Source organism: Ranitomeya imitator, chromosome 7, assembly GCF_032444005.1.
Source record: "Ranitomeya imitator isolate aRanImi1 chromosome 7, aRanImi1.pri, whole genome shotgun sequence".
Classification (NCBI taxonomy): domain Eukaryota; kingdom Metazoa; phylum Chordata; class Amphibia; order Anura; family Dendrobatidae; genus Ranitomeya; species Ranitomeya imitator.
Window position 1 is genome coordinate 208,321,927 of NC_091288.1, and position 144,179 is coordinate 208,466,105.

Genomic DNA, 144,179 nt, shown 5'->3' on the forward strand with positions numbered 1-144,179 from the left:
AGCGGTCCAGATCTTCTTCAATCAAACATGTAGAGAAATCCAGGCCCTCCGTACTGACGGTAATAGTAACAACAATTTAAATCCATCTGAACGCAGGGCACTTAGGGACCTGCAGGGCAGTGAAGAGTTCCTTGTCCGTGAAGCGGACAAGGGGGGCAATATTGTTCTGTGGCCTTATTCACTCTATTTACAGGAGGTTGGTCGTCAACTGGGAGACCCTACTTGCTATCTGCGTCTGCCAGCGGATCCTACGGATTTCTTTAAGGGGAAACTGGACCAGCTTATTGGGCAAGCAGTGGACTGTGGCATAATAAGCAAAAAGGAGGTGGATTTCCTTACAACAGAGTTCCCTGTCACGCCGACCTTCTACCTTCTTCCGAAGGTGCACAAATCGTTGGTTAATCCCCCAGGTAGGCCAATAGTCTCTGGCATTAATGGCCTCTTTGAAAAACCTTGTACTTATGTAGACTTTTTTCTCCAACCATTGGCCATGAAGCTTAAATCGTTTCTTAGGGACTCGACACATCTTATTCAACTCCTTCAAGATCTTTGTTTACCATCAGATACGATCTTGATTACTTTAGATGTCGAGTCCCTCTATACAAGCATTAATCACGATCTAGGCTTGAAAGCGGTATCCTCCTTCTTAGACCTGAGCACCACGGGGGACAGAGAGCACGATCAATTTTTACTTGATCTTTTATTCTTTGTCCTCGATAAAAATTATTTTGTTTTTGATAGATGCTTTTACAGACAGGTCAAAGGGACCGCCATGGGGGCTCGGTGTGCACCCTCGTACGCGAATTTGTTTTTAGGATGGTGGGAGGAGTCGGTTGTGTACAAACATCGGGCATTTAGGGAACGGTGCCTAAAGTGGCTACGGTTTATTGATGACATTGTGATGTTTTGGACAGGCACTGAAGAATCTTGTGAGCAGTTCATTGCTGATTTGAATGATAATTCTTTTAATATCAGGCTGACATCACATATTTCACGAACTTCGGTGGAGTTTCTAGATCTGAAAGTAAGTTTGGTAGGCCCACATGTTGTCACTACACTTTACCGTAAGCCAACAGCGACGAATAGTTTGTTACACTATTCAAGTTTCCACCCTAGGCATCTTAAGGACGGCATCCCAACCGGCCAGTTTTTGCGCCTGAAGAGGAACTGCAGTCTTACGTCTGACTTTCAAGATGAAGCAAGGATGCTCACGGATCGCTTTAGACATCGTGGTTATCCTAAGAAGGTAATCTCTTCCGCATATCAGAGGGCTCGGACTAGCGCACGAACAGATCTACTTCAGAGACAGGCACGTGAGTCCAACATACCACTAGGTATAGTGACTACTTTCAACAACCAGTGGCGTGATGTCTATAAGATTCTTGATCGCAGTTGGGTTACACTATTAAGTGAACCGAGGTTGATACCACATATCTCGGCGACCCCTAAATTGATTGCCCGACGGGCCAAAAATCTTAAGGACCTGCTCTGTCATAGCCATTATGTGCGCCCCACGGTTAGATTGAATAGGGGAGTAAGGATTTTTGGAACATTTCCATGTGGCGGATGTAACGTGTGCCAATATATGGTGGCACAGGATGGATGTACACTCACTGCCTCTCCTTTTCAGATTACACCGAAGAAAGCTTTCTTTAATTGCAAGACCCGCTGCCTTGTTTATGCTCTTATCTGCGACTGTCCGTTGATCTATGTGGGGCAGACCACGCAGGAATTGCGAAGAAGAACTCAGCAACATCTTTCTAATATTGCTATGGCATCAAGGGATCGTGCGAGGGGCAGGGGCATTTCATCTGTTGCCGCGCATTTTTTGGACTGTCACAATGGAAAGCCAAGGGGGCTTAGGGTCATGGGATTGGAGGGAGTTCTACAGAACATACGAGGTGGTGATGTGACAAGAAGATTGTTAAGAAGTGAGTCCAAATGGATTCATAACCTCAACACCCTTACTCCATATGGACTGAATGAGGAACTACTCTTCACGGGTTATTATAAACAACTGTAAAAATACGCTGTATATTCATATTATTTCCTTTAATTATTTCTAGATGCTTTTACATATATGTCTAGATACGGATGAACTAGTTTCTATCCGTGAAAACCATGGTTTTCTTAAAGTGTGTATTTAAACTCACTTCTAAGTGTTTCAGTATGGCTGTTCCTCTAACTGGTATTTTTGTCACACTGTTATTATGTTACTTCTTATAAGTGCTATTGAATATTGGCAGATCTCATTTCTGTTGTATATAGCTCCTGTGTGACCTAAGGCTGGTTCATTACACCACTGTCGCCTTTTTACCCCTCGTGTTTTCTTTTCTCCCTCTTTTTTCCCCCCCTCCCTCCTCCCCCTGCCCTTTTCTGGACACTATCGCCTGGCCCCTTGTCATAGAGGGGGTGGGGAGTTTTTGTGTAATATGGCTTTCACTGTATTCTTTTTATTGTGCTCCTAAATATCGGTGCGCTTTTTTATCCCTTCCTACACTTCCCCTTCCCCCTCCCGTGTTTCTTCCCTTTTCTTTGACTCCATTTGTTTGGTCCCATTTGCCTTGTTTTACATATTTCCGGGCGTCCTGTCTGGGGGTGCCCGCCCCTTGCTCTGTTCGCGCACCTGTGTGTGCGCGCTGAGCTCCGGGCGGCCATCTTTGGGACAGGAGGCCCGGACTTCATGCCTTCACTGCGCAGGCGCCGGCGCTTTGTCGGATCTGGGCGGCGCGTCCTCTCTGCATGGTGTCCGCCTGGATGGCATTGCGCGGGCGCCGCTTTTGGCGCTTGCGCACTTGCGTCTGGGCGGATGCTTCGGAGTGGAGGCCCTGGCTCGGCTCTCGCACTGCGCAGGTGCCGGCGTCATCTCCACTTCCGGTATTTTCCTGCACTCGCTGTACCTCTGATGCCCTGGTCTCCAGCTGCACCCATGGTGTACATCATTAATAAGGTATTTAAGACACGCACTTGTGACACTGATGTCACTGCCCCTGAAGAAGCCAGTTCTCTGGCGACACGCGTTGGGCTTCTGTGCCCGGTGCCACCCCCGTGTATTGTCATCCTTTATTAATCCTGACTCACCATGCAGGAACGCTACCTAGGAGGCCTGGTCTATGCATGTCAGGTAGTATAGGAGGGGTCTTCTGCTTGGCTATTCTTGGCTACAGAGTCCTTACATGTTGGGCTTCACCATATCCCTTTATCTCCTGTACTAGCATTTGTCCTGGTAGTCTGTGTGTGTGGGGTGACATTGTGGCTTGACCTTATTACAGGTCGTGTTTTCATGCTTGCTTTATGCTGCTATTTTTAGTGTGTTTTTAATTTTTTCTGTAGTGTACACAAGTGTTGTTTAATAAAATTTGTTATACTTTTCTATATACTTTGTGGTGATCCCTTTATCATACATGCTACCCCTTTTTTCTTCTGTTTATGGTTCTACTGTTTTGTAGCATGCTTTAGGTGATCCCCTACGGTGGTGCCGACCTCTTTTCTGTAGTGTTAGCAAGTTTCCACAATCAGTGATGGTTTGGGGAGCCATGTCATCTGCTGGTGTAGGTCCACTGTGTTTTATCAAGATCAAAGTCAGCGCAGCCGTCTACCAGGACATTGTAGAGCACTTCATGCTTCCCTCTGCCGACAAGCTTTGTGGAGATGGAAATGTCATTCTCCAGCAGGACTTGGCCCCTGTCCACACTGCCCAAAGTACCAATACCTGGTGTAAAAACAACAGTATCACTGTGCTTGATTGGCAGCAAACTCGCCTGACCTTAACCCCATAGAGAATCTATGGAGTATTGTCAAGAGGAAGATGAGACACCAGACCCAACAATGCAGACGAGCTGAAGGCTGCTATCAAAGCAACCTGGGCTTCCATAACCCCTCAGCAGTGCCACAGGCTGATCGCCTCCATGCCACGCCGCATTGATGCAGTAATTGATGCAAAAGGAACCGCGAAAAAGTATTGAGTGCATTTACTGAACACACATTTCAGCAGGACAACATTTCAGATTTTATAATAATTTTTCAAGCTGGTGTTATAAAGTATTCTAATTTACTGAGATAATGACTTTTGGGTTTTCATTGGCTGTAAGCCATAATCATCAACATTAACAAAAATAAACACATCAAATACATCACTCTGTATGTAATGACTCCATATATGAGTTTCACTTTTTGTATTAGAAGAACTGAAATAAATTCAGATTTTGATGATATTCTAATTTTGTGACAAGCACCTGTATGTGATGATATTAATGTGGAACCCAAGAAAAGATATTGCTTGGACACTGCATAGCGGTATTATTTACAGTACACCCTTGCTCAGTCCTTGGGTTCCCCCTAGTGGCGACTTTATTTAGTGTCACATTCCTGAAGTCATTGCCTAATGTGCTGCCAGCAGCTCAAAGGCTAAGTGCGAATTTATAGGGCGAGAATGCAAAAGAAGCTTTAACAGAAGTGATAATCGATATTTGTTTGTGCACAGTCATATAGGAGAAGTTACAAGTCCTAAATATGACAGGCGATGAGGAGAAAGGACTAATATACAATGGCCTCTGCTGGGGAGTTTACATAGATTAACCTCTCTAGAAAATTACGGATTTATAAGTGGTGATTCATATACTGGAGTCGCACAACAATGGATTAGAACAGCTTGTCTGATGATGCTCATTATGGTGCTGGCGGAGGAAAAAGAATCCACATTGATCCACAAAAATTAATATCTGTGGTACCAGATATGACCACTAGGTGGTGTAGATGCCTGGGATTAGGTCAGTCATTAGTACCCGATCGGGTGTTGGTTTCAATTCTATATATAATACTGCCATATAGTGCCCAAATGAAACTGCCTTATAATATGTCCATACACTGTAGTATGATAGTACCCAAAAACTTCTTCCATACCATGGCCAGCCAATTCCCAATTTTTTTTTAACCGTATAATGCCTAAATAATACCGCAGTATAACATCCAAAATACTGACAAATAGCGACTACAAAAAAACTACCATACTGTGAATTTACCGTAGATTAATACCACACAAGTCCCAAACATCAACACCTGACTTATACTGTCATATAGTGAATATTGCCATATGAAGCAGAGAAAAAAACTGCCAAACAGTGCCCACATGTAATTATCTTTAAATGTGGCGGGATTAATAATAAAGCCCCTAAGGGTTCACGGCTGAGAAGACTGACATGCTTCAGTCCCAAAGAGGTTATAGCTTTCCATCCCGTTAGTAAAAAAAAAAGTTTCCAAACACTTGGTCCAGGTGAAGCCTCCGCAGCTTCCGTGTAGTCGGCGATTTTCTGAAGTATATCATATATGTCTCTATTGCGCCCCCTAGTGATTATCATACAAAATTACACTTTTCTAGAAAAAAATGATCATCCTCCGTATTGGCCAGTGCATCGATGATCTCTACCACCTGTCCGCAGGATGCCGCTCAGTCCCATGTGCATTTATACGGTGGAGCTGATTAACTAAGAACCATTGTGCAGCATGTAAAGTAGCCGCGCCATGAGGACCATTCCTATTAGGTTCCCACTACAGATACAAATCATTTGCTCCACGCAATTCGTTTTTCTAACTACGTTTTCAGGTTCGAATCCCTAAATTTTAATTGGAATCTACCAACTTTAATGCCTAGGTAAAAAAAAACCCTCAGTTTAAAAATATGCTTAATAAAATTTTTAGACTTCTTAACATAAAAAAAAAGTCCAAAAATTATACCTTTGTGATGTATATGAAAGAAGCAATGGCTTTTTCACACGCGATCCAAAAATTATCCCTTATTGACTTTTAAAACCTGAAGAATTAACTGCTTCTTTTAGAATTTTTCCTTTTTTTATAGCAGGTTTAGGTTTGTTATATGTAACAAGAACCACAAGACGGATTTCATCACCAGGTATCACTGTAATCAGTATAATGGCACCGACCTGACACTGTGTGTAGGTTACTCCGCACAATCCTGCTGACGGGTTCCCTTTATATGCTTTTTCTTGGAACTCACAGCCGCCATTTAAATTCATTTTTACAATATGAAGTATTACAGGAAAAATTTATATAAACAAGAACCACAAGACGGATTTCATCACCAGGTATCACTGTAATCAGTATAACGGCACCGACCTGACACTGTGTGGTGTGTAGGTTACTCCGCACAATCCTGCTGACACTTTCCCTTTAAATGCTTTTTCTTGGAACTCACAGCCGCCATTTAAATTCATTTTTACAATATGAAGTATTACAGGAAAAATTAATATAAACAAGAACCACAAAACGGATTTCATCACCAGGTATCACTGTAATCAGTATAACGGCACCGACCTGACACTGTGTGGTGTGTAGGTTACTCCGCACAATCCTGCTGACAGTTTCCCTTTAAATGCTTTTTCTTGGAACTCACAGCCGCCATTTAAATTCATTTTTACAATATGAAGTATTACAGGAAAAATTAATATAAACAAGAACCACAAGACGGATTTCATCACCAGGTATCACTGTAATCAGTATAACGGCACCGACCTGACACTGTGTGCAGGTTACTCTGCACAATCCTGCTGACAGTTTCCCTTTAAATGCTTTTTCTTGGAACTCACAGCCGCCATTTAAATTCTTTTTTACAATATGAAGTATTAGAGGAAAAATTAATATAAACAAGCCAGAGAAATCATGCAATACAGCATTAAAGGGGTGGTCTAGGTTTGGGACGAAAGCCTGTAGTCATGTTGACTGTAGACTTCTGCCTCTTCACTGCGCACATTGCACGCCGTCAGGATTCTCCAGTACAGGGGGTGACTTGCTTGGTTACGGACACATTCCAACTAGACGTTTCTGGCCTTGCTCAATTCAAGTGAATCGAGTGAAGCCGCACACTTCTAGTTGGGTTGTGACCCTATGTGTGCAAATCGCACACTTGTGGTCAAGTGTCAGCCTGCTCTCTGACAGCCACTATTATGGGTTCAATGTGAAAAATGTGGTGAAAGATCCTCTTTAAAAGGAGTCTATCATCAGGTTTTTGCCACCTAATCTGAGATCAGCATGATGTTGAGGCAGAGACCCTGATTGCAGAGATGTGTCACTTACTGGGATTTGTGTAGTTTTGATAAAATCAGTTTTATCGGCAGTAGACCTGCTGCCAGGTAGTCCAACCCCTCCCTCACCACTGATTGGCAGCTTTCTGCCTATGCACAGTGTACACAGAAAGCTGCTAATTCGTGCTATTGGTGGGCATATACAAAGCTCAGCATTTAGAGAACTGCTAGATCGGCAACCGACAGGTTTTAATCAAGGCTGCAGCAAGCAACCCAGTAAGTGACACATTGCTGGAATTAGGGTCTCTGCTCCTACATCAGATGAGATAGCAAAAACCTGGTCTCAGATTCTCTTAAAAAAAAAGCAAACACTTGAAAGTCATTGTTCACTCGTTTGCTAGCAACAAGGCTTCAATGAAAGGAAATCTAACAAGACCTGAGAGAAGTGTGGTGTACCTGGACAGATATAACGCTATGTGGCAATGAACTCTAGGCACCTGCGGCCCCGGTGTAGCAGCGGCGCTATACAGGAGCTAATACCTGCGAGGTGGGCAGCATGATTGACACAATGGCCCCTGCCCCACTATTGTCTTCAGGATTCTTCACGCAAATCTGCTTGGATACAAGTGATATGGACAACAAAGGACAAAAGAGAAAAAAATTGGCTGCGGACATATGATCAGGTTCTACAGGCATGGAATGAGGAAAGTCGCGGCAGGACTGAATATACACTTAATGGCGTTTGTATAGGAGCAACTAATCCTGAGCACCTCCTACTGAGATGGATTTATCTTTTTAACAATACTTTTTATTGATTTTTAACCTCGATAATTATACAATAAAATCATATACACTCTCATAATAGTTTCATGTCTTCCATTATCAAAATGAAAGGACCACAAACAGAGTAACTGAAAAAGATAAAAACAAACATATAATTCCCCAACTACCCTCCTTGTACCCAGACATTCAGGATATACAATTTATATTTCCAGTGTTCACTTCTATCCGACCATTCTCTTGACCACAGTAACCCCTCGGATGTTGCACTTTCTTATTTAATCTCTATACAATGTTCTGTTTTCCTTTATCTATATCTTCCCCCTTTTCCCTCTACATTCGGATCAATCATTTTTAACTTCCCCGATGTTCCACCCAACTCTTCCAATCTGGTCAAAAGGCTTGATGATTTTATGAAGTTCCTCCTTCGGATAATAATTGAGTAAAAAGCCTCTCCAATTTAACATAAGCGATTTTACATATCTTTCCTTATCAGGTTCTGCTTCCATCCTTTCCATGAGGAATGTGGCCTTCACTCCTTCCCTTGGCCTATTGTCTCTTTCCAATTCAGAATAGATTCCAATAACCAATGTTTTAACAATCTCAAGCAGACTGTATGGAATATTGGGGCTAGTTTTTCCTTCTCTGTTTGTTGTACACTTTCTTCACTCCGTCAGTAATGGAAATGAAAGGTAACGGATCTAGAGGAACACTCTTAACACCCGAATTTTCCAATATACGTTTTACGTCTTTCCAGAATTCTTGTACTTTAGGGCAACTCCACGAGTCATGTAGTAAGTCTGAATCTTTAAGTTAGTATTTTGAACAATATGTCAGACGATTTTTCTCCTTCCCCCCATGACAGCACCACGGATGTACGAGTGCCGTCATGGGCTCTAAGAAATCCCACTACTGGTAAGTAACTACGTCTTTCTCCTTACCCCATGACGGCACCCGTACATGCGTGGTGCCGTCATGGGCTCCGATAAATCCGTTTACCGGTAAGTAACTACGTCTTTCATAGGTTTGGATATTGGTATTGTGAAGACACAGCATTGTATCTTAATTAACCAGACAACTATTTTTAGGAAGCCAAAAAGAATAGACTGTTACCTATATGTTGACTTTTGAATTTAGGTGTTTCTTTCTGGTTGGTCAAGAAAACATACTTTTGCTTGTTTAGTAATCCTGAAATGTAAAATATTGTGTCCCTATCCTTGATGACTAGTGATGTTTACTGATATGTTAATTATGCATTGGGTAGCCCAGATAGTTTGTTGAAAATCTATTCAAATAGAGTACATAATCAAACAATGCGACTTGGTCGTCACTATTCTTCCCCTTATCTGTGATGATGGATTGAAGGACACTTGTTAAACATAAAAAGAGGTGATATGCCTCTCTGACACAGAGAGAGACAGAGATTCAGCCAAGACATTCAAACATCCAGGGGACTCTACAGGACAAGACTTTAGAAGACATCATGACTCCATCAGGAGGGACACAGATTTATAATTCTACAAGGTGCTGGCTTAGGGTACTATGGCCCTGCCTGGAAGAATACAGATCTGAACAATTGACCATCACTGAACCATGTATACATTTGGAGAAAGCCAAGATTGGAACTTGATGGTTGCCTGGTTCCATGGAGATGTTTGGAGAAGCCAGGTTGTGACTCTCTGGTCAACTGGCTCAATAGACTGTCATCTTCCTACCCTTGTTGTTACCTTCTCTCTGTGTGTGCCACAGGTGGGGTAATCGTCCCTGGATGATGAAGGCAGGTTGTGACCCTCTAGTCAACTGGCCCTTGTACCTGAATGGACAGTCATCTTCCTACACTTGTCGTTACCTCCTCTCCACAGGTGGTGTAGTCGACCCTCTGAAGTAACAGCTACTATTATCCAGCCAAGTAAGCGGAAGGGTGAGAATCTGTAATGTTCACCATCTGGTGTATTTTGCTGGGACTGTTCTACTTGTCATCTGCCTGTTTTGTGGTTTAATAAAGTATTGCCATACTGTTTTACCCTGACCCTGTGTTGTCTAAATAGCGTTATGCCCACTTTAAAGGGAGTTCGGGAGCTTGGTGGGACAATCCCTGGACCACGCGGTTTCGGCTAGCAGACCAGGGCGCCTGCTGACCCCCCGTGTCTCCACAGGTATATTAAAGGGAAAGATTGCTCTATGCATGATCCTAAACTGTGTGTCCCTCCAAACCTCACTCAAAATGTTCTTCTGTACTACCTTCCACCCTCCTAAAAAAAATTTCCCCAATTTCCTCTCCCTCTATTATCCTATCCCATGACCTAAATACTTGCATTGTTTCTAATTTCCCCAGAATTTATTTTAAACCCCTGTATAAAGTAGATATATTGTGTGTGCCTGCTCAGTCTAATAATGAAGTATCCATTGAGTTTCTTTTCCTTTCAGATGCGTCATAATCATTCTTCCGATTTTTTCAAATTGTAGAAATTGTTGTTTACTTAATTTAAATTTTCATACAATTTCTTCTCTCGTCAACCATCTATTCTTTTCCTCCGGTAAATTATCTATTTTGAGTATCTCCTTCAGCTTCCATTCCTGGAATAACTTGTTCTCCCCTAATTGCCGTAGCGCTGGATCCCCCCCCCCCCCCATATACACAAACCCCTTCAAATTCTCCACAATAACTTTAGCCTTTTTCTGATTTCTTTCCATGTTGCTATCATGTCCTGGTATACTATCGGGTTTTTAATTTTGCTAGGCATCAGATTTTGTGGTGTGTGCAATACTGCAACTTGAGTCCACGGATCTGTAGTGGATACATGAGTTTTGAAGTACTCACCATTTTAAAAAGGTGTATCCTTCCCAATTGGCATGGATTATACCTGGGGGGTGGGGGGGTAAGCATAGCCAGTGTTGGCCCATTCGAGCAAGCTGAAGTTATCTTATAGACTTCTGGAGTAGAGACCATTACCCATGACGAATGGGCCTGGAATCCATGGGGATGCTGCCAGAAGCTGGTTATGCATCACTAAGTACTAAAGACTCTTGTCATGAAGGGGTCAATCATTTGGAGACTGCAGTTGTAACGTGGTGGGCAAGGTACTCATCTCTAAATCCCAGGCAGGCACATTACATGAAGGTGGAAGTCCTGGCTGGATGTATGGACTTTTGCTGTGGTGGCACTACACTCTTGAATGCTGCATGTTACCGATGACTTCGGTTGGCCAGGACCAGATATTGAACGGTTCAATGAGGGAGACCACCAGTCAAAAATAAACTTTTTACTGAACGATAGCTTGGTGAGGTTTATGAACAACAGGTAGCGGATGCACAGCTCGATGAACGTTTATTGCACAATACAAAACATTTTCACACAGTCTCAGTTCCATTTCCCTTAACTCGCTTGGTCTCTGTCTCCACTGTGTCACCTTCCTTCACCACAACCGAGCTCCGCACTACAGTCCAGTTAGTGAGAGCCGTATTCTTAACCCGCGGTCCCCCTCAAAGGAACTAGTTTGGCAAAATGGCCGGTACTTCGCTTGTATGGTACTGATGCCTTGGAACTACCGCCCGTGGCACTCTATTCGTCTCATGTTCTCTGTCCCGTCCCTTACGTTTCTGAGTTATAAGCTTGGAGCCGAACTGCTAAGCATTTTGTCCCAAGACCCATCTCTGGTGCATCACTTCTGTCTTTGTCACTTCTCCTTTGTCTACTCCGGATCTCGCTATCCCCTGCCTCGGTCTCCACTCATTTTGGGGACACCCAATTCATGTGGCTCTGCTGAGTACTCACACCAAAGTTCTGCTCTAGCTGCAAGCTAGGCCCTTTCTGACTCACTCTGATCTTGCTACCTACACAGCCCCTCCCTCCCTGGGCTAGTCCCGACTCTTAACTCTATCGATGCCTACTGACTACCTGTTGCTGGGCAGAACACAGCTTCGTCACACGACAATGCAAAACATTAAACAGGCAAACATCACAATGCATCGCTTCACATCACAACGACGACGTGTCTCCATGGGGGAAAGCGGGCATCATGTCCATCCTCTTATACAGTAGATAGTAAAATTGTTGTTGAAGTTGTGTTCAGCTATTTACAATAAATTTATTATTTTAATGCAAACTGCAGAAAGTTTGGAAATTTCGCTAATAAACCAAATTTTCAATGGGGATTGGAGGGCTCCACCTGCCGTGATACTACAAGTCAGAGCGTGCAATGAGGAGAACTTTACCTGTTCGCGGTACAATGGGAATATTCCTCGAGTCGGTGAAGCTTGTGTTACACATTTGTATGAAGACTTTACTAGAATCATCCTCTGTTGTCAGTTTCCATAGAAGTATTGGGTGGCTTGATACGCGTCATCCTGAAGAAAATAATTGCTTCCATCAAGAAACAGGCGTCAACGAGAGAGAACACCAACAAAGTACCGGTATATTTATTGGTTGCCTGCATTGGAAATTAGGATTAATGACTAACTGGCAACTTCCCTCCCTAACAGCGGGTATAGCAGGGATTTCCCAAACCTATATACATAAAAGAGGACAACCCAAAGATTTCAGCTTAGATCATTATTTAGTGCAATGAAATACCATTATAGTGCCCAAATATTGCCACTATCCAGCGCCAAGATCCAACCAATACTGCATCCATACAGTGCTAGGCTGCTGCCATATAATGGCCCCCAAAATCTACGGTATTTAATGCCAAAATAATGCCACAATTCATGCCATTATGCTTATAATATTGCATAAAATACATAAAATACTACCTTAATGTCCCATGATATTGCCATATCATGTCCAAATAATGTCACAATATACTGCATTGGTAAAGCAATATAGTGAACAAACAATGTCACTATACAGTGCCAGGTTCCTGCCTCATAGCGCCCAAATAATACCACTATAATGTCCCACGTAGATGCCATATAATGTTAAAATACTGCCATATAATGCCACCATAAACTCCCATTATACTGTTATAAAATCGAAATACCACCATACAGTGCCATATTACTCCCTTATAATGCCACAATAGTGCCATAAATGCCACAGTGCCATGTTACTGCCTTATCACTCTACCATCCGGTGCCATGATACTGCAATATAGCGGCCATATATAATGCCACCATACAGTGATCTCAATATTATATTTCATGGGCTGGTCCTCGTTTCTTTAGCAAAAGAAAATGTGGATTTTCCAGTCATGCGTTATATTTAGTTGTCAGGACCTGAAATACCTGACGAGAGGATCAGATGGTGTATTGATACGCCCGCTATTCACGGGCCATAAAGAGGCGCTCGCTGTTGTCCTGGACTTGTGGCATCGTCTCTATGGGGCCATATATCAAGGTTACGGAAGATGATGGCGGTTTTGGCTTCTGCTTTGGTCTTGTACATAGTTACCAACTGCCAGAAAATGTAGATCAATTTTTTTTTTAACATAAACCCCAATTACCAGTGTCAGACTGATTACTCCCATTACCAGTGTCAGACTGATTACTCCCATTACCAGTGTCAGACTGATTACTCCCATTACCAGTGTCAGACTGCTGATTATGCCCATTACCAGTGTCATGGTGCCCCCATTAACAGTGGCAACTGTAGTACCCAATTAAAAAGAGTCATCCATTCTACCCTAAGTCAGAGAGTGGCACCATACAAGTGTCAGCCAGAGTGCTCTAGTAAACCGCCAGAGTGCTACAGTAAAGCTGATGCCAACTATGTATAGTCAGTGTCAGCCAGAACACTCCTGTACTGAGAATAGAGATACCCCAATAAACCGTGTCAACCAGGGAGACTATCTAGCTCTTCTCGTTCATAGGCAGACCCCAGACAGTCCATGAGGGTGTGCCAGCATTGGGGTGAGGCTGTGTTCCCATATGTGGGGAGCAGGGACAGTAATGGTGGAGAGATTTTTTGACTGCACCTTTGTGTGGTTATTCTACCCCATAATCAAAGCCAAGGAGGTCTCATGTTTCATTAACACAAAAAAATTCATAGCCGGTGGTAAAAAAAAAAAAAAAATTGCAGAGAAGCCAGTAACGGAGGGTAACAAGGGGTGGGCAGAACGGGCAGCTGCCATGGGACTCACATGGCCATGTAGAGTCCCTGGATTAGTGCCACTCAGTGGGGTTGGTACTATTGCCCCGGAGTATTGAGGTGGACCATAAGTTCTGCAACTTTCCAATAGACTTTGTGTCTGATTCATCAATTTGCGTTTTATTTTAAAGTCATTTTTATTTTTTTTTGATCTTGCAATATTCCTTGACGTTTTTTGGCACCAATTTCTTTAAAAAAAAAACAGCTCACATGGTTTATCAATTTTGCTCAAAATAAAAAATTTTCTTTGTTTATATATTTTTTTTTTACATTTTTGCACCTATATAGAGAACGTTCTGCTAAAATGACACAAACTTTGCCCCAAAATGACAGGCGCATATATATATAATCCCACCAAGAAAAAAATGGACACAAAAATTTGGCGACTTTTTTAAAAAGTGACAAACGATGAATCGAACGCAGAAATCTGAAAAACAAAAGCCGTTAGCAGATAAAAGAACGTGGAAAAAAAAACAAATAAGTAATAAAAATATGGCTTAAAAAGGGAGCAAATTTAAAGAAAAATTTTGGTGCAAATCAAAAACAAGTGAAAAAAAAGTCAAATATAATAATGAATCTGTCCAAAGCGTTTTAATTCATTGTGCTATTCAATACCTCTGCTTGTTATCAGTGAATGGGAAGATTCTTCGGTTACATCCAGAGGTATAAACCTAATCCTAATACTTCTCACAGGAATGCCAAGAGTGTGCAAAGCAGTCATCAAAGCAAAAGGTGGCTACTTTGAAGAACCTAGAATATAAAACATAATTTCAGTTGTTTCACACTTTTTTGTTAAGTATATAATTCCACATGTGTTAATTCATAGTTTGATGCCTTCAGTGTGAATGTACAATTTTCATAGCCATGAAAATACAGAAAAATCTTTAAATGAGAAGGTGTGTCCAAACTTTTGCTCTGTACTGTATGGGTTTCAGTATCATCTTGACACTATGTGACGGCATTAGAGAAGAAGTGGAGATGGGTGTCTGCCAGATATCTCAGGTGCAACATGTGTTACTATATGATGGCATTACATGACTTAGATATCAGTGTTATCTTAGCACTATGTGGCGGCATTAGAGGAGTGGAGATGGGTGTCTGCCATGACTTAGATAGCAGTGTTATCTTAGCACTATATGGCGGCATTAGAGGAGTGGAGATGGGTGTCTGCCATGACTTAGATAGCAGTGTTATCTTGATACTATATGGCAGTATAATGTGTGTGTAAGTTGCAAGGCCGGTGGTGAGTATCTACTTTGCTTTTTGATCAGAAACCCTATTTCTATTAAGCCGGCAGGCTGTATTTTGCACCTTAGAAGATAAGCGGTAGCTGAGATTTCTTGCACCCACTTATCGCCATCCCATGACTGTCTTGGCTCAGTGGTTACGGGATAGTCAGGGAAGGTTGTTTCCTACGGTCATCTTCTATGACCATGAACTTCACATTGATTGATTAAATTTTACTTAGACGTTTGGGACCCTGACGTGCGACATTCCAGTCCGTGTGTCTCTGACAGCTAGGTGAGTGGCAGCACAATGACACAATGCATCTGCAGCCACTCCTCTCCCTGCCGCATACACTTATACAGGCATCTCTGGTGACGGCCATCCTCACTAACCGACCGGCAGCTGGAAGACCAGGTAAGATCGGCCGTCATTAGAACGATCATCCACGGCTGGATTCGCACAGAGGGGTTATTTTTTTTAAGCATCCAAAAACAACAAGATTTTCAGATGGAAAACTAAACCCTCCTTTTTTCTTTTCCTCCAGGGTTTCCCAAGATAGGTTTTATTTTTTGCAGCCTTTTAGTTTGTTTGACAGCGGATTCCTTCAGGATCTGCTTTGAATACGTGACATGCAAGTTTTGGTTTTCCAACCAGGTGTTTTTTGAAAACCTCTTAAGCCACGTTCACCTTTTCAGTATGTGTATTGTATATATGTCATATACTTGGGGCAACACCATCCATGGGGGGTTACAGATGGTTTTTTTTTTGAGACCCCGCACATCTGACTTGTGTTACCATTTCTCAGTAGATGACCACCATCTATAATGCTGAGATATAGATGGAGTGGTGGACACACAAGTTCGCTTCTTTCCAGTTCCCGAGAACCAGCAGACATGGCTTTGTGTCCACCAGGTGGAGGAGAACTAATTTGTTCCTCTCCAACAAAAAATGATTGAAAGTTATGGAAACCTAGAGGTCCCCATGACTTCTACTGATTTTAATAAAATTCCCACACATGTATAGCCACCTCTCCAAGAGATAAGACCTAGATTACCTCCTTCTCCACACTGGTCGGGGGTCCCAGCATCTTGAATTTTATGAGTTAACCTTGTCTTCTGTTTTGGATAAAGAAAGGTCACCAATTAGGAGGTCCAAACGTGTAGATGTTTCCTCCGTAGACATTAATAGCAGGAAAAAAAATCCCAAAAAGTTTTGCCTCGGTTAAAAAGTTCCAGACAGTTTGGCCTCCTGGGGTCAACCTAACCCTGGACGATGGCTACAAATGGACTTCTCCTGCGCCGGGTTACATTCTATAGTTTCCACCAGGAAATATCGCTGGCCACTTTGCTCATAATGTTGGAAACCTGAAACCTTGGCAGATCTTTCTTTGGCACCAATAGTCTGGTAGAAGGACACATTTTGGGATAATGTTGAACTTTGCCAAGTCGGTTCATTCCATCTCTGACCAACCCCATATTTTCCGACTCGAGTCACTACATTTCTTTTTTTTTTCCAGGAACATCTGGGTGCCAAGATGGAGAATTTGGTTAAGCTCATAATGGTTCTTCTGTGCTCAGGTAGGTCCCCAATGCTTCATCAGGGGCCTCATCATTACTTTTTAGATCACACAGAGGAACTTTTCGAAAATCACTTTATATGATCTCTACCATGGCATCTAGTGTAAAATACCTATGGGCTATTAGGGGACATAATCATTTGCATTCGAAAGTTGGCTAGTCCTACCAAAATCGTGTTTGAGGGTGAAGTCCCATGGCATGATGCTGCCACACCGTGCGACCCTACCCTGAATGCAGTGATCTGCCTCAACGGATCATGTCCCTGCAAATCATGAAGGCCATCAAAGGAGAAGCCCTTCATTGGCACTCAAATTTGCTTTCCCCTTTTGACTTTTTTTTTTTTAGTCTTTTTGTACCTTGGAAAAAAAACTTTAGAGACAATCATATGGGTATTATGAATAGTTTTTGAAAAAAAAAATTTTTTTTTTTTAGAAATGGAATGTTCCCACTATTTTTCTTTGTTAGTGACAGGTCATACTTCAGCATTTTTCTGAAGTGCACTCCTTTCCAGGAAAGGTCAGACAGCATTGCTGTTGCAAACTGAAAGTACGTTCACAAGGAATTACGCTGCAGGTTATAGAGAAGTGTAAATGTCTACAGTCCCTCTTCTGTTTGCAGGATTTCTGGTGACTTTGTCAGCCGCTGTCTCTACGGTGAGAATCCATCAGCCATATATTCTTTACATTCTTTTTTAAATTCCTCTAAAGTTTCAGTTTTCAACATTTCCACTACTATTTTGCCTTTCCTGGTCCAATCTCATACTTTCCCTTTTTTTTTTAAATTTTTGAATTGGTGGCGCTGTTGCATTGAAGTCTATGGCATTGTTTGGTGGTGATAAGGTGGTACTGCAAGTGGCGAAATGAAAAATTGTAAAAAAAAAGAAAATTGTGTGCAATGTTATCTAAGAGTAACAGATCTCTGTAATTAGATCACTCTACAAAATAGGACAGTATATGGTATTGTCATTACATCCTTACGTTCTTCTAAAGCCAATCTTTGTTTATTTCCATAGTGCCCATTTGGCCCGATAAATGGTAAGTTCACCTAAGCAGATCTACAAGTAAAAGTGGTCTATAGACATTCAATATTTCTCAGCCAACTTTGGATTAATATTTATAAGGGGTAGGAGATAAGTGTCTAGTAGAGATTAATGGCGCCGATAATTTTTCCCCAAAAAACCCAATATGAACGAAAACATAAATTCAACCGGTTGATGTTTTGCTCGAGGATTATAGGTGCGGAACTATAATATATATGACCAGCTTTACTGTAATGTTTAAACTATATACAGCAGGGATTTGTTGCAGAACTACAACTCCCAGCATGCTTGGAGTCATAGTTTTGCAACACCTGGAGGGTCACAGTTTGGAGAGCACTGATGTATGATAATTTGTTATTTTCGTTTTTTTCCAGAAACCAGACTATGTGCAGGTGTATCGGAGTAAGTACCATTTTCATTGCAAACATCCGTGCAGTCCTTAGGCCGTGGCGGGGCCCCTGCGTGAGAACAGGATATGGGCCCATTGGCAGTCTAATAGCTCATCGCATTGCACCCATTTTGTCTCTGTGACAGATGCGGCTAACTGCTTTGGACATAGTAGTGGCCCCATTACCTCTTGGGCCCCAGGTTGCACCAATGGTCTGTCCTCCTCTGGGCCAAAACCCACTTGGAACCCCAACACCCACTTACCCAGATGGCCACTGGCTGACCCTATCCAGGGGAGAAAAGGTGGTCATATGTGCTCTGTCCTGAGTGCCCCCACAACACTCAACCATCTCACTGGATCGCACCATGCACATATAGGTCCACCTTGCCTATATGGGGTCAGGAAAGGTCTGAGTCCCAAAGACAGGACTGCTCCCCCCCCAATATAGTTTTTGCACCTCACCCAAACTTAAGGTTTATTTTTTTATGTAATTATTGATCAGCTTTTGCCCAGTTAGGTATTTTTATATTACGTTCCATTACTCTATTTTGCTTCCTTCCATCTCCGACACCACGATGAAGGTGCTGGTTTATCTGCCCAGTCCATGCTGTTTTACTGGCTGTTTTGACTTGCTGATTTAGCAAGAGTTAGATATGTTATATTATCCACCATTACCTTATCTTTCTGCCTTCTAAGGCTGCTTTCACACATCAGTTTTTTTGCCATCAGTCATAATCCGCCGAATGTTGAAAAAAAACAGATCTGGCGGCAATATTCACCAGATCCATTTTTTTTGCATAATTCGCCAGATAGAGACTGATGGCAAAAGACTGACGTGTGAAAGCAGCCTAACTCCGACACCATGATGAAGGTGCTGGTTTATCTGCCCAGTTTGTGCTGCTTTAGTGGCTGTTTTGATTTGCTGCTTTAGCAAGAGTTAGATATCTGTGACATTATCCACCATTACCTTATTTTTCTGCCTTCTAACTCCGACACCATGATGAAGGTGCTGGTTTATCTGCCCAGTCCATGCTGTTTCAGTAGCTGTTTGGAAAAGCATCTCTCAAAATAATGTGTATTCCGACACTGTCTGTCTGAGAACAGATTCTTGTCAAAGCAGCTACTAAAACAGCATGAACTGGGCAGATAAACCAGCTCCTTCATCATGGTGTTGTAGCTAAAAGTAAGCAAAATAAGGTAATGGAGTATGATATAAAAATACCTAACTCTTGCAAAAATAATAAGTCAAAGCAGCTACTAAATCAGCATGGACTGGACAGATAAATCAGCACCTTCATCATGGTGTCGGCGTTAGAAGGCAGAAAAATAAGGTAATGGTGGATAATGCAACAGATATCTAACTCTTGCTAAAATAATAAGTCAAAGCAGCTACTAAATCAGCATGGGCTGGACAGATAAATCAGCAATTTCAGCATGAAACAAGTTAAGGTAATGGAACATATTACAAAGATTGTAAACTTTGAAAAACCTGATCAATAATTGAATTTAAGAGGAAAAGTTCAGTTACTTTAGCTTAGTTTAATATAGCATGGATACAATAAGTGCTGTCCCAGGTCCTGAAATTTACTAAATCCTGTTTATGGGAATATTTCAAAAAAAGTTTTGTAAAGGTTTTTTTTTTTTTTAATCAGAGCTGCTATGGGTAGGTGCTCACGAGTTTTGATGATTTTCTCCCGGTGACTGTCTTACCGGTCTTAAAGAAGAGGAGACCACTCGAATAAACTCTTAAAGTGGTAACAAACCGATGGAGAAGATCATGGTGGAGTCAATGACCTGGGACTACCACTCACTTTTAGACTGAACCCTTTGACACTGCTCGGAGATTTTTGACATGGCTTTCTACCTTTTTTGCTCAAATTCTTGTGCAGTGGCAAAAGGGAATTTGATCTTACTAAATGCAAAATCAAATGTAGGGGTTATCCCAAATTATCACCTATCTAATGAGTCTGATCATTCGGGTCCTGTGACTGGGACTGCCACCAAATATGGGACAGTGCTCTCACTGTGACAGTCCATTTAATGACTGATGTAGATGGCCAAGTACAGCATTTGGCTATCTTTGTCATTTCTATAGACCATACACAGTGGCACAATTCATGTCTGACTGTTACTTCATTCTAACAGTGGACAGAGAATCCCCCCTCCTTGTGATCATTTATGGTCCTAGTGGTGGACCCCTTAGAAGCTAGGCATCTCTTGACTAGGTCATAATTTTTGATTGTGAGGATGCTCATTGAGGTTGGCAACCTCAACCTATTGGGAGACCGCTCTCATGTCTGGGACCCAGACACAATCTGACCCCCGTGGGTGCTCGACACTCTCTTCTTCATCCTATGACAATTATGGAGACTGTCAAGGCTAGCAATTTTCTAATACTTCATACCCAACTGCTATCCTCCTTATCTCACCAGCAGAAGATCTCTAAGTGACCACCTGGGGCTCCCATCGTCCTGAGAGTTGGGGCGTCACAAAAACCACGTCCTTGATCTACTTTACGGCCAATTGGTTCTGGTTGTGATTTTAACAGTCAGATTATGAGAACTGTCAGAAAGGGGCGATAGTTTAGACCCCAAAGTGGTGGAATCCAAGGGGCATGTGGCCATTATGCCCCCCTGACCCTATAATCACAAATATCAGAAGATAATAGTCATAGACTTTCAGTGACATTTCCATTTTTTATTTTCAGTGTACCGGTAAATTTAACAAACATTTGCAATAATAAATTTGAGGAAGTCGCCTGTTCCAACGTGAGTATTGGAGCCGCCATCGCCGCAGAGAACGATCCCTATTCCCGTTGATCCAAGGTCTGACAGTAACCGTCTCTCCTCAGTCGTCCTTCTTGGCCGATGTTTCCACCGATCAGCTGGTGAACCTGACCTCCTGCTACATTGATACTGTGGTCCCCGGCTACTTCTCTTTGCTTTTCTCGAGAATCGATAAAAACAAAACCAGAACAGTTCTTACGAAGTTTAGCAGCCAGGTAAGTAGTCATGATGGTGGGGCCACTTTATGACATGTAGCCATAGGTCTCACCTAACGGCTGACCTCGCCTTTCCTTTCTAAGGTCGTTCTGAGAGCAGCCGACACGCTTGGCCATAAATGAAGGAAATAAACCTTTAACAATTTAAAAAGTAGGAATATCCCAACTTGATGACCCCATTCCATTACCAAAGACCATATACTAAAATAAGGAAGAATAATCAATTCAAATCCCCAAAAAATTCTTCCCATAGCACATTGGTTTATTCACCCTCACAATGGTATTTACAAGGCGTGTACAGTACATAAGACTGGAAATGGCCCGAGGCAAAAATAGACTAGTCATAATCCTCCATGACTGGGAGGAGACCCAACCTATTGTACCTGGGGAGACAGGCCATTATATTATTCTGTATACCGTAAAAGATGGGATTTCCCAGAAAACGACAGGCGTCACGTGATCAGATGATTCACTATGTTACGGGCTATGAATAAGAAAAAGTCTTGTTCTTCTGACCTCAATCTCTTCATGTTGTTTCCATTCCGACTAGTTTCCTAGTCTCAATTCGACCTCGAGGGAATGGCTCTTGAATGGAACCTGGCCCTTGATTACTAAGGACCTGAATGACACCGCCGCTCCGCATGGGTGGATCTTCAGTGACCTCCAACCTTTCCTGCTCAACGTGACCTCTGATATGGTCCAATGTCTGCAGGACAAAAACGTGAGCTGTCAAGTTTTCCAAGAACTGTAAGTCTCTATATACAATAGGAGATTTTGAGTTTTTTTTGTATATAAAAAATATCTTTTATTAAATGTAAAACATCAAACAAAACAGAGACATTATTATTTCAAAAATAAATAGAAGTTTTTTTTTAAATTTGTATGGAGAATTGTGTGATCCCAATAGATAAGAGCGCAATGTGATCGCTAAATGATAGTCTAGCAGCTTTCAAAGAGTTACCGCCAAATAGGCATATATATAAGCATGAGGCAAACAGCACTCTTATTTCATGCGTGTGCCAAGGGGTTAAAGACGTTTCTTTTCTCTTTCCTTTTAAGGATAGTATGTCAAAGATATATATCGCACATAGAGTACATTGAAATGCTGCACAAAAAATATATATTATAGTAAAAGGTTAATTACCCATTATCGTACGATTCAGTCCGGAGGGCGATCACTCTCCCCGACGCGCGTTTCGCGAGATTGATTCTCGCTTCCTCAAGGGGGCATTTTCTACTTTCTAAGAAATCCATCCGGTATAATACATGGTACAGCATTAGTGTTACTGGTGTTGTGCTCCCTTGGGTGCCATATTACCAGGTATCCTTCCCCCGGTAGGCATTGCAGTGACTCCCAGGACCATGTGGCATCACCTGGCTTGGCTATGAATCAAATATGGAGTTCTGTACAGGATCCATGAGGTCTAAGCCGAAGACCATGACCTGGCCTTAGACATCAGATATTAGTAGATCCAACCATAATTGGCAGGATCAGACCACAAATATCTAATATTTACCGTCCTTAAAGCCATTATGATACTCAACCTAAGAAAAGGATAGAAAATTAGTATTTTAGTTGTAAAACTTATTAGAGGAGTCCAAACATCCCCATCAACCCCGGGCAGTTCGTTTAATCTACCATATATTATAGGTCTATACCCATTATTAATTGCATAACGAAAAGTTATACATGTCTCCAATATATTTTGTGCATCCGTCCAGGGGTGGATTAAGGGTAGCCAGGGCCCCGGGCTGTTCAGACACTGTGGGCCCCCCCCGGTCATGTGACGGGGGTCATGTGACGGGGGTCATGTGACGGGGGTCATGTGACGGGGGTCATGTGACGGGGGTCATGTGACGGGGGTCATGATATACCCGAACCAGATTATTCCAGAAAAATGGCCGGGCCCTACTCTACTGTAACCTATTAAATATTTGTTAGAATCTGCAATACAATTTAGGTATATTTTGACCAATAATATCACATACAAGGAACAAATACCACCGCACCGTGACCAGACCACAAATTACAACCACAGTGATCGAATAATATCACATACAAGGATCAAATACCACCGCGCCATGACCAGACCACAAATTACAACCACAGTGATCGAATAATATCACATACAAGGGACAAATACCACAACACCATTTCCAGACCACATATTACCACCACATAGTGACTGAATACTACAATACTGATCAGTAAAAAACAACAACACAATACTATCACCATAAGTGCCAGTATTCACAGGAGATCTGTACTTAGTATGCAGTGTCTGTGTAGAGGTAATACAGAGATCACTGGTGGTATTATACACAGGAGCTCAATATAGTATACATTGTATAGTGTCAGTGTATAGGTAACACTGACTCACCAGTGACGTCTCTAGGTGAAGTCCTTCATCTTTCAGCCAGCACAGACCGCCATCATTTCTTCCAGCCAGGACTCGTTTCTGCAGGAAATAACAGTTATCTCGAGCTCCGCTTGCAGAACACATTACTTAATTTTCACAACTTCTACATTACACCACATGAAGAAAAAAAGGTGATATAGTGTCACTCTGCACAGTAACAGGACCGCCCCCCATTTAAAACAGTATACTCAAAAAATAAAATAAATACATCACTGCAGTAATAATATCCCTAAATTAGCCCCTATGGTAATAATATTCCACATCCTGGCCCCGTGTGTCTCATTCCTGGCTCCAGCCATATGTTCTCGCATCCTGCCCTCATGAGTATCCATTCTACCCCATATGATCTCCACATCCTGCCCCATATGTCTCCATCGTATCCATCCTGCCACATGATCCAATCCTGCCCCATGTCTTTAATTCTGCCCCGTGTCTCCAATCATGCCCCGTGTCTACATTCTGCCCATGCCTCCAGTCCTGCCCCCATTGTGTCCAGCAATCTGCCCCAGTATGTCCAGCATATTGCCCCAGTGTCCAGCAATCTGCCCCAGTGTCTCCAGCATATTGCCCCCAGTGTGTCCAGCATTGCCCCCAGACAGTGTGTCCAGCAATCTGCCCCAGTGCGTCCAGCATTGCCCCCAGACAGTGTGTCCAGAATATTACCACCAGTGTGTCCAGAAATCTGCCCCAGTAAGTCCAGCATTTCCCCCAGTGTCTCCAGCATTGCCCCAGTGTCCTCCAGCTCCAGCAATCTGCCCCAATGTCCTCCAGCATTGCCCCAGTGTCCTCCAGCATTGCCCCAGTGTCCTCCAGCAATCTGCCCCAGTGTCATCCAGCAATCTGCCCCAGTGTCATCCAGCAATCTGTCCCAGTGTCATCCAGCAATGTGCCCCAGTGTCATCCAGCATTGCCCCAGTGTCATCCAGCCATCTGCCCGTGTCCTCCAGCATTGCCCCAGTGTCCTCCAACAATCTGCCCCAGTGTCTTCCAGCCATCTGCCCCAGTGTCCTCCAGCCATCTGCCCCAGTGTCCTCCAGCCATCTGCCCCAGTGTCCTCCAGCCATCTGCCCCAGTGTCCTCCAGCATTGCCCCAGTGTCCTCCAGCATTGCCCCAGTGTCCTCCAGCATTGCCCCAGTGACTGTCCTCCAGCAATCTGCCCCAGTGTCTTCCAGCCATCTGCCCCAGTGTCCTCCAGCATTGCCCCAGTGTCCTCCAGCCATCTGCCCCAGTGTCCTCCAGCCATCTGCCCCAGTGTCCTCCAGCATTGCCCCAGTGTCCTCCAGCATTGCCCCAGTGTCCTCCAGCATTGCCCCAGTGTCCTCCAGCCATCTGCCCCAGTGTCCTCCAGCCATCTGCCCCAGTGTCCTCCAGCATTGCCCCAGTGTCCTCCAGCATTGCCCCAGTGTCCTCCTGCCATCTGCCCCAGTGTCCTCCAGCCATCTGCCCCAGTGTCCTCCAGCCATCTGCCCCAGTGTCCTCCAGCATTGCCCTCAGTGTGTCCAGTCCACCGTTGTAAAAAAACAAAAAACAAAAAACAAAAACAAAGTCTCCTCACCTGTCCTCGCTCCAGCGCCGCGGTGAGCTCCCTCCAACAGAGCACACTCGCCGGCGACTGACAATGACGTCAGACGCCGGCGACGTGTGCGCCTGCGGCCGACATCAGCCGCCAGCCTCCAATTGGCTGGCGGCAACTATTGACGTGCGGGCGCGTGCCCGCACGTCAATAGGAAACCGCCGCAGGCAGCGCCGGAAGGGGCCCGGTGAGCAGATGAGAAGGGGCCCCATGCGGGCCCCCTCTCTCTGCCCACCGGCTACGGCAGGGGGCCGGGGGCGGGCACATAAATGCCGGCGGCGGCCGCCGGCAGCGGCATTCGAATAACAGATGATCAGAGGGTCAACAGTGCGGTAGCCCAGGGCCCCCCCAGACCACTGGGCCCTGGGCTACCGCCCATATTGACCCTCTGATAATCCGCCCCTGCATCCGTCCCTCTTGGTTTTCAACATCTCTGCTTGCTGCCATTTCATTGTAACCCATATGGTTTAACCTACCACAATTTAAAGGGATTTATGAGGTTCTGGCATGGTTTATAAGAAGTAATGATATACCAGTTAGCAGTATATTTTCTGTATTACTTCTTCTTGGTTTGCAAGATCTCTGCTTGCTGTCAGTCAAAAAGAAGCTTCGCCGTTTACTTCCAAGGGGGACAAACATCGGGTGAGAACTGTTCAGTAAGTGTATGCCCCAGGGTGTGATCATCACAGGGAAGTAAACCGTGAAGCTTCTATTGAATGACAGCAAGCAGAGATCTTGAAAAAATTTATAGAGAATGGAAAATTCTATATTTTTTTTTTAATTATACAAAAAATAAAAACAAAATATCCCTTTAAATTTAAATAAAAGGCAACACTTCCCCTTTAACGCGTTACCCTATACCTTCCTTATCATATGACCTCTTCTCAATATCCAGAGTGAAGAATTTGGACGCTTTGTTCCCCAACATGACAGATGGGACTAAAGAAGAGCTTTTCCTAGCGTTTCATTCCTTCCTTAAGAACCACACGGCAGGTAAATAATACGCCGACTATTATAACCCGATTACGTTACGGTCACATACACAGAACCAGGCTGCACAGATTAGACTTTTCCGGTTTCAATCTTCCTCGTACGGAACAATAGAAATCTCCCGTACCTGTGTTTTTCACAGCCAAGGTGGTTCTAATTATGGTCAAAACGTGCAACATATTAAATTAAATTATTGCTTTTTTTATTTTATAAATTTTAGTGATTAAAAAATTCAAACATTTGTAAAAAAAAAAAAATAACTAAAAAAAAATCTAAAAATTTGGTTCCGTTGACGGAACTGAGCGAGGGGTTGTTATATTTTTTTTCTATGTTAAGTTTTTATTCATACAATTTTGAGGTTCGTACAAAGTATTGATTACATTTTTTGTTGCATTGAAAAATAGTATTTTTTTTTTTTCGATGTACAGCGTTTATCATAAATATAAATGCATTTATATTTGGACTTTTACCGACACAGAAAAATTGAAATTTTTTTTTTCTTTTTTAAAGCGAAAATGACATTTTTTTATATTTTTAAAAACTGTTTTATTTTACCTTTGAACCCGAGATCACTTGTTGTATAGGCTACAATACAATAGTATTGCAGTACATAGCAAAAATAAAAATTATGGTCCCCTGAGAAGTACAGGGGACTTAGTTCATAGCTGCTATGGCAACTTATCAGCTCCCTGCAATCCCACCACAGGGGCAGATAGATAGGCTGCCGAAGAGGTGACAGCAACATTTAAAGAGTTAAAAGCAGAGATTGGAGCTTTGCATTGCTCTGATCGCTGCTGTTGCTGACAGATGTCGGCTGTATAACACAGCTGGCATCTTCCGGATATGGTGCATGCTCAACTCCTGAGTCTGCTCCACACAGCCACCCTCCATCATGGGTCATACATGTAATCCCGATGTTGGGAAGAGGTTTGAAGAACACACATCTGTTTTGAATAGTTCCTCGGGGGCGGAACTTTACAGAATTCTCTATTTTGGTGTTCTTTACCATGACTTGTCCCAAAGGTGTTAAGCATAAAACAATGTAGCAATTTTACAATTTTACATGGAGTCTTCTTTAACTTATTAGGACACTACATCAAAAAGGAGGCCACTTTAGAACATTTGAAGAACTAGCCACTCATGAGCCCCCCACTATAAGTGGAAAGCCGCCCATGAGCAGTGACGAACGTTGAGTTTCCTTTTTGCTGGTGGTTTCAGAACCCAAACCAGTCTTCAATATTAGACACTAAATATTTTATAGGATGAGACATTTCCTTTAATTGTTATCCTCAATGTTTAGGCTATGGCGTTGTATCTGTGGATTTTTACAAAGGAATGAGTGACAAAAAGTTTAGAAAAACCTCCGGTCCCCCATGATCACTATTTTCTCAATTCCACCATTAAGACCCTTAAAGGGAACCTGTCACCTGAATATGGCGGGACCGGTTTTCGGTCATATGGGCGGAGTTTTCGGGTGTTTAATTCACCCTTTCCTTACCCCCTGGCTGCATGCTGGCCGCAATATTGGATTGAAGTTCATTCTCTGTCCTCCGTAGTACACGCCTGCGCAAGGCAATCTTGCCTTGCGCATGCACAGTATGCTTTGCCCAACTGCGGGCAAAGCCGAAAAGCATTAGTGCGCATGCGCCGGCGCACTAAGTCCCAGAAGTATTTCGCTGTGTTCCGGGACATAGTGCACCAGCGCACTAATGCTTTTCGCCTTTGCTCGCAGTTGGGCAAAGCATACTGCGCGTGCGCAAGGCAAGATTGCCTTGCGCAGGCGTGTACTACGGAGGACAGAGAATGAACTTCAATCCAATATTGCGGCCAGCATGCAGCCAGCGGGTAAGGAAAGGGTGAATCAAACACCCGAAAACTCCGCCCATATGACCGAAAACCGGTCCCGCCAAATTCAGGTGACAGGTTCCCTTTAAGATACATTTACATATAAAGCTCATCTTAAATCTGAATTACGCTATTATCAGCAGATGACTTTAATGTTAGCGGGACTTTAACATCTTCATTGATGTCTTACAATTTAATAAATTCTGGTCATTTTCTCTCCCCATTTAATGAATCTATAGATTCGGCCTGTTCCCAGACCGGCAACAGCAGCACGTGGTTACTGCAGAATTTCGGAAGATTTATGCGGTTTGCAAGTTTCAGTCACTTGTCGGAACTCAATGCAAATTTCAAACCTGTAAGTAACAAATATCTAACAATGTAAGAATAAAAGGGTATGTTGTCCTTCAGCATTCCCTAATATCAAATACCGGGCTGGATGAAGAGGTTCCTCAATGAATTCTCACATTTTTTTTTCCAGCTGGAAGCTCTGAATCTTCTCACTTTACCCCAAATCGCGAATTTCACCCTCGAATTAGATGCCGCCATTAACTCTTCGGCAATCAACATCATTTTGGGAACAATACGTAACTCCAACGATATGTCGGACTTCCTGGGTTACTTCAACAAAGGTGCTTCGTTGGTAAGGAACAAATAGCTCTAAAATTTAACTCAAGACACCCAAAATACACAAATTCCCAATACAAGCCTCGCCCCAATGTTCTGCATGGGTGGGACTTTTGTCTCCTGCCAAACTTGGTTGGCGGTTAGCTGAGAGGTGCAATTTAATGGGGATGATCCCAATAAAAATTATCCAAAAGGGCATCGAAACTTAAGCAAGAGATGCAGAAATACACCTATATTGCCGATATGTTCACTTGACAATAAGTCTTCTTACCTTTCCAGGCGAACATCACCGGCCTAAGCCCAATTCTGCTCAATAGGACTTTCGAAGTAATCAAGTCCAACACCTCATTTACCACGACCGATTGGAACCAGCTCATCAAGGATAAATTGACTGTTGTCCTACCAGAAATTACCCTCGAACAATTGACCCTAGTACCCCAGAATATCAGCTGTGATGCCTACCACGTCATGTAAGCATTTAAGAATGCTATATACTATATAAGTCGGAGTGTGTCCTCAATTTTATTGTATTTTTTTTTTTTTCAGAATTGAAAGTCTGGACTCCTCACTCACACATATGGCTCCAGGGAAACCAGAAAATGTTTATACGTCCTTCATCAAGCCTTACATGACTACGTCAGGTAATAATTAAAGTAAAATAGGCCTATAATCCGATTCATGTCAAATCCTGTCCCGCCCATGCTTAGTTTAGTTACCTCCCACGATGAGCTAAACACTCAGCTATGGTTGGCCGATTAAAAGGCTATAACCACTTGTACTTTCTTGATATTTCTTAGATTAAAATCTTCAAATTAATGTCTATTACCGTATTTTTTTTAAAGGTTCCGTTTGCGCTCAGAACTCCAGCAGCAGTTTTCTTCAACAGAACTTTGGGAAGTTTTCTCAGTTTGCCGACTACAGCGACTTTGTGGCATTTAATAAGAATTTCAGTGCGGTAAGTAACAAAAAAATGATGGTGTTATTACTACTCCTTTTTAAGTTCTTTATTGGTGGTAGGGCTTACTCTATAACACCATCACCTAGAGGTGTATACATCATATCACACGTGTTTGCTGTAGATGGATCTTTTATTGTTCGCCGTTTTCATACTTTCTTGTGTTAGGAAGTGCATAGTCATAGAGGCAAAAAAAAAAAATAAAAATAATCTGTCTGTAGTCACCACTAGGGGGAGCTTTAGTTAGAACATTCCAAGCACAATTATTATTTTTTGTACCATTTTATAGCTGGAAGTGCTGCACGTCCTTACTCTGCAGCAAGTGGCGAGCTTCAGCCTGGAGCTGAGTGCATCTAGTGACCCCACTACTGTAGACAACATTGTTGGGACGCTACACAACACTGCTGATTTATACGACTTCTTGAAATATATTAATAATGGCCTTTCCCTGGTAAGTGTCCAGGTTCTTAGACGTCATCCGAAGGTGCTTTCATATTCAGTTGGGAAAACATATGTATTTTACACGTATTTTGCAGAAAAACACAAGCTCACTGAATTCAGCTCTGTCCCAGGCTCTTCTAAATAAGACATTTGAAACAGTGAAAGCCAACATTTCCGCGTTCACCAAATCAGACTGGACTCAGCTCCTCCAGGGTAATCTCGGCGCCATGATTCCCGAGATCTCTTCCAACCAGCTTAGTCTTATACCCAAGAACATTTCCTGTGACTCCTACCAGACCATGTAAGTAGCGAGTATGTGGATGATTAAAGTTGTGTTGGAATCAATAACGACATATATTTCAATTCCAACTTAAGCCCCGCCCCATGTTTCTTAAGCAACGCCCCCGAGGAGTGCCCACTTTTGAATATATTTGCATAGGCTCCATCCATTTATTAGATCATCACATGGGACAATCTCTCAACAAATGAAACGGTTGGGGTGCGTACTAATAGGTTATTTCACCTAAATTAATACAAGAGGGGGGACGAAGGGGAGTGATATAAAGAGCAAAATTGGGTGATCTGAGACCTCAAATTTTGGTTATTAAAGTCTCAGACATGAGAAGCAAAAATGATGGCGACTTGATGGAAGATCGATCTCGAGTAAGACTAGATAGGTCCGCGAGGTTCTTTTGCACCATTCAAGCCATCGGGTTGGTGGTCTTCCGCTTCGCCATGTCCCTCCAATAGGGAGGGAAAAAAAAATTCTTGCCAATCTAAAACTACAGGAAAAAAGTCTCCCCTAAACAAAAAATTAAAAAATGTGTTCTTAACTCCAAAAAAAACTTTAGTCAAAAATTCCGAAATGTGAGCAAATTCCTAGTTTGGCAACACAAACAAAAAGTTGGGTTAAAAATATAAAATCTATATTGCCCGATTTACCTACCATCCTCTCCCAATTCTAACACCCCTTCCTGATTTTTTGATGTACGAACCTGTAGACACCGGACTTCCAATATCGTTAGGATCCACTAACATATACATTGGGAGGGCAGTCTAAATAGTTTCTGAGATCTAGATTATTCTTAAAGGAAGAAAATACATTTAATTTAATATTTACTAAAAAAAAAAAAAAACGTGTAAAATTAAATTGTATAAAGTCAATAAGTCAATTTTTCATGTCAAACAGACTCGGTATTTTGGACTTAAATTTCCCAAAAATGAATTCTGGAAACCAACAAGATATCTACAAATCTTTGATCAAACCTTATCTGTCCAACAAAGGTAAAAAAAATATATATATTTTACATTATAATATTTCTTGGATATGAAAGTGACATGACTTTTAATATATTTTTTTTATTTTACTTTTTTATGTGGACTTTTTTTTCCCCCTTCAAATTTCTGTTTCTTATATCCCAGGTTCCTCAAATATCAAGTGACCAAACTTTGAAAAAATGAATTAAAAACTGTAAAAAAATTAAAATAAACTTTTTTTTCTGCTTGTTTCTTATATCCCAGGTTCCTCAATTATCAAGTGACCAAATTTAACAAAAAATGAAATAAAAAAAACTGTAGAAAAATTAAAATAAACTTTTTTTTCTGCTTGTTTCTTATGTCCCAGGTTCGGATTGTTCTAAGAATTTAAGCAGCAGTGCAATATTAAAGCAAAATTTAGGAAAATTCTCCCAGTTTGCCAACTACAAAGACCTTGAGGCGCTGAATATCAGTGGAGTAAGTACAATACACCATAAGGATTTTAAGCACCTGTATATGGGTTTTCAGTATTATTTTGGACTCGATGAAAGTGAGAAGTTGCTCTTGAGGATACTTTTTTCCCCTATTCCCTCTTGCCCACTTGTTTTGTCGAATGAATTACTTTTTTTTCTCCAAAGGGTAACATAATTAGATGCTTTATGGTTAAAACTATCACTCCGAATATTGCTGCTTATTTAGTTGCTGTTGGTTGGTGTCAGCAGTGGGCAAACCTGGGCAGAAGTCAGGGACCATTGGGTTTAGGGTTCTGTGATGCCCTGGGGAAACATGCCCTGTACTTGTCAAAACAGGGGGTCAACGGGGAGTCTATCACCCAAGGACCTACATGTATCCGGAGTTGGCCCTGACCTGATCCTTGATAGGTTGGTAAGAGGAAAATCTTTGGTGGCCTGGGGAAACATGCTCGGTACTTGTCAAAACAGGGGGTCAACGGGGAGTCTATCACCCAAGGACCTACATGTATCCGGAGTTGGCCCTGACCTGATCCTTGATAGGTTGGTAAGAGGAAAATCTTTGGTGGCCTGGGGAAACATGCCCGGTACTTGTCAAAACAGGGGGTCAACGGGGAGTCTATCACCCAAGGACCTACATGAATCTGGAGTTGGCCCTGACCTGATCCTTGATAGGTTGGTAAGAGGAAAATCTTTGGTGCCCTGGGGAAACATGCCCGGTACTTGTCAAAACAGGGGGTCAATGGGGAGTCTATCACCCAAGGACCTACATGTATCTGGAGTTGGCCCTGACCTGATCCTTGATAGGTTGGTAAGAGGAAAATCTTTGGTGGCCTGGGGACACATGCTCGGTACTTGTCAAAACAAGGGGTCAACGGGGAGTCCATCACCCAAGGACCTACATGTATCTGGAGTTGGCCCTGACCTGATCCTTGATAGGTTGGTAAGAGGAAAATCTTTGGTGCCCTGGGGAAACATGCCCGATACTTGTCAAAACAGGGGGTCAACGGGGAGTCTATCACCCAAGGACCTACATGTATCTGGAGTTGGCCCTGACCTGATCCTTGATAGGTTGGTAAGAGGAAAATCTTTGGTGCCCTGGGGAAACATGCCCGATACTTGTCAAAACAGGGGGTCAACGGGGAGTCTATCACCCAAGGACCTACATGTATTCGTAGTTGGCCCTGACCTGATCCTTGATAGGTTGGTAAGAGGAAAATCTTTGGTGGCCTGGGGAAACATGCTCGGTACTTGTCAAAACAAGGGGTCAACGGGGAGTCCATCACCCAAGGACCTACATGTATCTGGAGTTGGCCCTGACCTGATCCTTGATAGGTTGGTAAGAGGAAAATCTTTGGTGCCCTGGGGAAACATGCCCGATACTTGTCAAAACAGGGGGTCAACGGGGAGTCTATCACCCAAGGACCTACATGTATCTGGAGTTGGCCCTTACCTGATCCTTAATAGGTTGGTAAGAGGAAAAATGTACAGACTTCACACCACCACAAAGATTACCAATTTTTAACAGGCAAATCACCATCATTTACCAAATTTTGCCAAAATATTAGATGAATATCAACCCACCAGGCCAGCAGTAAAGACTAATTTCTTATGCCGCCTTACAGGGTGAAATTCTGTCTTCTCTGACCATGCAACAAGTTGTAGACTTCAGCTTGGACACCACCATTAATTCAACGGTGGCCGCAGGAATCGTTGGAATGATACAAAATGTTTCCGATGTAAATACCTTTTTGGATTCCTTGAATACAGCTGGTTCCTTGGTAAGTAATGACCTCCCTCCACCCTTATTCCAATGCTTCAAAGTTAAAAAAAAAAAAAAAAATGGCCAAAACTACTGAAAAATTATGTGTTGAATCTATTAAGATTTAGAAGGAAATTACATATTTCTAACCACCACTAGGAGGAGCTAAGGAGCTTCCTGTAGACAGACTGATATTTTGAGGTCTTCGTTGAGTTCCCCCTAGTGGTGGCTTCAGGTATTTAGGATTTGTTTATTGAATGTATTACACAAGTAATCACCATGGAACTTATGATCATTAGAGATACAATCAGTATGGAAACATTTTCCTTAACTTTTCCCTTATCTACAACCTCCAGTGGCTGAGATTGGGGCATTTCTTCTTTTTGCGTGCCCCTCTTTTGCAGTCCTGTGGTCAGTGACATAGGTGGGAGATGACAGCCTTGTTTTCTGTCCGCAGAATAACGTGAGTTCTTTGAGTCCATACCTGTCCCAGGCCCTCCTGACCAAAACTTTCCAAATGTTAAAGCAGAACCTCAACTCCTTTAACAATTCAGACTGGGCTCAGCTTTTCCAGAATAAACTAAGCTTGGTCTTACCGGAGATCGGTAACGACCAACTCAGCCTCATCCCCACCAACATCTCCTGCACGTCCTACCAAACCATGTGAGTTCTTGCTCCAACCTTTTGTATGACCTCTACGAGGCGTAGACGGACACAATGGTCGTTTACGACGGGGCAATATAATTACCAAATTCGTCTTGCAGATTCCACAGTCTCCAATCCAGTTTCTCCAAAATGGATTCCAAAAATCGGGAAGATGCCTACAAGAGTTTTATCAAGCCATACCTAAAGAAGAAAGGTGATTTCCGCTAATCGTAAGCCTACAAGACACAGAACTGGTCTTGTCATTAAGGGGTTATCTTGATCGCCCGTTACGTCTTTCCCAGGTAATGCAATCACGTGTTATAACGGATCTGATCCCAACGCGTCTTGGCTTGTGGACAATCTGGGCTCCTATATGATTTACACAAGTGAAGAAGACTTGATCCTCTTTGCCAACGAGTCCATGGTAAGAATTTTGGCATATTTTAAAGGATTTTTTTTCCCCCCAAGACTTTAACATGGATGACCTATCCCAATATCAGTTGCCTGTATGGCATGGGATCTGCAGTACTACTCATGGCCACTATGCAATCTATGGCGCTATTTCACTTTTAGTGCAACTGTTTAGTAGGGGTTTGGTGACCCAATTCCCACCGATTTGACATTTATGACCCATTCTAAAGACCAACCCAGGAAACCCCTTTTAGATAGTGGTCTCCAACGTTGGTCCTTTAGGTGTGCATCAATAGTCTCAAACCTGTGGCTTTCCAGATGTTGTGACACGTCACAGCCGCGCTGGAGACTAGTCGGACAGGCAGGTCCCCGGCGGCTTCTCACGCCCGCTGCCCTGGAGGGACAGGTCCAAGTAGGTTTAACATTCCTCTCTCGTTCTCCTTACAGCTGCGAACTTTTGCCAATGATCATTCCTGCGTAGAACTTGTAACCCGGTTGGAATTACCCAAAGACACTGCGATTTATTTCACCTCCCTCCTGACCTCAAGTGCATCATTCAACCTGAGCAGGTAAAAATGCTGAACTCTATGAGCACTGTGCAGACACATACTTGTATTATACCTACCTGCAGTCACCACTAGGGGGAGCTCACTGACTCATACATTAATAACCACAGAGTGTGCAGTGAGCTCCCTCTAGTGGTGACTGCAGGAAGACCGATTTTTTAACGTTTAACAGAGTTTTCCGAAAACTACTATCTCCCATCTGCAGTTTGTTTATATAAAAAAAAAAAATCTTCTGCTTTACTCCCACTGCCGGGGAAATATTTTACTTCATAGAAAGCAGACATGTAATGTCTGTATACTTTTTTGGTTGGAGCTGCGGTATGATCAGACCATGTCCCTGTACGGTCAGACACGGCCATTACACAGTACATACAGGGGAATATTCATAAGATTATCTCAGCACAGGAACATTTTATTTAAACACATCCAATTGTGGAAATTGTTATTATTCCAAGATCTATTGATTAGAATGATGGTAAAACGCCTTTAAAAGTTCCTCCCCCCACATTGAGTTTGTGGATTACCAAGTCTAAGAATGCAGCGTACGTTCAAAACGTGTTTGGTTGGTCAACAATGGCTTCCCCATACCCCCGCCTCCCCCCGCTCTATATATTTGGGATATCACAAGCTACTCTACATTTTTAATATTTTACAAATAAAGAAATATTTTATGACCTAGAAGCCGGATCGTCCATTCATGTCAGAAAGATAGATCTCGAACTATAAAGATACACAATAGAATATTCTTCATCGCAGAATATTAGAAATTAAAGGCGGAGATTCACTTGAAGGATAACGATAATTGGTAATTAAACCCCTGTCCTATATTTCTAGCCTCCCAGATGTATTCCTCTGTTTCCTGACGCCCTCAGCTCTGGTCAATCTGACAGCAGCAGACACATTGGAGATAACCAAAAAGATCAATCAGCAATGTTACCATAGTACTGGGGGACAGAGCCCTGCGCCCACCCCCGAGGATGTGCAGGTAACGGCAGGAGGCAAGACAGACAAGTGTGCCTAGCTATTATCTATCATCTATCGATCATCTATTATCTATCTATCATCTATCTATCTATTATCTATCTATCTATCATCTATTATCTATCTATTATCTTTCTATTATCTATCTATCATCTATTATCTATCTATCAGCTATTATCTATCATCTATTATCTATCGATCATCTATTATCTATCTATCATCTATCTATCTATCATCTATTATCTTTCTATTATCTATCATCTATCTATCATCTATCTATTATCTATCATCTATTATCTATCTATCATCTGTCTATCTATTATCTATCTATCTATTATCTATCTATCTATTATGTATCATCTATCTATTATCTATCTATTATCTATCTATCTATCATCTATTATCTATCTATTATCTTTCTATTATCTATCTATCATCTATTATCTATCTATCAGCTATTATCTATCATCTATTATCTATCGATCATCTATTATCTATCTATCATCTATCATCTATTATCTATCTATTATCTTTCTATTATCTATCTATCATCTATCTATCATCTATCATCTATCTATCATCTGTCTATCTATTATCTATCTATCTATTATGTATCATCTATCTATCTATTATCTATCATCTATTATCTATAATCTATTGTCTATCATCTATCTATTATCTATTATCTATCATCTATTATCTATCTATTATCTATATATTATCTATCATCTATCTATCTATCATCTATTATCTATCATCTATTATCTATCTATCATCTGTCTATCTATTATGTATCATCTATTATCTATCATCTATCTATCTATCTATTATCTATCATCTATCTATCATCTATTATCTATATATTATCTATCATCTATCTATCTATTATCTACCTATCTATCTATCGACCTGCATACAAGAAGTAGAGGATGATGTCCTTCTTTTGCTATGGATGCCTCCTTACTCAGTGTTGCCCCCTATGTCTGTGTAAAGTAAATGTATAAAGCATGACTTTATTGTACAATTTTGCACGTATTCGCCCACAGGTAGCGATCTCACTGGTCAGCAGACTAGACAATTTCTCAGCTGACACGCTTATGAATCTGGGGCAGTCGGCCGTGGGTCTGTCCATGGGACAAATTGACAAGATCAGTGATGGCAATTTAAAATCCAGCCTGCCCTCCCTGAGTAACGTCACCGGCTGGAGCGTCGGGCAGGCCCGATCAATAATGGAAAAGCTCCTGAACGCCAATTATCAGGTGTTTTATAAGTGAATTCTAGATCTCAAACATTGCATCCTCTACTTCTACCACATATAACCCCGACCTCTCGGCCCCATCAGATTGACGACCTGCGCAGTCTAGGGAGCTTGGTAACTGGACTACCGAGTAAGAAACTGCAAGAACTGAACCCAACAGCTGTACTAAATGCTGTGAACGATGCACAATTTGCAAGTAAACTCGCCAGTGCTCCACCAGCTTTGCAGAACACATTTGTCATGAAGGTAAGAATGCCCATATGTATGACGGAATCAGCCGACATGAACTTTTATATGATGAGATGACTCTGCTCATTCTGCCATAGGCTGTACAGCAAAGCTGACAAGTGAACTGCAAAAAAACAGATCTCTGCTTATCGTGTGCCTTTATTGGCCAGACTGAATAGTTATATGGACCTCCGATTCGGCGAGCTTCTCTAATTTTAGGTTCTCCGTATTTCTTTAGATTATATCAGCCAACTCAACTACATCCAGTGTTGTCAAACACGTCCCTGCTAATCTGGCGAGCTTTATTCCCAAGTCTTTCTTGCTCTTCAAATCAGAGAAGCCATCTCTAGTAGACGTCAATGGCAAGTCGTGGAGTCCAGACCAGGTATAATCATTTGGTGACCCATGGTTGGAGAAGCAACTGCTGCCACAGCACCCCTTATTGGTACCCTGAAGTCATTGCAACCTCTATTTCTTTCAGGCTTCCATGTTTTTTGACGACATCACAAACAACACCTCTGATTACTCCCTGTAAGTACATTATAAGTCTACCCAAAAACTAAACCGGAAATTACCTAAACTCGCCAAACACAATGGACACATATTAGGTATGTGATGTACATATGGCTGGCATTAACCTGGAATCCCTCTGTTTAGGCTTTCCTCATCAGTCCTGCAAGGCTTTACCTGCTCAACCCCAGCTAAAATTTCCAACAGCCAAGTTAAGCTGCTCGGGAAGGCGATGAAGACCAATAATGCCAGCCTGAGTGAAGATCAGGTGAGAAACAAGACCCCAAAGTTACTACATCGTTACCCCAATGGAAACTATACACACATTAGTGGAAAGTGACACATTATATCCTCTACACTTGCCACATCCTCTACATGAGAAGCACAACCCACCAAATCCTCTACACGAGGAGCACAACCCACCACATCCTCTACACGAAGAGCACAACTCACCAAATCCTCTACATGAAGAGCACAACCCGCCACATCCTCTACACGAAGAGCACAACTCGCCACATCCTCTACACGAAGAGCACAACTCGCCACATCCTCTACACGAAGAGCACAACTTGCCACATCCTCTACACGAAGAGCACAACTCGCCACATCCTCTACACGAAGAGCACAACCCACCACATCCTCTACACGAAGAACACAACCCACCACATCCTCTACACGAAGAACACAACCCACCACATCCTCTACACGAAGAGCACAACTCGCCACATCCTCTACACGAAGAGCACAACTCGCCACATCCTCTACACGAAGAGCACAACTCGCCACATCCTCTACACGAAGAGCACAACTCGCCACATCCTCTACACGAAGAGCACAACCCACCACATCCTCTACACGAAGAACACAACCCACCACATCCTCTACACGAAGAGCACAACTCGCCACATCCTCTACACGAAGAGCACAACTCGCCACATCCTCTACACGAAGAGCACAACCCACCACATCCTCTACACGAAGAACACAACCCACCACATCCTCTACACGAAGAACACAACCCACCACATCCTCTACACGAAGAACACAACCCATCACATCCTCTACACAAAGAGCACAACTCGCTACATCCTCTATACAAGAAGCACAACTCACCACATCCTTTACACAAGGAGCACAACTCGCCACATCCTCTACACGAAGAACACAACCCGCCACATCCTCTACACGAAGAGCACAACCCGCCACATCCTCTACACGAGGAGCAGAACTCGCCACATCCTCTACACGAAGAGCACAACTCGCCACATCCTCTACACGAAGAGCACAAACCACCACATCCTCTACACGAGGAGCACAACCCGCCACATCCTCTACACGAGGAGCACAACCCACCACATCCTCTACACGAAGAGCACAACCCGCCACATCCTCTACACGAAGAGCACAACCCGCCACATCCTCTACACGAGGAGCACAACTCTGCCACATCCTCTATACAACGAGCACAACTCCCCCTCATCCTCTACACGAAGAGCACAACTCTCCGCATCGTCTATACGAGGAGGACAGCTCGCCACATCCTCTACACGAGGAGCACAACCCGCCACATCCTCTACACGAAGAGCACAACTCGCCACATCCTCTACACGAAGAGCACAACTCGCCACATCCTCTACACAAAGAGCACAACCCGCCACATCATCTACACGAAGAGCACAACTCGCCACATCCTCTACACGAAGAGCAGAACCCGCCACATCTTCTACACGAGGAGCACAACTCGCCACATCCTCTACACGAGGAGCACAACTCTCCACATCCTCTACACGAGGAGCACAACTCTCCACATCCTCTACACGAGGAGCACAACTCTCCACATCCTCTACACGAGGAGCACAACTCTCCACATCCTCTACACGAGGAGCACAACCCGCCACATCCTCTACACGAAGAGCACAACTCGCCACATCCTCTACACGAAGAGCACAACTCGCCACATCCTCTACACGAAGAGCACAACCCGCCACATCCTCTACACGAGGAGCACAACTCGCCACATCCTCTGTACGAGGAGCACAACTCTTCACATCCTCTGTAAGAGGAGCACAACTCGCCACATCCTCTGTACGAGGAGCACAACTCGCCACATCCTCTGTACGAGGAGCATAAGTCATTATCTCCCTCATTTGTTCCCAGTTGAACTGTCTGAGCAGGCAAATAACAAAAGGTGGTTACACAGCAGATCTGGACTCATATCCTGGGGAAGTCTTCCTATTCCTGAAGTAAGTTCTTCCAGTGTAATAGAATGTAGCCATAGAAAAAAATGTTAAAACATTGAGAATAAAAAAAACATATGGATATATTTATATGTAGACTTATAGATATATATGAAATGGATAGGTAGAGAGATCTAATAAAGATAAAAAAGGTAAGAGTAGCACTGTGGAATAAATTGGGTGCAGGCCCCAGGGCTATGACCTAAAGCCATCTAGACTAGAGAATGCAAAATATGCAGCAGTCTGAATATGTGAAAAAGTGGGGTTAGCTAACTGACCCATATATTGGGCAACATTTTGGTTTCCAAAAACACTATGAGCTTTGATTGGTAATATTTTTGCCATCGCAGTTCAGCAAATTATTCTTCTATTGGAAACTGCACCGAATTCTTCACCAAAGTTGGCAAAGCGAACATCAATGTCTTATCAAGTGACACCAAGTTACGCAGTGCTCTCTTGACCAAAGCCTTGTCCTGTATGGTAAGAGGCCGATTTCTCAAATTTTCAGCTTCAAGTTATTTTTTATTGCTTAATTTCCTGGTATATTTTTTTTTTATAGTAGATAACACTGATTTAATGATACAGAGCTTTAAATTCTTTGGACATATATTGAGAGTTATGTGGTTGATGAGATTTTGGTTCCTGCTGTCACCACTAGAGGGAGCTCACTGCATACTGAGCTTACTTTGCATTCAGTATGCGGTTAGCTCATAGTCGTCCCCTAGTGGTGGCAGACAGAATCACATTTTTCACTTTTTAGTTTATCTATGTAGATTATTTACAGATCTGTTTAAATAAATTTTGTTTTACGGTGCAGACGCTTTGCACAATGATTCCATGTTTTTTTTTTTTTCATTTTATAGAAAATATCAGGACCCTCTCTGACCGAGAATGATATCACAGTGCTGGGTCACCTTACCTGTGAGATGAATGCGTCGTACATTGCAGGCTCCCCTCCCGCTGTACTGACTCAGTTATCTCAGTGTAAGTCCTTCTCTGCCGAGCAGCAGACGGCTATCCAGACCCTACTCGGAAAAGATAACTCAGTGGTTGGGTAAGTCGGAGGATCGCCTTGTGGCCGCCGTTACAACCAACGAGATGCTGATAAAGGTCATAATTTATCTTTGATGCTCCATTTTTCCGATATGAATAGACACCTTGACTTGATGACTATAAAAGATACATGGGGCTAAATCTTCTAATATTTACAAAGTGTAAAATATTCTCTTTTATAGGACCCCCTCCACATGGACAAAAGACACCTTACATTCCCTTGGAGGAATCAGTGGGTTTTTAACGAAAGACATGCTGACAAATATCTCCGGTGTAAGTATCCTGCAATAAGTATATATATATATATATATATATATATATATATATATATATATATATATATATATATAGAGATATATAGAGATATATAGATATATATATAAAATTTTCAGCCCGATTAGATGGGGAACTAGATTTCCCGATATTCGCCAATAACGCACCACTACAGCTCCCATGTGCGTTGTGACTCAAATCTCCTAAGTGGGTGAATTAGTGGATTCCCTTGAATACTCAAGACGTCTTACATTGTCCGTTTTCATAGGTGTCCTTTAAGGCCTGGATGAAAGAAGCCATACAAGCCTCGACCTTGACCAAAAATCAGTTTGCCGCGATTGTCACAAATCTTTTGTCTACCAGAGCTCGGAGAGCAGCAGGTGAGTGTGACCCGTGTCATACATCTAGCGAATTCTTACTTTGTAATGTAAGAACCATTAAAGTCGAAAAAGAGGGAAGAAAATAAAAAGAGAGGTATAGGAAGCAATGGAAAGAGAAGGAAAAAGAATGAAAGTCTAAAGTAAAGAAGAAGGGAAAGGCGAAGGCTTAAAAGATTAGGGGGAAAGTCTAAACAAAAGGCAACGCTGAAAGGGTAAGGGAAGAAAGTAATGGAAAAGAAAAGGATAAAGGAAAGGAATTTCGAAAAGGAAGTGCTAAGCAAAACGAAGGGGAAAGTTTAAAAGAAAGGTCTAAGATAAAGAAGAAGGCTCAAGAGTGGAAGTTTGAAGAGGAGAAAAGGCAAAAGGGACAGAAAAAAAAGTGATTAAGGAAGGAACTGTTTTGCAAAAGGGAATGTTTAAAAAGAAAGTGTAAAGTATAGAAGAAGGCTCAAGAGTGGATACAGGAATGTTTAATGGGAAGAGGAAGGGGACAGGTGAAGAGGAGAAACTGCTAAAGGGGAAAGGAACTGAAAAGAGAGAATAAAGTGATTTCGAAGAAAAGTCTAAAGGAAGGGAATGTTTCTCAAGGAAAGTAAAAGAGAATGGTAAAGTTTAAAAGGAAGGTCTAAAGTACAGAAGAAGGCTCAAGAGTGGATAAAGGAATATTCAATGGGAAGAGGAAGGGGGACATTTGAAGAGGAGAAAATGCAAAAGGGGAACAGAAATTCTAAAGGAACCAGAGGGGGGGGAAGTTAAAGTCACACAGGCTAAAAAACTAAAGAAAGGGAATGTTGAAAGGGAAAACCCACTGCCAAAGAATAGGGCAGTCCAAAGAAAGTGAAAAAAAAAGGCTAAAGAAAAAAAAAGAAGGAAAGTTTCAAGCATTAAGAAGGGAGGGTTAATAGGAAAGGGGAAAGAGGGAAGGAGAGTCTCAGGGAAAACAGGATGATGGGTCTAAAGAAAACGACCTGTTAAGAGGAAGTAATGGAACGGGTAAAGAAAATGAGAAGATGTTCAAGGAAAGGAGAAAGCAAAGTCTGAAAGTTAAGCCGAACCTTAAATCTAAAGAGAAGTGGAAGGGAAAAGATAAAGGAAATATAAGTCAAAGGAGAAGAAAAGAACAATGTAAAGAATAAAGGCAGGAATCTGTAGTGGTTCCATGAACACCTACAAGTCGTCTCCATATAAAGGTATAACCTGGGATTCTGCCGTTCTAGGTTGTGCTTCTGGGAAAGAGATCACAGCGAGTAATGTGAACGACGCCCTGCTGCCACTGAGTTACACGCCAACAGAATTAGATGCTTGTTTAGGCAACGATACCCTGACCAACTACCTGTCCATGCTGAGCAGCAAGACCTTCACCGATGCTCAGCTGTCCGTCCTGAAGAACAAGCTGGATGCAGTGAGTTCCCTTTATCCCCCCAAAACATATGTACATTGGACCATGGAAAGGTCCTTGTAGTTGGTAAGAAATTGGTATAACGAGGAGGAATTAGGTTCAAGGTGATCAACGGGGCCTCATTTCTTCAATGTATGTGGAACTTAAAGGGGTTGTCCATCTTTAGGATTTTTTTTTTTTTAACTTAAATGCATGTATTTTGTGCTTCTTCCCCAGCTCTATCCCACTGGTTTCCCAGAATCGGTCTTAAGAAACCTGGGGGAGATCAGCCGAGTGTGCGGAGACGCTGATGTGAGCAAGTGGAACATAACCTCGGTGGACACTCTCAGCAGTTTGCTTTCAGTCTATCCCTCCGAAACCCTGGTAAATGAGTCCACCGGTGGCGGGACTGATGCACCCGGCACTATTGTACATACAGGAACGGCCCATCTGGCCCTCTACAACACACATTGTCCACTCTTCCTCGGACACGAGCAGCATCAATGGTGTCTGGTGGTCTCTTTTCAATGCATTTTAAAGCGTTACACTTTAAAGCGTTATTTCCAACATTAAAAGTTATCAATTATCTAAACAATGTAAGGGATAAGTGATAACACGTGGTCCGACTACTGAGATCCCTACCGATCCAGTGCCCTGTTCTCAGGATCTGCCGAAGTCTCCGGTGTCAGACCCCCACTAATCTGCAAGTTATTACTTATAAATGACAAATTGATATCACCGGCATTTTCATAGGGTATTTTAGACCCCAGGTTCTCAGTAGGGTTCTGAGTGGCAGTTTGACAACAATCCACAAGTTATCACTTATGCTTAAACTTTTCACTTTTTAAGACCTTTTTTTTCACATCCAGACTATAATCACATTTTCATAGCATATTTTTTTTTAAAGGATCCAAAGCTCAAAATCTGCTGCACGTATATGTTATATAATAAAATTCTCTCCGCCTGCAGTCACCACTAGAGGGAGCTCACTGCGCATGCGTGGAGCTCAATAATAACTGTGTGCGGTGAGCTCCCTCTAGTGGCAGACTCTGAGAAGGAAAGGCATCGTATGTGAAGCTTTACCCCTTAATGAACTTTTCACACTTATCACTTCAGGCCCAGAGTGAAATAGGGAAATACTTAAGTTCAGGAAATCAACTTACTGCAGCGGCGCTGAACGTGATCAGTAGTCGATACGTCTGTCTTTTGAGCAGCGCTCAAGTGCAGTCCATGAGCAGCAGTGCGATAACGTGAGTGGTCCACAAACGTTAAACCTGGAGGCTTCAATAAAATAAAATATATATACATATACCCAATTAACATCTCTCTCCTGCAGTGACGCCAAAGCCCTGGACTTATCGGCATGCAGCCAAGCTGTGAAGGACGCCTTCTACGCTCAAGCAAAGTCGGCCTTCCAGTCCGAGAATAGCCAAGTGTCTACCTACTTCAACCTCGTAAAGCCATATCTAGGTAAGCATCCAATCTGGGCACACAGTACAACGCTATGGTATAACACGGACGAACGCTGTAACACCTTGTTATTAACCGTGCTAATTACAGGTGGCTCATCAGCTGCAGACCTGAAGACCCTGGCTGAAAGGAATCCCAACATGGACATAGGAACCTTTGTGAAACTCAACCCATCTGCTGTTATGGTGAGTTGATCTATGCCGTACTACTCTGTCTTGCCAGATGGTGGCGCTGTTGGCACTGGGGTATTGCGGTCAGTTCTTGCCCAATTGTAATGAATGGAGAGAGCTCCACATCTCTGTTCCTGATACAGAGCTCCAAATCCCTTGCGTAGCCAAGATAAAACTGCCTGCCCGAAGCCACCACTAGGGGGAGCTCACTGCAGACTGATTAAAGCGGTCACCTTGTGCCATTTTTCCCCATCAGAGTCTCTCAGTCAGCAATGTGAAGAGTTTACTTGGTACGAACGTAGAAGATCTGAAGACTCGGGCAACCAACAGCGTCATCAGTAACTGGATAGCGAACCAGAAGCAGAGTGATCTGGATACCCTGGGTCTGGGCATCACAGGAGGAATACGAGATTACGTCACCACCAAACCACCTGGTAAGATCATTTTCCACGATTTCTTGAATGGGGACCGTGTTCGTTGCTCGTTCAGGCAGGAAATTTGCCCTTGTAAGGCTACGTTCACATTTGCGGTGCGTCGGGCGCAACCGCGGAGACGCATGCGTCATGCGCCCATATATTTAACATGGGGGGGCATGGACATGCGTTGTCTTGCGTTTTGTGACGCATGCGTCTTTTTTGGCGCAAGCGTCAGGGCGCAGAGGACGCAAGTTGCATTTTTTTTGCGGCCAAAAATGGACGCATGCGTCACAAAACAATGCGTTCTTGCATGCGTTTTGCGTTGCGTCGCCGACGCAACACACAACAACGCAAATGTGAACGTAGCCTAAATGATCCTTTATTCTGGCTTTATTAGAATGCAGAATTATCAACAGTCCCATTTATCATACGACTGGGCTCACAGTGGGCAGAGTTTGTTTATAATTGCAATAAAAGAAAAACTTTAACTGGATTTTTTTTAAGTTAAAGCGAGCACCTCCTCAGATTGCTGCGGCTCCACCGAGTCTGGAACAGTCTTTCTTTTTCTTCTGTGACCTTCCATCCCAAAGTTATGGTAAAAAAACGTGCAAATCTACCCTTCAACCAATCGTGCGTATGCTACGGAATGTCTGTGGGCGCAGCCACGTTTTGATTGGCCGATGTCAGAGGAGAAAAAAGCAAACTCCCACGGAGAAGATCTATGGTACACGCCCAGTTGCTTGAAGGGAAAATTTGAGTCTTTATTTCCAGGGGTCATAACTTTGGAACGGTGAAGCGGAGAAAAAAAAGAAAAACTGTTCCAGAATCAGTGGAAGAACAGTAATTAGAAGAAGTACTCAGTTTAAATGAAAAAAAATCCAGTGAATGGCCCCTTTAAAGGGAATTTAGGTATTTTTTAAGGCATTTGCAGGTAAAACAGGTTGGGGAAGACCTATATGAAGGAATGAATGGAAAGGGAGCGTTGACTTTCAGACGAATACACCCACTATCTAAAAGGGCGCCATTATTTACATAACATCCATATGTCCTGCCCTGGCAGAATAGAAAACTGGCATTCCTGGCAAATGCCTTAGGGGGTCTACATCTGATAGCACAATTCAGTTCTCTTTTTGCATAGCATAGCATGTTGGGAGTTGTAGTTTATCAACAGCCGATATGCCAACGCTAAGAATACAAATATCAGGCCGATTCCATGTTCTAATGTGTTCTATTTTTTTTTCTTTTGCCCCCCACACAGCTGCATCGGCCTCTACCTTCACTCACGGCCTCTCAATCCTCTTGGGCATTTTTGGAGCCTTTCTCATTTTCTAAGATCTGATGCAGAAGACTATTTCATGACTGAGGATACAACGTAAAAAAAAAAAAAAATAAGGTTCTGTCGCTGCTCTTTATAGTAAAAGATTAGAAAAACATGGCTGTTTTTTTTTTTTATAAAGAGCGCCACACTTCTGTGTGGTGGTGTCCGGTATTGCAACTTTAGCTCCAGTAAAAAATTAATGGAGGTGGGCTGTAGTAGGGAAGACAGCAAAGGACACCTACAAGATGGGGCATCACTACTTTTGAATAATTTTCTATGGCTAAATCTATTGTAACGTTTCATTCCACATTTGCAATCAACCTAATTAGTTGAGTCTGTTTTATTACTGGGTGACACAATGGTCGGATGCATTACATACTGGGATACTCAAAAGGGCTGGCATGCAATAATTAGTGTGAATTAAAAAAAAACAACAACTTGCTAATGTCTTGATTTATTTAAAAACGTCCGACAGGAAGTCAGGTGTGCGCAGTAAAATCACTTCCCTTGTAGTCTAAAAAGGTCACTGGTACCTTTTGATAAAACTGGACTTGGATATAAGAGAAACCGGAGTAGAACAGTATATAACCGTGTCCGGTAAGCGATCCCAAAACCTCAGGGGCGTAAGCTATTTTGCATCATGTTTATAGTCTGCGTTTGTATAATGGATGACTACAAAGTGGCTGCTATTTATTGTATTGCCTATATATTTCAATAAAAAAAATATATATAAAATAATATTTTGTGTCACCATTTTCCGAGACCAGTAATGCTTTATTTTTTAATCTGTTGTAGCTTTGAGGGATGTTTATTTTCTTTGGTGTCAAAAACGCTTTGATTGTCTTTAATTGCATTTTTTGGGGAAATGTAATAACCAAAACAGAGAATTTCCTGGCATTTGCATCTTTTTATTGGATAAGTGTATAGTCTGACCTTAAAGTGAACTTGCTGGGATAGACACTTGTAGAAAGGTTGTCAACAGTTTCGAATATTTTCCTCTTATAAATAATCTTCTCTCATGTCTTCAGCCTTTTTCCAGTTGTACTGTCATGAATTTGAACATATAACATGCTGAGGCCTTTAGAGTCTGAGCTGTAGCTCTTGGGTTCTTTTTTTCTTGAAACTTCTCTGAGCATTGTATATTGAGACCTGGGAAAGGACACTGCTAGGAAGATTGTCAACTGTCTGGAATGTTTTCCACTTATAAATAATCTTCTCTCACGTCTTCAGCCTTTTTCCAGTTGTACTGTCATGAATTTGAACATATAACATGCTGAGGCCTTTAGAGTCTGAGCTGTAGCTCTTGGGTTCTTTTTTTCTTGAAACTTCTCTGAGCATTGTATATTGAGACCTGGGAAAGGACACTGCTAGGAAGATTGTCAACTGTCTGGAATGTTTTCCACTTGTAAATAATCTTCTCTCACATCTTCAGCCTTTTTCCAGTTGTACTGTCATGAATTTGAACATATAACATGCCGAGGCCTTTAGAGTCTGAGCTGTAGCTCTTGGGTTCTTTTTTCTTGCAACTTCTCACTTAATTTATGGAGCGGAAAGTTTGTGCTTCTCTCCCGTACTCACATATGAGGTATTGTTGTGCATAACAAAATTGTGGAATCTGTTTTCTCCTACTCCACCTTGTGAAAATGAAAACTCTGAAGCTACAATATTTTATTTTCAACACCCAATGATATAAGTAATCATTGCATGGTCAGGACTTGTTCACATTTCTAGGTGCCCGTCTCATGGTAGTGTAATTCCCCTTTAAAATTCACTTGATTTCAAAAGTGGACACTTCTTACTCTTATGTTATTCCAGCTGTTCCCGCGAGTCCCCTTTAAATCCACCATACGTTTTAAAGATATGAGGCCTTTTTTATTTTGTGCTACTTTTTTTTTTTTTTACTAAAGGGGCGGAGCTCACAAGGCAGTAATGCAAAGCATCCAAAAGACACGCCCTAGAGGATCCTGTGAACCACGCCCCCTGTAAAAATTATAAAAAGGTAGCAATAAAAAGAGCCCATATCTCTGGAACCGTATGGTTGATTCAAGAAAAACTGACCAGGTCCCCTTTTAGGGAACCAAAATATAAAGACATTGGTCAATGAATTGAATTTATTCACATTTCTTATTTTTTTTTTTTCCTACACATTTAAAATTTTACAAATCACAAAAACAAAATGAATCATAAACTCACATAAAATAAGAAGAGTACAAAAAACAAACCAAAAAACGATAAAATAGCAGCAACATTGAAAGGCGGATGGAATAAATAACGATATAAATAAATAGAACATCTGAGATTAAATAGAAATATTCGTCATCTTTTACCAAAAATATATACACATCTCTCGTCGGTGTCCCTCTCCCCCCTGAGTTCTCTATGACATCACCATGTACCAAATTACAGCCTGCGGAGATGTTAGCGATGGTCTCCCGTCCAAAACTAGTGCGTGCTAGGCCCGTGATTGGTTTGCAATGGGCAACAAAAATTTTCCTTTTGATCACGAAAAAGGGCACGAAGTCGCCTGAAACGCATCGATGTCGCATATCATGTAACGGTCAACGCTGATGTCGTTTTATCCTCTGCTGAGCACCTCTTGGTGAATAAAGCAGGAGTTTGTTCACAAGTTCGTTGAGCTGGATTGCTCATGTTTTGATTGTACTTTTTTTTTTATACCATTTTTAAGGTATAAACAACATTTTAATCTCTTTTATAGCATCTTTGGGGGACATTGAGGCAATATAAAAAATGCAAGTTCAGGTGTTTTCTTCCATGTTTACCATACAGAATAAATTTATATTTTTTGATGTGGCAATGCCAATACTTTTCTTTTTTCAATTCCTTCTTTTTTAATGGCGAAGAAGGGGGTGAATAGGTATATATATATATATATATATATATATATATATATATATATATATATATACATACATACATACATATATATATATACATATATATATACACATATATAAAACATACGCGGTATATATATATATATATATATATATATATATATATATATATATATATATATATATATACACACACACATATATATACACACATATACACACACCATATATATATATTTTTTTTACTTTATTTTTTAACTATTCACTTTGGCACCGAACTATATATATGACCCATTACTAGAATGGAAAGATCCTGAAATTGCCCAGTAGAACAGTCTAGTGTCTCTGTGAATGACCCTGTGTGTACGTTGGCCTCCATTATCACAAAACGCCATGTTTTTCAGTCACACACAGCACCACTGCTGTGTGCAAAGAATGGCCGGACTGACAGGAAAGGGGACGACCTTCACTGCTGAGGTAAAATGAAAGCTGTGCTCTGATTGGTCACTCTGGTAAAAAGAAAAGCTGAGCTCTGCTAGGTTGCTATTGGCAACAAAGCCAGATCTGTTGAATAAGGCCCGACCTTGTACAAACCACAAAAAGGTGAAGAAGGGTTTTCCTGGCCCGCCATCTATAGGAGACGTGCTAAAAGCCTATATAGTGATAGGCAATACTGACCGTCAATGATGTAAATGACAGCGGCATTAAAGAAGCGCCGGGAGGAAGTGCGCCATTGATCCTGACCATCGATTTGCGTCACATGATCACTGTGCACCAATGGGTTGGCATAACAGCCAGGGGTCTGCAGAAGATCTCGCATGAACGCCGGCTCGTGGCCGACGTTCATGGGAGATGATGATTTTTGCTACCTATAGCAGTGCTGATGCACTAGTATGTAAAGCACAGGCGATTGGATGATCGCAGCTTCAAGTCTCCTAAGGGGACTATTAAAAACAGTAAAAAAAAAATAAAAATTAAGAAATTATATACCACAAAAGTTAAAATTACCTCCTTTTGCCCCACTGAAAATAAAATAATAATAACACGCATATTTGATATCGCTGCGCTCAGTAATGTCCGATCTATCAAGATAGAAAAAGAATTAATTCGATCGGTTAACGGCGCAACGTGAAAAAAAATAAATAAATCGAAACGCCAGAATTAATTTTTTTTGCAGCCCCAACACAGCAATAAAATGCAATAACAGGAGATCAAAACATCATATCTACCCCAATATGGTATCAATAAAAACGGCAGCTTGGGACGCAAAAAATAAGCCCTCACCCAGCCCCAGATCCCTGAAAAATGTCTCGGAAAATGGCGACGTAAGCCATTATTTTTTTCTTACAAATTTTGGATTTTTTTTTCTTCACCATTTAAATAAAGAAATAACCTTTACATGTTTGGTATCTGCGTACTCGTACTGACCTGGGGGATCATGTCAGGTCAATTTTATAATATATTGAACGTGGTAAATAATAAAAAACAAAAATACAATAGTGGGACTGCAGTTTTTTTTTCCCAATTTTGCCGCACTTGGAATTTTTTTTTCTGTTTTCTAGTAGACTATATGGTAAAATTCGTACAACTCGTTCCGTAAAAAACAAGCCCTTATACGGCCATATTGACGGGAAAAAAAAAAAAAAAGTTATGGCTCAGAGAAGAAGGGGAGGAAAAAACAAAAGTGCAAAAAGGGAAAAATCGCCAGGTGGTGATGGGGTTAAATACCTCGTCATGGAGCGATATAACAAGGTAAAATGATAGTCTGGGAAAGTTGGGTGATAAGAGTAATGGAGGCCATATTGGTTGTCACTTGGGTGGCATGCTTAAAGGGACACGCCAGACAAAGCTATACAAACCCTATAGAAAGCTAAAAATGGGCAAGACATTAGTAGATCACAGGAATTACCCTCAAAAATAAAATCTCCACAGGGATCTACGAAGCTGCAAGTTCGGGTTGGTCCTACAGTCTACAGCACTTTCTCCCCCTTCTGCGCATTCTTCCCCAGCAGTTGTGGAGGCCATTGTGCTGGTGATCTGCTGTGACAGGTAGATGCTTAGAAGCTGTGAGAGGTTGAACTACTGCTGCCATGTTACCCGGGCATGATGGCGGGTACAGTAAAGCATTACCAGGGACAGAGCGGGTCATTCACCGGCCCACTCCGCCAACCACTGCTCACACGCAGCTCTCTCCCGCTCCGTCGCCTCCTTGCGCGGTCTCTCTGGTGGCTTCTGCACTTCTTTCTTGCTACCTGACTCCACCTGCTTGCTGACGATTTCCGTCATGGCATCACTGAGGCTACGGATGGTGTCTGCGGGCAGCCAACTGGGGTCCAGATCTGGACAGAAAGGGTCGGGTGCTGTGACTTCAATGAGCTCTCGGTCGGTGGGGATTCGGAGGTAGTACGCGTGAAGCATCATTCTGTAGGGGTCCGTGTCGGTCTTAAAGCTATAGGTAAAGTCGCCTACGATGGGGTAACCCAGGGCGCTGCAGTGGACTCTCAGCTGGTGGGTACGGCCTGAAAGTCAAGGAAATGGTAGTTAGAATGGTAATGGCTACCCCACAAAAAAAAGCATGGTCTCAAGGCGTGAATCTACCTGTAGCCAAAGTGGCTGATAAAACAAAGCACCTTGCTCCTGACCATCCAGATGCACAGCATGGCAGCATCAACTAGCTCCTGACCATCCGGCTGCAGAGCGTGGCAGCATCAACTCGCTCCTGACCATCCGGCTCCAGCATCAACTCGCTCCTGAACATCCGGCTGCACAGCGTGGCAGCATCAACTAGCTCCTGACCATCCGGCTGCACAGCGTGGCAGCATCAACTAGCTCCTGACCATCCGGCTGCACAGCGTGGCAGCATCAACTAGCTCCTGACCATCCGGCTGCACAGCGTGGCAGGGTCAACTAGCTCCTGACCATCCGGCTGCACAGCGTGGCAGCATCAACTAGCTCCTGACCATTCGGCTGCACAGCGTGGCAGCATCAACTAGCTCCTGACCATCCGGCTGCACAGCGTGGCAGCATCAACTAGCTCCTGACCATCCGGCTGCACAGCGTGGCAGCATCAACTAGCTCCTGACCATCCGGCTGCACAGCGTGGCAGCATCAACTAGCTCCTGACCATCCGGCTGCACAGCGTGGCAGCATCAACTAGCTCCTGACCATCCGGCTGCACAGCATGGCAGCATCAACTCGCTCCTGACCATCCAGATGCACAGCATGGCAGCATCAACTAGCTCCTGACCATCCGGCTGCACAGCATGGCAGCATCAACTAGCTCCTGACCATCCAGGTGCACAGCATGGCAGCATCAACTAGCTCCTGACCATCCGGCTGCACAGCGTGGCAGTATCAACTAGCTTCTGACCATCCGGCTGCACATCGTGGCAGCATCAACTCGCTCCTGACCATCCAGCTGCACAGCATGGCAGTATAAACTAGCTCCTGACCATCCGGCTGCACAGCATGGCAGCATCAACTAGCTTCTGACCATCCTGATGCACAGCATGGCAGCATCAACTCGCTCCTGACCATCCGGCTGCACAGCGTGGCAGCATCAACTAGCTCCTGACCATCCTGATGCACAGCATGGCAGCATCAACTAGCTCCTAACCATCCAGCTGCACAGCATGGCAGCATCAACTAGCTCCTGACCATCCTGATGCACAGTGTGGCAGCATCAACTAGCTCCTGACTATCCGGCTGCACAGCATGGCAGGATCAACTAGCTCCTGACCATCCAGCTGCCCATTGTGGCAGCATCAACTAGCTCCTGACCATCCGGCTGCACAGCATGGCAGCGTCAACTAGCTCCTGACCATCCAGCTGCACAGCATGGCAGCATCAACTCGCTCCTGACCATCCGGCTGCACAGCGTGGCAGCATCAACTCGCTCCTGACCATCGGGCTGCACAGCGTGGCAGCATCAACTAGCTCCTGACCATCCGGCTGCACAGCATGGAAGCATCAACTCGCTCCTGAAGATCCGGCTGCACAGCGTGGCAGCATCAACTAGCTCCTGACCATCCGGCTGCAGAGCGTGGCAGCATCAACTCGCTCCTGACCATCCGGCTCCAGCATCAACTCGCTCCTGAACATCCGGCTGCACAGCGTGGCAGCATCAACTAGCTCCTGACCATCCGGCTGCACAGCGTGGCAGCATCAACTAGCTCCTGACCATCCGGCTGCACAGCATGGCAGCATCAACTAGCTCCTGACCATCCGGCTGCACAGCGTGGCAGCATCAACTAGCTCCTGACCATCCGGCTGCACAGCGTGGCAGCATCAACTAGCTCCTGACCATTCGGCTGCACAGCGTGGCAGCATCAACTAGCTCCTGACCATCCGGCTGCACAGCGTGGCAGCATCAACTAGCTCCTGACCATCCGGCTGCACAGCGTGGCAGCATCAACTAGCTCCTGACCATCCGGCTGCACAGCGTGGCAGCATCAACTAGCTCCTGACCATCCGGCTGCACAGCGTGGCAGCATCAACTAGCTCCTGACCATCCGGCTGCACAGCATGGCAGCATCAACTCGCTCCTGACCATCCAGATGCACAGCATGGCAGCATCAACTAGCTCCTGACCATCCGGCTGCACAGCATGGAAGCATCAACTAGCTCCTGACCATCCAGGTGCACAGCATGGCAGCATCAACTAGCTCCTGACCATCCGGCTGCACAGCATGGCAGTATCAACTAGCTTCTGACCATCCGGCTGCACATCGTGGCAGCATCAACTCGCTCCTGACCATCCAGCTGCACAGCATGGCAGTATAAACTAGCTCCTGACCATCCGGCTGCACAGCATGGCAGCATCAACTAGCTTCTGACCATCCTGATGCACAGCATGGCAGCATCAACTCGCTCCTGACCATCCGGCTGCACAGCGTGGCAGCATCAACTAGCTCCTGACCATCCTGATGCACAGCATGGCAGCATCAACTAGCTCCTAACCATCCAGCTGCACAGCATGGAAGCATCAACTAGCTCCTGACCATCCTGATGCACAGTGTGGCAGCATCAACTAGCTCCTGACTATCCGGCTGCACAGCATGGCAGGATCAACTAGCTCCTGACCATCCAGCTGCCCATTGTGGCAGCATCAACTAGCTCCTGACCATCCGGCTGCACAGCATGGCAGCGTCAACTAGCTCCTGACCATCCAGCTGCACAGCATGGCAGCATCAACTCGCTCCTGACCATCCGGCTGCACAGCGTGGCAGCATCAACTCGCTCCTGACCATCGGGCTGCACAGCGTGGCAGCATCAACTAGCTCCTGACCATCCGGCTGCACAGCATGGAAGCATCAACTCGCTCCTGACCATCCGGCTGCACAGCGTGGCAGCATCAACTAGCTCCTGACCATCCAGCTGCACAGCGTGGCAGCATCAACTCGCTCCTGACCATCGGGCTGCACAGCGTGGCAGCATCAACTCGCTCCTGACCATCCGGCTGCACAGCGTGGCTGCATCAACTCGCTCCTGACCATCCGGCTGCACAGCATAGAAGCATCAACTTGCTCCTGACCATCCGGCTGCACAGCATGGAAGCATCAACTCGCTCCTGACCATCCGGCTGCACAGCATGGAAGCATCAACTCGCTCCTGACCAACCACCTGCACAGCATGGCAGCATCAACTCGCTCCTGACCAACCAGCTGCACAGCATGGCAGCATCAACTCGCTCCTGACCATCCGGCTGCACAGCGTGGCAGCATCAACTAGCTCCTGACCATCCGGCTGCACAGCGTGGCAGCATCAACTAGCTCCTGACCATCCAGCTGCACAGCATGGCAGCATCAACTCGCTCCTGACCATCCGGCTGCACAGCATGACAGCATCAACTAGCTCCTAACCATCCTGCTGCACAGCGTGGCAGCATCAACTAGCTCCTGACCATCCTGATGCACAGTGTGGCAGCATCAACTAGCTCCTGATTATCCGGCTGCACAGCATGGCAGCATCAACTAGCTCCTGACCATCCAGCTGCCCATTGTGGCAACATCAACTAGCTCCTGACCATCCGGCTGCACAGCATGGCAGCGTCAACTAGCTTCTGACCATCCAGCTGCACAGCATAGCAACGTCAACTCACTCCTGACCATCCGGCTGCATAGCGTGGCAGCATCAACTCGCTCCTGACCATCCAGCTGCACAGCATGGCAGCATCAACTAGCTCCTGACCATCCAGCTGCACAGCGTGGCAGCATCAACTAGCTCCTGACCATCCAGCTGCACAGCGTGGCTGCATCAACTAGCTCCTGACCATCCGGCTGCACAGCATGGAAGCATCAACTCACTCCTGACCATCCGGCTGCACAGCATGGAAGCATCAATTCACTCCTGACCATCCGGCTGCACAGCATGGAAGCATCAACTCGCTCCTGACCATCCGGCTGCACAGCATGGAAGCATCAACTCACTCCTGACCAACCAGCTGCACAGCATGGCAGCATCAACTCGCTCCTGACCATCCGGCTGCACATCGTGGCAGCATCAACTCGCTCCTGACCAACCAGCTGCACAGCATGGAAGCATCAACTAGCTCCTGACCATCCGGCTGCACAGCATGGCAGCATCAACTAGCTCAACTAGCTCCTGACCATCCGGCTGCACAGCATGGCAGCATCAACTTGCACATGACAATCTGGCTGCACAGAATGGCAGCATCAACTCGCTCCTGACCATCTGGCACAAGCATGGCCGCATCAACTTGAACAGAGCAGTGCTGTAGAGCCTTATTCTCATGACTGGTGTTGGTCAGGTCTCCAGCAATCATTAAAGGGGTTTATCCAGAGCCACTGACATTAAAGGGTCCTGTGCAGTCTCCACGTGGTTATTATTGTCATGTGATGTGACGTCACTGGGTTTAGTGGCTCTGAGCGTCTCCTGCAGACACCCGGAGTAAAGCTGCTTAGCTCACTGATTGGCTGCAGCGCTGTTAATATGACACCGGCTGTGCACTCAGTTCCAGACCTGGAAACAGCGAGTAAAGTATAGTGGTGTTTCCATGCACACTCGCCGAGACGCTTGCATGCTCAGCACTGGAAGCGAGTGGCATCGTAATAACATTTGCGCCGGAAGCAAGTGGCTCTGATTTGTGCTGAAAAACCCCTTTAAATTAAGGAGCGTTTTAGCAATTCCAATACGGGAAAACCCCTTTAAAGACCCCTTTGCTACCCACCTGTCAGAGGCTGTAATAAGACTTTAGTCACCGGGTCTCCTTTGTATAGTCCACGCTGTAGCACGAGGAGGTCCGTCTGACAAGGTTTGGAATTCTTGCACCCTGGGGAAGACAGGACAATTCACTAACTGGCTATAAATAGGTGGACAGCCCCTTTAAGGAATCCCATTTTAATGATGTCATTAAGGTTATATTGCGCACTAACGTGATAACAGCAGAATAAACCCGATGTATTCTCTTCAACCAACTTTACTGACAAAGTCACGGACAATCAGTACTCACCCTCCGTCCCCTCTACGCACATCATGTGTGTGAGTCCGTCCTGCGTGTTCTTGCCTATGGCCAGGGTGATGGTCATGCGACTTTCTGCTACGAAGCCCCTGACCTGAACAGAAGAGGCGGCGTGAGCCGGTGTGAATACATACGCAATGGAAAAGGATGCGAGGAGAGTTCATCCTCACCAGGGCCAGGTACGCCTTGGTGACCGTCCGCTCTTTGAAGCACTTGTACGCCCGCCCCGCGGCTTCCTTGTTGAGGGCGACACATAGGGCTCCGCTGGTCGAAAAGTCGAGCTGATGGCAGAACCTGCGAGACCATGAGATACGATAAACCTATACGGACCCAATAATGAGGCGGACTCTCTGGACTAGAACTCACCTGAACCCGTAGTAGGTGTCGGGGTCGGCGAGCTCGGGGAAGCAGTGCTTGAGCTGTCGCTGCACCGTCAGCTTCTCGTACCACATCTTACTGTCTATGCGGATGTCCCAGTGCTTGTTCACCACCAGGAAGTCGGAGCTCTGGTGCAGGAGGGACAACGTCTCTATACTGCCCGGCTCCATGGACACGAAGGGACCCGCTGGGGGGATAGCAACACAAGACAGGAGGGGATGAGAAATACCTTCAGAGAGTGCACACGTTATATATACAGCTACGGCCAGAAGTCTGGACACTTGTTCACACAATGGTTCTCCTTGTTCTTTTTGCATTGTGCACATTGTAAATTCAGACTGAAGGCAGCAAAATCACACAAGGAACAAAAATGTAAAAGAAACACATGCGAACCATGCTTTGCACACCATTGGCGTTCTCTCCGGCAGCTTCATCAGGTCGTCACCTAGAATGGCTTCCGACAGTCTTCTTGGGGTCCCCAGAAGTGCATGAGGTTGCGCCTCCACCTTGCATCCAAACTCATCCCAAACCATCTCAGTAGGGTTGAGGATGGATCATTTTGGAGGCCATGTCATCTGACGCAGGATCCATCCCTCTTCTTCTTCTTGGTCACATTGTACTTACATATCCCGGGAGTGTTTTGGTCATTGTTCTGTAAGAACACAAGTGATGATCCCACTAAGCAAAAACCAGACAACATGGCGGTCGGTTGAGGTAATGTCTGTGCGTCATTTATAAGGGCTGTTATCTGAAGGCCTTCACATTTTCGTTTTCTGAGGCTGGTAACTCTGACGTACTTATCCTCTGCAGCAGAGGTAATGCTTGGTCTTCCATTCCTGGGCGAGTCTTCAGAACAGCCAGTTTCATCAAAGAGACTGATGATTTTCATGACTTCGATGTTTTAGCAATTTTCTGGATTGACTGATCTTCATCATGTCTTATAATGATTGACTGTTGTTTCTCTTTACTTAGTTGAGTGGATTTTGCCATATTCTCACTTAGAACAGTTGTGGAATAAGGCTCAGCACTGTATGGAGCCGTGTACCAACACTACACCTGCCAAACTCAACAGTCGCCGCTTCCCCAAATAAGCTCTGGATGAGGCATAAAGGTTATTTGGAAGTCAATCCAGGGGACCACATGATGAAGCTGCTCGGTGTGTTTCACATGTTTCTTTACTCCTTGTCTCTTGCTGATTTTGCTGCCTTCAGCCTTAATCTACAATGTGCACATTCCAATAAGAACAAGGAATATACAGGCGGATATTACATACACAGCACACATGTATATAATATACACCACCTACATTATACACATTGCATACACTGTACATATATACACACATTACACATATAGAAGCACACACACATTACGCAGTATTACATACACATATCACATACACCACTCAGTATTACCCACACATTACATACACACAGTATTACACAGTATCAGACACATTAGTGTTACACACACATTACACAGTATCATACACACAGTACATCACACACATTATTATACACACAGTACATTACACACATAGTACTATATACACACAGTACATTACACCGTGTTACACACACATAGTACTATATACACAGTACATTACACCGTGTTACACACACATAGTACTATATACACACAGTACATTACACCGTGTTACACACACATAGTACTATATACACACAGTACATCACACACATAGTACTATATACACATAGTACATCACACACATAGTACTATATACACACAGTACATTACACCGTGTTACACACACATAGTACTATATACACACAGTACATCACACACATAGTACTATATACACATAGTACATCACACACATAGTACTATATACACACAGTACATTACACCGTGTTACACACACATAGTACTATATACACACAGTACATCACACACATTATTATACACACAGTACATCACACACATAGTACTATATACACACAGTACATTACACCGTGTTACACACACATAGTACTATATACACACAGTACATCACACACATTATACACACAGTACATCACACACATAGTACTATATACACACAGTACATTACACACATAGTAGTATATACACACACATAGTACTATATACACACAGTACATTACACCGTGTTACACACACATAGTACTATATACACACAGTACATTACACCGCGTTACACACACATAGTACTATATACACACAGTACATCACACACATAGTACTATATACACACAGTACATCACACACATAGTACTATATACACACAGTACATTACACCGTGTTACACACACATAGTACTATATACACACAGTACATCACACACATTATTATACACACAGTACATCACACACATAGTACTATATACACACAGTACATTACACACATAGTAGTATATACACACACATAGTACTATATACACACAGTACATTACACCGTGTTACACACACATAGTACTATATACACACAGTACATTACACCGTGTTACACACACAGTACATCACACACATTATTATACACACAGTACATCACACACATTATTATACACACAGTACATCACACACATAGTACTATATACACACAGTACATTACACATATAGTACTATATACACACAGTACATTACACCGTGTTACACACACATAGTACTATATACACACAGTACATCACACACATAGTACTATATACACACAGTACATCACACACATTATTATACACACAGTACATCACACACATAGTACTATATACACACAGTACATTACACACATAGTACTATATACACACAGTACATCACACACATAGTACTATATACACACAGTACATTACACCGTGTTACACACACATAGTACTATATACACACAGTACATCACACACATTATACATACAGTACATCACACACATAGTACTATATACACACAGTACATTACACCGTGTTACACACACAGTACATCACACACATTATTATACACACAGTACATCACACACATTATTATACACACAGTACATCACACACATTATTATACACACAGTACATCACACACATTATTATACACACAGTACATCACACACATAGTACTATATACACACAGTACATTACACACATTATTATACACACAGTACATCACACACATAGTACTATATACACACAGTACATCACACACATTATTATACACACAGTACATCACACACATAGTACTATATACACACAGTACATTACACATATAGTACTATATACACACAGTACATTACACCGTGTTACACACACATAGTACTATATACACACAGTACATTACACACATAGTAGTATATACACACACATAGTACTATATACACACAGTACATTACACCGTGTTACACACACAGTACATCACACACATTATTATACACACAGTACATCACACACATTATTATACACACAGTACATCACACACATAGTACTATATACACACAGTACATTACACACATAGTACTATATACACACAGTACATTACACCGTGTTACACACACATAGTACTATATACACACAGTACATCACACACATAGTACTATATACACACAGTACATCACACACATAGTACTATATACACACAGTACATTACACATATAGTACTATATACACACAGTACATTACACCGTGTTACACACACATAGTACTATATACACACAGTACATCACACACATAGTACTATATACACACAGTACATCACACACATTATTATACACACAGTACATCACACACATAGTACTATATACACACAGTACATTACACACATAGTACTATATACACACAGTACATCACACACATAGTACTATATACACACAGTACATTACACCGTGTTACACACACATAGTACTATATACACACAGTACATTACACCGTGTTACACACACATAGTACTATATACACACAGTACATCACACACATTATACATACAGTACATCACACACATAGTACTATATACACACAGTACATTACACACATAGTAGTATATACACACACATAGTACTATATACACACAGTACATTACACCGTGTTACACACACATAGTACTATATACACACAGTACATTACACCGTGTTACACACACAGTACATCACACACATTATTATACACACAGTACATCACACACATTATTATACACACAGTACATCACACACATAGTACTATATACACACAGTACATTACACCGTGTTACACACACATAGTACTATATACACACAGTACATCACACACATTATTATACACACAGTACATTACACCGTGTTACACACACATAGTACTATATACACACAGTACATTACACACATAGTACTATATACACACAGTACATCACACACATTACACAGTATCACACACACAGTACATCACACACATAGTACTATATACACACAGTACATTACACACATAGTACTATATACACACAGTACATTACACACATAGTACTATACACACAGTACATTACACCGTGTTACACACACATAGTACTATATACACACAGTACATTACACACATTATTATACACACAGTACATCACACACATAGTACTATATACACACAGTACATCACACACATAGTACTATATACACACAGTACATTACACCGTGTTACACACACATAGTACTATATACACACAGTACATCACACACATTATTATACACACAGTACATCACACACATAGTACTATATACACACAGTACATTACACACATAGTAGTATATACACACACATAGTACTATATACACACAGTACATTACACCGTGTTACACACACATAGTACTATATACACACAGTACATTACACCGTGTTACACACACAGTACATCACACACATTATTATACACACAGTACATCACACACATTATTATACACACAGTACATCACACACATAGTACTATATACACACAGTACATTACACATATAGTACTATATACACACAGTACATTACACCGTGTTACACACACATAGTACTATATACACACAGTACATCACACACATAGTACTATATACACACAGTACATCACACACATTATTATACACACAGTACATCACACACATAGTACTATATACACACAGTACATTACACACATAGTACTATATACACACAGTACATCACACACATAGTACTATATACACACAGTACATTACACCGTGTTACACACACATAGTACTATATACACACAGTACATCACACACATTATACATACAGTACATCACACACATAGTACTATATACACACAGTACATTACACCGTGTTACACACACAGTACATCACACACATTATTATACACACAGTACATCACACACATTATTATACACACAGTACATCACACACATTATTATACACACAGTACATCACACACATTATTATACACACAGTACATCACACACATAGTACTATATACACACAGTACATTACACACATTATTATACACACAGTACATCACACACATAGTACTATATACACACAGTACATCACACACATTATTATACACACAGTACATCACACACATAGTACTATATACACACAGTACATTACACATATAGTACTATATACACACAGTACATTACACCGTGTTACACACACATAGTACTATATACACACAGTACATTACACACATAGTACTATATACACACAGTACATTACACACATAGTAGTATATACACACACATAGTACTATATACACACAGTACATTACACCGTGTTACACACAGTACATCACACACATTATTATACACACAGTACATCACACACATTATTATACACACAGTACATCACACACATAGTACTATATACACACAGTACATTACACACATAGTACTATATACACACAGTACATTACACCGTGTTACACACACATAGTACTATATACACACAGTACATCACACACATAGTACTATATACACACAGTACATCACACACATTATTATACACACAGTACATCACACACATAGTACTATATACACACAGTACATTACACATATAGTACTATATACACACAGTACATTACACCGTGTTACACACACATAGTACTATATACACACAGTACATCACACACATAGTACTATATACACACAGTACATCACACACATAGTACTATATACACACAGTACATTACACCGTGTTACACACACATAGTACTATATACACACAGTACATCACACACATTATTATACACACAGTACATCACACACATAGTACTATATACACACAGTACATTACACCGTGTTACACACACATAGTACTATATACACACAGTACATCACACACATTACACAGTATCACACACACAGTACATCACACACATAGTACTATATACACACAGTACATTACACACATAGTACTATATACACACAGTACATCACACACATAGTACTATATACACACAGTACATTACACCGTGTTACACACACATAGTACAATATACACACAGTACATCACACACATTACACAGTATCACACACACATAGTACAATATACACACAGTACATCACACACATTACACAGTATCACACACACAGTACATCACACACATAGTACTATATACACACAGTACATCACACACATAGTACTATATACACACAGTACATCACACACATAGTACAATATACACACAGTACATCACACACATTACACAGTATCACACACACAGTACGTTACACACCGACGTCCGCTCCGTCTTCCTCCCTCCCGTCTTCTGCCCTCCCCGCTCTACTCTACACCACGCCGGGTGCGTTCTAGCCAATCCCAGGCATGCTCTCCCCTCCGCAGCCAATCAGACGCCAGAAGCCTGCTGGTCATGTGACTGCCAGAATGCGCTAACCCGGAAGTGGATGTTTGGCGGGAATGTCGGCGGCGTCTGTGTGAGGGACATGGACGAGTACGACCTGTACGGGATAGAGGATGACTACGAGGAGCAGTTCGCCTCCGAGCTGGAGGTCCTGGCCGAGCTGGACGGTGAGGGGCCGCTGTAGTTCTGCGGCTGCTGTGTGGGCACGCTGGGAGCTGTAGTTCTGCGGCTGCTGTGTGGGCACGCTGGGAGCGGTAGTTCTGCGGCTGCTGTGTGGGCACGCTGGGAGCTGTAGTTCTGCGGCTGCTGTGTGGGCACGCTGGGAGCTGTAGTTCTGCGGCTGCTGTGGGCACGCTGGGAGCTGTAGTTCTGCGGCTGCTGTGGGCACGCTGGGAGCTGTAGTTCTGCGGCTGCTGTGTGGGCACGCTGGGAGCTGTAGTTCTGCGGCTGCTGTGTGGGCACGCTGGGAGCTGTAGTTCTGCGGCTGCTGTGTGGGCACGCTGGGAGCTGTAGTTCTGCGGCTGCTGTGTGGGCACGCTGGGAGCTGTAGTTCTGCGGCTGCTGTGTGGGCACGCTGGGAGCTGTAGTTCTGCGGCTGCTGTGTGGGCACGCTGGGAGCTGTAGTTCTGCGGCTGCTGTGTGGGCACGCTGGGAGCTGTAGTTCTGCGGCTGCTGTGTGGGCACGCTGGGAGCTGTAGTTCTGCGGCTGCTGTGTGGGCACGCTGGGAGCTGTAGTTCTGCGGCTGCTGTGTGGGCACGCTGGGAGCTGTAGTTCTGCGGCTGCTGTGTGGGCACGCTGGGAGCTGTAGTTCTGCGGCTGCTGTGTGGGCACGCTGGGAGCTGTAGTTCTGCGGCTGCTGTGTGGGCACGCTGGGAGCTGTAGTTCTGCGGCTGCTGTGTGGGCACGCTGGGAGCTGTAGTTCTGCGGCTGCTGTGTGGGCACGCTGGGAGCTGTAGTTCTGCGGCTGCTGTGTGGGCACGCTGGGAGCTGTAGTTCTGCGGCTGCTGTGTGGGCACGCTGGGAGCTGTAGTTCTGCGGCTGCTGTGTGGGCACGCTGGGAGCGGTAGTTCTGCGGCTGCTGTGTGGGCACGCTGGGAGCGGTAGTTCTGCGGCTGCTGTGTGGGCACGCTGGGAGCGGTAGTTCTGCGGCTGCTGTGTGGGCACGCTGGGAGCGGTAGTTCTGCGGCTGCTGTGTGGGCACGCTGGGAGCGGTAGTTCTGCGGCTGCTGTGTGGGCACGCTGGGAGCGGTAGTTCTGCGGCTGCTGTGTGGGCACGCTGGGAGCGGTAGTTCTGCGGCTGCTGTGTGGGCACGCTGGGAGCGGTAGTTCTGCGGCTGCTGTGTGGGCACGCTGGGAGCGGTAGTTCTGCGGCTGCTGTGTGGGCACGCTGGGAGCGGTAGTTCTGCGGCTGCTGTGTGGGCACGCTGGGAGCGGTAGTTCTGCGGCTGCTGTGTGGGCACGCTGGGAGCGGTAGTTCTGCGGCTGCTGTGTGGGCACGCTGGGAGCGGTAGTTCTGCGGCTGCTGTGTGGGCACGCTGGGAGCGGTAGTTCTGCGGCTGCTGTGTGGGCACGCTGGGAGCGGTAGTTCTGCGGCTGCTGTGTGGGCACGCTGGGAGCGGTAGTTCTGCGGCTGCTGTGTGGGCACGCTGGGAGCGGTAGTTCTGCGGCTGCTGTGTGGGCACGCTGGGAGCGGTAGTTCTGCGGCTGCTGTGTGGGCACGCTGGGAGCGGTAGTTCTGCGGCTGCTGTGTGGGCACGCTGGGAGCGGTAGTTCTGCGGCTGCTGTGTGGGCACGCTGGGAGCGGTAGTTCTGCGGCTGCTGTGTGGGCACGCTGGGAGCGGTAGTTCTGCGGCTGCTGTGTGGGCACGCTGGGAGCGGTAGTTCTGCGGCTGCTGTGTGGGCACGCTGGGAGCGGTAGTTCTGCGGCTGCTGTGTGGGCACGCTGGGAGCGGTAGTTCTGCGGCTGCTGTGTGGGCACGCTGGGAGCGGTAGTTCTGCGGCTGCTGTGTGGGCACGCTGGGAGCGGTAGTTCTGCGGCTGCTGTGTGGGCACGCTGGGAGCGGTAGTTCTGCGGCTGCTGATGGTGCATGTTTCTGTTCCCTGACTGGCAGCAGCGGTCTTGTACATGCCGGTGACATCCATGTGACTCGTTATTTTGCTGTGTTGACAGAAGACCCTCCGCCTTCCCGACCTGCAGCAAAAGCATCGCAGCTCCGCCACAAGCCGTCGTTCGAAGAGGCGATCACCTCCGCCGATCACACAGGAGCCAGCGCCCGCAGCGTTAATGGCGCCCGCCCAGCCGAGGAGCGTAAGAAGCGAGAAGCCGCCGTCCTTCACCTGTCAGACGAGGACGGGGCGTCCGACAGCCTCTACGAGCTGCCGCTCAGTACGTCACAAACATCCGCCACCGCTCACCCTTCACGTGGATTCTGTGCTGAAATCCATCCACAGTCTGCACGTAATCGCAGGAAGTAGATTTCTGCAACTCCGTGTGAAAAGTCAGATCAGATCTGGCGTAAACGCATTTGTTTGGGGCTAAAATATAACTCTTACTATCGGGTTTCACTTAAGATTTGTCTCCGTTCTGCCTCTAGAAGTTTTTTTTGTTTCCTATTCATGGTCATAAATCAGCTGAGAGGAGCTCAGGAAAGAAACCTATCAGAAGGAGCTCACTGATGGATCCTCAGTTAACTTATTCAGCAGCCTGCAGTACACAGCACAGAGCAGGCAGAAGGCAAGCGTTTTACTGAAATCCAGTTACAGTATATACTCGAGTATAAGCCGACCCCCCTCCCTCCCCCTCCTCTAATTTTGCCACAAAAAAACTGGGAAAACGTAATGACTCGAGTATAAGCCTAGGGTGGGAAATGCAGCAGCTATCGGTAAATTTCAAAAGTAAAAATAAATACCAATAAAAGTAAAATTAATTGAGACATCAGTAGGTTCAGTGTTTTTGAATATCCATATTGAATCATGAGCCCCATATAATGCTCCATACAGTTCATGATGGGCCCCATAAGATGCTCCATATTAAAATATGCCCCATATAATGCTGCACAAAGGTTAATAATGGCCCCATAAGATGCTCCATAGAAACATTTGCCCCATATAATGCTGCACATACGTTGATTATGGCTCCATAAGATGCTCCATAGAGATATTTGCCCTATACAGTTATGCACAAATGTTAATTGTGGCCCCATAAGATGCTCCATAAAAATATTTTCCCCATATAATCCTGCACAAACGTTAATTATGGCCCCATAGACGCTCCATACAGACACTTGCCCCATTTGCTGTTGCTGCGATAAAAAAAAAAAAAATCACGTACTCGGCGCTCAGGCCCCCGGCACTTTAAATATTCACCTGCTCCTCTTTCCGGCCGCTGCTCCGTCTTCAGCACTGATGTTCAGGCAGAGGGCGCGCACTAACCACGTCACCGCACCCTCTGACCTGAGCGTCACTGCAGAAGACGCTGAAGAAGGAGCGGTGGCTGGAACGAGGAGAGGTGAATATCGCGCAGCCCTCCCCCTCCCCATTATAATCACCTGCTCCTGGCTCGGTCCATGCAGGTCCCTGGTTCCCCGGCGCTGCAGCTTCTTCTTGTATTCTTCACCGCACCCTCTGACCTGAGCGTCACTGCAGAAGACGCTGAAGATGGAGCGGTGGCTGGAATGAGGAGAGGTGAATATCGCGAAACCCTCCCCTCCCCGTTATACTCACCTGCTCCTGGCACGGTCCATGCAGGTCCCTGGTTCCCCGGCGCTGCAGCTTCTTCCTGTATTGAGCGGTCACATGGTACCGCTCATTACAGTAATGAATATGCTGCTCCACCCCTATGGGAGGTGGAGCCGCATATTCATTACTGTAAAGAGCGGTACCATGTGACCGCTCAATACAGGAAGAAGCTGCAGCGCCGGGAGAACCAGGGACCTGCAGGGACCGTGCCAGGAGCAGGTGAGTATTATTAGCCCAAAAATGGGCTGAAAATCTCGGCTTATACTCGAGTATATACGGTAGTCAAAAATACAGCGGATGTTTTATATTCTATGAACAGTCCCCAAAGGAAAATGTATTAACGGTTTGATAAAATACAATTTATTTAATTAAAAAAAAAAAAAAAAGGCATATTAAAATATCAATTAGCCAGTAGCACATAATATATAGGGAAAGGTATGAACATATAAACTAGAAACCCTGAGTGGAGTATTCATCAAATAAGTAAAATTCCTTTTGGACATTTAGGTGTTAACACTTATATGACATAGAGCCTTTTGGATAGTGTAGGTTTCATCATTTGATGAATTATTTATGTGCTGCCATCTAGTGGCTAATTGGTATATTTATATTTTAATACATTTTGTATTAATCCTATTACTTGTTCAGTTGCACATCTTATCTGCTCCGCTGCTCTCATGATGCAGAACCATATATACCAGTCCTATAGTGTTTGATACATACCGTATTTACTATGGCTAAATTGCATACTTAAATTCACAATTATTATTCACAATTATTATTGTCTATGTACTTGGGCTGACTGTTAATATCGGTTTACCCCCAAAAGAATCGCACTCACCAGACCCCCAAACAATTACGGTAGAGATGACCAGTGGATGAGCTCCCACACATAATTCTGTCAGGTCCGCTTGGTGACCAGAAACTGAGCGCTCAGGATCGGAATGATACTGGTACCCAATCTGCAGTTGCACTCTCCGACTAATTGTTTGGTGTCTGCCTTTGGTGAAGGGTCCTGCTGTATTCTTTAACTTTTTTAGCTGCCTGGACACTTTCTTATTGAACCACAACTAGGGTTTGTTTTTGGGGTAGTGCTTGTATGTTCAGCATACTTCAAGAAATCGGAAAAATCATGCTAGGGCTTATTTTGGGGCGAAACACTGTATATTTCTGCTGTGCTCCACGTATTATATTGGTATTCTGTCCAGAAAATCCTCTCTGAGACAAACCCCTCAGCAGAAGAGATCTCGGAAATGGTTGGGAATATAAGCAAAAATTAATTTTCTATTCCTTTCGCCTTCATCCTTTCTTTCGCCTTCATCCTTTCTGTCGCCTTCATCCTTTCTATAGCGCCCAAAGCAAAGCGCCCAAAAATGGAAGCTGTTAAGAAGCTAGACTTTGGAGCGACAAATCGATCTGATCCTAGCCCAGAAATAAGTGATGACATCACTCCTCCTCCATCACCCGATCTTACACAGAAAAAGCAGGAAAGGTACAAAGATTCCCGTGTTCTCATTTGGAGATAAACTTATCTTGGTGATCTCTGATCTGTTACAGAACTACAACTCCCAGCATGCTGTGACAGCCTGCAGGTCCAGCTCTGTCTTTGCCGCTGCTCTTTGTATCTAGTGTCTGCAGTTCTGCAGACAATCAGATGAGTTCATCAGATTGTGCCTTAAACTCTGCAGAGCTGCTGAGCTCACTGATTGGCTGCAGCTCTGTTAACATGACATCAGTGCTGCAGACAAAAACAGACCGATAGCTATGGTAGAGACTCACTGGACCTGGGGAGGGTGAGCAATGTGCATATATAATAGTTTTATTTTATTCCCCCCACTTCTAACAGACATCTGAAGTTTCTGAGCTGCGATGCCCTTGAGGTCAGTGATATGGCTCCTCTGCAAGTCACACCAACCAAAACTGAGCAGAAGCGCGTCCTGCAGCGGCCGCCGGTGCTAGAGGACTACATCAATGTGACTTCTAGTGATGGCACCAGAGTTTACATGACATTGAGAGATGACGAGGATGGGACTGGGGTTCAGGTAAGTAATCCTTAATGAAAAAACTAGCCACCGGGCCTCTTTACGACATAATGTCCAAAACTTTAGATTTACGTGTTTTTTTTTTTTTTTTTTTTTTGTGTGTGTGTGTTTTTTTACATTTTCATATTTTTTTAGGATACTAAAATTGCAGGCCTCAGTTGGAGAAGTGAACAGCAGCTTCATCTACTGGGCATCCCGATTTCCTACCTAAAGGAGCAAATTGCTGATGAGGTAAACAACGAACAGATCCGGGGCTTCTACTAAGTAGATCTTTGAAGTAAGCGACATCCCTGGCGCTAGCCATAAAAGAATATAAATATTTCCCAAAGTGTCTAGATTCATGGACGAGACTTGTTACGATTTCTGCAGGCAGCTCTTGGTGTAACATACGTCGACTGAGACCTTTCTTGTCTTTCAGCGCAGAAGGCAAGTGCTAGAGGAATCCCAGCGCCTTACAGAGATGCTGAGCAGGTAACCAGACCCAAAGGTGCTGTGCTGGTGACGTCCATTTCTCCCTACTTCCCCCATACACATGACACTTAGCCAGTAACTACCACAACTGACTCCTCAGTACACATGGACACACATTCAGTCAGTAACTATCTCTCCCGGCTCCATAATTCACATGGACCCTTGTTTAGCAGACATCCATCTCCCTCATATACATGAATGCTCTGTCTGTGGCAGCTTTCTCTCCTGTCTCCCCCATATACATGGATGCTCAGTCTGCGGCAGCTTTCTCTCCCGTCTCCCCCACATACATGGACGCTCATTCAGTGACAGCTGTCTCCCCCGTAAACGTGGACACTCAATCGACGACGGTGATCTGTCCGGTCTTTCCCATACACACTTACACTCATTCGGTGACAGCTATTTCTCCCATGTCCATCATACACATGGACGTGCATTCGATGGCTGCTATCTCTCCTCCATATACAGTTAGGTCCATATATATTTGGACAGACAACATTTTTCTAATTTTGGTTATAGACATTACCACAATGAATTTTAAACAAAACAATTCATCCAATTTTAATGTGGATACCCTCAAATGAAAGCTGAAAGTCTGAACTTCAACTGCATCTGAATTGTTTTGCTTAAAATTCATTGTGGTAATGTCTATAACCAAAATTAGAAAAACGTCTCTGTCCAAATATATATGGACTTAACTGTACCTGTACATGTACGCTCATTTGGCGACAGCTATCGCTCTCGTACACATGAACGCTCATTCGGCAACAGCTCTTTCCCGTCTCCCCCATACATGTGGACGCTTATTCGGTGGCAGCTCTTGCCAGTCTCCCCATTACACATGGAGGCTCGATTTGATTCATGAGCCGTCTATGGGGCTTTTTTCCTGCATCTACGAACGAGGGGCAAATGCATCGCATGGTGATCTTTCAGCCATCCACGTAATTAAAAGAAAACCCAAATCCTCCAGGACAGGAGCCATCTAAACAGAGCCTGACTCTGTGCTGCCTTGTTGAGGAGTGGGTGTGGGGGTCCCTGATTGGGCATGTAAACCACCAATCTTGTCTTCATTAGATGCATAAATCTAGTTTCTTATGGACATTTTATAATTTAATATACTTTTTTGCTTCTGTTTGCAGCCAAATGAATGCATTAGAAGACGCGGAAAGTGAAACTTTAGAGCCGGTCTGTGCAGAGGAAGAAGAGGAAGATGATGAGGATGATGTGTCCACACAAAATCTATGGGTTGACAGATACACCCCAAGACATTACACTGAGCTGCTGAGCGATGATGTAAGTGTCAAGTCATATATATATATAACGAAATATCGCCCGCATTTGGTTATTAATCCCCTCCTCCTTACTTATCTCCTTCAGTACACGAATCGCTGCCTTCTGAAGTGGTTAAAATTATGGGACACTGTAGTTTTTGGTAAAGAAAAGACGGTGAAGAAGCCAAAGGCGATGCCGGACCAGAGAGTGAACAACAAGTTCCAGAAGGAAACGACCGGAAAGTGGAAGAGCAAAGCCCAGATCACAGAAGAGATTCTGGAGGCAGAACTAGATCAGCACAACAGGCCCAAGAACAAGGTAAAGGATGTGTGAAGACGTCTGAAATTCACATTATAAAAATGGCTGCAAAAATGTCCCGAGATCTACAGATCGGTAGCAGGAGCTTGAAGCTGCATTGACATTGGGGAGAAAAAAAGGGGCTTCCTAAGGCCATGTTCACACTCTGCGATTGTGCTTTGTTTTTGCCACTATATTCTGTAATAACTACGCCTCAGTGCAAAATCACTTCCAGAAGCAGCAACTCCTTGTAGCACTGGTGACTTTTATGTGTCTGACCAGGAAGTTGGATTTTTAATGAAAAATATTAATGCCTCTTTTTTTTTTTTTTTTTTTTTGGGTTAGGTCACTTTGCTCTGTGGTCCTCCTGGTCTGGGGAAAACTACACTGGCCCATATAATAGCAAGACATGCTGGTTACAATGTGGTGGAGATGAACGCCAGGTGAGCACAGATATGTTGTCACACAATACAAGACTGCAGACATACCAAATATTTGTTGGATCATTTATGTTTTTTGCAACGTGAAACTGTATTTAAAATTGCTGTGGGAAAAGGGGCGTATTTGACTCGCACTTCGCCCTGTGCGTTGGATGAAGTCTGTAGAATAAAAAGACAATCTTTCACGTTTTGTGGCGGGCTATTGAGATTTGGGTCAAACGCCGGTAATGTGGATTGGATCTGCAGCAGAAAATATACTCCCGGTTTGCCATGTGGAGGTGATGCCCTTTAGGTGTTTGATAAAACTATTTTGTGTTCAAAATTGCAGCGATGACCGAAGTCCGGAGATTTTCAGAACGAGAATTGAAGCTGCAACACAAATGAAATCTGTGCTGGGCATTGATGAGCGTCCGAACTGTTTGGTTATTGATGAAATTGATGGCGCCCCTACAGTAAGTGAAAGAGAAAGAAAAAAAAATCTGTGACTTTATAGATCTGGCAAGTTCAAAGTCCCTGATTCATGAAGAGAAAAATCAGTCACTTGCCGAAGTGAGACCCGCATCATTACTGCTGTCTGATTTTGCTAAGACATGAATGTGCGGTTATCCGGCCCATATGTGGATATACGGACTGATCTGTAAGAGGATTGTGGCAGATGTGTTCAGATTGTGGTTACTTTATTGCTCCTCTTTTCTCTCCAGGTCTCCATCAATATGCTGCTAAGTTTAATCAACCGTAAAGACGGCAAGGATGCGGAGGGTGAAGCTGCTGCAACCAAGAAGAAAAAGAAAGATGGAGGTCTGATGCTCAGACCGATCATCTGTATTTGTAATGACCAGTTAGTATCCTCTATAAGAACTTCTTTATGCATTGAGCTTTTCTTTCATACTCCTTTTACGATGGTGGCAGAAAAAGCTGCCGCTTCGCAGCCCCATAGGTAGTGAATGGAGCAGCTGTCGAACTTGTCCACTGTTGCTCCTTTCTAACAGGGATTAAAGTGTCCCATTACCGTTCCCGCAGTCGGACCCCGCTGCTCAATAATTTATCGCTGTGGATGGGTGATAACTTGTTTTCAGTGGACAACCCCATTGAGGTTATCCCTCTGGTTATGTCACCTCTCTTCTGTGCAGGTACGTGCCGTCTCTGCGGCAGCTCAGGCAGCAGGCGTTCATGTTGAATTTCCCCCAGACGTTGCCCTCCAGGCTCGTACAAAGGTTGTATGAGGTTAGATCATCACTGCTATAGAACGGCTCTTGTTTAATGTACTTTGCTATAGAAATGGTTCACATCCAGCTTTTGCCTTTTTTTTTTTTTTTTTTTCAGATCACCCTTAAACAGGGCATGAAAGCTGACACAGGGGCCCTGATGGCATTGTGTGAGAAGACTGATAACGATATTAGGTCCTGTATTAATACTTTGCAGGTACGTATGCGACAACAGGGTACCCCTCAATGCTGCTTCCTATACTTACAACGTGCCCTTAATAAGTTTAGAATTTCTGTGTAGTTTATATGCTTCCTTACATGGGGCTGACTTGTAGCACTATAGGATAGATCCCTCGGGGTGGTGCTTGCTACTATAGGTTGTTTTTTGTTTTTGGTGCTCAGGAGTGGTGCTCATTTAATAACACTTCGGTTTCCTATTCTCAGTTTCTACATGGCAAAGGAAAAAAAGAACTGAACATGCGGACGGTCCAGACAATGAAGATTGGGCTGAAAGATCAGAACAAGGGCTTGTTCTCTGTATGGCAGGAAATCTTCCAGCTTCCTAAAGTCCAAAGGTATCAACTGGTAGCAACGTGCATGAACGTGTATTAAAGGGGTACATCACTAGCTTATGCCACCAGTTTATCCTTCATGGTAAGCGGTGCCACAACCACCCGCCATTCACTTCAATGTGGTCTTTATAGAATCCGTGCTGTGGCCAACTTTATTTCCAGGCTATATATTCCTTCTGCTCATCAGTTGATTACATTTTCTAGCTATTTTCCATGACTTTACAATTTTGGAAAGCCCCTTTAGCCCCTTCCTGACATTGGAAGGACTGGTACATACCCAGAAGATTGGCTGTTACCCATCCAACTTCAGCAACTGGAGCTGTGCTCTGCCTGCTGCTGCTGTTAACCCTTTAAAATCTGCTGCCAATCTCTGATAGCATTTAAAGAATGCGGTCCAAGGGTCCGCCTGTTCACCCAACCATCATCTTTCCTTGTAACATGATTATGGGTTGCCAAGTCATGTGAAGGAACTAAAAAAAGTAAAGTATAAAATTAACCCATAGGGCTCTAATAAAACGCTAGGAGCAATCAAAACCTCATAGCTACTGCAAAATGGTATCTGTAAAAAAAAAAAAAAAAAAATCCTTAGCACAGCTCCATCAGTGCAAAATTTTACAGGTCTCGAAAAATGGCGACTAGACAAAGACCAAACGGAGCAGTGGCTGCATGCGTCTGCTGATTTTTGGGGTCTACGGTACTGATTTTAACGATAGGAATAATCCTTTTAAGGGTCTTGGTTATTTTGATGCTTGATTGGTGTGTTTTTTTTTTTGTCTCTCTCAAGAAAACGCATTGGTCTAGATGTCACCACCCCAGATTTTCAGCTGCTTCTTGGAAATGACAATGATCCCCTCAATGTGTTGGGCAGGACTCCTTTAAGTGTTTTGGGGCAAAGATTTCATCACATATTGCACCTGACCACGGCTACAGGGGAATATGAGAAGCTGACGATGGTGAGTGCTGGAGAGATTTGTCGCTGGGAGGGAGATGCCCCTCTCCTTGTCTATGGGGGAGAGGGGTCAGCGGTTTGTGTTTCTGCATTCACTATAGACTTTGAGTGCAATTATTTGTTTTTTTTGCATGCTGCACCTTCTGGAAAATGTACCGTATTTTCCGGCGTATAAGACGACTGGGCGTATAAGACGACCCCCAACTTTTCCAGTTAAAATATAAAATCTTCTCAAAACTCGGGGGTTGTCTTATATGCCGGGTGTCATCTTATAGGGTGGGTGCGGAGCAATCTGCGGTCGAAGTATATAGTGGGGGGAGTGGTCCCGATGACGAGGTGAGGGGGCGCCTCACCAGGAAGGTGTAAGTGAAGCAAACTGTCAGCGTCTGGGATGCCAGGGGTATGCAAAAAAGAGAGAGCGGTGCTGTGCCTAGAAAAACACTCCTCTTTCACTAATCTGGCTCGCCCTTGTATCCTATTATCTCCTTCTCTGCCTCTGCTTCACTTACACCTTCCCGGTGAGGCGCCCCCTCACCTCGTCATTGGGGTCGCTCCCCCCACAATATGCGGCGACCGCAGATTACTCCGCACCTGCCCTATAAGACGACACCTGGCGTATAAGACGATACCCGACTTTTGAGAAGATTTTCAAGGGTTAAAAAGTAGTCTTATACGCCAGAAAATACAGTACTTTATTTCTTTATTGGGAGACACAGGAAACCATGGGTATATGCTGAAGACACTAAGCAAAAAAAAAAGTTCTTTTAACCACTTGTCTACTTTTAACCACTTTGCAGGGACTGTATGATAACTTTTTAAACATGAAAGTGAAGGAGTCCAGTTTCGGCACGGTGGTGTCTGCTCTGGACTGGTTGGGATTCACAGACCTTGTGAACACTATGATAATGCACGGACAGAACTTCCAGCTGATGAGATACCTGCCGTTCCTCCCGGTCGCCTTCCATCTCTTTTTCGCAGCTTCAAACATCCCTCGAATCGCTTATCCCAGCAGTCACTATGAGGTATGTTCTAGAGATTTTACACCACGCGTTAAAAGTTACTACTGTGACCCCCCACTGATCCTGAGAGGGGTCTCTAAAATACCCTTATGTACCGCTGCTCTGTGTTTGGCCATCTCCAACATGCGCTGCCACCATTCTATTCCTCTAAGGAATTGAATTCTCTGGATTCAGGGCCCTCTACCAATTTACAAGATGTACAATGTTAAAAAAAAAAGTCCGAAGCATTGAAACGATGTAATATTGGACGCATAATTAAATATGTTCCTCCTGCATTACTGCCATTCACCTGTAGATGGAGCTGGATTCCCATAGATCAATATAAATATTTTTTTACTCTTTTGCCATCTGAAATGGTTTTATTTTTAACCATAATGAAGAAAAAAAACAAACAGTACTGATACCTGAGGTTATAGCACGGCCACAGACGACTATTGATTTTATTTGCGAGTAACTATTTTGTAGCTTGCTTAGTCCATGCAGCATTGTTCTTAAAGGGCACCACGCCCTCTTTAAGAGAATGAGCACACCCCTCTGGTATGTTATCAAGGTGCATTGTTGATTTACACCTGCGCTGTAATTGTAATTTTAATGTTTAAAGAGTGAATATTAAATCCTTTTTATCCTACGTACAGGCTCAATCCAAACTGAACCAGATGCATAATCTCCTGAGCGCCATGGTGTCTGAGATCGCCCCTGCCATCCGCTCACGCGTTGGACCTCAGTCTTTGATCCTGGATGCTCTGTGTCTTCTGCTCGACGTCATCTCTCCGAAGCTGCGGCCAGTAAGTACCAAGTCGGTAGCATTTCCCAAATGTCTGAAGCCGATCACCGCTATTATATGCTGCATGTGAATGGAGTGTTTGTATATGCTGCTGATAGGTTATACAGTATTAAAGGAGTCTTCAGCTACGTTTCTGCAGTCACAGGTCGAATCCTGACATTGTGCCCCGCACTCTTAAGGTACCTTCACACATAACGATATTGTTAACGATATCGTTGCTTTTTGTGACGTAGCAACGATATCGTTAAGGAAATCGTTATGTGTGACAGCGACCAACGATCAGGCCCCTGCTGGGAGATCGTTGGTCGCTGAACAAAGTCCAGAACTTTATTTCGTCGCTGGATCTCCCGTGGACATCGCTGGATCGGCGTGTGTGACACCGATCCAGCGATGTCTTCACTGGTAACCAGGGTAAACATCGGGTAACTAAGCGCAGGGCCGCGCTTAGTAACCCGATGTTTACCCTGGTTACCATCCTAAAAATAAAAAAACAAACGGCACATACTTACCTACCGCTGTCTGTCCCCAGCGCTCTGCTCTGCACTCCTCCTGTACTGTCTGTGAGCGTCGGTCAGCCGGAAAGCAGCTTTCCGGCCGCTGTGCTCACACAGACAGTACAGGAGGAGTGCAGAGCACAGCGCTGGAGGACAGACAGCGGTAGGTAAGTATGTGCTGTTTTTTTTTTTTTTTTTACTTTTAGGATGGTAACCAGGGTAAACATCGGGTTACTAAGCGCGGCCCTGCGCTTAGTTACCCGATGTTTACTCTGGTTACCGGCATCGTTGGTCGCTGGAGAGCGGTCTGTGTGACAGCTCTCCAGCGACCAAACAGCGACGCTGCAGCGATCCGGATCGTTGTCTGTATCGCTGCAGCGTCGCTTAATGTGAAGGGGCCTTTATATACCATAGTCCTTCTTCATGGGTGTCCTGTGCCGCCCTAGAGTCAGCGACCGTTTACTTTTGCCAGCTAAGTTTTGGCCTTGACCAGAAGAGCCTCTGCTTCTTGCCTTCATAATTTGAGTATGTTCATATGTAACTTTTTTTTTTTTTCATTTTGTGGCTAATCTATTTCGATCAGAGCCAGGAGAATAAATTAGTTGACATGTTTGGATTTTATTAAAAAAATACAAAAAGCATAGCGCTAAAAATGCAAAGGGGGAAAAAAAGCGTGTAAATTAAGTTTTAATAGTCCCATTCATTTAGCTGTTACTGTAAAATGCTGTTATGTTTCCTGCATGAAAAACTGCATCAAAATGCAGATAAAGACGAGGGCCTGTTCACATGGCATTTAACACTGGTAGAAAAATAAATTGGATTTCTAAAATTTTATCTGCACAGTCCGTGATTTGTGTGCGTCTTTTAGACCTAAGCTGTGCGGGATATGTTTTTTTTTTTTTTTTTTTTTTATGAAACAAGATGTCGGTTCTTTTAGTATTTTTACAGTGGTTTTTCTCTATTAAGAGATTAAAATATGCACGTAATTTCTGCTGCTGTTTTCTGGCCACGGTTTTGTTTTTTAATGCATTATTTTTTTGTTACGAAAAACGCAGGGTCACCGCATCCGAAGAGTCGAGCGAACGCATCATGATTGGCCACTTAGCATTCACACGTGGTAGATGTCAGCCGCGTTACACAGCGGCATCTGTGTGCAGCAGCAGGAGCTGAACTCCGAAATGCTACCATTAACTATTTAAATGCTGCTGTGGCAGCGGGATTCAAGTGGGGCGGTTGCCGGATACGCATGCATTGGCTTCCATCGACACCCCCCCCCCCAACCCGTGACACAATCAAAAGCAGGGAACTGTGTGAACAAAAAAATTGATGATGGTCTGAAAACTTTGGGCCACGACTGTGCGCTCTGGGTTTTCCCTTTTAAAGCCCCGTGCTCCTTACTCTTCGTGTCTTGCTGGCTTTATCCATCCTGACATCGTTCTCCACGTCGTCTTGACTCTAGAGGTGTCGTACAAGGTCACCATCTCCCCCCCGGGTCTGAGGTTATTTTCTTTATTCTGTTCGTTCTTTTTATAGACCCGTAAGCCCCAGGCTCATATCCTTTTAATTTAATTGTGATTGAAGTGAACAAAAAGCAATTTAATCTGTGTCTCCGGGTGAGCCAAGGGCCGAGGCAATTAGATGGAAAACTCATATTTTTAGGCTTAAAGAGGACGACCCTTTTATTCCTCGTCCCGAGGATCAGCGCCGCTCATCTCCCGTCCTTTTTACATGTCTACCTGACATAGAAAGCACTTTACAAGTGGAGAGAAATGCACATTATATTGTTTTATTAGAATATCAGCATTTTTTTTTTTGTTGCCCAAAGCACGCGGCATAGTGTGTGGCGGTTGTATTTATGGCTGACCATCTTCTGTAAACTTCCCTGATATGACAGGGATCCACTACTGATAGATTAACCCCTCAGTTGCCACAGTCTGTACATACCACGGCATCTTACAGGTTAGACATGGGGTAGGAAGCACATGGACAAAATTTACGCCGACCAGGCACGATACGCTGCGTTGGAGTTGTAAAATCAGCGACTTGTGGAACTAAAAATAAAAAAATAAAATCTAAATATAATATGTGTATACTATTTATTTATTTTTTTTAAAAATATCTAATAATCCGAAGTGTCCGATAACCTGGCAGCCATTGATCACATGAGCAGACCCCGAGAGAGTGCGCCAATGTCTTATGTCCTGTAGCCGCTGCCGCTCTGACACTTCCAATCTCTGCTCCTTTACTTTCCAGGATCAATATGTTTCCTTTAAGAAAAAAATAAAATAAATAGTTAGCGGCTGATGTGTGATCGATGCTTGGAAGCTGCTCCTGCGTCGGCTCGCTTTCCTGGATGAATAATTGATGGCCCATAAGTGTTTGTAAACAGGAAATCTATATCTGACCCCTCTTTTGCCGTTGTATCTTAAGCCCTGAGCCCCCATCCCTTTAAATGGCGCTGCCATCTCCTCTGCTTTTCTGTATGCTGAAAAACGGCTTATTTGTGACATCTGGGATGGTGGAGGGGCGGACTGCCCCCTGGTGGTTGCTTGAACTTGCCCCCCCCACCCCAAACAATGTCATAAAGTATAAATTGGAAAATGATCTCTTATTGTTCTGATTTTATTTTAGACCCATTTTGTACATATTTATTAGTCCTCCCGGGTCTGGTGTAGGCGATAATCAGCTTTCTGGGTGGCCCCTGTAATTTTCTTTTATTTAGAAGGTTATTCTCCATCTTCATAGATGGATATTGTCAGATAGTCCTCGTAATTCCAAGCAATTTTGCAATTTACTTTAAATTTGCAGCTGTTCTTGAGATTTTTTTTGTTGTTTACCGTTCGTTACCTTGGAAACCGACCACCATTGCTAGACAGCAAAACGTTCAGCGCTTACAAGCTGTTTTCTGTTGAGCTTGTAAGGCTACTTTCACACTAGCGTTTTTTTGCATACGTCGCAATGCGTCGTTTAGGGGAAACAAACGCATCCTGCAAAGTTGTTTGCAGGATGCGTTTTTGCCCCATAGAGTAGCATTACTGACGCATTGTGACGTATTGACACACGTCGCTACCGTCGTGCGACGGTTGCGCCGTGTTGTGGCGGACCGCCGGGAGCAAAAAACGTTAAATGTAACGTTTTTTGCTGCCGACGGACCGCTTTTTCGGACCGCGCATGCGTGGCCGGAACTCCGCCCCCACCTCCCCGCACCTCACAATGGGGCAGCGGATGCGCCGGAGAAATGCTAGCGTCGGAATCTCGGCCCGACATAATGCGACGGGCTGAATCCGACGCTAGTGTGAAAGTAGCCTAAGTGTTTGGAAGCTGATGAGGATCGCTGGAGCGCGCGCTGTTTACCTCCTAATCCTAAACGGCAGCAGTGGCCGGTCTCCAAGGTGACGAGCTGTAAACAAAGTTTTTATAGAACCGATACAAATTTTAATCAGTAAATTGCATAAGTCCTATTTTTTTTTTATACACGTTCTATCCATGTAAGAAAATGAGAATAAGCCCTCCTAAACTCGGGTCTCGTCGGCGGAAATCCCAGCAAGCCGCTATGATCGGAGACGTTGCCTTCGGCTGCTCATTTTCCCTGCAGCGACCACTATAGAATAAATGTGGTATTGCAAGTGTGCTGCTGTTAGCAGCTCTCCGCTGCGATTTATAGGGAAAATGCCACTATACTTGAATATTGCGAGCTGTAGTACCAGACACGGCCTGTAGACAAAGGTGGCGCTGTTTGCCTAGAATTTTTTTTCTTTTCTAAAAAAATATTGGTATTAAATGCTCTTCCTGCAGGTGAATACTCAGCTGTACAGCATGAAGGAAAAGCAGCAGCTGGCCGACCTGATCAATACAATGCTGGCCTATAACCTGACCTACCACCAGGAGCGCACCATGGATGGTCAGTACCTCTACAAGCTGGACCCGTGAGTATCTCCCGTCCTCCTCCTCTTGTTGTAGGGATTCTGTAATGTAAAAGCCGTCTCGTGCGGGTCACATGGATCCTAATGTCCTCCGGCACCGACCTGATCAATAATGTATTATTTGCCGAGCAACTGAATAAGACACATAATGATTTTACTCTTCGGTCTTTTACTCCGCTCTGTCCAAAACCCGACCGTAAGCTGAAATTCTCTGTGCTCCGTATTGATTAAGGCAAAAATAGTCAAGTGAAATTGATGTCCTGTGTATACGTCAACATTCTCAAACTGCTGAGGATCTGCTCCTTCCAGCAGACCCTGACTGTGTGATAGACAGCGTATCTATCACTCTGGGGCTTGTAAAAGCAGTAACAGATCTAGTCTGCTCCTCAGGGGCGGGGCTATAGAGATCCTACATCAATGTGGATTGCAGTTCTAGATCCTCCAATAGGGTGAAAATGCTTAATAGGGTGCTGGATTAGAAAAACCAAACTAAGTATGCCGTATTATTGGAGGGACCTGGATTCTGGAGTGCAGGGTTGGAAAAAAAAACAAAACACCATGCGCCTTTAGGACATTTTTATCCTTCTACTGCAGGCGAGCTCTCACACTTGTGCTGTGTATATTTACTCTCCTGTTATAATTACTCCAATATCAATTATGTAATTAGTATAATTGCCGTCTGTGCTGTCGACTGTGTACAGAATGGCCAATTACTCCTACTTGTACTTCTATAGGTGCAAGTGCCCCAAGAGTGACTAAAAAAAAAAAAAATCAATAATGTATGTACACAGTGACTGCACTCAGAATAGTGAGTGCAGCTCTGGGGTATAATACAGGATGTAACTCAGGATCAGTAATGTAATGTATGTACACAGTGACAGCACCAGCAGAATAGTGAGTGCAGCTCTGGGGTATAATACAGGATGTAACTCAGGATCAGTAATGTAATGTATGTACACAGTGACTGCACCAGCAGAATAGTGAGTGCAGCTCTGGAGTAGAATACAGGATGTAACTCAGGATCAGTAATGTATGTACACAGTGACTGCACCAGCAGAATAGTGAGTGCAGCTCTGGGGTATAATACAGGATGTAATTCAGGATCAGTACTGTAATGTATGTACACAGTGACTGCACCAGCAGAATAGTGCGTGCAGCTCTGGAGTATAATACAGGATGTAACTCAGGATCAGTAATGTAATGTATGCACACAGTGACTGCACCAGCAGAATAGTGAGTGCAGCTCTGGAGTATAATACAGGATGTAATTCAGGATCAGTACTGTAATGTATGTACACAGTGACTGCACCAGCAGAATAGTGCGTGCAGCTCTGGTGTATAATACAGGATGTAACTCAGGATCAGTAATGTAATGTATGTACACAGTGACTGCACCAGCAGAATAGTGAGTGCAGCTCTGGAGTATAATACAGGATGTAACTCAGGATCAGTAATGTAATGTATGTACACAGTGACTGCACCAGCAGAATAGTGAGTGCAGCTCTGGAGTATAATACAGGATGTAACTCAGGATCAGTAATGTAATGTATGTACACAGTGATTGCACCACCAGAATAGTGAGTGGAGCTCTGGTGTATAATACAGGATGTAACTCAGGATCAGTAATGTAATGTATGTACACAGTGACTGCACCAGCAGAATAGTGAGTGCAGCTCTGGAGTATAATACAGGATGTAACTCAGGATCAGTAATGTAATGTATGTACACAGTGACTGCACCAGCAGAATAGTGAGTGCAGCTCTGGAGTATAATACAGGATGTAACTCAGGATCAGTAATGTAATGTATGTACACAGTGACTGCACCAGCAGAATAGTGAGTGCAGCTCTGGGGTATAATACAGGATGTAACTCAGGATCAGTAATGTAATGTATGCACACAGTGACTGCACCAGCAGAATAGTGAGTGCAGCTCTGGAGTATAATACAGGAGGTAACTCAGGATCAGTAATGTATGTATACAGTGACTGCACCAGCAGAATAGTGCGTGCAGCTCTGGGGTATAATCCAGGATGTAATTCAAGATCAGTAATGTAATGTATGTATACAGTGACTGCACCAGCAGAATAGTGCGTGCAGCTCTGGGGTATAATCCAGGATGTAATTCAGGATCAGTAATGTATGTACACAGTGACTGCATCAGCAGAATAGTGAGTGCAGCTCTGGAATTACAGGATGTAATTTAGGATGAGCCATGTATTTAAACCTTGAATTGTATGAAGGTTATTAACACTCTCACCAGGGTTGATACCCAACTTTTCCAGGCTCCTGAGTGGAGGTTTTCCTTGTGATGTGATTTGCAGTAATGTCAGGATTTTGGCGCCATTACCAGTAGTCCTCGCTATAATGGGATGCTCGGGTTTGATAACTGCCATATTGGTGCCCACATTGTGGTCTTTTGTGAAGTTTTCCTGGGAATATAATGACTATGGAGGGGCCGTGTTCCCTTTTTGTAGATAATCCGCTATTGGACGACTTTTTCCCCGGTTTGGGCTGTTATCTGACCGCTGGGCTGAGGATGATGCATCCAGAGTCGCGGAGGAGCTGTCACTAATCCTCTGCCCGTTACATAATCTCCGCGGATGCCCAGATTACACCGCGCTCCTGTCTCGCTTGTTATCGGCTTGTGTCGGTATTACATTAGCGCCACGTTTGTTTGCAGCAGATGGCGTCTTCTCTATAGATACCGTCCTCTGCCATTTAACCCATTCTGCAGCATTGTGTAAACTTCACTTTTGTAGACGATATGTAGCAGAGCTGAACCTATCATGTAAAAACACGGGTTAGAATCTGTGCTGTCTGATAAGTTAGGCTGGTTTCACACTTGCGTTTTAAAACGCAGCGTTTTAAACGCAAACGCATCTGGCGCAAAAACGCGTTTAAACGCAGCGTTTTTTAAGCGCATGCGTTTTTGCGTTTAAACGCGTTTTTTCCTGCGTTTGCGTTTTTGAAACGCATGATGAGAAGTGTGACAGCTGCCAATCATCAAAATCAACTAGAAAACCCACTATAAACATAAATACTTAGGGTTAGGGTAACCCTAGGGATCCTAACACAAACTCTAACCCTAACACAAACTCTAACCCTAACACAAACTCTAACCCTAACACAAACTCTAACCCTAACACAAACTCTAACCCTAACACAAACTCTAACCCTAACACAAACTCTAACCCTAACACAAACTCTAACCCTAACACAAACTCTAACCCTAACACAAACTCTAACCCTAACACAAACTCTAACCCTAACACAAACTCTAACCCTAACACAAACTCTAACCCTAACACAAACTCTAACCCTAACACAAACTCTAACCCTAACACAAACTCTAACCCTAACACAAACTCTAACCCTAACACAAACTCTAACCCTAACACAAACTCTAACCCTAACACAAACTCTAACCCTAACACAAACTCTAACCCTAACACAAACTCTAACCCTAACACAAACTCTAACCCTAACACAAACTCTAACCCTAACACAAACTCTAACCCTAACACAAACTCTAACCCTAACACAAACTCTAACCCTAACACAAACTCTAACCCTAACACAAACTCTAACCCTAACACAAACTCTAACCCTAACACAAACTCTAACCCTAACACAAACTCTAACCCTAACACAAACTCTAACCCTAACACAAACTCTAACCCTAACACAAACTCTAACCCTAACACAAACTCTAACCCTAACACAAACTCTAACCCTAACACAAACTCTAACCCTAACACAAACTCTAACCCTAACACAAACTCTAACCCTAACACAAACTCTAACCCTAACACAAACTCTAACCCTAACACAAACTCTAACCCTAACACAAACTCTAACCCTAACACAAACTCTAACCCTAACACAAACTCTAACCCTAACACAAACTCTAACCCTAACACAAACTCTAACCCTAACACAAACTCTAACCCTAACACAAACTCTAACCCTAACACAAACTCTAACCCTAACACAAACTCTAACCCTAACTCAATTCAATTCAAATGAGCTTTATTGGCAGGACTAAGTACATGTTAGCATTGCCAAAGCATATGGTAAAAATACGGGGGTGGGGGAGGGGGGGATATAGAGGTCCAAGGAATATCAAATTCCTTTTAGAGGATAGGGGATGTTTCCAGGGTGGGGTATAGGAGTCCATGACTTATCAGGCTCTTTAGTCGGGGGATAGGGACGTGTCCAGTGTTGGGATATAGGAGTCCATGACATATCAGGCTCCTCTTAGTCTGTGGCAGGCACTGACATATTCCGCTGCTACGGCCACTGCACTTTCCTCTTCCCCCAGTATTATCGGCAGTTTCTCTTCCTCCTCCTTGGAGGTGAAATCTGGGAGGAGATCAGACAGCCTCTTGAAGTGAGTGTCCCTCACTGCGGAGTATTTGGGGCACCTCAGCAGGAAGTGGGCCTCATCCTCCACGGCCTCCTTGGGGCACTGCTGGCAGAGTCTGCTCTCTCGAGGCTTGTACTTCTGTCGGTGCCGCCCGGATTCGATGAGTAGGCTGTGGGCGCTCAGTCTGTACCGGCTCAGGATCTGTCGATCTTTGGGGTTTTCTAGTTTCTCTAGATATGGGGCCAGTTTGTACTCCCTCTGTAGATTCCGGTATATTGTCAGTTTCTGGGATTTGTTTGTCGTTCCTCCAGATGCTGAGATATTCCTCTTTGACTTTGTGTACCATTTTCTGGATTTCACCTTTTGTCAGGCTATGGAGGTTGGTGGCTTGGTCAGACTGGCTTTGGGTACTTTTTCTTGGGAGGCTTCCTGGTGTAGGAAGGCTTTGTGATGGTAGGAGCTGGGACTGCTACTTTGTAGATGAGCCTTGAATGACAGCGCCTTCTTCTTTATTGCGATGTGTAGTGGGAATCTGCCCAGCTCTGCTCGGCAGGCGCTATTTGATGTGCTCCGATGGACTTGGAGAAGATGCTTGCAGAACTCTAGGTGGAATATTTCTGTCGGCCCAGCGTCCCACTTTGACCAGTTTGGGTATGAGACTGGGCCCCAGACCTCACTACCGTATAGAAGAATTGGGGCAATGATGGAGTCAAAATTTTTTAGCCATACGGTTACTGGTGCCTTGAGGTGGTACAGACGCCTTCTGATGGCATAGAAGGCTTTGGATGCCTTGTCTTTTAGTGACTCTATGGCTTGCTTGAAGCTCCCTGACTGGCTGAGTTCTAGGCCCAGGTAGGTGTACCTGTTGGTTTCAGTAAGTGAACGGTTGTCTATCATAAAGGTAGGATTGCCAGTGGGTTTCTGCTTTTTTTTCTGGAACACCATGATATTAGTTTTTTTCTCGTTGATTGGCAGTGCCCATGTGCTGCTGAAGGTCTCTAGGATTTTCAGATGATCTTGGAGGCCTTTCTCAGTTGGTGATAACAGCACGAGGTCATCTGCATACAGCAGAAATTTCACCTGGGTGTCATGGAGGGTGAGTCCTGGTGCTGAGGAGGACTCTAGGGCCACTGCCAGCTCGTTGATGTAGATGTTAAAGAGCGTTGGACTGAGGCTGCAGCCCTGTCTCACTCCTCGACTTTGTTGGAAATAGGCTGTCCTCCTTCCGTTGACCTTCACACTGCAACTGTTCTCTGTGTAGGAGCTTCGGATGACATCATATGTTTTGCCTCCTATTCCGCTCCCCAGCAATTTTAGGAATAGTCCTGGGTGCCACACTGAGTCGAAGGCCTTCTTGAAGTCCACAAAACAAACGTATATCTTCCCGTTCTTTGTATTGTGGACGTGGCTCTTGATGAGGCTGTGCAGAGTGTAGATGTGGTCAGTGGTGCGGTGGTTTGGCATGAACCCTGCTTGGCTCTTGCTGAGGACGTTGTGCTCGGTGAGGAAGGTGAGGATCCTCTTGTTCAGGATGCAGTTGAAGAGTTTACCCAGGTTGCTGCTGACACATATCCCTCGGTAGTTTGCTGGGTCGTACTTGTCCCCATTTTTGTGTATAGGGGTTATGAGGCCTTGGTTCCAGTTTTTGGGGAAGCAGCCGGCCTGCAGTACAATATTAAATAGTTTTGTTATCGCAGCCTGGATGTCTGGAGGAAAAACGCATGCGATCCTAACTCTAACCGTAACCCTAAGGGATCCTAACACTAACACAAGGGATCCTAACTCTAACCGTAACCCTAAGGGATCCTAACCCTTAGGGTTAGGATCCCTAGGTTTAGGGCTAGGGTTAGGGTTACAGTTTGGGTTAGGGTTTGTGTTAGGGTTAGGATCCCTAGGGTTTGTGTTTTAGGGTTTGGGTTACAGTTTGGGTTTTAGGGTTGGGGGATGGCTTATAAGTGTGTATTCTTGTTTTTCTATAAAAACGCATGCGTTTAAAAGCACATGCAAACGCATGTACTTAAAAACGCATGCGTTTACATAGACATCAATGGGTTTTTTTACCGCGAAAAAACGCATGCGTTTTTTTTCGCGGCAAAAAAAAGCCGCTAAACGCCGCTAAAATTACTACATGTTGCATTTCTGCAACAAAACGCATGCAGAGAAAAAACGCATGCGTTGCAAAAACGCGTCAAAACGCATGCAAAAAAACGCATGCGTTTTTAATGTTAAGTATAGGGAAAAAAAAGCGTGTTTTTTTTTTTGCGTTTTTTACCGCAAAAACGCAAAAAAAAAAAAAACGCAAATGTGAAACCACCCTAACTTTCCATCACTGGAATATGTGAGCCGAGCAGTAATGCCGCACTGTCTATGGAGGAGACTGCTGCTGTTTCTGGAGGAAAAAAAGAAAGCTGTTTTTATTTTTTCGACAGACTTAGCCCTTTTTTAATTGTGATTTCTTTTACTTTGCAGTAACGTGGAGGACGTCTGCAGGTTTCCCGAGCTCCCTGCCCGGAAGCAGTTGACCTATCAGGCCAAGCAGCTCATTGCTCGTGAGATTGAACTGGAGAAAATGAGACGGTCTGAAGCTTTCCAGCAAGCGAGGAACACTGGAAAGGTGAGTGACATGCTCACCACTGAGTGTCGGAGCTAAAAAATGCATCAAGTGACCTGCACTCACTGTGTACATTAATTACATTACTCCTCCTGAGTTACATCCTGTATTATACCCCAGAGCTGCACTCACTATTCTGCTGGTGCACTCACTGTGTACATACATTACATTACTGATCCTGAGTTACATCCTGTATTATACTCCAGAGCTGCACTCACTATTCTGCTGGTGCACTCACTGTGTATATTAATTACATTACTCCTCCTGAGTTACATCCTGTATTATACTCCAGAGCTGCACTCACTATTCTGCTGGTGCAGTCACTGTGTACATACATTACATTACTGATCCTGAGTTACATCCTGTATTATACTCCAGAGCTGCACTCACTATTCCGCTGGTGCAGTCACTGTGTACATACATTACATTACTGATCCCGAGTTACATCCTGTATTATACTCCAGAGCTGCACTCACTATTCTGCTGGTGCAGTCACTGTGTACATACATTACATTACTGATCCTGAGTTACATCCTGTATTATACTCCAGAGCTGCACTCTCTATTCTGCTGTTGCAGTCACTGTGTACATACATTACATTACTGATCCTGAGTTACATCCTGTATTATACCCCAGAGCTGCGCTCACTATTCTGCCAGTGGAGTTTGTATTTTGTGTGTCAGTTGACTTAGATCCTTGCTGCCATTCCTGTCTTTCTCCGCACGTGATGCCTCTGTTCCGGTCTCCCTCAGGGCTGACTATCTAATCCCCGGGACTCGTCCATGCTGACGTATTCAGGCTAATTGCCTCCTAATTACCGTTGTGTATTTTTAGTGCGGGTGGAAATCTTTACACACAGTAGAAGGTGAAAACTTCCGGCAGATTTTGTTTGGGGACTGGTGTAAATGTCGGACCTCAGTGATGCAAGAGCTCGACACTCGCCAGTCAGCCATTGCCCTGCACCGCTCTGGCTGCATAGGGCACAAAACATAAATGCATTTACATAGGGCAGCGATGGAGAGCTGAGCTTGTTTGATAAGGAGATAAGTGACTGTCTTAGAGGACAAAGGATCCCTGCCATGTTGTCCATGTAAGAACCTATTGTCCGCTGGTCCTATATAAATCAGGGGGACCAATTACACTGATGTCCAGTGGGAGGAGCTTGTCATCTTCTACTGCCCCTAGTGGCAAATGCCGATACTGCGCCCTATCGTTTTAGTTAGTGGTTACGTCGGCACCTCTGTCCCCTCATTAGTTGCAGAAGGATTAAGTCCTTGGTTACTTTGTAGCAGTCATTATTCTTATAATTACCCCTGCGACCTGACGACGCTCCCTGAAGACGCAGAGTGGTGTAACACGCTGTCCCCATGAGGCCGTGTGTTTACAGTGTTTCCCAGATACCTCCGGCAGTGAAGACGCAAGGGGTGGGGGGACTCGGCAGCATCTAGTACAGAGACTGATGAAATCACCTGAGAAGTTAGGTGATGTCCCGACACTGAAGAGCGGCATCTAGATGGGTTAATAGCCATCCAAAACCTGGGCTGCCTTGTTCTGTCTGGCTTCTTCTCTAGTGAACTCCTGGTCAGTACAGACATGGATATAGTATTAGTGCGACTTCTGCAGGTCCTGTCCTATATGATGACATTAAAGTGTGGCAACTAGCATGTTAGCTCCTCGCCTGCACTGACCAGGGATGCACTAGAGAAGAAGCTGCAAGTGATTAAAGGTGACGGCTTCTCATTAACGTATTGTTTTAAAAGAACGGTGTTTAGTTTGATGCCATTACTGACCCTTCTTTTTTTATACGTTTTTCAGGATGATGTCAGCAACAAATCAGTAGAGGGACCTGTTAAAGGGTCTGATGTAAAACCGACTGGCAAAGCTGCGGTGCTGAACCACGAGCAGCGGCTGGAAAATATCATGAAGAAGACGACTTTTGAGGAGAAGGTAGGACGGCCATAATATTCCACTGCCCCCTACAAATCGACATCAATCCTAAACTTTGGCACCGTGTGTACCGACAGATTCGAGATGGGTGATTATTTTTTCCTGTCAAAGGTCTGCAAAAAAAACGTACTTTCTCTATCGCCTCTCATTGGGGGACACAGGAACCATGGGTGTATGCTGCTGCCACTAGGAGGCTGACACTATGCACAAAAAAAGTTATCTCCTCCTCTGCAGTGTACACCCCACCGACTGGCATTATACTCTCCAGTTTACCTTCGTGTCAGTAGGAGGTGGACACGGGTCTTTCATTAGACCCTTATCTATCTCAATGTGCGTCGTTCCTTTTCAGAGTTTCCGGAGGGATACAGGGTGAACAGTCACACCTGTAGTCCCACAATACGGACTATGAGTACGGCCTGTACTGCCACCCCGTATCCTCATAGATCCCACAGCAGGACCAAGAGCCTAGCACACAAGCGTGCTTAGAAGTCCGGTCCTGCATCCGTCCCCCACCCACTCGCCCACCAGAGCGAAGGACGTCCATCAGCTCCCTGGACGTCTGATATTTTCCCCGGATTGATGTTAGTAAGGACGGCGTGGGATGTTTTAGGTGAGTATTCCTACATATCGTACCCTCAAAGTGCCTCTGGGTCCCTCCTCAGTTCCGGGGTGGTCGTTTGGGGGTCCCTTGGGATCTTTTTCCAGGCTGCCTTGGCCTGGTCGGCGGTTTCCCATCCCTTCCATTGTGTATTGGCCGCCGGGGACACGTGGGGTGGGGGTTGTCGCTCCGTTCACGTGGCGGCTGCGCTGCTTCCTTCGGCGGCCGCGCTGTTCTCCGGCGCGGTGGCCTTGCAGGCAACCACGCTGCCTTTTTCCCCCGGCCGCACTGTGATGTGGCTGCAGCGCTGCTTCCACCTGCAGCCACACTGTTTCTGTCCCTTAGCGGCGGCCTTACAGGTAGCCTGCTTTCCTCTTGCAGCCGCACTATCCTTTTCTGACACAGCGCGGCTGCCTCGCAGGCAGCCGCGCCGCTTTCTCCTCCGGCTGCACTGTGCCTCTTTGTCACGGCGGCCTTGCGGGCGGCCACGCCGCTTTTCCCGGCGTCCGCGCTTCTCCACCGCCGCCAGCCTCAATTTTAGGCCCCGGCTTCTTCCGGGGCCTATTTCCAGCGCTGCGACTCCTCCCACTTTCCCTCGGGCGGGCTTTTCTCCCGCCCAACAATCATCGGTGAGCTCCGCCCCACTGGCGCCATCTTGGTGCTCCTGGCCTGCCGGTTAGCCCCGCCCACCACTCCCTGTGCAGCCGCAGTACTTGTTTCAGCACCAGGAACGTTTTCTTCGCAGCTTATGACCGCGAATTTCCGGCATCCTCGCATCTCCCCACTGCTGTTCTTCAGGCCTGCAGCAAGTTTCGGACAAGAGGGTGCCCCAGATGTGACTGCCTGTTCTCCTAGGGGCTATCGTTCCTGAGGAGCATCTTCCAAGCCGTGCAGCCTTCCATCTGGAAACCGCAGCGCCTGCCGTGAGTAGCTCTGCACCGCAGACTGACAATTTCCCCTCTAACCTACTGATATTTTCCTCAGGGGCCCGTTCGGTCTAATTTTAAGGGAGGTCGCTCCCGGCCTCCTACTTTTTCCCTACTTCCTGTGCCTTAGTGAAACACTTTCCATGTTCATCTTGTATCTGTAAGCTTCTCTCAGGCAGGCCTGCAGCAACCCACATTATGCTCCCCGCCCAGGACGCCCCTGCTGCTCTGCCTCAGAGCAAAGTCCCCACCCCAGGCTGGGCCTCCTCTCTGTCTCTATCAGAAGCGGATCTCACACGGGTATCCTAGACCCTTGTGTCCGTGCTCGATCGGTTGCCCCTGCAGACTTCCGTAGTAGCCAGCGGGTCGCAAGAAGCTCCGACCGAGACTTCCAATACAGGCCACGAAAGATCCAGACAGAAACGCTGGTCTGAGTTCCCTTCACGATCCATCTCGCCCCACGGTCCTTCTCTGTGGTTAACTTCCTCCGGGTCCTCAAACCCCCCCCCACCCCCCGGAGTCAGGCGAGGCTTTCTCCGATGCGCCTTCGGATGATAATTTGTGGCCGGATTCGAACCAAATCGCTAGCATGAGGGATATGGTTCAAAGCCTCGTTGGAGCGACCAATCAGACCTGTGGCATCAAAGATTCCTCTATGGAACCCGCGGTTTCGTTTAGACGGTCTAAACTACCTCCCAAGGTATTCGCTCCTCATCCTGAATTCGAGGAGCTTCTGGCCAGAGAAAGAGAGAGAATTCGACCAGACGTTTTCAAAGAGGCAAGCGTCTTGGAGTCTCATATCTCTTTCCTCCAGATCTCATCGCCAACTGGAATGAGAGACGATAGAGAACGACCTCTCCCTCTGTGGATCCGCCGGCTGCTAGACTTGCCACCAACACAGTCCTCACGCTGTCCGGTGGGGCGGCTCTGAAAGATTCCATCGATAGGATCATGGAATCCTTCGTGAAGTCGGCTTTCGAAGCTGCTGCATCATCCCTATGCCCGGCCTTTGCTTCCACTTGGGTTTCGAAGTCTGTAGCCGAAGGTGCTAAAGAACTCCGTTGGGGCATTCAAGCCGGAGCTCCACCAGATCGGCTGGCGGAACTTGCAACCCAGATTACTCATGCCGGGGAATAATTTGTTCCTTGGACGTCGTGTCTACTGCCGCTCAGGCGCCCAGTAATGTTGTTGCCAGCCGTCGCACCGTTTGGCTCGAGTCATCAAAGAAGTCCCTTACGAGCCTGCCTTTTCAAGGATCACGTCTTATCGGTTCCAAACTGGACCAAATTATTAAGGACGCCACTGGCGGCACTAGTTCCCTTCTCCAGACCTCACCTCCCTCCCCTTAGGCGGCAACTTCGGTCTTTTCGGCCTTTTTCATCATTTCGCGGCATCAGATTCCTCTTCGCAACAGCAAAGGCCACAGGCACGTTAAGAGAAGAAGGTTTTCTGCGGACTCACTCCTACCTGGCGTTCCCGCTACTCCTAAGGTGGATTCTCCAGGTCTAGGACTGGAAGATCCACCTAGGCATGACTCACGACTAGACCCCAGGCTGGGCAGCCGTCTCCTCTTCCTCAGGAACGTCTGGGTCTCCTCAGTAGAGGACGCATGGGTCAGGGAACTTGTATCCTCTGGATACAAAATAGATTCATTTCACGGCCCTGGGATCATTTCTTCGAAGCCCGACCTCCAAGAGACCCCGCTCTAGTCCCGGGTTTCTTTACAGCCATTGTTTCCCTCCTTAAATCCGGGGTAATCGTTCTCATCCCAGAACAGGAACAGTTCACAGGCTTCTCTTCGAATCTCTTTGTACCGAAAAAGGACGACAAGGTTCGTCCCAGTCTGGATCTCAAATTGCTGAACAAGAAGTTTCGTCTGAGACACTTCAGGATGAAATCCCCCTTGTTCAGTAATCGCTTCCATGGAGGCTCAGGAATTTCGGTTTCAGGCTCCCGAAAGTCTATCCATCTTCGCCGACACTCTAGCCGTTGCAGGTGGCTCGTCAACAGGAAGAAGTCCTGTCTTGTTCTTTCTCAGCGCCTCGTATTTCTGGGCATGTTCTTCGACACTTGTCGGACCAGAGTCTTCCTTCCCGAAGACAAGATATCCCTCCTTCGTCGGGAAGTTCGCTTGCTCCAGGGTTCTCGGCTTCCCTCCTTTCCGATGGGCCATGAAGCTCCTGGGGAGGTTGGTTGCAACATCTGAAGCGATTTGCCTTCGCCCATTTCATTCAAGACTTCTTCAGCAGGCTATTCTATCATGGGGGGGACAGGTCTTTCTTCTCCTTGCATCGTCCGATCCGGTTTTCTTCCCGGGTCAAACTGTTCCTTGACTGGTGGCCGAGGTCACTTCTCATATCCCTGAGCAGATCCATCAGAGCAGATCCTTCCTTCCAGTTCTCTGGCAGGTGGGGACGACGGACGCCAGCCTGCTCGGCTGAAGCGCGGGGCTGTCACCTGTTTTTTTTCAGGGTTGTTGGTCGGCGCAGGAGTCCTCTCTGCCGATCAATGTTCTCGAGTTCCGGATCATCTTTCTGTCTTTTCTTCACTGGGTAAGGATTCTCAGGAGCCTGCCAATTCGAATCCAGACAGACAATGCCACAGCAGTGGCATATGTCAACCACCAGGGGTGGACTCGGAGTTCTCTGGCCTCGGCCGAGGTTTCCAGAATCCTCCTTTGGGCAGAGGCAACGGTCCTGGTGAGATCCGCAGTGCATGTCCCCGGCATGGACATTTAGGCCGCCGACTTCCTCAGCCGCAAGGGCCTCGCGGCAGGGGAATGGTCCTTACTTCAGGAGGTCTCCCATCGGATTGCTCTTCGATGGGGGACTCTGGAAGTGGACCTCACGGCGTCCCGATTGAACAGGAAGGTCCCTCGGGTCGTCCCAAGGTCCCACGATCCTCTCGCAGTGGTGTTGACGCTCTGGCTATTCCTTGGTCGCAGTTCGTGCTCCCCTATCGGTTCCCACCCCTTCCCTTGCTTTCCAAGACAGACCCGATCTGCTGTCTCGGGGTCCGATCTGCCACCCGAATTATCGGTCGCTCAGTTTAACGGCATGGCTGTGGACACCACCGTTCTAAGAGCGTCCAGCCTTTCGGCCCGGATGATTCACACTATAATCCAGGCTTGGAAGCCTTCGTCTTGCAGGATCTACTATCGTACCTGGAAGGCTTATTTTCGTTGGTGCGAGTCCAAACGCTTTTCACCTATGTCCCTTTCCCTGCCTTCCCTTTTGGCTTTCCTTCAAGCAGGACTGGATTTGGGCTTCGCTCCTGGTTCCCTAAAGGGCCAGGTGTCTGCGCTCTTCTTCCCTTTCAGAAGATGTTATCATCTCAGCCACAGGTTAAGACTTTCCTTCAAGGCGTAGCCCACGCTGTCCCTCCGTACAGGGCCTCTGTGGATTCATGGGATTTAAAGCTTGTGCTGGACGTTCTTAGGGGTTCCCCCCCTTTGAGCCTCTCAGGGAGTTTTCCCTGTCAGTTCTATCTTGGACGGTGGCTTTTCTTGTGGCCATCACTTCGATCCGCCGCATTTCCGAGTTGGCGGCCATTTCTTGCCGACCTCCTTTCTTGATTTTTCCACCAGGACAAGGTGGTCCTCAGGCCTCCGCCTTCCTTCCCGAGGTGGTTTTCACATTTCCACCTCAACGAGGACATTGTTCTACCTTCCTTTTGTCCAGCTCCGACTCATCCTCTGGAGCGATCGTTGAAAAGGCTGCACCTCGTCAGGGCAGTGAGGATCTCCCTGGCTATTCTCTTTCGCCATCCCTGATGGCACACGTAGAGGCCTGCCGGCTTCCAAGGCGACTATTGCTCGCTGGATCAGAACGGCAATTTTGGAGGCTTACCGGGTCAAGAACAGTGTGCCCCCTCCTGGGATTAAGGCTCACTCTACCCGGGTAGTCGGCGCTTCCTGTGCGGTACATCACAGGGCTTCTGCCCTACAACTTTGCAAAGCGGCAATCTGGTCTTCCATCCACACGTTCGCCGAATTTTACAAGGTCCATACCTACGCTTCGGCGGACGCCAGCCTGGGCAGAAGGATCTTGCAGGCGACAGTAGTGAGTCCTCTGACCTGATGGAAGTCTGTTTTCCCACCCCAGGAATTGCTTTGGGACGTCCCATGGTTCCTGTGTCCCCAATGAGAGGCGATAGAGAAAACAGGATTTTTGGTTGCTTACCGTAAAATCTGTTTCTTGGAGCCTCCATTGTGGGACACGGCTCCCTCCCAAGTCGTGCAGTTTTCTGTGGTTCTAAGTTCTATGACTGTTCTCATGTTTACAGTTCTCACCTTTGTGGTTAGGTTATTTCAGCCTTATTGTTTTGTCTCCTGCTTTCTCACTAAGGCTAGGTTCACATTGCGTTAGGGCAATCCGTTTAGCGCATACGCTAGCGGATTGCGCTAACGCAATCGCCCAAAAGGGATTGCGTTGGGCGATCCCGCTTGCGCAGATGCCCGATCTACGCTAGTGATGAACGGACATCGCTAGCTAGTGCCGAAGATGGCATGCGCTAGCGATCCGTTAGCACATTGCCATCAATGGGTGCGCTAATGGATCCGTTGCATGGCGTTAATTGCGACAATTTCGCCATGTAACGGAGTCCGCTAGCGGACACCCATTAACGCAATGTGAACCTAGCCTAACTGAAGAGCATAATACCAGTCGGTAGGGTGTACACTGCACTGGAGGAGCTAACTTTTTTTGTGCATAGTGTCAGCCTCCTAGTGGCAGCAGCATACACCCCATTATTCCTGTGTCCCCCAATGAAGGCTCCGAGAAACAGATTTTACGGTAAGCAACCAAAAATCCTGTTTTGTTTTTTTATAAAGGATCGTAGGTAAAATAAATCAATACTAAAATTTCCTCTTTTTTTTTCCCTATTCAGCCTGAAAAAGATTTCTTTGGCCGCCAGATTGTAAAGAAAGTGACCTCTACAGTTTCAGGTAACGCTCTTGCCCTAGTTTGCAGGATGGTTTGGGGTCCGCACCTTTACAAGGCTGAGACGAGACCTAAACAATGGATGTAAGGGCTGTTTTTAAGTTCAGGGGTCCATGTAAACATGGCAGCGAGCAGTCGATCTCCTCTTTTATTAGGGGGGATGTGCAAACTGTACAGGGGCCAAACAATTGTATTAATGGAGCAGAACGAGTTGCAATGCTTGTCTTCACTCAGGGATTTGCATATCTTAAGTAGTTTTTTTCCCTTAAGGAAAGCAAACTCCATCTTGTACTGCTGACAGCAGGAGGCATCAGGTGCAAAAATAAAACCTAATTTGAAGACTAAACCACGGGCATGTTACGGCAGGTCTTCGATCTATCGTTTCTCCCTGATTCAGCATTGCTGCCGGCCGCCATGTTCGCCGCCTCTCACAGGAAAGTGGTCAATCAAATTTTTATGATGAAGCCCATAAAGTGGCTGAGACGATGGCGGAGGAGACATCCACCGAGACGAGTCTTCTATCTTCCTGCCCGTTACATATTTTATACACATTGATCCGCTGCCTGGTATAATGAGCCTCTGGAGCGCTGCGCAGCTGCGGCCCCTTCATACTCCGACCCTCCCCCGGTGCATTATCTGTGATGTACAGCAAGGGGTGACGGCTCTGGCCACATCGTCACTTCCACTCTCGCTCTTTTATCCACCTCAGCTCCAGTTGTTAATCTTCTATTTATTTTTTTCCTTTATAAACGATGAATGATGGCCATTATGGCTGCCAGTGAGTTCGGAAGTTGTGACCCGGCTTTTTCCCTAGTCCTGAATGATAAATCTGCAGCCGTCATCCGACGGTTTCTGAACATTTTGACACCTAGAAAATCTCGGTGTTTGCTTTTTATCTAATCATATTCATTTCTAGCAGCGAACGCCAAACAAGAAGACTGTGTAGAAAAGAAAATGGGGACGGCCGTGGGGAACAGCCACGTCTGGTTCCGGTTCAATGAAGGGGTTTCTAATGCCGTGAGGAGGAACGTTCACATCAAGGATCTGTTATGATGATGATGAGGATGATGGCTGCAGAAATGTATAAATGTGTCCATGGATAGACTTGGTCCAGAGTCCCAAGGTGGTTTGGTCGACTTTGCTGTGTGTTTGGGCCGAGAGATGACCATGAACAGATTCATATGTTGTGCCATGTGGAGACTTGTTCATAATGTTCATATATTTGTGAGAAAATGTATACAGATGTGTTTTGTATTAAAATGTGAAATATATAAAGTTCCTTGAAATTTACTTAACTACCGTGTGTAAAGGGAGAAAATGTGGTATTAATGTTATCTGTACATAATGCCAAGAAGAAGCAACAACCAGTGTTGTATTGCTGCCCCCATATAACTACTATAACACTGGCATTATTTTACATAGGGGGCAGTATTATAGTAGTTATATTCCTGTACATGGGGCAGTATTATAGTAGTTATATTCTTGTACATAGGAGCAGTATTATAGTAGTTATATTCCTGTACATAGGAGCAGTATTATAGTAGTTATATTCCTGTACATAGGGGGCAGTATTATAGTAGTTATATTCTTGTACATAGGGGCAGTATTATAGTAGTTATATTCTTGTACATAGGAGCAGTATTATAGTAGTTATATTCTTGTACATAGGAGCAGTATTATAGTAGTTATATTCCTGTACATAGGAGCAGTATTATAGTAGTTATATTCCTGTACATAGGGGGCAGTATTATAGTAGTTATATTCTTGTACATAGGGGCAGTATTATAGTAGTTATATTCTTGTACATAGGGGGCAGTATTATAGTAGTTATATTCTTGTACATAGGGGGCAGTATTATAGTAGTTATATTCTTGTACATAGGGGGCAGTATTATAGTAGTTATATTCTTGTACATAGGAGCAGTATTATAGTAGTTACATTCTTGTACATAGGGGCAGTATTATAGTAGTTATATTCTTGTGCATAGGAGCAGTATTATAGTAGTTATATTCTTGTACATAGGGGGCAGTATTATAGTAGTTATATTCTTGTACATAGGGGCAGTATTATAGTAGTTATATTCCTGTACATAGGAGCAGTATTATAGTAGTTATATTCTTGTACATAGGAGCAGTATTATAGTAGTTATATTCCTGTACATAGGAGCAGTATTATAGTAGTTATATTCTTGTACATAGGGGGCAGTATTATAGTAGTTATATTCCTGTACATAGGGGCAGTATTATAGTAGTTATATTCCTGTACATAGGAGCAGTATTATAGTAGTTATATTCCTGTACATAGGAGCAGTATTATAGTAGTTATATTCTTGTACATAGGAGCAGTATTATAGTAGTTATATTCCTGTACATAGGAGCAGTATTATAGTAGTTATATTCTTGTACATAGGGGCAGTATTATAGTAGTTATATTCTTGTACATAGGGGGCAGTATTATAGTAGTTATATTCTTGTACATAGGGGGCAGTATTATAGTAGTTATATGCTTGTACATGGGGGGGCAGTACTATAGTAGTTAAATTCTTGTACATAGGAGCAGTATTATAGTAGTTATATTGTTGTACATAGGGGCAGTATTATAGTAGTTATATTCTTGTACATAGGGGCAGTATTATAGTAGTTATATTCTTGTACATAGGGGCAGTATTATAGTAGTTATATTCTTGTACATAGGGGCAGTATTATAGTAGTTATATTCTTGTACATAGGGGCAGTATTATAGTACGGTAGTTATATTCTTGTACATAGAAGGCAGTATTATAGTAGTTATATTTCTGTACATAGGAGCAGTATTATAGTAGTTATATTCTTGTACATAGGGGGCAGTATTATAGTAGTTATATTCTTGTACATAGGGGCAGTATTATAGTAGTTATATTCTTGTACATAGGGGCAGTATTATAGTAGTTATATTCTTGTACATAGGGGCAGTATTATAGTAGTTATATTCTTGTACATAGGGGGCAGTATTATAGTAGTTATATTCTTGTACATAGGGGGCAGTATTATAGTAGTTATATGCTTGTACATGGGGGGGCAGTACTATAGTAGTTAAATTCTTGTACATAGGAGCAGTATTATAGTAGTTATATTGTTGTACATAGGGGCAGTATTATAGTAGTTATATTCTTGTACATAGGGGCAGTATTATAGTAGTTATATTCTTGTACATAGGGGCAGTATTATAGTAGTTATATTCTTGTACATAGGGGCAGTATTATAGTAGTTATATTCTTGTACATAGGGGCAGTATTATAGTACGGTAGTTATATTCTTGTACATAGAAGGCAGTATTATAGTAGTTATATTTCTGTACATAGGGGCAGTATTATAGTAGTTATATTCTTGTACATAGGGGGCAGTATTATAGTAGTTATATTCTTGTACATAGGGGCAGTATTATAGTAGTTATATTCCTGTACATAGGAGCAGTATTATAGTAGTTATATTCCTGTACATAGGAGCAGTATTATAGTAGTTATATTCTTGTACATAGGAGCAGTATTATAGTAGTTATATTCCTGTACATAGGAGCAGTATTATAGTAGTTATATTCTTGTACATAGGGGCAGTATTATAGTAGTTATATTCTTGTACATAGGGGGCAGTATTATAGTAGTTATATTCTTGTACATAGGGGGCAGTATTATAGTAGTTATATGCTTGTACATGGGGGGGCAGTACTATAGTAGTTAAATTCTTGTACATAGGAGCAGTATTATAGTAGTTATATTGTTGTACATAGGGGCAGTATTATAGTAGTTATATTCTTGTACATAGGGGCAGTATTATAGTAGTTATATTCTTGTACATAGGGGCAGTATTATAGTAGTTATATTCTTGTACATAGGGGCAGTATTATAGTAGTTATATTCTTGTACATAGGGGCAGTATTATAGTACGGTAGTTATATTCTTGTACATAGAAGGCAGTATTATAGTAGTTATATTTCTGTACATAGGAGCAGTATTATAGTAGTTATATTCTTGTACATAGGGGCAGTATTATATTATAGTCTTAGTATCCAATGTTTCCCACTGATATCACATTTGGGGGAGGTAAATGACTGCAATGACAGTGATGGAAAAAAAATGCACCAAGTTTTTATTAGATATGAATTTTCTATTCATTTTTATAATAATCTTTGCATTTAATTCTTTGGACAGAAAAATACAAAGGGGTTGGGGGTCTGCAGGGTCTCCCCTTATTTTCTATAAATTAATTACAACAACCTGGAAAGCATAGACAGTTTACATAGTGCATATTCTGGAAGGTACAGTCGGGGGCGCTGTTGGGTACAGCGGCACCAGGGCCTGAAGCCTCTCATGCTACTTTCGCAGTGCAGGTCGCGCCCGTTTATTGCCGTGTGACGCAGCGCACACATAGCAGAACCTCTCATCGCAGAGCAGTTTGCTAAACTAAAGCAAAGGCATTCTCCCGCATTTACCAACCGTGTAAACCTAAAGGTAAAGTATAATGGGTCCTCGTCTTCACCCCTCTATCTACTGGTCATGGAGAAATGTAGGAATCTGAGTACACGGGCGCCTGTGAGCCCACTGTGGAATAATGCAGCGCAGTCGTCAGCTTCCTATCTGCACCCGATAATCAGTATTGGTTACATTCAGAGTAAATGAGAAGATCTGGTGGGGGGCAGTGTCGGGGGGTCGGAGCCTCACAGGATGCTGCACTTTCCTCTCTCCACCCACGGGTTGTTCTTCATCAGCTCAGGGTTCAGGAACGGGTCATTGGGCACCCCCTCTTCTATCCACTTTAGTAACCTAAAATAAAAGGAGTGGGAGACAAGTTACTACAAGTCTTCATACTCCACAGACAGCAGCAGTGCAAAGAATGGGGGAGGCACAGAGCGGCAGGTGAGATCAGAAGCAACTCATAGACTTGGCTCCATCATCACTTGCTGGTTGTCCACCCCTCCCACGTGATGATGGAGCTCTTTTCCCCCCTGGGTGATGGTGAGCTATGTAGGTCTCTGGTCACCCCACCTCCTGGGTGACCATGGAGCTATGTCTCTGCCACCCCATTCTACCCTGGGTGATGACGGAGATATGGTTTTGCACCCACTGCCTGTAACCACGTTGATGGAGTCTTTTTTCCCCTTTCAGGTGGTAATGGAGCCTTGTCTCTGCTTTCCAGGTGGTGATTGAACTATGTCATCCCCTTCGCCTCCCTCCAGGTGATGATGGAGCTTTGTTTTTCCCTCATACTTGATGTGATGGAGCTTTGTGCATTTTGACACTGAGATGTTGATGACAAAAAGTCACATCGCCACCTGGTGGTCAGAGATGCTCCTAGGTAAGGGAGTCAGTTCTACCTTTAATTGCGGCAGCTAGGGATATAGTATATACAGGAGGAGCCGTACTGGTGTTTCCATGTCCGCACCATTATCACTCCTCACTGGACACCGTACATTAACCATTACACGGCCAGGCTCTGCCTCAGCTCTGACGGCCACCTGTAATGGATGAAGCTATGGCTGTGCTTTCCCTTATTGACCTGCTGTTCGGCTTTTCATTAGTAAGGAGCAGACTTTTAATTACGGCTCTTTAAAGTCTAATTAGGAAATTGGCTGTAACGTGTCTTAATCACCAGGACGGTGAGTGGAGTCTTCACCCCATGACACCGGGTCACCGGCTCTGTAACCTACATCATTATAAGGAGAATAGGGGCCACCTCTTTCCCCTCTAAGAATTGACGTGTTCATTTATTGCTTTTTGTGGGGACCCTGCACCTTTTACTCCGCACCGTCCCTGGAACATGGCACACTATATGATCACAATTCCCTCCTTACATACTCTGTGCTGCTTTCTCAGTGTCTGTTCCTTAATATTCAACATTTCTACACTTCCCTTCCAGTAGATGAATGCAATTTATTCTTAAATCCTCTGTGCTGCGTCCCTCTATCATACGACTTATGTACAGGTGATCTCATGAAATCCTCTGTGCCACGTCTCTCTATCGTACAACTTATGTACAGGTGATCTCGTGAAATCCTCTGTGCCACGTCTCTCTATTGTACAACTTATGTACAGGCGATCTCCTGAAATCCTCTGTGCTGCGTCCCTCTATCATACGACTTATGTACAGGTGATCTCGTGAAATCCTCTGTGCCACGTCTCTCTATTGTACAACTTATGTACAGGCGATCTCATGAAATCCTCTGTGCTGCGTCCCTCTATCGCATAACTTATGTACAGGTGATCTCCTGAAATCCTCTGTGGGCGTCCCTCTATCATACGACTTATGTACAGGTGATCTCCTGAAATCCTCTGTGGGCGTCCCTCTATCATACGACTTATGTACAGGTGATCTCCTGAAATCCTCTGTGGGCGTCCCTCTATCATACGACTTATGTACAGGCGATCTCCTGAAATCCTCTGTGCTGCGTCCCTCTATCATACGACTTATGTACAGGTGATCTCCTGAAATCCTCTGTGCTGCGTCCCTCTATCATACGACTTATGTACAGGTGATCTCCTGAAATCCTCTGTGGGCGTCCCTCTATCATACGACTTATGTACAGGTGATCTCCTGAAATCCTCTGTGGGCGTCCCTCTATCATACGACTTATGTACAGGTGATCTCCTGAAATCCTCTGTGGGCGTCCCTCTATCATACGACTTATGTACAGGTGATCTCCTGAAATCCTCTGTGGGCGTCCCTCTATCATACGACTTATGTACAGGTGATCTCCTGAAATCCTCTGGGCGTCTGCGCCTCTTGTACTCACTCAGGTATGGACTTGGAAGACATCTCTCTCTTGTAGGCCAGCTGGTACTTCAGACTCTCCACCTCCTTCTTCATCTGGGGCGCGTCCATCTCATCCATGGCTGCTGCTGTTCAGTAGAAGACCCCGCAGAGAATGTGCTGTAAGATTACACAGGTTATACCCCTCTGTACCATCCTGCCCCCCGTCCCGTAGCTCCGCAGGGGTGTCTGCCATTACCTGCCGCCGGACACCAGACTTCGGGGATGCTGTCGCCTCTTATCTCCGGCCGTTTATCTCCTGCTTTGCATCTACGACTGGGCAGAAGTCAAATGAAGCTTGGAGGGGATTTGTATGAGATTTGAATGTTCCAGGAGGCGGCAGAGGAGGAGAGGAAGGGCGGCTACACGGGCAGACGAGGGCGGCCCTATATGGCATTTAGGGCAGGTGCAGCACTAGGGCCCCAGCGAGCGCCTGGGGGAAGAAAGGACTGGATGAGAACAGACGTGCAGTAGGGTCATCCTCTATACACAGGACTACAACCCCCAACGTGCCCGCAATACAATCCTACCATCCTCTATACACAGGACTACAACCCCCAACATGCCCGCAATACAATCCTCCATACCCAGAGCACTACAACCCCCAATGTGCCCACAATACAATCCTATCATCCTCCATACACAGAGGACTACAACCCCCAATGTGCCCGCAATACAATCCTTCCATCCTCTATACACAGGACTACAACCCCCAACATGACCATATTAGAATTCTACCATTCACCATATATAAAATTGTACTGTGGCTACACTGGGAGTTGTAGTGCTCTATGTATAGTTGATTATAGAATTGTATTCTGGTCATGTTGAGGGTTGTAGTGCCTTGTCATCCTCTATGTACAGAATACTACGACTCCCACCGTGAGCACGATACCATCATCATCTAGACATAGCACTACAACCCTCAATACGACTGATCACATGGATGTGACCACATACATTACTATTACCCCCTGCACCGAGAAGACTACAACTCTCAGCAGGGCTATACTACTATCCAACTGTCCTCTGCACAGAAGAGCACTACAACCCCCAATATGTCTATACTACTGTATGTATCATATAGCTGCACAAATCTATTATCCTCTATGGAAAGACTGCACCACCCAACATCAGTGTAATAGAGGACTACAACTCCAAATCTGGACACTAGACCATGCTATTAGTCTATACACAGAACTACAACCCCCAGTGTGCCCATGATCCAGTGTGTGATAGTGAGGGTTGTAGTCCCCACTCGTTATCCTCGCGCTGTGGATTAAACACAAATCTGAGACTCCAGGAACAATATCTGACAAAGCTGGAGCAGATGGAGGATGGGGGTTGTGTCCTGCCCATATTTTCACACAAACACAGATCAGGATCTTTTTATTTTGGGAGTGGGAGGGACACGGGGGGGTCGGGTACATGAAGGATTAATATTTTCTGCCGGGTGTAAACATTTTATGAGATTTCTGAGCACAGAGACCCCCAGTCCTGAGTCCCAGACCCCCGATGTGATCGGATGGTCATCACATAGAGAGATTGCACCAGGATAAGACCGTGCAGATATTGTGTGGTCCGTAACCATGGAGACACATAGGTCTTCATAAGAGCTGTGTACACAACAGTATTTTTTTCTTTTTAAAGCTTCTTCATTGCCGGAGGCGGATTATTACAGATCCAGATCTCCCGCTTCCCTTCCCCGGCATTGGAGATAACATTTCCCAAATTTTCACTGCAAAACTCAGGGCATTCAAGTCCTGTGCCCAGAACCTAGCAGGAACCCAAATTGGGTAGAAACACCCCCAGTATGACAACTTATGGAAATATTTTTGCTAATTTCCACCCCATTTACGATGTGGTTGGCAGGACTATACGGACAAAATCAGGACCGTAGAGGGGTATGGGATATATCAGACCTGGCAAACTGTGGCCAGGGACAGCCGTAGAAACACTGGAGTACGGCTATGGGGCTGCTGAGTCGGGGGTGGTCTGGTGCTGTGATCCCCCGCCCTGTCTTGATTTCAGGGGGCATATATAGTTGAACATAACGGTGGAGGAGTGAGCCGTCTGCTCCCTCTGCCACCATTCAGTCTTGGCCCAGCAGGCGTCATGTCCTCACTAGGTGTGCTGCCCAGCGGGCGTCATGTCCTCCCTATGAGCTGCCCAGCGGGCGTCGTGTTCTCGCTAGGTGTGCTGCCCAGCGGGCGTCATGTCCTCACTCGGTGTGTGCTGCCCAGCGGGTGGCATGTCCTCACTAGGTGTGCTGCCCAGCGGGCGTCATGTCCTCCGTATGAGCTGCCCAGCGGGCGTCATGTCCCCGCTAGGTGTGCTGCCCAGCGGGCGTCATGTCCTCGCTAGGTGTGCTGCCCAGCGGGCGTCATGTCCTCACTAGGTGTGCTGCCCAGTGGGCGGCATGTCCTCACTAGGTGTGCTGCCCAGCGGGCGTCATGTCCTCCCTATGAGCTGCCCAGCGGGCGTCGTGTCCTCGCTAGGTGTGCTGCCCAGCGGGCGTCATGTCCCCGCTAGGTGTGCTGCCCAGCGGGCGTCATGTCCTCGCTAGGTGTGCTGCCCAGCGGGCGTCATGTCCTCACTAGGTGTGCTGCCCAGTGGGCGGCATGTCCTCACTAGGTGTGCTGCCCAGCGGGCGTCATGTCCTCCCTATGAGCTGCCCAGCGGGCGTCGTGTCCTCGCTAGGTGTGCTGCCCAGCGGGCGTCATGTCCCCGCTAGGTGTGCTGCCCAGCGGGCGTCATGTCCTCACTCGGTGTGCTGCCCAGCGGGCGGCATGTCCTCACTAGGTGTGCTGCCCGCAGCCTCAGTCCACATACTGCACATTGGTGCTACACGGTGAACCTGTGGTGGGAAACGGAGGTCATCATACTCTGTGGGAATATAGTAGGGGGTATCATACTGTGTGAGGTCCAAGAGGGGGTATTATACTGTGTGGAGGCCATTATATTTTATGGGGGACTGTGGTTACCAGCATACTGTTTGGGGCGATCATACTGTATAGGGAGCTCTGGGCGTGATTATACTGCATGAGGCGCTGTGGTTCCGTCATACTGTGTGAGACCTATCATAGGGAATAGGCTGTGGGAGCCATCATACTGTAAGGGAAGCTGTGGAGGCCATTATACTGAGGGGTTGTGGTTCAATCATACTGTATGGGAAGATGTGAAGGCTGTCATCCTGCATAGGGAGATGTGGGGACCATCATACTGTATGGAGAGTAGTGGGGGCCCATCATATTGTATGGGGAGTTGTGAGGGCCATCATACTGTACGGGTAGTTGTGGGAGCCATCATATTGTATAGGGAACTGTGGGGGCCATCATACTCTATTGGGAACGATGGGTACGTCATCGTGCATGGAGGGCCATTCTATTGTATGGGGGGCATCATACTGTATGGAGAGCTGTGGAGGCCATTATAGTATGTGGGGGCCAGTATACTGTATGGAGAGCTGGAGTTGGGCCAGCAGGCCTCACACAGTGTAGCAGTGGTTTGGAGAGTAGAAGTCATCATAGTGTATGGGGGGGCCATCATACTATATGGGGAACATCATACTATATGGCGAGCTGTGGGGGCCATCATACTGTATGGGGGTACTGTTAGGGCCATCATACTGCATGGAGAGCTGTGAGGGCCACCATAATGCATGGAGAGCTGCAGGGTCATCTACACTGTATGGAGAGCTGAGGGACCATCATACTGTATGGATATCTGATGGGCCATCATACTGTATGGAGAACTGGGGGGCCATCATACTGTATGGATATCTGATGGGCCATCATACTGTATGGAGAGCTGGGGGCCATCATACTATATGGAGAACTGAGGGGCCATCATACTGTATGGATATCTGATGGGCCATCATACTGTATGGAGAGCTGGGGGGCCATCATACTGTATGGAGAGCTGGGGGGCCATCATACTGTATGGAGAGCTGAGGGGCCATCATACTGTATGGAGAGCTGTGGGGCCATCATACTGTATGGAGAGCTGAGGGGCCATCATACTGTATGGAGATCTGTGGGGCCATCATACTGTATGGAGAGCTGGGGAGCCATCATACTGTATGGATATCTGATGGGCCATCATACTGTATGGAGAGCTGGGGGGGCCATCATACTGTATGGAGAGCTGGGGAACCATCATACTGTATGGAGAGCTGGGGGGCCATCATACTGTATGGAGAGATAAGGGGCCATCATACTGTATGGATATCTGTGGGGCCATCATACTGTATGGAGAGCTGGGGGCCATCATACTGTATGGAGATCTGTGGGGCCATCATACTGTATGGAGAGCTGGGGAGCCATCATACTGTATGGATATCTGATGGGCCATCATACTGTATGGAGAGCTGGGGGGGCCATCATACTGTATGGAGAGCTGGGGAGCCATCATACTGTATGGAGAGCTGGGGAGCCATCATACTGTATGGATATCTGTGGGGCCATCATACTGTATGGAGAGCTGGGGGCCATCATACTGTATGGAGAGCTGGGGAGCCATCATACTGTATGGAGAGCTGGGGAGCCATCATACTGTATGGATATCTGATGGGCCATCATACTGTATGGAGAGCTGGGGGGGCCATCATACTGTATGGAGAGCTGGGGAGCCATCATACTGTATGGAGAGCTGGGGAGCCATCATACTGTATGGATATCTGTGGGGCCATCATACTGTATGGAGAGCTGGGGGCCATCATACTGTATGGAGAGCTGGGGAGCCATCATACTGTATGGATATCTGATGGGCCATCATACTGTATGGAGAGCTGGGGGGGCCATCATACTGTATGGAGAGCTGGGGAGCCATCATACTGTATGGAGAGCTGGGGAGCCATCATACTGTATGGATATCTGTGGGGCCATCATACTGTATGGAGAGCTGGGGGCCATCATACTGTATGGAGAGCTGGGGAGCCATCATACTGTATGGAGAGCTGGGGAGCCATCATACTGTATGGATATCTGATGGGCCATCATACTGTATGGAGAGCTGGGGGGGGCCATCATACTGTATGGAGAGCTGGGGAGCCATCATACTGTATGGATATCTGTGGGGCCATCATACTGTATGGAGATATAAGGGGCCATCATACTGTATGGAGAGCTGAGGGGCCATCATACTGTATGGAGAGCTGGGGAGCCATCATACTGTATGGATATCTGATGGGCCATCATACTGTATGGAGAGCTGGGGGGGGCCATCATACTGTATGGAGAGCTGGGGAGCCATCATACTGTATGGATATCTGTGGGGCCATCATACTGTATGGATATCTGTGGGGCCATCATACTGTATGGAGATATAAGGGGCCATCATACTGTATGGAGAGCTGAGGGGTCATCATACTGTATGGAGAGCTGGGGGCCATCATACTGTATGGAGATATAAGGGGCCATCATACTGTATGGAGATATAAGGGGCCATCATACTGTATGGAGAGCTGAGGGGTCATTATACTGTATGGAGAGCTGGGGGCCATCATACTGTATGGATATCTGTGGGGCCATCATACTGTATGGAGAGCTGGGGGCCATCATACTGTATGAAGAGGTAAGGGGCCATCATACTGTGCAGAGAGCTGCGGGGCCACCATTCTTTGTATGAGAAAAACGTGAGACAGCGATGAAGAGGAGGACGTGAATCAATGGGGAACGCTGGTCCTGTAATGGATATGGATGGGCCCTCTGTTACTGGGCTCCAGATGATTGATGCTGAGAAGGCAACAGGGGGGGGGGACCTGACAGTTATCCAGGAGTCTGGGGGTCTCTGCTGAGATGTCTAGAAGCCCCCGGGGGTCTGTGCGGTGATATATAGTCTGGGCCTCGTCCATCTCCTCGGTTTACTGACTGCATCCAGCCGCTAATGCATCCCATGAAACCAATGCAAATTCTGCTGCCAGTCTCCATCTGTCGCCCCTCCCCCGGTGCGGTCCCCCATGTATTTGTATACTGGATGTAGATGTTGTCCCTGCACTGCTCCTACAAACCCACAGACACAGTATTGACACAGGGCTGCCGCTATTAACTCTGTCACTACCACTGAAATCAAACCTCACACTTAAAGGGACGGTCCAGAATTTTCTATTAAACGGTCTGAAATGCATTGGAGCATGAGCGTTACTTACGTAGAAACACCTAAACTAATCCTCTGATGTTCCCGTGACCCACGGCGTCCAATCACTGACCTTGCTAGTCACATGTCACCATGCAGTCATTACCGAAGGCAGAGATTGGCTGCACAAGTCACATGACCCGACTCTGTGTGGATTGGGGGAAGCCGCCGTGCGGCAGTGATCGTCGGGGCGCGCGCATGCATAACTTGGCACATTTTACTCCCAGCGAGTATAAAATATTAAATTTCCCCCAAAGTCTATTAGAGAATCGCAGAACTTTTCATTATAAATGGATTAAACCTCGTTCCTATAAATCTTTAATTGCTCACAAAGCAAAAAAAAAAAACCTTCTCCGCCTAAGAAAACGACTCGTCGGGGAGACGTTCAGCGACTCGAGCGGAGATTAGTGAGCAGAATCCGTCATTATGGAGGATGATCACCTAATAGCACCAATAACACAGCCCGGGGGCGGCGGATGACCCCCGGAGGTGCAGGACGACTTACCACCAACACAGGAGGGGAGGAGGGAGCTGGAGCTGCAGGTCTTACACCCATCACTCAGCATTTCTGCCCCCCAAGTGGCCGATACAAGTGGAAAGTGGTGTGAATCGGGGTCAGGTGGGAGGTTGTGCCCGTGGATATATTCTAGCACGGAGGTCAGACCCTCCATCGTCACCCGTACGGGCCCTGTACACACACATAGGACTCCATTCACCCATTGGAGGCCATACAGAGCCCCTCGGGCCCCCGGCCTTTGACCTGGGGAGTACATATCCAACATATACCGTAGACATAAAGGGGTGGGGGGGTCACTTACTTAATGTGAGGCCTAACTGGTCTGAATTGTGGCCTGTGACCAGCAGAGCTTACACCCCACAGCGAGATTACGGAGGGACCCTATCCCCTAAGCCCACCCTGCCCGGTGCCCACAGCTGTCAGGACGATTCCATCATGTTTCCGCCGCGAGACGACGAACGATGTGATCATCTCACCAAATCTTGGGGGGGAAGCAAGAAAGAAAAATGGTGCACTGCATCAGTCAGGAAATCTATGGCCGCCGATATATTAGACTGGCGGAGGGTCCCGGATAGAGGTGGAGGAGGGAAAGATGGGGAAGACCTCAGCCAAAGACGAATCTGCTCGGTGCAAAAAAAAAAAAAACCTTACAGATGTAGCAGAGCTGATCCAGTTGTGGGAAGACAATGCAGTAGGTTTTGCCTGCAGTCCTATGTAAAAATCATCGAATGATGATCTCCCCTGTATGTACAAGTTGAGAGCAGCTGTGATAATGACCCGTTCGATATAGGACAGTGACGGTATATCGATCTCATAGGAACAAACTGACCTCAAATTGGGATTTGGAACCTGGATCCCCCCAGAAGTAAATACAAAGCCCCCAGACGTAGATTACAGGAACGGGCAGAAAACATCTAGAATAGGACTTGATTTCCCTTCCGATCTCTTGGACCATCGGCAGCTACTTTGCTGAGATCGCAATGGGTGCAGGTGCTATAGTATGGGGGTCTCCCCCAATCTGTGCTTTTACATAGGACTGCAGGCAGGAGACAGGAGAATAAAATGACACTTTCATCTCTGCTGCATCTGCCTATGGCTGAATACAGGCGGCATCCACAACTTTGTCCACGATGGCGATAATAGACCCCCAACACCCTACAGAATAATGGGGCAGGGCCCGCTGTTAACCCACTAAGTGCTGCACCCCCCGCTGTTAACCCACTAAGTGCTGCACCCCCATCGTTAACCCACTAAGTGCTGCACCCCCCCATCGTTAACCCACTAAGTGCTGCACCCCCGTCGTTAACCCACTAAGTGCTGCACCCCCGTCGTTAACCCACTAAGTGCTGCACCCCCATCGTTAACCCACTAAGTGCTGCACCCCCATCATTAACCCACCAAGTGCTGCACCCCCGCCATTAACCCACTAAGTGCTGCACCCCCTGTCGTTAACCCACTAACTGCTGCACACACCGTCACATGTAAATATTCCAAAATAGCAAAGAGGCTCCTTACCTGATCCTGCAGAAACGTCTGGAAGATGCAGCAGAATCCAGGACGGAGCAGGGAAGCGTCGTCTCCCCCCGGATCCTGGCAGGGGCCTTTATAAAGGATGAATCCTGCTAAATCTGCCCAGAATGTAATCTGTTAATGTAGCAGCAATCCAGCCGCAGCGGAGGGAGGATTAATACCAGTGATGGCCTTTTATTTCTGGGGATGGGTTGGGCGCGGCTCCAGCAGGAAGGTTTTGTGGAGAGAAGGCGCCGGGATCTGCCGTCTCCTCATCACTTACTATACTCTGCATCAAGTAGCAGAAAAAAAAAAAAAAAAAATCAGGGTTGGCCTCGGACTCATTAGTCACCCGGTGTATTTGTACCATTTTATCGCTGGCGGATGCTAATGACATCCAATGTGCGGCTGCCATAGATACCTGTCCGGGGGATTCAGCCTTTAATTGCTTCCCTAAGGAAAAGCAGAGGATGGCCGAGTCTTGTGTGTTTAGGAGGAGAGAGTTGTCACCCGGAGACGACAAAGAAGCCGCGGTGTAAAGAAGAGCGACACGGCGAGAGGAAAGCCTCAGCCATTATCAGGAACCAAAAGCCCGGAGAGCGGAGCACATAGCGGCCAAAATCTGCGCCACATTTATTACCGGTGACACTTCTGATGGCTGCACAGAAATCGCCTTCTGCTAAATGAGAATAGTCGTCCTACGCGCTTATATAAAATGGGAGAAGAGACTACAAACATCGCCACCAACTACTATAACACTGCTCCTATGTACAAGAATATAACTACTATAATACTGCTCCTATGTACAAGAATATAACTACTATAATACTGCTCCTATGTACAAGTGTATAACTACTATAATACTGCACCTATGTACAAGAATATAACTACTATAATACTGTACCTATGTACAAGACTACAACTACTATAATACTGCTCCTATGTAGAAGAATATAACTACTATAATACTGCTCCTATGTACAAGAATATAACTACTATAATACTGCTCCAATGTACAAGAATATAACTACTATAATACTGCCCCTATGTACAAGAATATAACTACTATAATACTGCTCCTATGTACAAGTGTATAACTACTATAATACTGCTCCTATGTACAAGAATATAACTACTATAATACTGCTCCTATGTACAAGAATATAACTACTATAATACTGCTCCTATGTACAAGAATATAACTACTATAATACTGCCCCTATGTACAAGAATATAACTACTATAATACTGCCCCTATGTACAAGAATATAACTACTATAATACTGCTCCTATGTACAAGACTACAACTACTATAATACTGCCCCTATGTACAAGAGTATAACTACTATAATACTGCCCCTATGTACAAGTGTATAACTACTATAATACTGCACCTATGTACAAGACTACAACTACTATAATACTGCCCCTATGTACAAGAATATAACTACTATAATACTGCTCCTATGTACAAGAATATAATTACTATAATACTGCCCCTATGTACAAGAATATAACTACTATAATACCGCTCCTATGTACAAGAATATAACTACTATAATACTGCCCCTATGTACAAGAATATAACCACTATAATCCTGCCCCCTATGTACAAGAATATAACTACTATAATACTGCCTCTATGTACAAGACTACAACTACTATAATACTGCTCCTATGTACAAGACTATAACTACTATAATACTGCACCTATGTTCAAGACTACAACTACTATAATACTGCCCCTATGTACAAGAATATAACTACTATAATACTGCCCCTATGTACAAGAATATAACTACTATAATACTGCCTCTATGTACAAGAATATAACTACTATAATACTGCCCCTATGTACAAGAATATAACTACTATAATACTGCTCCTATGTACAAGAATATAACTACTATAATACTGCTCCTATGTACAAGAATATAACTATAATACTGCCCCTATGTACAAGAATATAACTACTATAATACTGCTCCTATGTACAAGAATATAACTACTATAATACTGCCCCGATATACAGGAATATAACTACTATAATACTGCTCCTATGTACAAGAATATAACTACTATAATACTGCTCCTTTGCTGATCTGAAAGCTGCATGAACCAGTTAATTAATTTTTTTTTTTTTTTTTTTTTAATTACTTTAAACTTTACTTTTTTAACTACTATAATACTGCCCCTATGTACAAGAATATAACTACTATAATACTGCTCCCTATGTACAAGACTACAACTACTATAATACTGCCCCTATGTACAAGAATATAACTACTATAATACTGCCCCTATATACAGGAATATAACTACTATAATACTGCCCCTATGTACAAGACTATAACTACTATAATACTGCCCCTATGTACAAGACTACAACTACTATAATACTGCCCCTATGTACAAGAATATAACTACTATAATACTGCCCCTATATACAGGAATATAACTACTATAATACTGCTCCTATGTACAAGAATATAACTACTATAATACTGCTCCTATGTACAAGAATATAACTACTAAAATACTGCTCCTATGTACAAGAATATAACTATAATACTGCCCCTATGTACAAGAATATAACTACTATAATACTGCTCCTATGTACAAGAATATAACTACTATAATACTGCCCCGATATACAGGAATATAACTACTATAATACTGCTCCTATGTACAAGAATATAACTACTATAATACTGCTCCTATGTACAAGAATATAACTACTATAATACTGCTCCTATGTACAAGACTACAACTACTATAATGCTGCCCCTATATACAGGAATATAACTAAAATAATACTGCTCCTATGTACAAGACTACAATTACTATAATACTGCTCCTATGTACAAGAATATAACTACTATAATACTGCTCTTAAGTACAAGAATATAACTACTATAATACTGCCCCTATATACAGGAATATAACTACTATAATACTGCTCCTATGTACAAGAATATAACTACTATAATACTGCTCCTATGTACAAGAATAGAACTACTATAATACTGCTCCTATGTACAAGAATAGAACTACTATAATACTGCTCCTATGTACAAGACTACAACTACTATAATACTGCTATGTACAAGACTACAACTACTATAATACTGCTATGTACAAGACTACAACTACTATAATACTGCTCCTATGTACAAGACTACAACTACTATAATACTGCCCCTATATACAGGAATATAACTACTATAATACTGCTCCTATGTACAAGAATATAACTACTATAATACTGCTCCTATGTACAAGACTACAACTACTATAATACTGCTCCTATGTACAAGACTACAACTACTATAATACTGCTATGTACAAGACTACAACTACTATAATACTGCTCCTATGTACAAGACTACAACTACTATAATACTGCCCCTATATTCAAGAATATAACTACTATAATACTGCCCCTATGTACAAGAATATAACTACTATAATACTGCCTCCTATGTACAAGAATATAACTACTATAATACTGCTCCTATGTACAAGAATATAACTACTATAATACTGCCCCCTATGTACAAGAATATAACTACTATAATACTGCCCCTATGTACAAGAATATAACTACTATAATACTGCCCCCTATGTACAAGAATATAACTACTATAATACTGCCCCTATGTACAAGAATATAACTACTATAATACTGCTCCTATGTACAAGAATATAACTACTATAATACTGCCCCCTATGTACAAGAATATAACTACTATAATACTGCTCCTATGTACAAGTATCTAACTACTATAATACTGCTCCTATGTACAAGAATATAACTACTATAATACTCCACCTATATACAAGAATATAACTACTATAATACTGCCCCCTATGTACAAGAATATAACTACTATAATACTGCCCCCTATGTACAAGAATATAACTACTATAATACTGCCCCCTATATACAAGAATATAACTACTATAATACTGCCCCTATGTACAAGAATATAACTACTATAATACTGCCCCCTATGTACAAGAATATAACTACTATAATACTGCCCCTATGTACAAGAATATAACTACTATAATACTGCCCCCTATGTACAAGAATATAACTACTATAATACTGCCCCTATGTACAAGAATATAACTACTATAATACTGCTCCTATGTACAAGAATATAACTACTATAATACTGCCCCTATGTACAAGAATATAACCACTATAATCCTGCCCCCTATGTACAAGAATATAACTACTATAATACTGCCTCTATGTACAAGACTACAACTACTATAATACTGCTCCTATGTACAAGACTATAACTACTATAATACTGCACCTATGTACAAGACTACAACTACTATAATACTGCCCCTATGTACAAGAATATAACTACTATAATACTGCCCCTATGTACAAGAATATAACTACTATAATACTGCCTCTATGTACAAGAATATAACTACTATAATACTGCCTACCCTGTATAGGACTACTGCAGATATTTAGCAGGCTGTGTGTGTATTTTACATGTAGCGTTTTTTGCTCCTGACAGTCCGCAGAAGCACGACGGATGCAACGTGTGGCAATCCGTCGCAATGCGTCGTCAATACAAGTCTATGGGGAAAAAACGTATCCTGCAAGCACTTTTGCAGGATGCGTTTTTTCTGCAAAACGACGCATTGCGGCGGATTGCAGTTAACGCTAGTGTGAAAGTAGCCTAAGTTAGAGCCTTCAAACAAGAGCAGGATTTATTAACAGATGCATAAATCTTACAAACCATAGGCCGTGCTATCCATCTTCCCATGGATGCGGACCAGATGGCCAGGCCCCTTAGCTGAGAAACAGCCCCACAGCATGATGCTGCCACCACCATGCTTGACTGTAGGGATGGTATTCTTGGGGTCGTATGCAGTGCCATCTAGTCTCCAAACGTCACGTGTGTGGTTGGCACCAAACATCTCGATCTTGGTCTCATCAGACCAGAGAACCTTGAACCAGTCAGTCTCAGAGTCCTCCAAGTGATCAAGAGCAAACTGTAGACGAGCCTTGATATGACGCTTTGAAAGTAAAGGTACCTTACGGGCTCGTCTGGAACGGAGACCATTGCGGTGGAGTACGTTACTTATGGTATTGACTGAAACCAATGTCCCCACTGCCATGAGATCTTCCCGGAGCTCCTTCCTTGTTGTCCTTGGGTTAGCCTTGACTCTTCGGACAAGCCTGGCCTCGGCACGGGAGGAAACTTTCAAAGGCTGTCCAGGCCGTGGAAGGCTAACAGTAGTTCCATAAGCCTTCCACTTCCGGATGATGCTCCCAACAGTGGAAACAGGTAGGCCCAACTCCTTGGAAAGGGTTTTGTACCCCTTGCCAGCCTTGTGACCCTCCACGATCTTGTCTCTGTTGGCCTTGGAACGCTCCTTTGTCTTTCCCATGTTGACCATGTATGAGTGCTGTTCACAAGTTTGGGGAGGGTCTTAAATAGTCAGAAAAGGCTGGAAAAAGAGATAATTAATCCAAACATGTGAAGCTCATTGTTCTTTGTGCCTAAACTACTTCTTAATACTTTAGGGGAACCAAACAGAATTCTGGTGGGTTGAGGGGTTGAATAATAAATGACCCTCTGAAAAGACTTTTCACAATTTAAAAAAAAAACAAAACAAACAAATAACATTCTTTTTTGCTGCAGTGCATTTCACACTTCCAGGCTGATCTACAGTCCAAATGTCACAATGCCAAGTTAATTCCAAATGTGTAAACCTGCTAAATCTGCAGGGGGTTGAATACTACTTGTAGGCACTGTAACTACTATAATACTGCCCCCTATGTACAAGAATATAACTACTATAATACTGCCCCCTATGTACAAGAATATAACTACTATAATACTGCCCCCTATGTACAAGAATATAACTACTATAATACTGCCCCTATGTACAAGAATATAACTACTATAATACTGCCCCCTATGTACAAGAATATAACTACTATAATACTGCCCCTATGTACAAGAATATAACTACTATAATACTGCCCCCTATGTACAAGAATATAACTACTATAATACTGCCCCTATGTACAAGAATATAACTACTATAATACTGCCCCTATGTACAAGAATATAACTACTATAATACTGCCCCCTATGTACAAGAATATAACTACTATAATACTGCCCCCTATGTACAAGAATATAACTACTATAATACTGCCCCTATGTACAAGAATATAACTACTATAATACTGCTCCTATGTACAAGAATAACTACTATAATACTGCTCCTATGTACAAGAATATAACTACTATAATACTGCCCCTATGTACAAGAATATAACTACTATATTACTGCTCCTATGTACAAGAATATAACTACTATAATACTGCTCCTATGTACAAGGATATAACTACTATAATACTGCTCCTATGTACAAGAATATAACTACTATAATACTGCCCCTATGTACAAGAATATAACTACTATAATACTGCTCCTATGTACAAGAATATAACTACTATAATACTGCCCCTATGTACAAGAATATAACTACTATAATACTGCCCCTATGTACAAGAATATAACTACTATAATACTGCTCCTATGTACAAGAATATAACTACTATAATACTGCCCCTATGTACAAGAATATAACTACTATAATACTGCCCCTATGTACAAGAATATAACTACTATAATACTGCTCCTATGTACAAGAATATAACTACTATAATACTGCTCCCTATGTACAAGAATATAACTACTATAATACTGCCCCTATGTACAAGAATATAACTACTATAATACTGCCCCTATGTACAAGAATATAACTACTATAATACTGCCTCTATGTACAGGAATATAACTGCTATAATACCACCTACCCTGTATAGGAATACTGCAGATATTTAGCAGGCTGTGTATTTTTCACCTTGGACATCCGTTAGTGCTCGCCCCTCCTGGGATGGATAGATTTGTAGTAAGATTTAGAAGCATTTGGGGGGGCTCGCACACTGTCCCGGTAGGGGGTACTTAGTGGGATAATCAGACTTTCCCCTCAGAAAGATTTAATCCTTACTAGATATTGAGATTTATTTTCTATCCCGTGTATAATGTGGATCCGGCTCTTCTTTCAGGCATAAGCTGATTACAACGTCCCTATGCCAAATATTAATGAATCGGTGACATCTGCCGACCAAAGAAAATATGAGACCCCATAAGTAATAACCTTACATCGTCAGGCCATGTACATAATACAGGGGCCTGCGCGGCTGTGACGAGACCTGCAGGATGCAATACACAAAGCAAAGATTATAGGATTCTAGAACAGAATTACAACGCCCAGCAGATGGGGCTGAGCGCCCCTGCACATGCCCAGTGCTCATACAAAATGTATCATGCCACTCACATAGCCAGCACTGCCCCCTTCTCCATACACCTGATCCAATGAACCCATGTCAACAAAAACTGCCAAGTGAGTCTAGTATATAGTAAAACCACAGGAGGTAAAGTGCTATAAAAGGTGCAGATGTATGTACCAATAAGACAGAGAAGGGGCTGGCGTTTCGCCACAGATTACGGCTTCCTCAGGGGTTCCATGGTTGTATATCCTTATGTGATCTGTAAATGCAACATCATCAAAAGCAGCAGTAAAGCTCGTTACAAGCACACGCTGCATAGCAGGCCCTGTGATAAAAGGTGGAGTATGTGTCCAATATGCTCAGAAAAAGGTCCCAGCAGAACGCTGCCCATCACACGGGCTCTGCTGCCCCGTCATCTTCTTATAGGGCATCCTGGCGCCATCTCTCATCAGGTAAGTGACGCACCGGCCGTCCACATGATGGAAACCGGCGCTTTCTACCATTACTCCTGGTCCAGTTCTGACGTTCACGTGTGTGTTCTATCGGCAGTGACCAGGGGTCCGCACGGGCGCTCTGACCGGTCTGTGGCTGCCCGGCGCTGTCTGTGATACTCTGCCTATTCTGACATCTTTTCATCCTGCTGCGATACTCGGCATGTTTGCCCGCCTTTCTATAGTTGCCGTGATGCTTCGTCTGATCTCACTCACACCTTTCTATCACAGCCAGTGGGAAATGTTCGAGAATTTCTGCTACCCTCGTTCCTCAGGGGAATCACTGTGCCCCATATAGTCTATGAAACTCGGGCACCCGTGACTCCCATCCCCATTTCACCGGTTCCCTTACCGCACTTTTGATAAGTTCTAAATCGTGTGTCCATGAACAAACAACCCTTCTCTAAGAACAGACCACATACCGGGAACACCCCAAAAGACCTGCCGTATACTGGGCACACCCCACAAGACCTGCCATATACAGGAAACGCCCCACAAGACCTGCCGTATACCGGGAACACCCCACAAGACCTACCATATACCGGGAACACCCCACAAGACCTGCCGTATATCGGGAACACCCCACAAGACCTGCCGTATACCGGGAACACCCCACAAGACCTGCCATATACAGGGAACACCCCACAAGACCTGCCATATATCGGGAACACCCCACAAGACCCGCCGTATACCGGGAACACCCCACAAGACCCGCCGTATACCGGGAACACCCCACAAGACCCGCCGTATACCGGGAACACCCAAGACCTGACATATATCGGGAACACCCCACAAGACCTGCCGTATACCGGGAACACCCCACAAGACCTGCCGCATACAGGGAACACCCCACAAGACCTGCCATATACCGGGAACACCCCACAAGATCTGCCGTATACAGAGAACACCCCACAAGACCTGCCGTATACAGAGAACACCCCACAAGACCTGCCGTATACCGGGAACACCCCACAAGATCTGCCGTATACCGGGAACACCCCACAAGACCTGCCGCATACAGGGAACACCCCACAAGACCTGCCATATACCGGGAACACCCCACAAGACCTGCCATATACAGGGAACACCCCACAAGAACCGCCGTATACCGGGAACATCCCACAAGACCTGCCGTATACTGGGAACACCCCACAAGACCTGCCGTATACCGGGAACACCCCACAAGACCTACCATATACCGGGAACATCCCACAAGACCTGCCGTATACCGGTAACACCCCACAAGACCTGCCGTATACCGGGAACATCCCACAAAACCCACCGTATACCGGGAACACCCCACAAGACCTGCCATATACCGGGAACACCCCACAAGACCTGCAGTATATCGGGAATATCCCACAAGACCTGCCGTATACAGGGAACACCCCACAAGACCTGCCATATACCGGGAACACCCCACAAGACCTGCCATATACCGGGAACACCCCACAAGACCTGCAGTATATTGGGAACATCCCACAAGACCTGCCGTATACAGGGAACACCCCACAAGACCTGCCATATACCGGGAACACCCCACAAGACCTGCCATATACCGGGAACACCCCACAAGACCTGCCGTATACCCGGGACACCCCACAAGACCTGCTGTATACAGGGAACACCCCACAAGACCTGCCGTAAACCGGGAACACCCCACAAGACCTGAATTTTTAGAGACGCTCTGCTCCAGTTGTCTGGACATAGTTAGTAACATAGTTAGTAAGGCCGAAAAAAGACATTTGTCCATCCAGTTCAGCCTATAATCACTAATTGCCCCTGCTCAGTTGCCCATTTCCAACACATCTCCTATAAGCAGTGACTGATCACACACGGCCCCCGACAAGCTCCATCGTTACCACATAATCAGGTTTTCTTTAAACTCAGCTTTATTTATACAGATATAAACATACACAATATATAATGATATACACAATAAAAGACAATGGGAAAACAGACACCGTAGCACGACAACAACATGGTGGGAGAATAAAGACACCTGACGCTGCCGAGGGAAAATCGGCCGGTCTGTCTGGCAGCTGCGATCTCGCCTACAGCTCATGTCATCTTTTCTGGCTACATCTTTGTACTCCAGTCACATCCAGAGCTGCATGCAAAATTGATGTTTTTCTTCTAGACCCAATCTCGGACATACAAGTGCCCGTGTAAGATGTAGACACCTTGGGAGTAAACCCTAAATACAGTCGCTGAACCAGCAGCAAATGTGAGGTCAGAAGTACGAAAAAAAGGATAAAAATTTTTTAATGCAACTTTGGCTGTGATTAGAGTAGAGAAGTGAACAAAGCACCAAAACGTACAAGAATACTGTGCAATGATATCAAAAGTGAAGAGACCCCAGTGTAACGTGCCCCACTGCGGTTCTCCCGGCCCTTGTCGGCCATGCCCAGATCTATCGGGGTATAAGGACGACTTCTCGTGACGCAGATGGTGGCGGAGGCGACTGACACCGCTGGTGTCTCTTTAGTAGAAATGGTCTCCGATGATCGTTACCGACTCTCGGGGTCTCCTGCTGCGCTTCTCTTGTGATGCGACTTCCTCCGGGGGCGACCAAGAAGAGGCCGCAGTCATAACGGGGAGCTCTGACCACGGCCGATCCCCCCGCAGAGGACAAAGACGGATGCTCACATCCCTTTAACTTCACACCTATGAGGACGGAGACGGATATTGGGGCGAGGAGAGCAAAAAGTTACCAAGTGCTACGAGGGAGTGCCGGAAAAACGGAAGCGGTGATATTCTCCTGACCGGTGTGCGGTTCCATGGGCGATTCCACCTCCAGACAATGAATTAATTTTCTCAACATGCCATATGGGTGTGTAGCGACAAGCTCCGATTGGACTGACTGGTGGTACACGCCCTTTTGACAAGAAGAAAGTTAACACCCAGTTGTCAATGCAGTCCTATCAGAGGAGAAAAAGAAAAGTTTTGCAGGACTCTTGTCACTAGTCCATGGCCGGCGAACCAGGGGCCGGTAAACCTCCTCCTGCCAGAAGTGAAGCCGCCGCCGGTGAGTGGTAGGAGGTTCATAGCGGTCGCGGGACAGAATCCTACCTGTCCAGGAGGAGTTACAGAGGCTCCAGAATGGGAAGCAACAATCACAGAGGGGGCCGGGGTCATTACAGGTCATACAGAGCGGAGAAGCGATGATGGAAGTCATTCAGGAGGAGAGATCACGTCGTGCAATATCACACAAGATGGCAGTAATAAAAAATATATAAAATACTAAAAAGGGCAAGAGCTTAATGTGGACACCACCTGCCGGCCGTGACCGAGTGCCAGCTCCCGCGCCTGCCAGAGAGACACTCACACAAATGAGCGTTACCCAGACTTATGAGATCAGCCTCTGATTACGGATCGCACACATCTAGCATCCGTGATGGACCTCGGCGTGAGAATGAGACGGCAGCGACTATGCGGAGAAGGAAGGACCGACCGATAAATGTGCAAACATCAGGAGACATTTTACTGTAGAGCTGCATAGAGACCCCCTCCATCTCCACAGGGGGCGCCGGCGGGATGTTAGGATCTGCTTATCAACCTCCCGATATTTGCAGTCAGCCTCTTCTGTTCTCCTTGGCTGATGCTATAACTGTGTGAGAAGGGGAGAACCTGTGAGGAGAAAAGAGTCAGTGTAAAGCAGAGGGGAGAACACTGGGTGAGAAGATATTCCACTATGCGATGTGTTCAGGGGTAAATGTTCTGTACTAGACTGTCCGTTATATAAAGGACTAGACTGTCCGTTATATAAAGGAAACACACAAACGTTAAAGTCATCCTGTATTATCCATCCAGAGCTGCACTCACTGTGGTGCAGTCACTGTGTACATTACATTACTGATCCTGAGTTACATCCTGTATTATACCCCAGAGCTGCACTCACTATTCTGCTGGTGCAGTCACTGTGTACATACATTACATTACTGATCCTGAGTTACATCCTGTATTATACCCCAGAGCTGCACTCACTATTCTGCTGGTGCAGTCACTGTGTACATACATTACATTACTGATCCTGAGTTACATCCTGTATTATACCCCAGAGCTGCACTCACTATTCTGCTGGTGCAGTCACTGTGTACATACATTACATTACTGATCCTGAGTTACATCCTGTATTATACCCCAGAGCTGCACTCTCTATTCTGCTGGTGCAGTCACTGTGTACATACATTACATTACTGACCCTGAGTTACATCCTGTATTATACTCCAGAGCTGCACTCACTATTCTGCTGGTGCAGTCACTGTGTACATTACATTACTGATCCTGAGTTACATCCTGTATTATACCCCAGAGCTGCACTCTCTATTCTGCTGGTGCAGTCACTGTGCACATACATTACATTACTGACCCTGAGTTACATCCTGTATTATACCCCAGAGCTGCACTCACTATTCTGCTGGTGCAGTCACTGTGTACATACATTACATTACTGATCCTGAGTTACCTCCTGTATTATACTCCAGAGCTGCACTCACTATCCCTATGACAGTCCTATCTAATACATCAGCGCCCCCTGCTGGATCACTATGTTATTTCCTTACCTTCATCTCCAGGCAGTTGCCGAGAGTTCCTGACCAAGGAATACTGAAATGATAAGAAATATCCATTAGGTTCAGTTGCCGCTGTTCTTCCGCTCAGTCCCCCCCCTTCCCATATTAACACCTCTCACTAAATCTTTTAAAGGCATAGCGTGAGTGCCCCCTGGAGGCGGCTCGTGGTATCATAGTGTGCCCTTACGAGGAGCTGAGAATATTACCCCCATTTCTACCTCTTTTCGGTGTTCTCTGCTGTCAACAATTGTTGATCCGCTCCTAATACCTATGTGAAAATTCTCCTTTTCCTTCACCAGACCGTCCCTTTAAGGCCTCGCGATGGCGGCACTTTGTGGCTGCTCACCTTAATATTTAGCATAGAGGTAAGTGAAGGACTTACTGCGCCATGTTCTTCAAGACAAAATCTATGAAACTAAATCCGACCGATCGCACACCCTCGCTGTGGTGTAGAAGAAACACGGGCACGAGGTGCGACACATAATTAGGTCCCCGGTTGATTAATCTGAGACAAACGGAAGAGGAAGATGTTCAGGACATAAAAAGGGGGAAAAACCCCCCAGAAAACTCTGGATAAATAATAATGGAATAATGGTGAACTTACAGCTCTAATATCCGTTGCTGCTCCTCGTGCAGCTCTCTGTTCACACAGGACACAAACTGACGCAGCAGGTCCGACATTGAGCTGATCCCCTCGATCAGGAGCGACAGCGCCCAGTGGTTCAGCTGCAAAGAACCGAGAAGCCAACGTTCAGCCATCAGTTCACACACAGCGTTCCCCAGACCACAAACATAAAGCCAATACCATGTGTCCAGATTTAACTAGCTCCCGACAAGGAACATTTTCCAATTTTTCATTTAGTTTTTTTTTATTTTATTCATGTCACACCCACCATAAGATCATAAAAGACTTTTAGGGACCATTTCGACAATACTCCCCCCCCCCCCCCCCAAATCCGATTTTCCCTGTAACTGAGGCCGGTATATTAGCCCCAGTTTCAGGGTAAATTCTGACTCCTGGCTGCATCTTCTAGGTCGCAGCACCTCCTGCTCTCTCCTTCCAGGTGATCAGCGGGGGCCGGAGGAGGAAGCGGCGTTCACGTCTCCTGTGTACTCGCCTCCTGTGTACTCGCCTCCTGTGTACACAGCACCTATGCAGCGATTAGGACGGCAGCGACCATAATTATCAGTCTCTACCTTCTCTATGTGGAGTCTGGCTGTGTCTGACAGCCGCCTCCCGACTCCTGCAATGTCACAATATACAGTGATAAACCACGGTATAACTTTTCTAGCGACTGGTGAGCGCATTGTTTAGTTTGGCCTTTTCTGCTATTGCCGTAGCCCCCTATTCTTCTGCTATTGCCGTAGCCCCCTATTCTCATTCTTCTGTTATGCATATAGGTTTCTTTTGTTAATTAAAGTCTAATATGTCAAGGAAAATGCCCCAATTCTCATCCTCTGTAACTTATCAACCGTTCTTTATAAGTGGGTGGTTCCGCTATCATTTGGCCAGCACTATAGGTACTGGAACTCCCTTTCCAGGATGATCCTGTTATTTTCTAATAGCACTGAACAGAAAACCCACCTTCTCTCTTATGCCTGACAAAATCAGCCCAGTCACCACTTACTGTAACGAGACCCCCCCACTTCCTGTAATGAAACAAAAGCCCCTCCCACTTCCTGCAACATGATAAAAGAACCGCCCCTCTTCCTGTAATGCAGCAAAGCTCCGCCCCCAGAAGTTACACAGATGGGAAGCACCTAGCAGACTGCAGTTTGAAGAGTATTTGGGGATCTGAAAAACAATTTTTGGGCAAAAAAAACCCATACTTTGTAATTTTGCTAGTCATTGCAGTGGCCACCAGATGAGATAAACTGAAATGACAGATCATTTAAATGGATTTCAACGCCAGATATCACTTTTTTTTTGGAGCCGCCCTCCCTTTTAGTACCCAGCTGCAATATTCTGCTGTAGACGTGATCGGTCTCCCAGGTTTCCTTACACAACGGAAGCCTCAGTCTCTGCTTCGGGTGCATGGGACTGCTAGAGAGATGTCCCCTGGAAATGGGCTCAGGCGGCAGGTTACAGGGGACGCGGCAGCGGTGAGAGCTGCTTCTTGTCCGGCTTATTTCACAGTTGCTAATAAAGGTGCGATCCTTACCCCAAATGCTGCAATCAGCTCCAGCATGCCTCTCAGAGGAGGCATGGTGGCCATCAGGAACCGGACCACTGCTTGAACGATGAGGATCAGCTCCGCCGTGTTGTGAAACACCTGTAATGGGAGGGGGCAAAAACAAAAAAAAGGTATTGCTACTAGAAGTGCTGAAAAATACCCTGGACACACAGTACTTATGGGGAGGGACTTTTCACAGGTCACATACACAGCAGCTAGAAGATCACTATGGGAAATAAATAATAAAGTGGAAAAAAAAAAAGTTGTGTTATTTATTTTTTTTAACCCCTTTACCCCCAAGGGTGGTTTGCACGTCAATGACCAGGCCAATTTTTACAATTCTGACCACTGTCCCTTTATGAGGTTATAACTCCGAAACGCTTCAACGGATCCTGGTGATTCTGACATTGTTTTCTCGTGACATATTGTACTTCATGATAGTGGTAAAATTTCTTTGATAGTACCTGCGTTTATTTGAGAAAAAAACGGAAATTTGGCGAAAATTTTGAAAATTTCGCAATTTTCAAACTTTGAATTTTTATGCAATTAAATCACAGAGATATGTCACACAAAATACTTAATAAGTAACATTTCCCACATGTCTCCTTTACATCAGCATAATTTTGGAACCAAATTTTTTTTTGTTAGGGAGTTATAAGGGTTAAAAGTTGACCAGCAATTTCTCATTTTTACAACACCATTTTTTTTAGGGACCATGTCTCATTTGAAGTCATTTTGAGGGGTCTATATGATAGAAAATTCCCAAGTGTGACACCATTCTAAAAACTGCACCCCTCAAGGTGCTCAAAACCACATTCAAGAAGTTTATTAACCCTTCAGGTGTTTAATAGGAATTTTTGGAATGTTTAAATAAAAATGAACATTTAACTTTTTTACACAAAAAATTTACTTCAGCTCCAATTTGTTTTATTTTACCAAGGGTAACAGGAGAAAATGGACCCCAAAAGTTGTTGTCCAATTTGTCCTGAGTACGCTGATACCCCATATGTGGCAGTAAACCACTGTTTGGGCGCATGGGAGAGCTCGGAAGGGAAGGAGCGCCGTTTGACCTTTCAATGCAAAATTGACAGGAATTGAGATGGGACGCCATGTTGCGTTTGGAGAGCCACTGATGTGCCTAAACATTGAAACCTCCCACAAGTGACACCATTTTGGAAAGTAGACCCCCTAAGGAACTTATCTAGAGGTGTGGTGAGCAGACCCACCAAGTGTTTCACAGACGTTTATAATGCAGAACCGTAAAAATAAAAAATCATATTTTTTCACAAAAATTATATTTTTGCCCCCAATTTTTTATTTTTCCAAGGGTAAGAGAAGAAATTGGACCTCAAAAGTTGTTGTCCAATTTGTCCTGAGTACGCTGATACCCCATATGTGGCAGTAAACCACTGTTTGGGCGCATGGGAGAGCTCGGAAGGGAAGGAGCGCAGTTTGACTTTTCAATGCAAAATTGACAGAAATTGAGATGGGACGCCATGTTGCGTTTGGAGAGCCACTGATGTGCCTAAACATTGAAACCCCCCACAAGTGACACCATTTTGGAAAGTAGACCCCCTAAGGATCTTATCTGGATGTGTGGTGAGCACTTTGACCCACCAAGGGCTTCACAGAAGTTTATAATGCAGAGCCATAAAAATAAAACAAAATTTTTTTCCCCCAGTTTTGTATTTTCCCTAGGGTAACAGGAGAAATTGGACCCCAAAAGTTGTTGTCCAATTTGTCCTGAGTACGCTGATACCCCATATGTGGGGGGGAACCACCGTTTGGGCGCATGGGAGAGCTCGGAAGGGAAGGAGCGCCATTTGGAATGCAGACTTAGATGGAATGGTCTGCAGGCGTCACATTGCGTTTGCAGAGCCCCTAATGTACCTAAACAGTAGAAACCCCCAAGTGACCCCATATTGGAAACTAGACCCCTCAATGAACTTATCTAGATGTGTTGTGAGAACTTTGAACCTCCAAGTGTTTCACTACAGTTTATAACGCAGAGCCGTGAAAATAAAAAATCTTTTTGTTTTCCCACAAAAATTATTTTTTAGCCCCCAGTTTTGTATTTTCCCAAGGGTAACAGGAGAAATTGGTCCACAAAAGTTGTTGTCCAATTTGTCCTGAGTACGCTGATACCCCATATGTGAGGGTAAACCCCTGTTTGGGCACACAGGAGAGCTCGGAAGGGAAGGAGCACTGTTTTACTTTTTCAACGCAGAATTGGCTGGAATTGAGATCGGACGCCATGTCGTGTTTGGAGAGCCCCTGATGTGCCGAAACAGTGGAAACCCCGCAATTATAACTGAAACCCTAATCTAAACACATCCCTAACCCTAATCCCAACGGTAACCCTAACCACACCTCTAACCCTGACACACCCCTAACCCTATTCCCAACTGTAAATGTAATCTAAACCCTAACCCTAACTTTAGCCCCAACCCGAACCCTAACTGTAGCCCCAACCCTAACCCTAGCCCTAATCCTAGCTCTAACCCTAGCCCTAACCCTAACCCTAGCCCTAACCCTAACCCTAGCCCTAACCCTAACCCTAGCCCTAACCCTAACTGTAGCCCCAACCCTAACCCTAGCCCTAACCCTAACCCTAGCCCTAATGGGAAAATGGAAATAAATACATTTTTTTTTATTTTTCCCTAACTAAGGGGGTGATGAAGGGGGGTTTGATTTACTTTTATAGCGTGTTTTTTAGCGGATTTTTATGATTGGCAGCCGTCACACACTGAAAGACCCTTTTTATTGCAAAAAATATTTTTTGCAATACCACATTTTTGAGAGCTATAATTTTTCCATATTTTGGTCCACAGAGTCATGTGAGGTCTTGTTTTTTGTGGGACGAGTTGACGTTTTTATTGAAAACATTTTCGGGCACGTGACATTTTTTGATCGCTTTTTATTCCGATTTTTGTGAGGAAGAATGACCAAAAACCAGCTATTCATGAATTTCTATTGGGGGAGGCGTTTATACCGTTCCGCGTTTGGTAAAATTGATAAATCAGTTTTATTCTTCGGGTCAGTACGATTACAGCGATACCTCATTTATATCATTTTTTTATGGTTTGGCGCTTTTATACGATAAAAACTATTTTACAGAAAAAATAATTATTTTTGCATCGCTTTATTCTCAGGACTATAACTTTTTTATTTTTTTGCTGATGATGCTGTATGGCGGCTAGTTTTTTGCGGGACAATATGACGCTTTCAGCGGTACCCTGGTTATTTATATCTGTCCTTTTGATCGCGTGTTATTCCACTTTTTGTTCGGCGGTATGATAATAAAGCGTTGTTTTTTGCCTCGTTTTTTTTTTTTTTTTCTTACGGTGTTTACTGAAGGGGTTAACTAGTGGGACAGTTTTATAGGTCGGGTCGTTACGGACGCGGCGATACTAAATATGTGCACTTTTATTGGTTTTTTTTTTATTTAGATGAAGAAATGTATTTATGGGAATAATATTTTTTTTTTTTTTTCGGAATATTTTTTTTTATTTTTTTTACACATTTGGAAAATTTTTTTTTTACTTTTTTACTTTGTCCCAGGGGGGGACATCACAGATCAGTGATCTGACAGTTTGCACAGCACTCTGTCAGATCACTGATCTGACATGCAGCGCTGCAGGCTTCACAGTGCCTTCTCTGAGCAGGCTCTGTGAAGCCACCTCCCTCCCTGCAGGACCCGGATCCGCGGCCATCTTGGATCCGGGGCTGGAGGGAGCAGGGAGGGAGGTGAGACCCTCGCAGCAACGCGATCACATCGCGTTGCTCCAGGGGTCTCAGGGAAGCCCGCAGGGAGCCCCCTCCCTGCGCGGTGCTTCCCTGCACCGCCGGCACATCGCGATCATCTTTGATCGCGGTGTGCCAGGGGTTAATGTGCCGGGGGCGGTCCGTGACCGCTCCTGGCACATAGTGCCGGATGTCAGCTGCGATAAGCAGCTGACACCCGGCTGCGATCGGCCGCGCTCCCCCCGTGAGCGCGGCCGATCGGCTATGACGTACTATCCCGTCCAGGGTCAGATAAGCCCAGGGCACCTCGACGGGATAGTACGTCTAAGGTCACAGAGGGGTTAAAGAAAAGCATCATCATTGCAAGAGTAAAAAAAAAAAAAAAAAACAAAACAGTTGAAAACTTTAATGCACTGCCAGAATTGTGTTTTGCTTTTTTTTTTTTGCTCACCACACCACCCTAAAAAAAAATTGAAAAAATTAAGCTATAAAATTGTATGTAACTTAGGTAAATTGGTGTCATTAAAACCACAGCTCTCTACACAACAAACTCTCACAACGCCACCGCCGTCATAACAAAAAAAATTATACGGGTCTTGGAAAATGGAGACACAAACTATTATATTGCAAAGAAATTTTAAAAAAACAAAGAAAATGAAATCATACTAATATATATATACGGTATATATATTTCTCCTTCACCTCATTGGGGGACACAGACCGTGGGTGTATGCTGCTGCCACTAGGAGGCGACACTAAGTGATACACAGAAAGTTCTCTCCTCCCCTGCAGTATACACCTCCTGATGGCTCTCAGCTCCTCCCCTGCAGTATACACCCTCCTGCTGGCTCTCGGCTCCTCCCCTGCAGTATACACCTTCCTGCTGGCTCTCAGCTCCTCCCCCGCAGTATACACCCTCCTGCTGGCTCTCAGCTCCTCCCCTGCAGTATACACCCTCCTGCTGGCTCTCAGCTCCTCCCCTGCAGTATACACCCTCCTGCCGGCTCTCAGCTCCTCCCCTGCAGTATACACCTTCCTGCCGGCTCTCAGCTCCTCCCCTGCAGTATACACCCTCCTGCTGGCTCTCAGCTCCTCCCCTGCAGTATACACCCTCCTGCTGGCTCTCAGCTCCTCCCCTGCAGTATACACCCTCCTGCTGGCTCTCAGCTCCTCCCCTGCAGTATACACCTTCCTGCCGGCTCTCAGCTCCTCCCCTGCAGTATACACCCTCCTGCCGGCTCTCAGCTCCTCCCCTGCAGTATACACCTTCCTGCTGGCTCTCAGCTCCTCCCCTGCAGTATACACCTTCCTGCTGGCTCTCAGCTCCTCCCCTGCAGTATACACCCTCCTGCTGGCTCTCAGCTCCTCCCCTGCAGTATACACCCTCCTGCTGGCTCTCAGCTCCTCCCCTGCAGTATACACCCTCCTGCTGGCTCTCAGCTCCTCCCCTGCAGTAGACACCTCCTGCCGGCTCTCAGCTCCTCCCCTGCAGTATACACCCTCCTGCTGGCTCTCAGCTCCTCCCTGCAGTATACACCCTCCTCCTGGCTCTCAGCTCCTCCCCTGCAGTATACACCCTCCTGCTGGCTCTCAGCTCCTCCCCTGCAGTATACACCCTCCTGCTGGCTCTCAGCTCCTCCCCTTCAGTATACACCCTCCTGCTGGCTCTCGGCTCCTCCCCTGCAGTATACACTCTCCTGCTGGCTCTCGGCTCCTCCCCTTCAGTATACACCCTCCTGCTGGCTCTCAGCTCCTCCCCTGCAGTATACACCCTCCTGCTGGCTCTCAGCTCCTCCCCTGCAGTATACACCCTCCTGCCGGCTCTCAGCTCCTCCTCTGCAGTATACACCCTCCTGCCGGCTCTCAGCTCCTCCCCTGCAGTATACACCCTCCTGCCGGCTCTCAGCTCCTCCCCTGCAGTATACACCTTCCTGCTGGCTCTCAGCTCCTCCCCTGCAGTATACACCCTCCTGCTGGCTCTCAGCTCCTCCCCTTCAGTATACACCCTCCTGCTGGCTCTCAGCTCCTCCCCTGCAGTATACACCTTCCTGCTGGCTCTCAGCTCCTCCCCTGCAGTATACACCTTCCTGCTGGCTCTCAGCTCCTCCCCTGCAGTATACACCCTCCTGCTGGCTCTCAGCTCCTCCCCTGCAGTATACACCCTCCTGCTGGCTCTCAGCTCCTCCCCTGCAGTATACACCCTCCTGCTGGCTCTCAGCTCCTCCCCTGCAGTAGACACCTCCTGCCGGCTCTCAGCTCCTCCCCTGCAGTATACACCCTCCTGCTGGCTCTCAGCTCCTCCCTGCAGTATACACCCTCCTCCTGGCTCTCAGCTCCTCCCCTGCAGTATACACCCTCCTGCTGGCTCTCAGCTCCTCCCCTGCAGTATACACCCTCCTGCTGGCTCTCAGCTCCTCCCCTTCAGTATACACCCTCCTGCTGGCTCTCAGCTCCTCCCCTGCAGTATACACTCCTGCTGGCTCTCGGCTCCTCCCCTTCAGTATACACCCTCCTGCTGGCTCTCAGCTCCTCCCCTGCAGTATACACCCTCCTGCTGGCTCTCAGCTCCTCCCCTGCAGTATACACCCTCCTGCCGGCTCTCAGCTCCTCCCTGCAGTATACACCTTCCTGCTGGCTCTCAGCTCCTCCCCTTCAGTATACACCCTCCTGCTGGCTCTCAGCTCCTCCCCTTCAGTATAAACCCTCCTGCTGGCTCTCAGCTCCTCCCCTGCAGTATACACCCTCCTGCTGGCTCTCAGCTCCTCCCCTGCAGTATACACCTTCCTGCTGGCTCTCAGCTCCTCCCCTTCAGTATACACCCTCCTGCTGGCTCTCAGCTCCTCCCCTTCAGTATAAACCCTCCTGCTGGCTCTCAGCTAACCAGTTCTTGCTTAGTGTCTGTAGGAGGCACACTGGGTCTGTTTCAGACCCCAACGTTTTTATTTTATTTTTTACTTTTCTGTAAATTTTTATTTTTTAATTAACGGAGTGAAGGGGGCGACGGTTTCTTTTCAGGTTCCGATCTCCCCCGAACCATCAACAGGCGAGCACGGCGAGTATACCTCCCCGTACCCTCTCCTGTGACGTGGGAAGCCATGCCTGAGCTCACTTCAGGGGCGACGGTTCCTTCATGGTCCCGATCTCCCCACACCAGCAGCAGGCGACCACATGGAGTGTCGCCTCCATGTTTCCTCTCCTGGAGCCAGGCCTAATGCCGGACAACTGGCCCTGTCCACCCGGGGACTGAACTCCGTGGCTGTACAGAGGCCCCTCTCTATGGCGTCCGAGCAGCCCCCACTGTCCCACCACTGTGAAAGCGGATGGCACAAGGAGGCGGACGGTTCCTCTCCACCTCCCTAACAAAGGGATGATGGACTGAGGTTTATCCCTGAACCGTCCATCTGCACGAAACCCACATCCGCGGCGGCTCCATGCCGGGACGCGCATCAATGGTGAGTGGATCCATCTTCAGTGGGATATTCGCATTCTGACAGGCAGCCTCAGCCACTTCCCTGTGGCCCACCTCCCTGAGGTAATCCTCCGGCCGGCTGCAAAAATTTAGCCCCCGGCTTCGGCCAATGTGTAGGCCGCATCCCGGAAGCCTCGCCCGCACTATGGCGCGCTAAAGCGGCTCCGCCCACTTTTCTGGGGCTTCTCGCCTGGCAACAACGCCCCTCACTTCTACCGCTAGTGTCGCCCGCCGGCTGCAGGAATTTAGGCCTAGGCTTGGGCCTATTCACGAAAGTCTTGAGGCTCCGTCCATAGAATTGGCGCTTCTCGCTCTCTGCGAGATTTTATCAACTCTGCAACTCCCGGAGGGCACTGATCTCCCCACACCATCAACAGACAAGCACATGGAGTGTCGCCTCCATGTATCCTCTTCTGCAGCCAGGCCTAACGCCAGACAACCTGTCCTGTCACCCGGGGACCTGAACTCTGGGGATGTACAGAGGCTCCCTATTTGGGGTCCGGGCTCCCCCCTCTGCATCACCGCTATTTATCGGATGATGCAAGAAGGCGAACGATTCCTCTCCACTTCCCTGGTAAGAGGATGGTGGATCGAGGGTCCCTAATTTTCTACTCTGCACGGTTTTTTCCTGACCTGCTGGATGCAGCCCCGCATTCTGCCACTTGGCACACTAACCGGGTAGAATCTCCTGTGTTTTATACATCTTTTTACTTATTTATTAATCTTTCAGTTGATGGAGTAAGTTACGGACAGTGTATTTTCAGAGCAAGGACCTGCACCTATAGTCATGTGATTATTCCAGCGAATATGATAGGTTGTCCAATGGTTTATACGTTCCTGGGCTCTCAAATGGGATGAAATTGTGACCAAGATCTCTTGGAGATCGAAACGCGTCGCTGAATCCTTTTTTCTCATGTGCTTGCATTTATTTTATACAAGAATTTCCACCAATGTGATTGAAGTTTTAATGGATCAATAAAGTTTTTTCCAATTTTAAAGAGCTGGAACACTTCACCTTTTTTCTTTAGCCTCTCCTGTGGTATACCTACCAGTATCCCTGCCCGATGTATCATCAATTAAAAATACCACGGACTGTCGGATAGCAAATCTGGTTCGTTCCGTCTTGCGGCTTCAGCGCTCTACCCTTCCTTAGCCGCCACATGGGTTGCTTGAGCAATGGTCTCCTGGTTGGAGACCGTAACTACTACGATTCACACAAGTAACCTTTCCCCGAAGACAGTACAGCTGGCCAATCAAATCTTGAGCGGGAGACTAACAAGGGTTCGTATCTTTTCTACAGACCCAACCAGCAGTGGAAGGGTTGTCCAGGACAGTCTAGATCTAAAGGATCTTAGTTCCAAAAAGGGGGAATGAAAAGTAAAACCGACCCTGGACCTCAAACTTCTAACAATCTTTGACAAGGTCCTCCTTTTTCGGATGGAGTTCCTTCGCTCAGCCATTCAACAGAAAAAAGTTGAGTTTCTGGCGTCCATCGACATTAGGGTTTCTTACCCTCACATTCCTATTTTTCCCCTCTACAAAAATCCCTTGCCTTTACATTCGCGAACAGCATTTTCAAGTCACGACCTTGCCCTTCGGCCTGGCTACCGCCCCCAGAGTGTTCGCAAGGGTCATGGCGGTTGTCAGGTTCCTCTGGCACCCTAGTAGCGTGGTCGTCCTGCCCTATTTGGTCGACTCTGTAGCCGCTCTTCAGGACTACGCTGAGTCATCTATATCACTTGCGATACTCTCTCACCTGGGCTGGCAGCAAAGCTTAGACAAGTTTTTCTCATTTCCAGCCCAGCAGATGCTTTTTGAGGATGAACCTACACACTTCCAGAAGGATGGTAATTCTCTCTCGAGTCAAGGTCGTGGCCCTTCATCAGGGAGCTCGCGCACTTGATCACTCATCCCCTCAGTTCATTCGATTTGCTAGGAGGGTTCTGAGGAAAAATGGTGACCACAATGGAAGCAGTTTCCTTTGCTCCGCTTGTTTTTAGCAAGTCAATCAGGCTTTCAAAGGGTAGTCTCTGAGCTCCTTCCTCATCCAAGACCTTCTCCTGGTCCAATGGTTATTAGTGATCACCAATGCCAGTCTTCTTCTCCCGATCATTGCTCTGGGGATCCGAACAGTACTGCTAATCCTACAGCAGGTCCACTGCCTTCAGGCGGGTCACCACATCCGAATTCAATTGGATAATACCACAGCTGTGCCATACGTCAATAATCTAGCAGGTACCCATGGTCAGGCGCCATGACCGAGGTACCTCACATTCTCTGATGGGCCGAGATCTATCATTCGGTGATCTCAGCAGTACATATTCCTGGAGTAGAACACTGGGCGGCAGACATATTCAGCCGTCAGGGTTTCTCCTCAAGTGAGTGGGAACTTCACCCGGAAGTCTTCCATCAGATCTACCTTCACTGGAGTACTCCAGATGTAGGTCGGATGGCGTCCAAACTGAGCCCCAATGTACTCGAGTTCATGGTTCAGCCTAGAGATCCAAGAGCCATCACAGTGCATGCTCTGGTTCTTCCATGGTACCAATTTCCTTCACCCCTCTTCCACTACTTCCGAGATCTTTTTGAAAGCAGGAAGGGTCCCGGTGATCCTGGGAGATCCACACTGACCATGTCAGGATTTCTCGTTTGCGGTACTAGTATTTTTCCGTCATATTGCAACAAAACTGCAAATATGGACTTCCTCGCAGGGAGTCTTCACATGTGGTTCTTCCCTATCGCATACAGTTAGATCTTTGGGACCTTAAAGGGACACTGTCACCTGAATTTGGAGGGAACAATCTTCAGCCATGGAGGCGGGGTTTTTGGGTGTTTGATTCACCCTTTCCTTACCCGCTGGCTGCATGCTGGCTGCAATATTGGATTGAAGTTCATTCTCTGTCCTCCATAGTACACGCCTGTGCAAGGCAAGATTACCTTGTGCAGGCATGTACTATGGAGGAGAATGAACTTCAATCCAATATTGTAGCCAGCATGCAGCCAGCGGGTAAGGAAAGGGTGAATCAAAAACCCCGCCTCCATGGCTGAAGATTGTTCCCTCCAAATTCAGGTGACAGTGTCCCTTTAATGGTCCTGGGGTCTTACAATAGACTCCTCTTTTGATCCGGACAGTCTTTACTATCAGGGAAGGTCGCTCCCTTTTTTCTCTGCGATCTTGTCATCCTGACGAGTCTTCAGAGCTTGCCGCTCTGTTCTTTCAGACTTTTTTCCTTATTACCATCAAGGCAAGGCTGTCCTCAGGCCATCCCCATCCCTTGTTACCAAGGTGGTATTGTATTCCCACTGTTACAGGGGCATCGTCCTTCCCTCATCTCTTTTGGCTCCAGTCCACATAACAGAATGGGGGGTCCATAATCTGGACAAAGTGAGTGCTCCAAGTAGGTACGTATCGAGGACGGCGTCCTTCCGAAGGTTGGACACTTTATTTGGGCTTCCTGACGGTAAGAAGGCGGCTTCCTGACGGTTACAGGAAGGGTTTAGCCATTTCATCGGCCATGTTAGCCTGGTGGATTCGTTTCACCATCCAGGAGTCCTTCCGTGCTAGATGTCAGCCTATCTCCCTGTCTGAGGGCTCTAGGCACCAGATGTCGGCAAGCACGGCTGCAAGCTTGTGGATTCGTCCAGTCCGCATGCCTTTTTGAAGCACTATAATTCCCACACTTCCACAGATGTGAGTCTGGGCAGGCGGACTCTGCAGGCCGCGGTGGCGCACTTGTAAGTAGCGGTTACACAGGGCCTGATCTATTGTTGTCCCCACCCAGGGACTGCTTTGGGACATCCCACGGTCTGTGTCCCCCAATGAGGCGAAGGAGAAATAGGGATTTTTGTGTACTCACCGTAAAATCCTTTTCTCCGAGCCATTCATTGGGGGACACAGCTCCCACCCTGTTATTAGCTTGTTTTATAATTTGACATGCTATACTCTCATATATAGTATGATATGCTATACGCTCATATGTTGTTATTGATCTCCTACTGCTTTTGCACCGAACTGGTTAGCTGAGAGCCAGCAGGAGGGTGTATACTGCAGAGGAGGAGCTAACTTTCTTTGTATCACTTAGTGTCAGCCTCCTAGTGGCAGCAGCATACACCCCACGGTCTGTGTCCCCCAATGAATGGCTCGGAGAAAAGGATTTTAAGGTGAGTACACAAAAATCCCTATTTTTTCTTTATAATATAATAGATGAGAATAATAAAAGCTAAGGCTTTAAAATTACCTTTACATTTATATAGCAATCTCAAAACATAAAGCAAAAAGTGGCTCATTAGAAGGCACAAAATGGTGCAATACAGACATGGTGGTGGGACAGGGCAGCCGTCAGGATCCCTTTAAGTTGTTGATAAAATAAGAAAAAGAACGTGGGCCTACCTTGTGAAATGGCTGTGGCAGAAATACGTTGGGCACCCTCTGTAGCTCATCCAGGATGGAACATGACGAGCTCATCACTTTCTAGAGAAGAGAGACAACGCTACTGACACTGCGGTTCCTACAGACGGATCATGCTGGGAGGGTCTCGGGTGGCACGTGCGGGGTGACCACCGGCGTACAGACGTCTGGGGGGCTTACACATTAGGACTTACCTGCAGGAACGTTTTGTCGGGCTCATACAGACACAGAGGCATGACTCTTCCTTCTTTAGACAGCATTTCACTCATGCACCACATCCTGACCAGACTGCTCCAACACTTGGACTAAAACGGAAAGAATATATAGAAGAGAAGCTTCGGCCATTGTCGCCCCCTTAGTACTGCACAGACCATTTTATTTATTTTCTAATAGAGAAAGGACAGTGCTTTTTCCATCAGCAAAGGATGAGAGTAATGAAGGTGCCATTACAGACATGAAGCAGCCGGCAGGTCAGTGCTTAGTGCCAAGTTTTTTCCATCATGCACAGGCGCCTTGTACTCCTCCCCTGCATGCAGCGCAGATATAGCCCGCTCTTTGCAATCACTAGATTTACGTTCATTTCTCCCATACAGATAATGTGAAGAGACAGTTACAGCCATGACCTATGAGAATCTGGCAGTACGATCCTCACCTGTCATTTTTTTCAGGCTTGCAAAATCTACGAGTTTTTGAAGCAGAAACTGAATCAGGAAATGATCTTCGTTTTGGAGGAGGTTTTTTTATTCCTTAAGTGGTTTTTCAAGAAATTTTGGAAGTTTTTTCTGTTTTTTTTTTTTCGTGCAGCCTTTTGCCTGGACTGCCTCGTTTGGAGAGATTTCTATCAGGAACCACTTCATAGAAACAAACTTTTTTTTTCAAAACCTCCTCTGCTATGTGCACACAACCTTTTTTTGGGGGAGTGGAAATTGCAAGAGGGCGATTCATCAAAGCTGTCTTTTGCCAGATTTCTGTCAAAGAAACCTTGGAAAACTTTTTTTTTTTTCATAACACGAAGATTAAGAAAAAAAAGTGACTTCTGGTGTTTTGATGCCATTGATGGTGAGTGTCGGCGTTCACTACGCAACTGATCATACTCCACCGGTGGCCTCTAAATAGATTAGGAGCGTCTGCTCCAAAATGCCCCCTCGAGGATTGCTGGTGGTCTTGAAGAAGGGCCCACCAAAGTTTTATGATTTGCAGGAGGATTTGGAGTCTCCTCTTGGTTTCTGCTAAAAAAAAAAACCTGTGTGCTTATATATAAGGAAGGAAGAAGGGAAGAAAAAAAAAAAAAACTTTTCCAAGAAATTTTAAGGAGGATTTTGCTTACAAAACCTCTGTGGGCGCAGCCCCTTAGACCTGTGTACAGGCGTCTTTGCACAAGGCATCACTTCTATTTGCTGCTGGACGGGATTATACACTCACCTCGCGAAATAGGTTGTTATTACTGAAGAGTATATGGAGTGCTGTCCGGATCAAAAGCCCCCTCTTCAATGGCGAACCTGGCAAAATACAAAAGGTCGGGCACCGGTGCCACCAGTAACACGGATACAAGTGACGGCATCACAAATAATCCTACATACACAAGGAGCGGCATGTGTCCCAAAGGTCTAACCTGAACTACAACAAATCGCTGCTCCGTTTTCATTTTTCCAGAGAATTATTTCTGTTTCCGTGACTTTTGGTGTATATGTAGCCATTGGCTCCCAATCTCTGTTGTCCATGGCAAGGTGTCGGACACGACTGGAGGACCGGGCTTGTGCGACAGCCCCGCCAACGATAATCACTCACCGCTCTGAGGGGCCCACACGTCCGTCCACTCAGCCTCGTTTCCTGGGGGGCAACTCCTTAACCGCAGCATGGCGACGTGAAGCTCGAAGAGGGCAGGAGTAAAGTACTTGCAGATGCTTCCCTGCGTCCCCCTGGGCACAATCAGTGAATAGGCGGCTGTCGAGAAGTCTCCGTATTTGCAAATATAAAAACACAACTTCTTCCTCAGGTTGACAAGGCTGCAATATATAGGGGAGAGTTTCTATAAAAGCACAAAATACCGATGATGCCACAAAAAAACAAAAATCCCTGACGTGAAGGTGAGACTTACCCGGCCGACTCCGGGCATTGCACGGCGTTCAGGTAGCGCACCAGCTGTCTGTAACTAGAGGACAGAGACGGAGAACATTTATCAGGGATGTCGCGGTCTGTGCACACTGTGCTGTATAAAGCTTCACGGCTGCTGGGAGGGAGATATGATCCGACAGAGGAAAAAAAAACCTTAGAAGAATAACGTGGAGGCATTCCCACCAGAGCTCATCTTCTGAGCTCCGCAGGAGGATTTTCTTGACCTCTCTTCTCTTTTGCTACACTCCTTTTTTTTTTTTGTGGGGCTTCCCTTGTTTCAATACAACCTGTGCTGCAGCCCAATCCCTCGATGTTCTCGGAAGGGTGACAAGAGGTCCGGTCCTCCCAACCCCCGCAGTCCAGGCAGCTCTCATTTAAGCTTGAGCCTTTCTGGCAAACCCTAAGGCCGCACGATCTTCCAGGACTGCATGATGGTCCACTCGAATCACTTCTTCGGGAGATCTGGACGTCTCCTGTGGACGATGCATTGGGTCTGGCGGTGGCAAATTTGCTCAGGTTTCTTGCTTCATCTTCTCCAAAGGCTCGACCTCGCGCGCTCGCCTTCTTTGGAACTATCTGCTATCATCAGCTACAAGGGGTCATTGGTTTTGTTCCATTTGGAGGGATACTAACGCAACCTGAACAGTTCCTAAAAAGCACGGCTTGGTCAGACCGATCCTGGACTTGAAGACACTCGACTCATGTGTGCAGTTCTGGGGGGTTTCTATTGGATTCCTGTGGACAGTAGATGCATCAATGAACACAATCCCACTTACTGTCCCCATCACCGAGTCCCACCTGCCATTTCTTTGCTGTCGATTCTCTTCATTTCCAGCTCGTCGTGCTCCCTTTCAGCATAGCGACAGTTCCCAGGGTGTCCCCCACTGTGCAGCATGTCGCTGTCCACTTGACAGTCACAAGATAAGTAGTTATTTCCACCCATTGGGACGTCCCATGGTTCTGCGTCCCTCCAAATGGATTTCATGTACTCACCATAGAATCCCTTTTCATTGAATACATCGGGCGCCCACCCTATTCCCGCTTTCCTTCTCCCGGGGTTAGCTCTGGTTACTTGTTTTTCTTCCTTAGGATCAGGTCACGTTGGTTCCTCATTGTTTTCTGTTATAGATTTTTGGCTTGCTGACCTGCCGGTTTGGACCCAGTGTCCGAGGAGAGGCTGTAGCCCATCAGGTGGAAGCATTGTTTTTTTTTTTTTAACCTAGTGTCGAGCCTCCTATTGTTAGTATACACACGGTACTGTGCCCTTCAATGTGTTCAACGAGAAAGGGATTTTACGGTAAGTACAAAAATCCGATTTTCTTCAATGCTTCTAGTCACCTGACCATGGCCTCCAAACGGCGCAGATGTGGCTGCACAGAAATCTAGAGAAGTTTGTGCTGCAGTCACAAGTATGTGAGCCATCAATGCAAAAAAAACAAACAAAAAACCCCCCACAAAACTAAAAACCTTTGGCAACTTTAGCACAAACCTTTTGTCGTTCTCCAGCTTCCTCACCCTGGACTGGACCACAGTCAGCGCTTCCCACAGAGACTCCTTTTTGCCTTTGCTTGTTCGGACCCCGGTTAGGTTCTGTCCGGCCAGTACGGAGGTTAGTAAACAGTTGTCCCATCTCATGACATTCAGGCTGGTGGAGAAGACACAAAGCCATAAATGAGGATGAATTACTCTACACACAAAGCTAGCTTAGCCGGGGCCATACGAAATCACACTAGAACTCTGGCAACGTTTCCCCTCGGTACTAGAAATTCTAGATAATTACTTCCTACAGCGAAGTTCCTCATGTCCGCTCACATCCAAGGGCAACGCCGATGGCATCGACACATAACAGCCGGGATGTGTGCAGCTGAATGCACGAGTCTCCACATGGAGCAAGCAGCAAAAAGCTGTGCCACCAAAACACCCATGAATTTTTTATTTTATTTTTTAAGCCCACATCATACTACTTCTATCGTACTGGAAACCCACAAATGGGGGCGGAGTAGGCAGTGTCTGGGGCGACCACACATGGTCTTACCTGGATGTGAAGGAGTAGAAGTGCGGAGGAAGTCTTAAACGCTGAAAGAAGCCAACAAATTTGTCATAAAGAGTCTTCGGATAATCCTTCAAAACCAGCAGCCTTTGTAGAGTGGTCATTATTCTGCAAGAAAAGGAGGCAGCTTCCGTTCAGACTATTAGTGGACATATCGATATCATTGTACATCTGTAGGAGCCATGGGGTCGGGGTGAAAAGATAAAGGGGTTACTCCCATCTTCATAAATGGATATTGTTAGATAGATCTTGTACATATCCATCCATTAAGATGGGAATAATCCTTTAAATTGCAGGAAACCAACCCATCAAACACCGACTGCCTCTCCGTGTACGTATGGCTTAGAGGGGTCGTCCATAATAATGATATTGATGACCTATCCTGCGGATAAGTAATCAGCATTAGATCGGTGTTGGACAGATGCCTGGCACCACCACTGGTGACGTTCGAACCCAATACGCTCTCATACTTCTTACCTTGTCATCAGGTTGACGGACGAATCTTTAATATTTGCAAGTGGATCTTTCAGGGTAAATGGGCTAAAAAAAAACAGGAATAAAAATATTCCATCAATGGTCAGTATGACGCCCCAACAACAAAACACAAAAGGACATGTTAGTCTGATACAAAGGGAGGTAAACTAGAGATTTTGCTTCATCCTCTAATCCCTATTGACACCACAGATTACATGGAAGCGACTTTGTCCCATCACAAGTCCTTAGTCCTTAGAGAATTATATGGATTTCTGCACCTAAAAATCAGTTCTGTTCCCCATCAAGTTTTAGAATTCACCTTAAAAGGGAAAAAAAAAAGACTGGTGGCGAGACATCACCGAACATGTGCAGTGATCATAACCCTTCCATTTTTCATGAGAAATAAAAAAGAAGGATCTGAAATACTGAGCAGTTCTGCCAGATTCACAAGCCGTGAACATCGGCGCCCACTGGAGCTTCCCAATCACACCCACCTCACACTCCGACGGTCTCGCTGCTCCTCTGCAGAGGACAGGTCTCCCACACACTTACTTAGGTAGCACCTTATGAATGATTAGCTCTTTGGCCGTGCCAAGCAGCATGACGGCCGCAGCCTTGGGCTTCTCCTCATCTATGTGGTTTAAAAAATCCGTCACCGTCTTATGGACTAGACTGTAACTGCAAAGAAAGCAAGACAGACAGACGTGTCAGCGGGGACTTCAAGAACATAAAACCGGCACGAGAGGAACCGCTGATCGCATGGTTTTGCTGCAAAGAACAAGGTACCCGGCACTTATATTCTTTACATCCGCCTCTCTCCTGACATGTTTCAAGAAGAGTCAGGAGACTCCTGTATACTTATATCTGGTGTTGAGGTGATAAGCTTTTTTTCGCAGGACTTTCCTAAATTCATATATAAAGTATATACATCAGCGAGCTAAACCCTACAGCACTACAAGAAGCGAGGGCTGGGCTGGCTGCTCACCCCTGATCCAAAATGATTATATATTACTTCTCCCCATCCTGGGTCAGCCCAATAGTCATCTGGGCGGCATCTCTCTCCTGACTCCTCCATACACAGGAACGCTCGCTCTGCTCTCCTGTACTCTCTACTAACGAGCAGTTGCGGACTCCTCAAGCCCCACAAAATCTCACCCAAAAATTAAAGGATAGTCAGTCCAAAATCTGTCAATTCTGGATCTTGATCTCACCCACATCGTCTGTTGGAAGGAAAAAAAAAATAGCGGGAGGCAGGAGACCCCGTACACAGACTGCTGGCTGAGCCCATGGGGGCCAGCGGCCGACAGTTATGTGTATGGGGGGCCTTAATACCGAACGCCTTGATCAGGCTGTATTTTATCATTCCCTAAGATTGAGAAGCAAAAAACCGGGCGACAGATTCCCCTTCCCCTCACTAATGTTGCAAGTAATGAAACAGAAGTGTAGCGGTAATTACTTGAAAAACTTGACCAGCGTGTGATTCAGGGTGCACATGTTACATTTGTGGTTCACAGCCTTCCCCTTATGGCACGA

At 45.1% G+C, this 144,179-nt stretch overlaps 5 protein-coding genes and 1 long non-coding RNA gene across 10 annotated transcripts in view; 3 read left to right on the top strand and 3 right to left on the bottom strand.

The window, feature by feature from the left end:
- The first annotated feature begins 15,511 nt into the window (after positions 1 to 15,511).
- On the top strand, positions 15,512 to 18,148 carry LOC138646036 (uncharacterized). Its single transcript, XR_011314819.1, has 5 exons — positions 15,512 to 15,543; positions 16,646 to 16,706; positions 17,325 to 17,359; positions 17,719 to 17,740; positions 18,120 to 18,148. It is a non-coding gene; the product is annotated as an uncharacterized lncRNA (long non-coding RNA).
- A 3,232-nt stretch (positions 18,149 to 21,380) lies between these two features.
- On the top strand, positions 21,381 to 47,504 carry LOC138645366 (otoancorin-like). 2 transcript variants are annotated; one of them, XM_069734622.1, is made up of 34 exons: positions 21,385 to 21,881; positions 26,024 to 26,121; positions 28,203 to 28,318; positions 28,442 to 28,603; positions 28,867 to 29,057; positions 29,134 to 29,228; positions 29,430 to 29,542; positions 29,832 to 29,993; positions 30,079 to 30,284; positions 31,173 to 31,267; positions 31,608 to 31,717; positions 33,336 to 33,491; positions 33,930 to 34,135; positions 34,237 to 34,331; positions 34,420 to 34,541; positions 34,976 to 35,097; positions 35,929 to 36,079; positions 37,122 to 37,334; positions 37,418 to 37,579; positions 37,800 to 37,946; positions 38,043 to 38,092; positions 38,219 to 38,339; positions 40,229 to 40,314; positions 40,659 to 40,788; positions 41,172 to 41,362; positions 41,544 to 41,634; positions 41,903 to 42,014; positions 43,232 to 43,416; positions 43,630 to 43,776; positions 44,509 to 44,642; positions 44,729 to 44,862; positions 44,953 to 45,047; positions 45,289 to 45,466; positions 46,707 to 47,504. In XM_069734622.1, the coding sequence occupies exons 1-34, from the start codon at positions 21,829 to 21,831 to the stop codon at positions 46,778 to 46,780; spliced, it is 4,503 nt and encodes a 1,500-aa protein (XP_069590723.1). In that variant the 5' UTR covers positions 21,385 to 21,828; the 3' UTR covers positions 46,781 to 47,504. The 2 variants fall into 2 exon arrangements, 1 of the variants encoding a protein (XP_069590723.1); XR_011314732.1 differs by lacking the exons at positions 43,232 to 43,416; positions 44,729 to 44,862; positions 44,953 to 45,047; positions 45,289 to 45,466; positions 46,707 to 47,504 and having other exon boundaries at positions 21,381 to 21,881.
- Positions 47,505 to 49,877: 2,373 nt separating this feature from the next.
- RPUSD1 (RNA pseudouridine synthase domain containing 1) lies at positions 49,878 to 64,213 on the bottom strand. Its single transcript, XM_069734623.1, has 6 exons — positions 64,137 to 64,213; positions 57,468 to 57,666; positions 57,272 to 57,395; positions 57,093 to 57,195; positions 56,811 to 56,912; positions 49,878 to 52,140 (listed from the first exon to the last, which is right to left on the bottom strand). The coding sequence occupies exons 2-6, from the start codon at positions 57,647 to 57,649 to the stop codon at positions 51,767 to 51,769; spliced, it is 885 nt and encodes a 294-aa protein (XP_069590724.1). The 5' UTR covers positions 57,650 to 57,666; positions 64,137 to 64,213; the 3' UTR covers positions 49,878 to 51,766.
- Positions 64,214 to 64,291: 78 nt separating this feature from the next.
- CHTF18 (chromosome transmission fidelity factor 18) lies at positions 64,292 to 98,133 on the top strand. Of its 4 annotated transcripts, none has more exons than XM_069734624.1 (22): positions 64,292 to 64,429; positions 66,434 to 66,649; positions 69,352 to 69,493; positions 69,848 to 70,043; positions 70,179 to 70,274; positions 70,462 to 70,514; positions 71,654 to 71,807; positions 71,892 to 72,104; positions 72,429 to 72,526; positions 72,852 to 72,975; positions 73,225 to 73,361; positions 73,654 to 73,747; positions 73,847 to 73,945; positions 74,173 to 74,303; positions 75,085 to 75,253; positions 76,047 to 76,271; positions 76,904 to 77,053; positions 81,342 to 81,472; positions 88,306 to 88,450; positions 90,263 to 90,394; positions 96,806 to 96,863; positions 97,775 to 98,133. In XM_069734624.1, the coding sequence occupies exons 1-22, from the start codon at positions 64,306 to 64,308 to the stop codon at positions 97,909 to 97,911; spliced, it is 3,024 nt and encodes a 1,007-aa protein (XP_069590725.1). In that variant the 5' UTR covers positions 64,292 to 64,305; the 3' UTR covers positions 97,912 to 98,133. The 4 variants fall into 4 exon arrangements, with proteins under 4 accessions (XP_069590725.1, XP_069590726.1, XP_069590727.1 ...); XM_069734625.1 differs by having other exon boundaries at positions 97,778 to 98,133; XM_069734626.1 differs by having other exon boundaries at positions 66,437 to 66,649.
- Positions 98,134 to 100,961: 2,828 nt separating this feature from the next.
- Positions 100,962 to 112,093, bottom strand: GNG13 (G protein subunit gamma 13). The gene is made up of 4 exons (XM_069734628.1): positions 111,808 to 112,093; positions 103,840 to 104,073; positions 103,624 to 103,760; positions 100,962 to 101,656 (listed from the first exon to the last, which is right to left on the bottom strand). Exons 3-4 carry the CDS (start codon positions 103,719 to 103,721, stop codon positions 101,551 to 101,553), a joined length of 204 nt encoding a protein of 67 aa, XP_069590729.1. The 5' UTR covers positions 103,722 to 103,760; positions 103,840 to 104,073; positions 111,808 to 112,093; the 3' UTR covers positions 100,962 to 101,550.
- Positions 112,094 to 121,507: 9,414 nt separating this feature from the next.
- LOC138645370 (uncharacterized) overlaps positions 121,508 to 144,179 on the bottom strand; it is a 26,797-nt gene continuing 4,125 nt past the window's right edge. The window contains exons 6-20 of the mRNA XM_069734630.1: positions 144,103 to 144,179; positions 143,199 to 143,324; positions 142,650 to 142,712; positions 142,158 to 142,280; positions 141,612 to 141,767; positions 140,106 to 140,159; positions 139,796 to 140,013; positions 139,430 to 139,506; positions 138,202 to 138,312; positions 137,990 to 138,070; positions 126,375 to 126,485; positions 124,817 to 124,938; positions 124,595 to 124,717; positions 124,204 to 124,246; positions 121,508 to 123,268 (exon numbers count right to left, since the gene is read on the bottom strand). The exon at positions 144,103 to 144,179 is cut by the window's right edge and continues 101 nt beyond it. Of these exons, the coding sequence (XP_069590731.1) occupies positions 123,179 to 123,268; positions 124,204 to 124,246; positions 124,595 to 124,717; positions 124,817 to 124,938; positions 126,375 to 126,485; positions 137,990 to 138,070; positions 138,202 to 138,312; positions 139,430 to 139,506; positions 139,796 to 140,013; positions 140,106 to 140,159; positions 141,612 to 141,767; positions 142,158 to 142,280; positions 142,650 to 142,712; positions 143,199 to 143,324; positions 144,103 to 144,179 (1,575 nt within the window). The 3' untranslated portion in view covers positions 121,508 to 123,178. The remainder of the gene's footprint in view (positions 123,269 to 124,203; positions 124,247 to 124,594; positions 124,718 to 124,816; positions 124,939 to 126,374; positions 126,486 to 137,989; positions 138,071 to 138,201; positions 138,313 to 139,429; positions 139,507 to 139,795; positions 140,014 to 140,105; positions 140,160 to 141,611; positions 141,768 to 142,157; positions 142,281 to 142,649; positions 142,713 to 143,198; positions 143,325 to 144,102) is intronic.

Coding starts and splice junctions, on each gene's coding strand:
- RPUSD1 (XM_069734623.1), bottom strand. CDS start 57,649: ATGGAGCCGGGCAGTATAGAGACGTTGTCCCTCCTGCACCAGAGCTCC. Junction 57,196..57,271: donor CCAAGGCGTACCTGGCCCTG/GTGAGGATGAAC, acceptor TCTTCTGTTCAG/GTCAGGGGCTTCGTAGCAGA. Junction 56,913..57,092: donor GTGCGTAGAGGGGACGGAGG/GTGAGTACTGAT, acceptor TGTCTTCCCCAG/GGTGCAAGAATTCCAAACCT.
- CHTF18 (XM_069734624.1), top strand. CDS start 64,306: ATGTTTGGCGGGAATGTCGGCGGCGTCTGTGTGAGGGACATGGACGAG. Junction 72,527..72,851: donor GTGGTGGAGATGAACGCCAG/GTGAGCACAGAT, acceptor TCAAAATTGCAG/CGATGACCGAAGTCCGGAGA. Junction 74,304..75,084: donor CAGCTTCCTAAAGTCCAAAG/GTATCAACTGGT, acceptor GTCTCTCTCAAG/AAAACGCATTGGTCTAGATG.
- LOC138645366 (XM_069734622.1), top strand. CDS start 21,829: ATGGTCCAATGTCTGCAGGACAAAAACGTGAGCTGTCAAGTTTTCCAA. Junction 45,048..45,288: donor TCAACCCATCTGCTGTTATG/GTGAGTTGATCT, acceptor TTTCCCCATCAG/AGTCTCTCAGTCAGCAATGT. Junction 45,467..46,706: donor CGTCACCACCAAACCACCTG/GTAAGATCATTT, acceptor CCCCCCACACAG/CTGCATCGGCCTCTACCTTC.
- GNG13 (XM_069734628.1), bottom strand. CDS start 103,721: ATGGATGAGATGGACGCGCCCCAGATGAAGAAGGAGGTGGAGAGTCTG. Junction 101,657..103,623: donor TCTTCCAAGTCCATACCTGA/GTGAGTACAAGA, acceptor CTTTTATTTTAG/GTTACTAAAGTGGATAGAAG.